We start from the raw sequence: 121896 nt of genomic DNA on the forward strand, positions 1-121896 counted from the left end.
GGATATCTCTATATAAACTATGCGGGACCTTTCAATTAGATTCCAGCCCGTAACTCTCTCCCCAGCGACTATATGTAAACTATCCCGAGTCCCTAAACCATTCACCCATCTGTATTGCACTCTCTGGTACAGTTACTCTGTACATAAACTACCCCAAACACCTCCATTAGATTCCAGACTGTAACCCAGCAGAGCAGAAGACTATGATGTAGGACCAATTTTAGACCAATCAGTAAATAAAACTTGTTCTGCCATTTGATTGTGACTGACTTGTTTCTCAACCCCATTCTCGTGCAATCTCCTGTAACTCTTGATCCCCTTACGAAACAAGAAATTATCCATCTCTGTCTTAAACATACTCAATGACTTGGGGTCCACAGCCTTTTGCAGCAATGAGTTCCACAGATTCCCTTGTGTCTAGCTGAAGAAATTCCTCCTCATCTCAGTTCTAAAGGGACATCCCTTCACGTTGAGGCTGTGCCTTCACATTCTCATCTCTCCACTTGGTTCAACCCCAATTCAAAATATTTTCTACAAGGATGGTGAGAAGACTTACTGGGAATACTCCAACCACAGCAGAACCGTACACACAATCATCAACATCAGCAATAGTTAAGAGGGCAATTAGGACTGCTGTTTCTAACCAGGAGGGAGTATCTCTCCTGAACATCAAATTCCTCGCCGTTTCAGTGATTAGTGAGTTTCAAAGTAACTCCATCCAAACCACATTATCAGAGCAATATGATAGTACTAGGAGAGTGTGCAAAGGGAGATTTAATAGGATGTAGCTTTGGAGGCTGGAGAGTTTCAGTGATGGAGAGAGATTGAACCTGGAAATACATTTCAAAGAGTTGCTGGATCAAAATTCTGGTTCTCCCGAATAATATTGTGGATTTACCCTTACCTCAAGGACTGAATTCATTCAAGAAGTGGAGGTGACAGTGTTGGACTGTGGTAGATAAAAAGTTTTTAAAAAAATCACAACACATCACAGCTTGTACTTCCAAATAAACCTGTTGGACTATAAAACAGGTGCTGTGTGATTTTTAAAGTCACTCTAGAAGGCAAACACGTGGGACTAGTTTAGTTTGCGGTTATGGATGGCATGGACTAGTTGGACTGAAGGGGCTGTTTCCTTGCTGTGTGATTACTCTATTATGAAGGAGGTAGACAGGAAGAAGCTGTTTCCCTTAGTTGAAGGTTCAGTAACAAGGTGGGGTGGGGTGCATCATTTCAAAGTGAAGGGTAAGAGGTTTAGAGAGAGATTTGAGGATTGTTTCACCTAGAGGATGGTGGGGTTCTGGAATGTGTGAAAATAAAACAAAAGGACTTTCAGTTTCTGTTTGAAATCACTAATTGCTCCAGTTTGTGAAAATGCCACTTTGTAACTGCAGGGGGTAGGAGGTAGGCGGTGGCTGTTCCATCATTTATTAATGTGGAATATTGATATCCAGGCGCAGGAGGAGGCCATTCAGCCCCTTGAGCCGGTTCCACCATTCAATGGCTGATCTGTGACCTGACTCTATAGACCTGCCTTTGGCCCCTATTCCACTTAATAACTTCGCTGAACAACAAAAAAAACCTGTCAGATTTAAAACTAACAACTGATCCAGCAATGCCTGCTGTTTGTGGAAGAGTTCCAAACCTCTCCCAGCCTTTGTGTGTAGTAATACTTCCTAACATCTCTCCTGAACAGTCTGGCCCAAATTCTCTGGCAATGCCCTCCCTAGTTCTAGGAACCCCAACCAGTGGAAACACTTTCAATTTTTCCACCCTGTCCTCTTCTGTTAATATCTTTGATCAGATCATCCATAAACCCTGTAAATTCTGGACACAACAGACTTAATTGGTGTTATCAACCCCCATACCTGGGCTTCAGGGGTTAAGTTATCATTCTTGTAAACTCACGCTGTACTCCCAGGCCAATCTATCCTTCCTCAGGTGTGGTGCCAAGATCTGCTCCAAGTGGAATCTAACCAGGGTTTTGTATAACTGCAGAATCCCTTCTGCATCCTTGTACACTAGATCTCTCAATATAAAGGCCAGCATTCAATTGGCTTCCTTCAGGCAATGAATGACAGAAATAAAAACAAACACAGAAATTGTTGGAGAAACTCAGCAGGGACAGATATTATTTGCCACCTGGGGACTGACTGTTTACTGTTGAAGACAACTTTCCATCTTTTCTTTTAACACTTTAGTTTTGAGCTGTGCTGGAGCCGTATACTGTTCAGTAAAGAATACGGGCACATGATGGCAACTATTCATTTTGTTTACAAACCTTGAGATTCTTGAACAAGGGGGCGTACTCTGAGAATTATTATTAAATGGCGGAAAATCAAAGGCATTCCGTATATCTGAGGGAGGCTTTGTGTGATGGGTATAACTCAACTTGTAATGTGTAGGGTAGACCCTGGAATCCATCTGAGGAAGACAGAACTATATTATTTTTTCATGACTTCATTCCTCTTTTCCTTAGAGGGATATATATGGTCAGAGTCTTCCCTGATTGAGCCATTCCAAGTATCTCAGTCTCAAGTTAGGAGTATGATGGAATACTCCCCACTTGCCTGGATGGTGGCAGTCTCAACAACACTCGAGCAGCTCGATTAGAACCACATCCACAAGCATCCACTCCCTCTACTTCCCATGCTCAGTAGCAGCAGTGTGTACCATCAACAAGATGTACTGCAAAAATACACCAAAGATCCTCAGTGAACACCTTCAAAACCCACAACCACTTCTATCTAGAAGGACAAGTGCAACAGGTACATGGGCACTTGTCGCATGAGGAGAGGTTGAGGACTCTTGAATCTCAACTCGATGGAGTTTAGAAGGGTGAGGGAGAATCTGGTTGAAAGTTAGAGAATACTGAGAGGCCTGGACAGAGTGGACATGTAGAAGATGCTTCCACGAGTAGGAGAGACTAGGACCCTAAGGCACAGCCTCAGAGTGAAGGGAACTCCCTTTAGAACTGAAGTGAGGAGGAATTTCTTCAGCCAGACAGTGGGGAATCTATGGAACTCATTACTGCAGACGGCTGTCATTAATTAAAATGGTCCTTGATCAGTAGGAGGATCGACCATGACAGAAAGAATGCAGGAGAATGGGGTTAAGAAACATAACAGCTATGACAGAATGGTGGAGCAATCTTGATGGGCCAAATGGCTGCTATATCTTATGGTGTTGGTTATTAAGTGACTAATAGACTGTGAAGCATCACACAGTTTAGGCCCTCAGATTCAGAGCTTTCTGAGCATGTACTATGAGCCACTCTCATTAAAAAGTGTTCAGGCAACTGGACAACCAACACAACATGGGAGCCCTCGGGAGCCTGCTTCCCCCATTCTATATGGATGTGGCTGATCTCATCCCAGCCTTGACTTCAATTTCCTGTCACCGCTCCCTTTAACCTCTCACTGATGAACAAACTGTCTGGCCCCTCCTTCAATTTATTCAGTGTTTCGACATGTCCCCACACACTGGAGGGTGAATTCCCATAGGTTCCCACCCCCTCTCCCTTGGAGAGTAACGATTCCTCACCACCTCTGTTTTCAAACTGTCCCGTCCCCTTCTCCTGAAACAATGATCTTCTCGTTCTAAATCATCCCACATGAGGAAACATCCTCTCTCTGTCTCCTTTGTCAATCCCACCCCCTTTAGCGTCCTATATCCCTCATTTAGATCTCTGCTCATTCCTACTCCAGAGAGTATTAGCCGAAACTGCTCTATCTCTCTTTCGATGAGAAACCCCTCATCTCTGAACATGAAATGTACAAAAGTGCATTACTTTAAGATGATATCTTGGATGGTGACTACAAATCTCAAAGTGAGTTAGTCATAGTTTCCGAGAGGTCTACAGTGCTGAAAAAGGATCATCGGCCCATCGAGTCTGTGCTGATCAGAAACAACCATCCCACTATTCTCTAATCCCATTTCCCCAGTACTTGGCCCATAGCCTTGGCATCCCGAGTGTACATCTAAGTCTTCCTTCAATGTGATGAGTGTTTCTGCTTCTCCCACCCTTACAGGCAGTGAGTTCGATTCCCCACCACCCTTCATGTATTGCTGGCCATCGGAGTGCATCTGGGAAAATTAACAAACACTGAAATTCACAACTAATCTTGGAGGAACCTGTTTGGGAGAGTACACAGCACAGAAACAGCGAAGTGGATATTTTATGTGTGGCCTTACAGTAAGTCTTCAGTAGCGAGTAGAGTCCATTCTTTGTTGATTATATGTTTTATTGAGATATTTCTCTTGATTAATACTTATGGCTTTGATTTTAAATTTAATTTAACCTGGAACAGTGTTTTGTAGAGGAATAAGATACTGCCATTTTCTGGGTCTATAGATTGAAGCAAAAATGGCCTTTTGTAGAGTGATATGCTCTTCTTGTCGGATGTGGGTGTTTAGGGAAAGCTTACGGGCTACTGAGGATTATATCTGCAATAAATGCTGTTGATTGTGAATCCTATCATATTGAATGGATTGGTTGGAGACACAGTTAAAGGCAATGAGGAATTTACAAGAGCAAGGAGATGTGATGGATGGCAGTTATAGGAAGAGGGAAATGTTGCAGATACAGTCACATAGATGGGTTAACTCCAGGAAAGGTAAGAGTGGTAGGCAGTTAGTGCAGGAGTCTTCTGTGGCTATCCCCATTTCAAACAAATATGCTGTTTTGGAAAATGTAGGGGGTGTTGGATTTTCAGGGGAACAGCCAAATGTCTGGTATTGAGACTGGCTCTAATGCAATGAGGGGTATGTCGGATTCCAAGAGATCAATTGTGTTAGGGGACTTTCTGATCTGAGGTACAGACAGACGTTTCTGTGGGAAGCAGCAAAAAATCAGAATAATGTGTTGCTTTCCTGATGCCAGGATCAAGGATGTCTCCGAGATGGTGCAGAATGTTCTCAAGGGGGAGAGGGGCCAGCAGGAGGTCATTGTACATGTTGGAGCCAATGACATTGGAAGGGAAAAGGTTGAGATTCTGAAGGGACATTACAGAGAATTAGGCAGGAATTTTAAAATATCCTTGAGAGTAATAATATCTGGATTACTCCCAACGTTATGAGCGAGTGAGCGCAGGAATAGATGAATACAAGGCTGAGGAGCTGGTGTGTTGGAGAAGAATTCACATTTGTGGATAACTGGAAACTCTTTTGGGGTAGACGTGACCAGTACAAGAAGGACAGATTGCACCTAAATTGGAAGGGGATTAATATACTGGCAGGGAGATTTGTTAGAAATGCTCAGGCGGATTTAAACCAGCAAGGTAGGGGGTTGGGACCCAGGGAGATAGTGAGGAAAGAGATCAATCTGGGACTGGTTCAGTTGAGAACAGAAGTGAGTCAAACAGTCAGGGCAGGCAGGGAAAAAGCAGAGAACAAGGTAGGACTGATCAATTAAACTGCATTTATTTCAATGCAAGCGGTCCAACAGGGAAGGTAGATGAACTCAGGGCATGGTTAGGAACATGGGACAGGCATATCAAAGCAATTACAAAAAATGGCTCAGGGATGGACAGGACTGGCAGCTTAACATTCCAGGAAACAAATTCCACAGGAAGGACAGAAAGGTAGGCAAGAGAGGAGGGGGAGTGGTGTTTTTAATAAGGGATAGCATTACAGCTCTACTGAGGGAGAATATTCCCAGAAATGCATCCAGGGAAGTTATTTGGGTGGAACTGAGAAATAAGAAAGGGATGATCACCTTCTTGGAATTGTTTTATAGACCCCCCCCCCCTAATAGTCAGAGGGAAATTAAGAAACAAACTTGCCAGGAGATCTCGGTTATCTGTAAGAATAATAGGGTGGTTATGGTAGGGGATTTTAACTTTCCAGACCTAGATTGGGACTGCCATAGTGTTAAGGGTTTAGATGGAGAGGAACTTGTTAAGTGTTTAAAAGAAAAATTTCTGAATCAGTATATGGATGTACCTACGAGAGAAGTTGCAAACCTTGACCTACTCTTGGGAAATAAGGAAGGGCAGGTGACTGAGGTGTCAGTGGGGGAGCACCTTGGGGCCAGCAACCATAATTCTATTAGTTTTGAAACAGCGATGGAAAAGGACAGGCCAGATTTAAAAGTTGAAGTTCTAAATTGGAGAAAGGCTAATTTTGATGGTATTAGGCAAGAACTTTCAAAAGCTGACTGGGGGCAGATGTTCACAGGTAAAGGGATGGCTGGAAAATGGGAAGACTTCAGAAATGAGATAGCAGGAGTTCAGGGAAAGTATATTCCTGTTAGGGTGAAAGGGAAGGCTGGTAGGTATAGGGGATGCTGGATGAACTGAGAAATAAGAAAGAGATGATCTCCTTATTGGGATTGTATTGTAGACCCCCTAAGAGTCAGAGGGAAATTGAGAAACAAACTTGTAAAGAGATCTCAGCTATCTGTTAGAATAACAGGGTAGTTATGGTCGAGGATTTTAACTTTCCAAACATCGACTGGGACTGCCATAGTGTTCAGGGTTTAGATGGAGAGGAATTCCTTAAGTGTATACAAGACAATTTTCTGATTCAGTATGTGGATGTATCTACAAGAGAAGGTGCTAAACTTGACCTACTCTTGGTAAATAAGGCAGGGCAGGTAAGAGAGGTGTCAGTGGGGGAGCACTTTAGGGCCAGCGACCATAATTCTATTTGTTTTAAAATAGTGATGGAAAAGGATAGACCAGATCTAAAAGTTGAAGTTCTAAATTGGAGAAAGGCCAATTTTGACGGTATTAGGCAAGAACTTTCGATAGATGATTGGAGGCAGATGTTTGCAGGTAAGGGGACGGCTGGAGAATGGGAAGCCTTCAGAAATGAGATAACAAGAATCCAGAGAAAGTATATTCCTGTCAGGGTGAAAGGGAAAGCTTGTAGGTATAGGGAATGCTGGATGACTAAAGAAATTGAGGGTTTGGTTCAGAAAAAGAAGGAAGCATATATCAGGTATAGACAGGATAGATCGAGTGAATTCTTAGAAGACTTTAAAGGCGGTAGGACTATACTTAAGAGGGAAATCAGGAGGGCAAAAAGAGGACATGAGATAGCTTTGGCAAATAGAATTAAGGAGAATCCAAAGGGTTTTTACAAATATATTAAGGAAAAAAGGGTAACTAGGGAGAGAATAGGGCCCCTCAAAGATCAGCAAGGCGGCCTTTGTGTGGAGCCACAGAAAATGGGGGAGATACTAAATGAATATTTTGCATCAGTATGTACTGTGGAAAAGGATATGGAAGATATAGACTGTAGGGAAATAGATGGTGACATCTTGCAAAATATGCAGATTACAGAGGAGGAAGTGCTGGATGTCTTGAAACGGTTAAAGGTGGATAGGTGTATCCGAGAACTCTGTGGGAAGCTAGAGAAGTGATTACTGGGCCTCTTGCTGAGATATTTGTATAATCGATAGTCACAGGTGAGGTGCTGGAAGTCTGGAGGTTGGCAAACGTGGTGCCACTCTTTAAGAAGGGTGGTAAAGGCAAACCAGGGAACTATAGACTGGTGATCCTGACCTCAGTGGTGGGCAAGTTGTTGGACGGAATCCTGAGGGACAGGATGCACATGTATTTTGAAAGGCAAGGACTGATTAGGGATAGTCAACATGGCTTTGTGCGTGGGAAATCATGTCTCTCAAACTTGATTGAGTTTTTTGAAGAAGTAACAAAGAAAATTGATGAAGGCACAGCAGTAGATGTGATCTATATTGACTTCAGTATGGTGTTTGACAAGGTTCCCCATGGGAGACTGATTAGCAAGGTTAGATCTCATGGAATACAGGGAGAACTAGCCATTTGGATACAGAACTGGCTCAAAGGTAGAAGACAGAGGGTGGTGGTGGAAGGTTGTTTTTCAGACTGGAGGCTTGTGACCAGTGGAGTGCCACAAGGATCGGATCTACTTTTTGTCATTTACATAAATGATTTGGATGCGAGCATAAGAGGTACAGTTAGTAAGTTTGCAGATGACAACAAATTTGGAGGTGTAGTGGACAGCGAAGAGGGTTACCTCAGATTACAACAGGATCTTGACCAGATAGGCCAATGGGCTGGGAAGTGGCAGATGGAGATTAATTCAGGTAAATGCGAGGTGCTGCATTTTGGGAAAACAAATTTTATCAGGACTTATACATTTAATGGTAAGGTCCTAGGGAGTGTTGCTGAACAAACAGACCTTGGAGTGCAGGTTCATAGCTCCTTGAAAGTGCAGTCACAGGGAGATAGGATAGTGAAGAAGGCGTCTGGTACGCTTTCTTTTATTGGTCAGAGTATTGAGTACAGGAGTTGGGACGTCATGTTGCGGCTGTACAGGACATTGATTAGGCCACTGTTGGAATATTGCATGCAATTCTGGTCTCCTTCCTATTGGAAAGATGTTGTGAAACTTGAAAGGGTTCAGAAAAGATTTACAAGGATGTTGCCAAGGTTGGAAGATCTGACCTACAGGGAGAAGCTGAACAGGCTGGGGCTGTTTTCTCTGGAACGTCAGAGGCTGAGGGGTGACCTTACAGAGGTTTACAAAATTTTGAGGGGCATGGATAGGATAAATACACAAAGTCTTTTCCCTGAGGTTGGGGAGTCCAGAACTAGAGGGCATAGGTTTAGGGTGAGAGGGGAAAGATACAAAAGAGACCTAAGGGGCAACCTTTTCAACAGAGGGTGGTACGTGTATGCAATGAGCAATGGTGGTGGCTGGTACAATTGCAACATTTAAGAGGCATTTGGATGAGTATATGAATATGAAAGGTATGGAGGGATATGGGCAGGGTGCTGGCAGGTGGGACTAGATTGGGTTGGGATATCTGGTCAGCATGGACAGGTTGGACCGAGGGGTCTGTTTCCATGCTGTACATCTCTATGATTCTATGACTCTTTGACGAAAGAAACAGAAGGAAGCATTGTCAGGTATAGACAGGATAGATCGAGAGAACCCTTAGGAGAGTATAAAGGCAGTAGGAGTATACTTGAGAGAGAAATCAGGAGGGCAAAAAGCCAACATCAGATAGCTTCGGCAAATAGAGTTAAGGACTCACCAAAGGGTTTTTACAAAGTCATTAAGGACAAAACGGGTAACTAGGGAGAGAATAGGGCCCCTGAAAGATCAGCAAGGCGGCCTTTGTGTGGAGCCGTAGGAGATGGGGGAGATACTAAATGAGTATTTTGCATCATATTTACTGTGGAAAAGGACATGGAAGATATAGGGAAATAGATGGTGACACCTTGCAAAATGTCCACATTACAAAGATATTACATATCAAATAAACTGTGAGAGGATGCACAGGGAGATTTACCAGCATACTGGGGGGCTGGGGAGTTTCAGTGATTGAGAGAGATTGGACAGACTGGGGTTGTTGTCCTTACAGCAGAGGAGATTGAAAGAGAGGGATGTATAAAATGCTGTGAGGTGAAGATAGGGTAAGTAGAAAGAAACATTCCCCCCTTGATTGAGGTGGGCAGAGGGGCATAGATTGAAGGTGAGGGCTAGGAGATTTCGAAGGGATGTGAGGAAAATCTTGTTCACCCAGAATCATAGAGTCACAGAGATGTACAGCATGGAAACAGACCCTTTGGTCCACTTGCCAATGCCGACCAGATATCCCAACCCAATCTAGTCCCACTTGCCATCAACCAGCCCATATCCCTTCAAGCCCTTCCTATTCATATACCAATGCAATTATACCATCCTCCACCACTTCCTCTGACAGCTCTTCCATACATGTACCACACTCTGTGTGAAAAAGTTACACCTTAGATCCCTTTCATATCTTTCCCCCTCACCCTAAACCTTTGCCTTCTAGTTCTGGACTTCCCGAGCCCAGGGAAAAGACTTTGTATATATATCCTATCCATGCCCCTCATAATTTTGTAAACCTCTACAAGGTCACCCTTCAGCCTCTGACGCTTCAGGGAAAGCAGCCCTAGACTGTTCAGCCTCTCCCTATAGCTCAAATCGTCCAACCCTGCCAACATTCTTGTAAATCTTTTCTGAACCCTTTCAAGTTTCACAACATCTTTCCGATAGGAAGGAGACCAGAATTGCACCCAATATTCCAACAGTGGCCTAACCAATGTCCTGTACAGCCGCAACGTAACCTCCCAACTCCTGTACTCAATACTCTGACCAATAAAAGAAAGTGTACTAAACGCCTTCTTCACTATCCAATCTAACTGCGACTCCACTTTCAAGGAGCTATGGACCTGTACTCTAAGGTCTCTTTATTCAGCAACACTCCCTAGGACCTTACCATTAAGTGTACAAGTCCTGCTCAGATTTGCTTTCCCAAAATGCAGCACCTCACATTTATTGAAATTAAACTCCATCTGCCACTTCTCAGTCCATTGGCCCATCTGATCAAGATCCTTTTGTAATCTGAGGTAACCTTCTTTGCTGTCCACTACACCCCCAATTTTGGTGTCATCTGCAAACTTACTAACTACACCTTTTATGCTAACATCCAAATCATTTATCTAAATGATGAAAAGTAGTAGACCCAGCACTGATCCTTGTGGCACTCCAGTCAGGAAAAGCAACCCTCCACCATCTTCCTCTGTCTTCTACTTTTGAGCCAGTTCTGTATCCAAATGGCTAGTTCTCCCTGTATTCAGTGAGATCTAACCTTGCTAATCAGTCTCCCATGCCTTACTCAAATGCCTTACTGAAGTCCATATAGATCACATCTACAGCTCTGCCCTCATCAATCCTCTTTGTAACCTTTTCAAAAAAACACAATCAAGATTGTGAGACTGTTAAAGTACAGATTTGAGATGGCCCAAGGAATCCCTTGTGGACTCAGACATGTAAATCCTCTCGCTTGGTTCATCCCAGAGGTCATACTCTTTGGAAGTCTGGAATAAAAGCCTCTTACAGCCAGTTTAGTTTAATTTTAGTCATCCTCTTTATTTGCTAGTAGCATCACTGATACTTACAAGCTAAACTAACTAGGTTCTATTAACCTAGGAGAGTAGGCTACCAGCTCTTCAAGTGCCCCAGCAGGCTATTCCAATTTACTGATACAAAGTGGTTTCCTTTATTCAAAAGTTTACAAAAACATTGCATGTTCTTAATTAGACAGATAACAGTGAAAGACAATAATTAGTAAGAAAGAAAAGTTAATTGACAGGTCTGTGTGCACTTGACTGATCAGCCCTTGAGCTACCCATCAGATGAGAAAAAGAAATCCAGCCAAGTTAGTCATCTGCCACATGTTAACTGTGGAAAAGGATATGGAAGCTATAGAAAGTAGTGAAATAGATGGTGACACCTTGCAAAATGTCCATATTACATAAGAGGAAGTGCTGGATGTCTTGAAATACAGGATTTGATCAAGTGTATCCGAGAACTCTGTGGGAAGCTAGGAAAGTGATTCTGGGCCTCTTGCTGAGATATTTGTATCATCGATAGTCACAGGTGAGGTGCCGGAAGACTGGAGGTTGGCAAACGTGGTGCCATTGTTTAAGAAGGGTGGTGAGGACAAGCCATGGAACTATAGACCAGTGAGCCTGACGTCGGTGGTGGGCAAGTTATTGGAGGGAATCCTGAGGGACAGGATGTATATGTATTCGGAAAGGCAAGGACTGATTAAGGATAGTTAACATGTCTTTGTGTGTGGGAAATCATGTCTCACAAACTTGATTGAGTTTTTTGAAGAAAAAAAAGAATAAAATGTCTTGTCTTTAATTTATACCGGTCACTCTAATGGTGCCGCAGGAATGAAACACTTCAGTTATTTTGCAGTGAAAAGAGGGCAGTTAATTTTTAATCAGCAAAGTTATGTTTACAGTAAGCGGTTATTGTAAAGTCACCATTCTCTCACATTAGAGACAGGGAGAGAGAGGTGTGGGGGAGAAAAAGCGAGAAAAAGCAACAACTGATTTATGGTTTAACCTGAGGGGCAACACACCAAAGGCACAGGGAATGGTCATTCATAGCAATCTCAACCAGAGCAGCAGTTGAACTGTATGCTGTCAGCATGACGATACATTGTAAGCCAACTATAGAATCAACTGAGCTAACCAACCCCTGCATGGCCAGTGGCAAAAACATTGGGTGGCACAGTGGCTAGCATTGCTGCCTCACAACACCAGGGACTCAGGAACAATTCCAGCTGGAAGTTTTTGTTGCAAACGTTTCGTCCCCTGGCTAGGCGACATCATCAGTGCTTGGGAGCCTCCTGCGAAGTGCTTCTTTGATGTTTCCTCCGGTGTTTATAGTGGTCTGTCCCTGCCGCTTCCGGTTGTCAGTTTCAGCTGTCCGCTGTAGTGGTTGGTATATTGGGTCCAGGTCGATGTGTTTGTTGATGGAGTTTGTGGATGAATGCCATGCCTCTAGGAATTCCCTGGCTGTTCTCTGTCTGGCTTGCCCTATGATAGTAGTGTTGTCCCAGTCGAATTCATGTTGCTTGTTGTCTGTGTGTGTGGCTACTAAGGATAGCTGGTCGTGTCGTTTCGTGGCTAGTTGATGTTCATGTATGCGGAATGTTAGCTGTCTTCCTGTTTGTCCTATATAGTGTTTTGTGCAGTCCTTGCATGGTATTTTGTACACTACATTAGTTTTGCTCATGTTGGGTATCGGGTCCTTCGTTCTAGCAGAGGCAGTTATGCAAAGGTTAGAACAAACAGTCCTACCACAAATTCAACCCAAACTCTGGGTCAGATATGTCGATGACACGTTTGTAATCATTAAAAACACGGAAATAGAAAAAACACACCGAATCATCAACGCCACACTCACAGGAATCCGATTCAAGAGAGAAGAAGAAAAGGACAACCAACTCCCATTCCGAGACGTGATGGTACAGAGAACACCAGATGGAGAATTCACCACAAAGGTATACAGGAAAGCCACACACACAGACCAAGTCCTAAACTATGAAAGTAACCACCCCAACACACACAAATGAAGCTGCATCAGGACACTATTCAAAAGGGCCACAACACACTGCAGTACACCAGAACTGCAAAAAGAAGAAGAGGAACACCTATACAAGGTATTCGCCAAAAACAGATACCCGCGCAACTTCATCAACAGATGCCTAAGAGAAAGACCACGGAACGAGGACATACCACAACCAAAAGGACTAGCCACACTACCATACATCAGGAGCATCTCAGAACTGACAGCCAGACTACTGCGACCCCTAGGACTCATAACAGCACACAAACCAACAGCCACGCTCAGACAACAACTCACCAGAACGAAGGACCCGATACCCAACATGAGCAAAACTAATGTAGTGTACAAAATACCATGCAAGGACTGCACAAAACACTATATAGAACAAACAGGAAGACAGCTAACAATCCGCATACATGAACATCAACTAGCCACGAAACGACACGACCAGCTATCCTTAGTAGCCACACACGCAGACAACAAGCAACATGAATTCGACTGGGACAACACTACTATCATAGGGCAAGCCAGACAGAGAACAGCCAGGGAATTCCTAGAGGCATGGCATTCATCCACAAACTCCATCAACAAACACATCAACCTGGACCCAATATACCAACCACTACAGCGGACAGCTGAAACTGACAACCGGAAGCGGTAGGGACAGACCACTATAAACACCGGAGGAAACATCAAAGAAGCGCTTGGCAGGAGGCTCCCAAGCACTGATGATGTCGCCTAGCCAGGGGACGAAATGTTTGCAACAAAAACTTCCAGCTCGGCGAACAGAACCACAACAATGAGCACCCAAGCTACAAATCCTCGCACAAACTTTGAACCATTCCAGCCTCGGGAAACTCTCTTGGGAGTTTGCACATTCTCCCCTTCTCTGCATGGGTTTTCTCCAGGTGCTCCGGTATCCTCCCAAAGTCCAAAGATGTGCAGTTTAGATGGATTGGCCATGCTAAGTTGCCCATAGTGTAAGGGTTATGTAGGCTAGGAAGATTAGTCATGGGAAATGCAAGGTTATATGGATGGGGTAGCTTCCACACTGTAGGATTCTATGATGTGCAGGTTAAGGGGAATGGCCATGGTTAATGCAAAGGTACGGGGGTAGGGTCAGGGTTTGTTTGGGATGCTCTTCACTGGCTTGGGGCAGACTGGACGGGCTGAATGGTCTCTTTCCACACTGTACGGATTCTGGCAACATTAATGCTTAGCTCAATGGTGTGGGCAATTCATTCCAATCTCAATTGAGATGAGATTCACTTTCAGTTTCTGAAATAATGGGGAAGCAAAATCCTATATTTTCAGCTCCCCAGGATATGCCCTGCAGATGTGAATGTGAATCTTGCTGTGGCAGGTGGTGGATTTGGAATTCCATTTTAAACAGAAACAGATCTGGAGTTAAGACTCTAATGATGACTGTTGTCAGGAACAAACAACCATCTGGTTCAAAATTGAAGACTGAGGTGAGGAGGGGTTTCTTCTTTCAGAGGGTTGACAGCCTTTGGAACTCCTTGCCACAGAGAGCGGTGTGTGGGGACAGGGAGCAGGTTTAAGGCAGGGATAGATAGATTCTTGATCAGTCGGGGAATTGAGGGTTACATGTTAAGTGCAGGAAAGTGAGCGTGAGGAATCGGGCATCAACCAAGATGCTATTGAATGGCTGAGCAGGCTCAAGGGGCCGAATAGCCTTCTCCTGTTCCTGTCTGTGATTTTCCTTCAGGGAATGAAATCTGCCCTTCTTAGTTGGCTCTGCACTTGACTTCTAACCCTTTGCAAACACTTCACTGCCTCTGGCTGAGCAAGTCGATTGGTTCAAGGACATTTTGGAATTGCATCCACTTCCCACCTTGGCAGAGATGACCACATCCTGTTCAGAGTACAGAGAAATAACATTTGTCAGGGTCAGTTTTTGACTTGTTCCAATCACATGCTTTGCTTAGAAAAATTGGTCTGGATAATGACCCCAGGTATTCACAGCTCGTCCTGTACACTGGTTGCCTTTCAGTCAAAGTTTGTTATTCTCATCCATTTTGATACAGCAATACAGCACGGAAACAGGCCCATCGGCCCAACCCGCCCATGCCTACCAAGTTTCCCAAACTCAACCAGTCCCATTTGTCTGCATATGGCCCATATCGCTCTAAACCTTTCTTATCCATGTACCTTTCCTTTTAAATATTGTAATTGTACCTGCCTCTACCTCTTCCTCTGGCAGCTCATTCAATGTACTGACTGTCCTCTGTGTGATAAATTTGCCTCTCAGATCACTTTTGAATCTTTCCCCCTCACCTTCAACCTATGCCCATTAGTTTTGGACACCCCTACCCTAGGGAAAGGACCATACCTATTTACCTTATCTATGCCCCTCGTGATTTTATAACCTCCATAAGATCCTCTCAACAGCCTCTGACGCTCCAGGGGAGAAAAGCTTCCAGCTTACGCAGCTTCTCCTTATAAATCAAACCCAGCAGTCTTAGTAACATCTTTGTAAATCTTTTCTGTAACCGTTTGAGCTTAAGAACATCCTTTCTACATCAGGCTGACCAGAACTGTACACAGTATTCTAAAAGTGGTCTCACCAACATCCAGTACAGCTGTAACATGATGCCCCAACTCCTGTCGTCAGTGCTCTGACCAATGAAGGCAAGCATGCCAAATGCCGCCTTCACGACTGTGTCTCACTGCAATGCCACACACAAGGAACTATTAGATTAGATTAGATTACTTACAGTGTGGAAACAGGCCCTTCGGCCCAACAAGTCCACACCGCCCCGCCGAAGCGCAACCCACCCCAACCCCTACATGTACCCCTTACCTAACACTACGGGCAATTTATCATGACCAATTCACCTGACCTGCACATCTTTGGACTGTGGGAGGAAACCGGAGCACACGGAGGAAACCCACGCAGACACGGGGAGAATGTGCAAACTCCACACAGTCGGTCGCCTGAGTCGGGACGGTGGCACAGTGGTTAGCACTGCTGCCTCACAGCGCCAGAGACCCGGGTTCAATTCCCGCCTCAGGCGACTGACTGTGTGGAGTTTGCATGTTCTCCCCGTGTCTGCGTGGGTTTCCTCCAGGTGCTCCGGTTTCCTCCCACAGTCCAAAGATGTGCAGGGTCAGGTGAATTGGCCATGCGAAATTCCCCGTAATGTTAAGTAAGGGGTAAATGTAGGGGTATGGGTGGGTTTCGCTTCGGCGGGTCGGTGTGGACTTGTTGGGCCGAAGGGCCTGTTTCCACAATGTAATGTAATGTAAAAAAAAATGAACTATCTATCTGCATCCCTAGTCTGTTTGGAAACACTCCCCAGACTTGTACTATTAACTGTATAAGTCCTGCCGTGGTTTGCCTTACCAAAATGCAACACCTCGTGTTTAGCTAAATTAAACTTCATCTGCCATTCCTTGATCCATTGTCCAGTTGATCAAATTTCCATTGTACTCTTAAATAACATTCTTCTCTGTCCACGTTGACACTAATTTTGGTCCTGCCCCTATCTACTACGTTTCTGTATTGCCCTAGTTTCAGTCTGACCAAGTGGAGCAGCAATCATCTTGCATCACATACAAAACCCTGCATCACATGCGCCACTCTGAGGCACACAGATACAGGAGGGGATGAGGTACCAGGTCGAGAGGAAGAGGGAAACATTGATGCCATCCTTCCACGGACATCGTGAGACAGCGCAGAAGAAAGCTTGTGAAGCTTCACAAATCGATCAACAGCAAATCTATCTTCCAGCAAATAAGGAGGAAATGGAAGAGAAGGCATAGCAATGACACTTTTGTGTGACTAGGCGAGGCTTTGTCTCAATTCACTCAGCAAGATATCAATTTGAAAGATCGGCTTGTCAAGAGAAACCATCTGAATAATGGTCTCTCCCACAACTCTCGCTGGGTCAATTTATCCTGCTGTAGCACAATCTAACTGTTAATGTCAGAGATTTGAGAATTTATGATACCCATTCCTAACTTGAGCATCCATTTAATCTCCTGGCGAATGGGTCGAGGCAGAGGAGCCAATGAATGTACTTTGCATGTTTTGTTTAAATTGTGGTGAGCTGGAAATAATTCAAGGCAGGATTGTTTTCCAGCCCTATCTTCATTGCCCAATAATTTCATCACTTCCAGTACATATCCAGCTCTCATTTCATACCTCATATGGAACCGACACCATGATCCCTGACTGCACAACCCAAAATCCTAACAACTCTGAGTAAAGTCATTTTTCTTCATGTCACTCCTAGCTTTCTTACTGACAGTGTTGAAATTGTGACCCCCTAGTTACTAACATACCAAGTAATGGTAACAAAATATTCTTCTTTCCCCTGTCAAAATTCTTCATAGTTTTGTACACCTCTATAAGGACCTCCTCTTAAACTTCTCTGCTCCAAGCAGAAGAAGCCTGATGTCACTAATCCTTCCTTGTACGTAAAATCCTTCATTACTGCTATCATTTTAGTAAATCTCCAATGAACCCTCTTCAAAGCTTGAAGATCCTCCCTTAAATAAAGTGCATAAAACTGAACACACACGTGATCTGACCAATGATTTGTAGAGGTATACATCACTTCCTCAGCTTTATACTCAATGCCTCTATTTATAACGGCAAGGATCCTATAAGCCGTCTTCACAAAGGTTTCAGCTTGCCTGGTCAACTTCAGAGATTGATACACGTGAACCCCAAGGTCTCTCTGCTCTAGTGCTCCCTTCAAAGATGTACCATTAAACTGCATTGTTGCTCTGTGTTTCTGGTAGCAAAATGCATTACGTAACACCTGTCTGAATTGGAATTCATCTGCCAGATTTCTGCCCATTTGGCCAAATTGTCAATCTTCCTGTGAAGTCACTCAGCATCATCCTCACAATTCACTCTTCTCCCTGAGTTAGTATCAACTGCAATTTAGAGATTATATCCTCAACACCCAACTCCTAATCATTTATATAACCAATGTATTTATCAGTGTTTCTTCTATGTGCATGTAACTACCAATTCTACCTGTCCGTTTCACTTATGTGAATGTGTAAGTGTATTTACCAGTCTGTTCCTGCTCTGTGAATTGAGACTGTCAATATTAATCTGTACTTGTCAGTTTCACCTATATCAGTATGTAAATGTAGTTACCAATCTATGCCTCTCAATCTCTGCCTAATCAATATGTGAATTTACTTATTGATTTCTACCTGTCAGATTCTGTTTGGTGAATGTGACCAGTGCAGGTACCAATATGTACCTGTGAGATTCTGCTCTGTGAATGAGAATGTTATTATCAGACTATACCTGTCAATTTATGCTGTGTGAAACTGGGAGTGTGGTTATCGTTCTGTTCCTGATAGTTTTAGCTTTGTCAATAAGTGTAGTTATTAATCTGTCCCTGACAGTTACTGCAATGCGAATGTGTGACTTAAGTTAACAGAAACTTACTGATGGAGACTGATAGTCACACATTTGCATCACAGTAACTGTGTCATCATCATTTGTTTGTCTGTTTCTGTAACATGAATGAGTGTGTAGTTATCAGTCTGTACTTGTCAGTGTCTACTCTTGTGTATCAAAGTGGAAGCCAGTAATATTCTGTGTCTGTGTGATACATTCTGTGATAGTTGTTTATGAGGGTGTTGAGACTGGGTCTTAATCTTTTCTGCCTTTTGTGATTTCTGAGTTGACTGTGGGGGTGGGTGAGGGAGAGGGGAGAAAGGGTGATGGCAGAAAGGAAACTGCTTTATTCTGAGAACCATTCTGAATTATGGTTACATATTTCCTGTTCGGGGAGAGAATCTAGGATCTGTTGTATCACTGAGATATTTAGTTTCAATTTGTACCAAGATATTGTTGGTGTTTTTTTTTGAGAAAGAGTTTTATTCCGCATGTCAGTCCATTTCTGTCTGATAATTTTCATTCCAATATGCAACACAACAGCATGTCATCTCCTTTCTCATCAAAATCAGAATCACTGATATGGTACAGCTCAGAAGCAGACCATTCAGCCTATTGTGTCTCTTATGCATCAGATCTGCAGTAATTGTTCGGAATGTGAACGTCATCGACTCATTGTCAGCATCTACATGGAAAGGACAAATTGACATCAGTTCTGCTGTCATCTTACTTTTAGTAACTATAGTGCTAGTTTTGATGTTTCCCACAATCTCAATCACAGATCATTGGTCAGGTCATATTTGTGTTCAGTTCTGGGCACTTTTTTTAAGGGAGGATCTTCAAGCTCTGGAGAGGGTTCGTTGGAGATTTACTGGATCTCATTCACTTACTTTCAGTTGTAGCTTTATGTCTGAGTGTAGCATAAACTCTGTAAATAAATCTTTTCAATTGAAATGTATTGCATTTCAGTCTCAGATTATTGTTACATTGTGTGCGTATGCCTGGATAGTAGACTTTATCAGGCATTGCTGGGCACTGCATATCCTCAGCTGTGATAAGTGATGTTGAGAGTCAATTCATATCTGGAAATAATTGAGGCCAAATTTTATTCTTTTTTTCCCTTCAGCGTCCACTGGCTGAGTGAGAATGAGTTTACTCTTGTGCATGTCTCTTGTAGAGAATAGGAAACAGCTGAAGTTCTTTTTGCAAGGGTCGTAGCTCAGTTTCGGGTTTATGGTGTAGGTTTGCTCGCTGAGCTGTAGGTTTGATATCCTGACGTTTAATTACCTGGCTAGGTAACATCATCAGTGGCGACTCCAAGTGAAGCGAAGCTTTTGTCTCCTGCTTTCTATTTATATCTTTCTCCTGGATGGGGTTCCTGGGGTTTGTGGTGATGTCATTTCCTGAGTGGTTGATAGATGGCATCTAGATCTGTGTGTTTGTTTGGGGCGTTGTGGTTGGAGCGCCAGGCCTCTAGGAATTCTCTGGCATGTCTTTGCTTAGCCTGTCCCAGGATAGATGTGTTGTCCCAGTCGAAATGGTGTTTTTTTTCATCCGTGTGTCGGGCTACGAGGGAGAGAGGGTCGTGTCTTTTTGTGGTTAGCTGGTGTTCGTGTATCCTGGTGGCTAACTTTCTTCCTGTTTGTCCTACAAACTGTTTGTGGCAGTCCTTGCATGGAATTTTGCAGATGACGTTGGTTTTGTCCATGGGTTGTACTGGGTCTTTTAAGTTTGTTAGTTTTTGTTTGAGAGTGTTGGTGGGTTTGTGTGCTACTAGGATTCCGAGGGGTCTCAGTAGTCTGGCTGTCATTTCTGAAACTTCTTTGATGTTTGGTAAGGTGGTTAGGGTTTCTGGCTGTGTTTGGTCTGCTTGTCGTGGTTTGTTCTTGAGGAATCTGCGCACTGTATTTTTTGAGTATCCTTTCTTCTTGAATACTTCGTATAAGTGGTTCTCCTCTGTTTTCCGAAGTTCGTCTGTGCTGCAGTGTGTGGTGGCTCGTTGGAATAGTGTTCTGTTACAGCTTTGTTTCTGTGTGTTGGGATGGTTGCTGGTGTCGTTAAGTATTTGGTCAGTGTTTGTCGGTTTTCTGTATACACAGGTTTGTAATTCTCCGTTGTCCTTTTTTTTCTACTGTGACGTCCAGGAATGCGAGTTTGTTGTCGGTTTCTTCCTCCTTGGTGAACTTTATACCTGTGAGGGTGTTGTTGATGATGTTAAATGCCTCTTCTATCTTGTTTCGTTTTGTGATGACAAAGGTGTCATCTACATAGCGGACCCAGATTTTTGGTTTGATGATTGGTAGGGCTGTTTGTTCTAGTCTTTGCATTACTGCTTCTGCTGTGAATCCTGATAGCGGAGATCCCATGGGTGTGCCATTGGTTTGTTTGTAGACGATGTTGTTGAAAGTGAAGTGGGTGGTGAGGCACAGGTCCACTAGCTTCATGATGTTTTCGTTGGTAATGTGATTGATGGTGGTTGGTGTGTGTGTGATGGCCTCTTCTAAAAGTCTGGTAAGTGTTTCCTTTGCCAGGTCGATGTTGATGGAGGTGAACATCTGTGCTGTCGGCCTCTCCCTCTCTGACAAAGGATCTGTAGGTAGAAATAATTTTGAATGTAACATTTTCTGTTACTTGCAATGTCAATGGAACTGCAAGGCGGTTAGACATTGTAACAGGTGTCAGGATGGTGTATGTTTTGAAACTCATCATAAGTCACAGAGAGATAGACAGTGTGTGCGTGTGTGTGTGTGGCGGGGGGAGGGGGGGGGGCAACATTTGGTTACGTACCTACACAGTAATCATTCTATGTCAGGCTTTGACAGAGAATGTGCATTTGGAATTCATATTATTTGATTGCTGTGTCTATATACATGACAAAGGATTCCTGAGAGCTGTAATGTTTCCTTCAATATAAATTTGTACTCTATTTATTTTACATATGGTTGCCCAAAGTAATCGTATCAGCTATTGTCACCTTGATTGTAACATTATAAAGATTGGTGGACCTGTGGGTAGTGTAGAAGCTTGTTAAAGGATACAGCAGGATATGACCTGAAAAAAATATGGCAGGTTGAGTTTAATCTGGCAAAGTGTAAGATGCTGGACTTTGGGAGATCAAATTTTAAGTGAAGGTTATACAGTAAATGGCTGGACTCTGAAAGTAGTTGATGTACAGAAGGATCTTGGGGTTCAAGTCTCTAGCTCCCTGAAAGTGGCCATGCAAGTAGATAGGGTGGTATCTCGAAGAAGGTGTCTGGCATGCCTGCCTTATTGATTGGGACATTGAGTACAAAGGTCAGGATGTCATATTGCAGCTTTATATGACTTCAGTTAGATCATACTCAGAGTATTGTGACAAAAGATTAATTCTGTCCTTCTCAGATACTGATAGCTGAAATGTTTCCTTCAATATCTGTACTCACGATCTACTTCATATACGGTTGTTCAAACTAACAGCATCGTCTATTTGTTAACCTTTATTGTAACGTGAAAGTATCCTTCAAAAAGTTCAGAATCCATGAGAACAGCCTCAAATTGGATTTCTGTCACATGAACCACTCTTTCTCTCACACCCATACACACATTCATGCAGACCCTCTCTCATCCACACACCTCCCCTCATACACATACGCACACCCCCCCCACACTCTCACCCATGCACACACCCAACCTCAAGCTGACACCATCACACTCATACATACACTTTATGAAGCATGCGCACACAAACACTTTCACATATGCACTCACACGCTCGCTTTTTCACACACACACACACATCTATGGGGTGAATTTGCAGATACATTCTATTTTGCTCAAAAAAAGCACAATCTGCAGGCAGTCAGTCCATGTAATATTTTATATATTCCTACTTTGGCAATAGAACCAGTCTGACTCAAGATTGTGATACAGACCGACTCTAACCTCACACATTTAATACATTGTTTGAGTTGAGATGTCACCCTTTTTAAAATAAAACTTGATGTCATCTTGAGAATGTGACTTAAAAGAAGTTCTGGAATGTATATATTAATGAACTGAAACCTGCAACCCATTCTAAAAGATGAAAGACTTTACAATCCAGATTTGTTCAATATATCATTTTAGTTGCACGACACTGTAATCTTTTGCAATAGATTCTGTGTCTCATGATCCTGTTTCACAGCTACCTGATAAAGGAACAGCGCTCTGAAAGCTAGTACTTCCAAATGAACCTGCTGGACTATAATCTGATGTTGCGTGATTTTTCAATTGTGGTCGCCACATTACAGGAAGGACGTGGAGGATTTAGAGAGGGTGCAGAAGAGGTTTGCCAGATTGTTGTCTAGAGGGTATGAGCTATAAAGAGAAGCTAGAAAAACCTGGGTAGTTTTCTTCTGAGCTGCAGAGGCTGAAGGCAGACTTAACAGAAGTCTATAAAATTTTTGACAAGAGTTGTAGCTCAGGTTGAGGTTCTGGATCCAGGTTTTCTTGCTGGGCTAGAAGTTCCGTTTTCAGATGTTTTGTCACCGTTCTAGGTAACAATATCAGTGAGCCTCCGGGTGAAGCACTGGTGGTATGGCCCGCTTTCTATTTATGCGTCCACTACATTGGGCAAACAGGCAGAAAACCCACCACAACTAGCCACAAAAAGACATGACCCACTCTCACTAGCATCTTTACATACAGATGAGGAAGGACACCACTTAGACTGGGAAAACACATCCATCCTTGGAAAGGCCAAACAGAGACACACATGAGAATTCCTAGAAGCATGGTATTCCAACCAGAATTCCATCAACAAACACATTGACTTGGATCCAATTTACCAGCCCCTGAGAAAATGAACAGGCAATGCCATCACCAACCCAAGGAAACCTACACATAAATAGAAAGTGGACCATACCACCAGTGATTCATCCAGAGGCTCACTGATGATGTTACCTAGTGTGGTGATGCAACTTTTGAAAACAAACCTTCCAGTTCAGCCAGCAAACTTATATCCAGAAGTCTATAAAATTGAGATGCATGGTTAAGGTTGATGGTCAGAATCTTTTTCCATGAGTTGAAATATGTCTAAAACTAAAAGGCATGCATATAAGGTGAGATGGGGAAAGTTCAAAGGAGATCTAAGGTGCAGTTTCTTTTAACATAGAGAGTGGTAGGAGTGGAACACACTGCCAGGGCTCATGACGGAGAAAGATACGATGAAGGTATTGAAGGGACATTAAAATAAGCAAATTAACATGCAAGAAAGGGCAGGCAGAAGGGATGAATTCCATTTGGCATCATATTCGACACAACATCGTGGGCTGAAGGACCCATTCCTGTGCTGTACCGTTCAATGTTTAGATTTAATGAAATATATATTTCGGTAGAGGATTCATTCAAGTTGATTGGAACTGGGTAGCATGCATGGAGAATATAGATAAAAAATATAAACTTCTATTTCCTTGGTGGTGTTTGACTCTTGGTTTGAACATGTCTGTCTGGAAATGGAGCTCAATGTGAACCTGACTCAATCCACTCCGTGACTGTGGAAAGGATGTTCTTCGCTCTGACGGCAGTAACATACCTGCTGTTTGTTCGAAGCAGCTGGTCACACTTGGCTCTGTACCGAGGGAATATTACATTGTCTTGGTCCTTTGAGTACTTGCCTGGAGGAAGACAGAAGAGATACCTCCTGTAAATCAACATCAGTTGTGATTGGCAACATCAATGTAACATTCAGTTATTGATCATTAAGATTTTTTGTTTAAAGCCAGAAATTTAAACAGAACCACGGGTCTGATTCCACTCCTGCTCTGAGCTGCTCCTTGTTCATTTTTTCTTAAAATTCTAAGACCAGTTGAGTGAGATTCAGAAACTAAACAACACCCATACAGCTGCATGAATGGGGCCACCTGATGCAAGTGGGTATGTGGATATGTGAGTTTAGTTATTGATCTCTGCCTGTCAGTTCCTGTTTGGAGAATGTGTGGGTGTAGTTATCAAACTGTAACTTTTGGTATATGGTAAATATATTTACATATTCACACAGCAGGGACTGGTCTGGTCTCATTGATAGCTAAAGAACCATAAAAATAGTACAGCATCGGTGGGGCTGGGCATTCAGCCCATCTTGTCCACGCCAATGCCAACATACCCAGGTGCCCTGTCTCATCCCACTTTCCTGCCACAGCCCGTAACCTTGCAGGTTACAACACTTGAGATGCAGTTCCAGGGAATTTTTGTTTTAAAAAAATGTAAGGTCTCTGCCTGCACCACCAAATCAGACAGTGAATTCCAGATACCCACCACTCTCTATATAAAAAAAACACATTTTTGAACTCACTGCCAAAGGAAACAGGTTCCTCCTGTCTAATGTCTCCCTGTCACTAGTCAGTTAAAAATCACTCAACACCAGGTTATAGTTCAACAGATTTATTTGGAAGTGCACGCTTTGAGTGCTGCTCCGTCAGGTAGCTCACTCAACAGTACTGTCGACCCCCCTGGCCCCCACCCCAGTGGGGGTAACGTTCCAGGACCTATGGCGGAAGCTCAAAACTGTAGATAGGTGTGAACCCATTAATTTAAATGGGAAATATACCTTCCCAGCAGCCTCCTGGATGCTGGCTCTGGAACATTCCCTTTCATGTGTTCAGACCACGGTAAACCATGGTTAAGTGAAACCACGACAACAGGACCCGCGGGTACAGAGGTCACCCTGTATTTCCTAATCATGGCACCTCTGTTCCAAGGAATACAACCCAAACCTCTCCAATCTCTCCTGATAGCTACAATTCACCAGCCCTTGCAACATTCTAGTAAATCTCCTCTACACTCTCCCCAGAGCAATGACAATACTCTTGTGCCTCATATAGTTTCATTATTATTTCCCTATTTTCGTATTTACCCCTCTGCCAATGAGGGACAGCATTACATGTGCCTTCTTTACAGCCCCTTCTATCTTTAGGGACCTGTGCACTTGCACACTAAGATCTCTCACTTCGCCTGTCCCCTAAGTATATTCCCATTTATTGACTATTCCCATTTAGTGTCTGACTTCCCAAAATGCATTCCCTTATACTTCTCAGAGCTGAATTCCGTCTGCCACTTTCCTGCCCACTCCACCAAACCATCTCTATAGGTTCGGAGCTTACAGCTATCCACCACACTATCCACTACACGGCCAATTTTTGTGTCGTCTGCAAATTTCACAAATTTGCCCAACGTATGCAACTCCAAATCATTAATGGATAAAACAAACAGCAGAGGGCCCAACACTGAGCTATGCAGAGCACCACTTGTAACAGCTTTCCATTCACAAAGGCCACTATTGACCATTATCCTTTCTTTCCTTTGACTGAACCAACTTTGGATCCAATTCAACACATTATCCTGTATCCCTCAGGCTATTACTTCTTGGAGCAGTCTGCTGTAATGCTGTTGCTCCTTTAGCAAGCCTGTAAAACACACAGGCTCCGAAAAGTCGGAGTTGATGTGTTTTAGTGCCATTTGGATTATAGCTAACAGGTAATGCCTCAGGCAAAAGGCTTCCCCTTTTTAAAAAAGAACACTTGTACAGTGTAAGGGCAGTGGCCCAGTTTTCCCAGCTCAGCTTTTCTCTAGTTTGATTTGGTTTTTGGCTGTCTGGCTATTGACTGAAAGCCGTCTGGCAGTTGAAAAAGCTGCTGAGCCCAAACAAGCCGGTCGATGATGGTACTCTCTCTCCTGTAAGACCCTGTGTTTGATTTTACCTCTTGTGTCAATGGGTATTTATGAGGATTGCTGTAAATGTTAGGAACATCATCAATAAGTTGGTCTAATCAGTTGTTTTTTTTGATTTTTAAGTTGTTTAGTATTCTGTTCTCTTTTGTTTGTGTATCATTCAGTAAATTTGTAAATTAAACTGTTTGGTTTAAAACTACATGGTTTGACCAGCTGCATCCCTCCCGTAATATCTTTGTTACACCCACTTAAAACAATTAGCAAAGTTAGTTGAAATGTTTGGAGGGGGTCTGACCTTTTCTATAACAGATTGGGGCTGTTTGCAGAATTTATTCTCTAGTTCAGATTTGGGATTTGGTTTGTTGGACTCACAGGCAGGGAGTGGTAAGTCTTAGCGTCTTTTGTTCCAAGTGTTGAATATAATTGGTTTAAACAGTGCTTGGAAAAAGTGAGGACTGCAGATGCTGGAGATCAGAGATTAGAGTTCGGGGCTGGAAAAGCACTGCAGGTCAGGCAGCATCTGAGGAGGAGGAGAAGAATCGATGTTTTGGGCATCAGCCCTTCATCAGGAAACAGTGCTTGGGATAGCAATAGCTCTTTGAGTCATCAAGAGTTTTCTGGGGGTGGAAGAGGTGGCTTCAGATTTTTTGCACAAAGTGATTAAGGCCAAGCTGCTGGAATTAGCTGGAGCTCAACCTGCCTCCATCCACGAGGAAAAGGGGGATAATGAAAGTAATAGCTCAACGCTTAAATTTGCTGGAAATGCCATCAGAATCTTTAGGGATGGCTAACATTCAATTGAAAATGAAACAACGAGTTAGAGGCAAAAGTCAAGGAAAGGGCAACAGAAGCAAAATAGTTTGAATTACGATTAAAAGCAGAAGAGAGGGAGAAGAGAGAGAAAAGGAAAGAGAGGAAAAGAAGAAAGAAAGAGGGAGTTTGAACTTTGGAAATTGGCACTTAGACAGGAGTTCAAAAATTCACTTCCTGAAGTAATGAGAACTCACATGTAAGAGTAGAGAATTAAAACAGCAAGACCACATCAGAAATGGCTGATTATTGAGTTGATCAATAAATCAAATTTGGGCTGCCAAAATCAATTTCAATCCATGAGGGATAATAATTGTGGGTAAGAGAAATTCTCACATGGAAAGGGAAAAGTAGATCTCTATAAATATCATAAGGATGATTTACTACAGGGTGAAAAGGAAAACCTTGAAGGGGAAAGACAAAGTGAAACAGCTCTGGTGTTTTCAATAGAGGAGGCCACATGAAATCAGTGTTGATGGGTGAGGAAAAGCACCGAGAAGCCAGAAGTCAGGATAAGCCAGTGAATTTTGTTGGAGTGGTAACAGAGAGCACTGTGTAGATGGGAAAGCTGCACCAGAATGTACAAGCTGGTCGGAGGTTGTTTATGGAGCAAGTGCCAGATCTTCTTAAACCATACACCGTGAAGGTAAAGTTTACTCGCATAGGCCAGGAGCAACAGGAAAAGAGGTAGCAATATTCAGAGATAGAAGGATCCTCTCAACCTGTGATGCTAAAAGATGAGGATATATGTACCTCTAAAGGACTATTGTCAGAAAAGGTAAGAGTAACGGGAATTCACATTGACATAAGAAATGCTCAATTGTAAGAAGTGAGGTTAGAGTGAAGAGGGGAGAAGTCATAGTAGGAGTACTGGACAAACTTTCAGCTCCGGGAATACAATTTGTCCTTGCTAATTCACTGGTAGGAGTGCTGCCGACTGTGGTTGAAAAGCCAATGGAAATTCAGGCAACTGAACTATTGCAGGACAGACATCCTGGGATGTTTCCTGACTGTGTGGTAACGAGGTCACAAAGTCACCAGTTGAAGCAGGAAAGATCAAAGAGTACAGATAAGAATGTTGAAGGGAAATTAGCAGAGACCCTGTTTGATAGATAGTTGAGACAAACCAGGAACAGAGATGACAAAGCAGACATCTTTCGCTCAGGTAAATTAACTGAGTTACAGCAAAAAGATGAAAATTTAAAGCAATTGTATCAAAAGGCAAACACAAAATGAATCCAAATGTATCCCTGATTGTTATTATCTTAAAAATGATGTCTTAATGAGGACATGGAGAACATCACATTCAGGCAGATGAGAAGTGGGCAGACAGTTATCAAGTTGTATTGCCAGTGGGTTATAGAAAGGACATGTTGTGAGTAGCGCATGAGCTACCTGTATAGATTGTCTGTTTGAAATTCACATTATTTAAGTGTCATCTATTCAGTAAAGGATTAATTCTGTCCTTATCAGTCACAGATAAACTCCATGTAAATATGCTTCACCCAGGTTGGAGAATTTGAGCTATAGGCAGAGGCTGAATAGGCTGGAACTGTTTTCCCTGGAGAGTGACCTTATAAAAGTTTATAAAATCATAAGGCACATGGAGAAGTGGTGGAGCCTGGTACAATTATAACATTTAAAAGGCATCTGAGTGGGTATAATGAGAAAGCCTTAAAATGTGTCCTTTAATACTTAGACTAAATGTAATGTTGAATTATAGAACACAAGAAAATAAACAGGGCAGGCAGGGAGCTATCAGGCCACAAAAGTGGGAACCTAGGATGTGCAGAAGATAAAAAACATCTGTTCTCACCAAGTGATAACAGGATGCTCTAAAGCAATTAAGAACATTTGCCTTAACATCAATAAATCTGTGTAAAAAGGACACAGTAATAACATGCACAGTTGTTAACTTATGAAATTAACTACAGTGTTTCATTGTGATGTTGGAAACTTTGTATCATCTCAGAATCATGTCAAAAGCCTTTTAATACACGGTCAGGTCCTATCAATTATAGTGGACTCTTATTACGTGTGTTTGTGTGTGTGTGTCTGTGTGGAGAGGGAGAGAGAGATGAATGTTTTGAATTTATTTGCATTTTGGGACTTTATAATGATTTTGAGTAGCCATGGCCGATTATGAAATGCAAACTCTAAAATGTAATATTGATGACGTTTTAACTTACTTGGTGTTCTTACACGCCAGGACTGCCCCGCTGTCAATTCTAACTCGTCAGATCTTCTGTCCTCTTTGAATTTGAATCACAACCCTGAAAAGAAAGTATGTTTAATTTGAATCATTTAAAATGTAACCTTTCAGCCTCAGGTAGAATGATTTTGTATTTAAGATAAAAAGCAGAAGTCTGCTCCTAGCTTAAAAATTATTCTAAACCTAACATTGAAGAGATTCTGACACAATCCGTCAGAAAGCCATTTTATGGTCAAAGCTTGCTGTCCTCGCTAAGATGCCATTTTGTAAAACAATGATATCTGACATGCAAGCTGTGCAAGGTTACCTTATGACCTCTCCCACTTAGTTTAGACTGATACCTCTTTATGATAGGGACTTACCTCACCAACAGGCACTGACTTGGCTGGATCTGTTTTTCCCCCTGATGGATGGCTAAGGGCCGATAGGAGTGATCAGTTAAGTGCATACAGACCTGCTAATTAACTCCTCTTCCTTACGAATTGTTGCCTTTCCACTGTCTGTCTAATTTAGAACATGCAGTGTTTTTTGTAAACGTTTGGAAAAAGGAAGGCTGATTCAGACAGAAGAGTGGAGTGACCTGCGAGGGTTTTTAAAGGAAGAACTGGTATCCTACTTTTCTAAGGTTTTAGAACCTCAGCTAGCCTGGCTTATAGGTGTAAATGTTGCGTTTAGATTAGATTTTACATTACAGTGTGGAAACAGGCCCTTCGGCCCAACAAGTCTGCACCGACCCGCCGAAGCGCAACCCACCCATACCCCTACATTTACCCCTTACCTAACACTACGGGCAATTTAGCATGGCCAATTCACCTAACTTGCACATCTTTGGACTGTGGGAGGAAACCGGAGCACCCGGAGGAAACCCACGATGACACAGGGAGAACGTGCAAACTCCACACAGTCAGTCGTCTGAGGTGGGAATTGAACCTGGGTCTCTGGCGCTGTGAGGTAGCAGTGCTAACCACTGTGCCACCCAAGATTTGAACTTGCGACCCCTGGTTTAGAAGACCAGTGCTCTAACCCGTGAGGTATGGAGTTGGCACGTTGTAACAGTGATGCTATTGGTAAATAAAGGGGAAGGCTAAAATTAAACTAAACTGTTTGTAAGAGGTTTTTATTCCAGACTATAAAGAATATGAGCTCCAGGACGAACTAAGAGAGGCTTACAGATCCACAAGGGATTCCCTCGGCTGTCTCAAATCTGTACTTTAACAATATGAATAGGAAGGGTTTAGGGAGTGATGGGCTAAGTGCTGGCAAATGGGACCAGATTAGATTAGAATATCTGGTCGGCATGGACAAGTTGGACCGAAGGGTCTGTTTCCACGCTATACGTCTCTATGACTCGATGACTCTTCAGTAACTCTTGCCCTGTCAGTGAGCACAGTTTCCCTCCATCTCTATACTTAACCCCTCCTTCACAGATGGTTGTTGAAACAATGCAACAATGTGGCCTACTTGTCTATCTTCATTGTAACTTTGACAATGCTCTTGATAATTGCAGATTTTAATGCTGTTCCTGCATGTGTATGTTGGATGAGGATTCAGTTTATCTATCTTCAACACTGGTGTGTAAACGTCAATGGGCTACATACCCTCTGTTTGTTAGAGGCAGCTGGTCACTCTGTGCTTTGAACTGAGGAAGTATTACAGTGTCTTAGTCCCTCAGGGGTTTTTCTGGAGGAAGACACAGGAACACCACCTGTAACTCAACATGAGGCTAGTCTGGCAATATTGAACTGATCATTGTCACATTCATTGCATCTTCATTAGGATGTGTGTTGTTTTTTTCTTTAAACTTAGTCAGAACCACAGATCTGATTCCATTATTCCCCTGAGCTGCTCCTTATCTGGGGATTGTATTTGTTTTTCATGTGATTCAATACCAGTTGATTTGGAGATGCTAGTGTTGGACTGGGGTGTACAATGTTAAAATCACACAACATGAGGTGCTTCCAAATAAACCTGTTGGACGAGAAGTTGGTGTTGTGCGATTTTTAACTTGATACCAATTGAGTGGGATCCAGAAACTGAGCAACAACTGCCCAGCACCATGAATGGGAGTACTCAACCACCAGGATGCTTACACAGGTCAATATCCAGCTACCTGTTGGAAAGAGGAAAAACGGCGCTATTTCTAATGTTCTTACCAAGACCCCAGTGAATGTCTTTTTACGAGAGTATCACAGTTGGTCCACACAACCTCAAGGAACAGCGGGAAACAGAATTAAATTAAAACCGGGTTCAGAGGATTGTAATGTCCCACAGCAGCTTCTTCCCGCACTGCCTCCCTCAGCAGGCCCACACACAGCCCGAGAAAGGCCTCTCTCTTCCCCCCAGCCCGCTCACTCCAAGTTCCGGGACCAGTTCCTGCTCCGCTCGGCCTCTTACAAACAGCCCCCGCTTCTCCCTGAACTCACCCCGAATCAATCCCGGTCTCGGAGCCCCCTCTGTGTCCCAGGCTCCCATCCCGATGTGCTGCTGGAAGGAGCCTGCTGTTCCCTCGCTTCCCTGGGCGCTGATCTCTCCATTGCGGTCTGTTTCAAACAAACCTCTTGCACTCACTGAGTAAATGCTCCTCAATGGCAGCGCTGGGGGGAGGGCCTCACGCATGCGCTCCTCTGCTCAGGAATAGTCAGCTTTGGGGAGAAAAGGTTCCTTCCCAGATACAGTTGGGGCGGGAGTGAGCTTTTCCAGCATCACTCTAATCCAGAAGTACGCTCTGAAACGCCAGGGCCGCACTCTCTATGGATTCGGCGGCTGACCATAAAGCGACCCTTTTCTCGCGAACCCAAACCCCCCGACAGAGTCCTGAGGACTGAGAAGGCCGATTATTTCGATTCCAAAAATGTACTAATACCGTGATTTGCGGTACGGCAGCGCACATTCAGAGTGGTCGGTTCACTTTGTTGCTGTTTACCGTGGCTAATGATTTTACCGTGGCAAATATTCCTACAGTATAGATAAGAAGCTATTCGGCCAATCGAGACTCTCCTGTTCTGCAACCCGGTCAGTCCATGTAAAGAATCGCGTCGTCATTTGTAATTGTAAGACATAGCAGCAGCATTAGGCCATTCTGCCCATCCAGTTTGTTCTGCCATTCGATCATGGCTGATATTTCTCAAACTTACTCTTGTGTCTGCTCCCCGTAACCTTCGTTCCTCTTTCTGGTGAATACCTGTCTGTCTCAGTAATAACATCAATGCGTACTTGGCTGTCCATGCCATGAATAGTAATTTGTAAAAAAAAACTTATTTTGGAACCCAGATATTAATGTTACATATTGCAGTATTCATATTTCCGAAGCATGATCTTCGGCTCAGTTTTGTTTCTGGACATGTTCAGCGGACATGTTATCTTGCTCGTTCATTCCATCTGCCCGTTCTTCGGGCAAGTGATAACCTGGATGAAATAGGAATGTACTGTGGTTCTGTAATTTTATCCGTGTACACTGTACTAACTTTTAAGGTGTTTCAATCGGCGGGCTTTCGATTGATTCACGGCGGATACGAGTTCGGTTGCTCATCCAGAGAGAGCAAGAAGCAATAGGCACTGAGGAGAAGCAATAGGCGACATTCGTATTTCTATCAGAAGTTAGCATTTCTATTGGCAGTGAATTTGCAACTAATGAATCTTCATTCATGGATTAGATTAGATTACTTACAGTGTGGAAACAGGCCCTTCGGCCCAACAAGTCCACACCGACCCGCCGAAGCGCAACCCACCCATACCCCTACATTTACCCCCTACCTAACACTATGGGCAATTTAGCATGGCCAATTCACCTGACCTGCACATTTTTTGTGGGAGGAAACCGGAGCACCCGGAGGAAACCCACGCAGACACGGGGAGAACGTGCAAACTCCACACAGTCATTCGCCTGAGGCGGGAATTGAACCCGGGTCTCTGGCGCTGTGAGGCAGCAGTGCTAACCACTGTGCCACCGTGCCGCCCACGGATTGCGGAATGTATGAAAATATAGTAATAAGAAGTGTGATTTTAAACACCAAATCTTAGTATTGCGTTAGATATTTCTGGAAAATCCCCATCTCTTCATTGACTCCCTTTGCGTTAACATGGTTTGTGGTGAGGTGGAGGCAGGGGAGAAAGGGAAAAAGTGGCGCCAAGAGACCAACGGCTTATTTTCAAATTTGAAAATGCCCGCCATCACGTATAAAAGAGCAGAACGTTTCACAGAGGAGAATGCATGAGCAGGTACACGTTGATTGCTTTTTCGATTACGAAATTAAAGTTCAGACAATCTCACTTTACCCCATTGCCGCCTTTACAGCTGAAAAATGCCTCACTGGTGTTCAATCTGCTCGCTCGCTCTCTCCAGAGGCAGGGGATAAAAGACTGGATATGAAGCGAACGAAGAATAAACCGCAGAGAGTCAGGGACCGTTCCTTAATGCACCTTGCAGCGACTGACTCGTTACTGCACTGAAAGGCAATGTGAATGTAATGTGAGGTCAAACCCGATGGGGGATATTCGTACCGCCATTCTAAACTCATAGGACATCCAAATAAACGGAGCGTGGAATTCATTGCTGTGCGGTACAAAGGCGAGGGCTCTCCCCATTAAGAGAAAAATAATCAATCTGACAGAGAGTTTAGCTCCTTTCACAGATGCTGTGAGTGGCTCTTAAAAGAGCCTTTGGGTTATCAGATTCAAGAATACTCTCTTCACTTTTTAGCAGATCCAGCAGCGGAAGTTTTCTTGGGCAGCAGCACGGCCTGGATATTAGGCAGCACCCCGCCCTGAGCGATGGTCACCCCTCCCAGCAGCTTGTTGAGCTCCTCGTCGTTGCGCACGGCCAGCTGCAGGTGCCTGGGGATGATGCGGGTCTTCTTGTTGTCCCGGGCCGCGTTGCCGGCCAGCTCCAGGATTTCAGCCGTCAGATACTCCAGCACCGCAGCCAGATAGACCGGCGCTCCGGCACCCACACGCTCAGCATAGTTACCCTTTCTCAGGAGCCTGTGAACACGGCCCACCGGGAACTGCAGGCCAGCCCGGGACGACCGAGACTTCGCCTTGGCGCGACCTTTCCCACCGCCCTTTCCTCTTCCGGACATGGTCAAAATCTCACAAACACTTTCACAGAGAATGCTGCACTCCGCCCACATTGCGGCCTCTTATACCTTCGGGAGGAATGGTGGGGCGGCCATTTCTGATTGGTCCCATTGTCCAGCCCCGCCTAATGTTGTTTCAATTCCCAATCAGATATCTGCCTCATTCCCCAATCCGGAGAGGGCCCGGGGAGGAGGGCGGAAAGTACGGGTGGCAAATCATCAACCGCCTTCTTTCCAATTTGAAAAGCCCGCCAATTTCCAAACAAAGGAATGTGTTTTACACTAAGAAATGAAGTACAAAAAACTGAATAAGTTTAAAAAACATTAATACTCATGTTAATTTACTTTTAGTTTACAAATGTGTGCTTCACACGGTCTTACAGGTGGGCAAATTTGCGAGAGTATCTGTCCATTTCTGATCTTGAGAGTGGGTTGTTTTTTAAACCTTGAAATGAGACTGAAACAAAACGGGCCGAACATTGCAGTCTGCAACCTGTCTTTTCACTTCACATTTGAACAACACTTCGGCATGCTGATAAAGCAGCACACAGCGTTCTTCCGGCTCAGGATCAATGGCGAACAAGGTGTTTAGACGATGTTTTAAAGTTGTCCTCCTTTATCGGTCTCTACCAGATTTAGCAAAAATCTCCACATTTCAGTCCGGCAGCTGTTTTGGCGTTCTTTGGGTTCACTTTGAAAGCCTCCCACCGACAGCAGAAAGTGCTTTGCCTTCTGTATTCTGAAAAATCGGATTGAATCCGCGCATTGTCAATGTTTTTAAAAAGGGTAAAATACATCAATTCGTGGGACTGTAAGCTGTGTGCACTTCCGTTTGGTTTACCAGAGTTAAAAGTGTTATCATTCCACCAAGATCTTTCGCAACTTGAACAATTAAAGGTGAAAAATGACTCCATATTGTTTCATCAGCTCTCTCTCCAGAGCTTATGAAGTCCCCCCCAAATCATCGTCAATTTGCAACGCACTTATAAAAATGACTCACCGGTGTCTTTCTACTGACAAGGGAAGGGGCTGTTTGTGATGTATTTCAATCTCCACACCCCCATTCCAGTCTCAAAATTTTAAAACAATTATAAAAGCGAACGCAGTACGAAAAGTTAAAATACCTTATCAAGGATCATATGTAAACTAAAACAAACAGTTCTTTAAAAAATGGTTCAGCGGTCTCGCGGAAGTTGTAGGTGGCTCTTAAAAGAGCCTTTGGGTTGTGGATGTGTGTGTTTCAGTACAATGCGGTCCTTCACTTGGAGCTGGTGTATTTGGTCACCGCCTTTGTTCCCTCCGACACGGCGTGCTTGGCCAGCTCCCCGGGCAGCAGCAGCCGCACGGCGGTCTGGATCTCCCGGGAGCTGATGGTGCTGCGCTTGTTGTAATGGGCCAGGCGGGAAGCCTCCCCCGCGATGCGCTCGAAAATGTCGTTGACGAACGAGTTCATGATGCTCATGGCCTTGGAGGAGATGCCGGTGTCGGGGTGAACCTGCTTCATCACTTTGTAGATGTAGATGGAGTAACTTTCTTTCCTGGTCCTTTTCCTCTTCTTGCCTCCCTTCGCTGGCGCTTTCTTGATGATTTTCTTCGCGCCCTTCTTGGAGGCTTGCTGCGCTTTCTTCTCATCAGCCATAGCGCCGCTCACTTTCAGACACAGAGTAAGGAAAATGGGCTCGGCGTTCCCTTTTTATACCCTGACGACGTCATCAATGCTAATGAAGGATGGAGGAATGTCTGGTTCCTATTGGGTAGTTTACACTGAGTCATTCCCAAACATGGAGTCTCTCTGATTGGTTAATGTGAGATCCCATGTGGATCTGTCAGAATCTGCAAAGAAATGTAAAGTGGATGGTGATTCTGTTCCTGTCAGTCTGACTGAGGGAGATGTGTTTTGTGTCTGTGATACAGAAAGTGACTGTGGTATTGGCTCGGTTTCCTTTAGCTCGTTGTTGTGATGATGTGGGAGTGGAAGGGTGTGTTTGCAGCTCAGCAGGTCTGTTTCTGGTCCTCTGTACGGGCTGGAATTAACGCAGAACTTGTCACTTTGTGAAAAAAAAACTTCAATCCATTTGAAATAATGATTACAGTTGTTGTCAAGTTACACGATCAACTGGAACCTGACCAGGTGTTTTCTACCCTTGGGGTTGATGTAACTCGTTCTCCATTGCACGGAGTTGAAGAGAAATGAAAAGAAAAAGTTTCTACGTAATATTTTTCTTGAGTCACGAGTTGAGTCACGTCTTGACTGTGGGATGGATATATTTCTGAGACCTTGACTTATATTGTGTGCTTTGCAAGTACCTGCAGTGTAACTGAACCACGTCGCTGCACTTTTCATTTAGGCGTTTTGCAGTCTCATGTAGGGATTTATAGAATTTCTCAGTCTTACGCGAATACCTGTTAACCAGCAACTGTTAGCATGCTATATATGTGTCACTTTAACTTTGTATCTGTCGTGTCCTCATTTACACATTTGACATTAACTCAACACCTGTCCACTGAGGCTCTGGTCCTCTGTGTAATAGTCAATTAGTGTTACTTCAAGAGAAGTTTTAATCAGTAGCCATCAAACACTGATGTAAGCGGTAAAACATTACACGATTTGCCAGACACTTAGAAATATTCCTCCAATCTGTGTCCCTAGGAGAAAGTGAGGATTGCAGATGCTGGGATCAGAAGCTTATGCCCAAAACGTCGAGATGAAAGACTCGAAACATCGATTCTCCTTCTCCTCAGATGCAGCTTGACCTGCTATGCTTTTCCAGCACCGCACTCTCGACACCAATCTGTGCCCGTCTATTTCTGGGGTGTATTTTTGTAAACATTATTTCACAGTCTTTACATGTCAGTATGTTACTGGACTGTAACTTGTTGTTTTACCCTGTAGGTGTCATCCAATGACATAAGTATGTGTTTCATGTCGTACCTACAATTTTGAATGTACGAGATACCACTCTGGACAGACTCAGGTAGGACTCACTACACTCCACTCTCATACCCTATGAAAATCAATTTCTGCAAATTGAAGTTGAGTTTGTAATTCTAACTCCAGCATTTCAATAAGGAATAACTCTTTGTACATTGTTACCGACAATATCTGCAATGTCACTGCTGATGTTACATTGTTTCGTACTAGTTTATAGCTAATCAATAGTTGTATTATATCCTAACAATTTATTACTTTGCAAGTGACTCAGTATTTCATTCTGTAACTGCCAGTTTGTTGTTTCTAATCTTGTGTTTATTCAGTTTCAGTCAATCACAGGCATGTCAGAGAGCAAATATCTCAACATCTCAAAGTTTCTGACGAAATGGATGGTTAATCTTTTTTCACTCCAAGCCTGGTATGTCTCAGTAACTTATAACTGAATCAATTAGTATGTGATCTAATTGATTCAGTTACAGATCAGTAAGTTACAGATAAAGTGCATGGTGAATGATGCCTCCCAATTCCTGTCATGCAGATAGTGCCTTTGCTGTAGTTATTAATTTCTTTCAGGCTTGTGTCACTTTAAATATCTCAGAGCAGAAGAGTACTAATCTGTACTAATGAAGGGGCTTTTCACCAAAACGTCAATTCTCCTGCTCCTTGGATGCTTCCAGACCTGCTGTGCTTTTCCAGCATCACACTTTCTAGTCTAATCTCCATCATCTACAGTCCTGACTTTTGCCCATCCATCTGTACCTGTCAGTTTCTGATCTGTGAATATGGAAATGTAGTTATTGATCTGTCCATCAGTTTCTCCAATTTGAATATGACAACCTATTTATCTATTTCTCCCGGTGAGTTTCTGTGATGTGAAGATGACAGTCCAATTATCTATCTGCCCCTGTCAGATTCTGCTGTGAGAATATGAGAGTGTCATTACCAGTCTCTACCTGTCAGCTTTTGCTATGTGAATGTGATGTTAGTTATCAATCTGCCTCATTCGGTTCTAGGTGAATGTAAGAATGTAGTTATTATAAACCTGTGAGATTCTGCTCTGGGAATATGTGAGTGTATTATCAAAATGTACCTGTCTGTTTCTGCAATGTGAATGTGTTTGTGCAATCATCAGTCTATCCCTGACAGCTTCAACCATATGAATGGATGAGTGCATCTGTACCTGAAAGTATCTGTACCTGTCAGTTTGTGTTCTGTGAATAAATGAGTGTACGTACACATTTGTCTCTGTTTAACATGACACTTGCAGAAACTGCAGGAGCTCTTTTTACTTCAAATCTCTGTTGCTCAACATGAATAAGATTTCATTTATTGCGATCAGCAGGGTGGCATAGTGCTGCCAGGAATGCAGATTCAATTCCAGCCTTGGTTCATTACGTGGGAGCAGTTTGCATGTTCTGCCCATGTCTGCATGGGTTTCCTCTGGGTGCTCCAGTTTCTTTGCATGGTCCAAACATGTTTAGGTTTGCTGGATTAGCCATGGTAAATTGTCCTGTATTATTCAAGGATGCACAGTGTCAGTGGGTTAACTACAGTAAATGTGGAGTTATGGGGTCTACATCTGGATGGGATCCACTTTGGTGAGTTGTTGCTGGGGGATGGGCCAAATGAACTCTATCTGCATCAGAGAAATTCTATGTACTGTAATTGAAAGTAAGACTTTTAAAATACCATTTTCAGTCTCTGATAGCGTAAAGCAGTTTGGATAATTTCCACAACTTTTATTCTATGGTACAGGTTATGATTGTAAGTTATATTCTGAATGTGCATTTTGAACTTATTGTTCACGTTTATAACAAGACCACTTTATAAGGGCTTTTTGCATTCTGTATACAATAACCTTTGGGGATCTGTCTAAATGTGTACCTTTTCATATTAATATTTAATTTTCCTTTGGAGCACTTGAAACAAAGTATTCATTCAGTCATTTTGTATGAGATGTGTTCTGTTTTCATTTTGTGGAAACAAATTAAATTGCAATATTTGTTTCAATCTGATTCTTGGCATGCTAGCTAATTCCTTCAGTTTGGACAAACGGAATTGATACATGAATTATGTACAGTCATAGAGTCAGACAGCAAGTTTAAACCATATGAGATAATTGGAGGAATAATTAGCCTGAATACTTATTTACTACTTTCCCTATTGAAGTGGAATATATTGTTAGCATTCAATAGGTTCAGTATTTCCAAATAAACAAGTGGAGTTTACTTTTTGACCAATGTGATACTATGCATTAAAATTCTATAGGAAGTTATCTTATACACTGGGACTGGCGTACTTCACTCTTACCTTTCCTGTTTAATTTAAGGAAACGGTAGCTCTCCCAACCATGATATCCTAATAGGCTTGATTTTTCTATTTTTGCCTACGGACCTATTAACCTGACAATATTTCTGTGTTTTGCAAATTATTCTGTACCCACTGTGTATGGCACCATCTCACTCTTTGTTGTGTCCAGAAACCATCAGTTTCCTTTAAGTCCTTCATTACATAAATAAGGACAATAACTGGTGCAGTCTGCAACTATTTGTTCTTCTCTGTGAATGCAGAACTAATCTTGTTTCTTCCATTCACTTGTACGGTTCACAGACTGTCAACAGATTAGAGCCATGTTGTCTGGTGAAAAACTTGGAAACTAAAATTTAATGCTGACTATTTGGGCTGTTGTGTACATGCACTGATTTTATGTATAAAAATGATTTTTGAAAGAAACAGTTGTTATGATACAGGAAGGATGCCCACACTCGATTGATCCTGCTTCAATCTTCCTGCATTGTGCTACTGAGCAGTTTAAATGTTTACTGTTAAATGGACAGCCAGTTAGCAAAGGAGAGTTTTCAGTTCATGTTTCCTGAAGTGAATGGGAAAGATCTTATTTTCTTTGACTGTATCTGTAGGATTCACAGACAAGTGAAACCACAGCACATTGTCACAGAACGGATCTGTGCTGTTCTTCAGAGTCAAGAAGGTAAAAGCAATGGACCTTTGCACCTCTGATAGTGTAGAGTCTAACTGGGAGTAGTGATACCAAGGTCCGGCCTTCAGAGAGTCACACAGTTATACGGCACAGAAACAGATCCTTTGGTCCAAGTTGTTCAGCTGACCAGAGATCCTAATCTGACCCTGTCCCATTTAAATTAAGAATCTCAACACCAGGTTATAGTACAACAGGATTATGTGGAAGCACTGGCTTTCAGTGATGAAGGAGCAGTGCACTGAAAGCTAGTGCTTCCAAATTAACCTGGTGTACGACAAATTGGAGTTGTGTGATTCTTACCTTTGTCCACCCCAGTCCAACACTAGCACCTCCACATCATGGCTAGTCCTACTTACCAGCATTTGGTGAATATCCATCAAAACTGTTCCTATTCTTGTATATATCCTGGTGCCTATAAAAGGTTGTAATTGTACCCACCACCTCCACTTCCTCTTGTAACACATTCCATACAAGCACCATCCTCTATGTGATAAAGTAACTCTAACTCTACAGGCCCTTTTAAAATCTATTTTCCACAATTCAAACCTGTGCCGTCTTTTTTGCACTCATCCACATTCGGAAAAACACCTTGGCTATCACCATATCATGCCCCTCGTGATTTTCTCAACCTGTACAAAGTGCACACCTCATTCTCAGACAGTCCAGGGAACAAAGCAACAACCTGTTCAGCCTCTCCCCCTAACTCAAAACCTCCAGTCCTGGCAATGGAACTTCCTGATGAGAGTAGTGCAGTTGACATGGTTTACATGGACTTCTGTAAGGCCTTTGTCGAAGCATAACCCTTGACCGGGGAGGAAAGACTAGGCAGGCAGCATTCAGGCAAGTGGTAGGTGCTTATTCAAGCAGAAATGGGTTAGTCGATATCATGTTCCTAACCAGGCCTTCCCTGTTAGGCCTTTTGCATTGAAAATAATGCAGTTTAGTTTATCAGTCCTGCCTTGTTCTCGGCTTTGTCCCTGCCTGCCTTAACTGTTTGACTGACCTTTGTTCTCAACTGTACCAGTTTCAGATTGATCTCTTTCCTCACAATCTCCCTGGGTCCCACCCCCACCTTACTAGTTTAAATCCTCCCAAGCAGTTCTAGCAAATCTACCTGCCAGTATATTAGCCCCCTTCCAACTTAGGTGCAACCTGTCCTTCTTGCACAGCTCTTTTCTTTACTCAGAGTAATTGAGGCGTGGAATATTCTGCCTGCAACTGTAGTAGACTTGCCAACTTTAAGGGCTTTTAAATGGTCATTGGATAAACACATGGATGAAAATGCAATAGTGTACTGCGCTGTCATGTTCTAAGTTCTATTATCTCACTAAATCTTTTGTACTCTTGTTTCAAATTACGATTATGTGATCGCATTGAGTATTTGAGAGAATGGTACTGAGTTTCTTGCATTTTTTTTCAGATTTCATAGGAATGCAGGGCTATTTGGAGAAGATGAAAGCTAATTTGAAACAATGGCGCACAAGAAGCCTTTTTTATGAAGATAAGAGTCATTAAAAAAATCTGTTCCTGCAAGTTGGAGAAATGGAGAATGATGTTATGATAAAGGTGGGAATGGCAGCTCCTCTGCCATCATGATACATTTATGGAAATGGAATGCTGTCTGAATGGGAGTGGAATTGTTAGCTGGATGTTTCTGACTGCTGCAGACCACAATGAGTTCATGGGAGAGTGATATTCATTTCGATTTTCTGTTGCCTGCAGTGTATATGGAACTCCATAACTGTTAATCCTGCTCTGCAGTTATGATGGTTGTATTTTGAACTAATGCTCAATTAGTCAGTTGCTGTGTCTGTGTCTGTGTGTGTGTGCGCCTACAGTAATTATTCTCTATGGTCAGGAATAAAAACAAATTCCTGGAGAAACTCAGTTCTAAATAAGATACTGGCCCCAAAATATTAACTGTTTTCTCTCCACACATGCTGTCAGACATGCTGAGTTTTTTTTTCAGCACTTTCTCCTTTTGTTTGCAGCCTCTAGCATCTGCAGTTTTATTTGTCAGGCTTTGGCACAGTGGGTGGCACAGTGGTTAGCACTGCTGTCTCACAGTGCCTGAGACCCAGGTTCAATTCCCGCCTCAGGCGACTGACTGACTGTGTGGAGTTTGCACGTTCTCCCTGTGTCTGCGTGGGTTTCCTCCGGGTGCTCTGGTTTCCTCCCACAGTCCAAAGATGTGCAGGTCAGGTGAATTGGCCATGCTAAATTGCCCGTCGTGTTAGGTAAGGGGTAAATGTAGGGGCATGGGTGGGTTGCGCTTCGGCGGGTCGGTGTGGACTTGTTGGGCCGAAGGGCCTGTTTCCACACTGTAATGTAATCTAATCTAATCAGAATGGGTGTTTGGAATTCACATTATTTAATTATCATGTGACTATATATGACAACTATTCATTAAAGGGTTAACTCTGTCCTGCCCAAACACTAATAAACTTAATAACACAGTTTCATCCTGTAAATTGGTGACTTTTGTCTGGTTTCCTTCTATCTCTGTATTTAACATCTGTGTTATATATGGTTTTTGAAATGATGTTACAGTCTGATTTTCTTTATCATCTTGATTTTAACTTTAAAAATGTCATATTAAATGTAGATTTAATGCCTTTGCTGGGCATCTATTTCAAGTAAGAATTCTGAAAAAATGGTGTAAATATCAATGGACTTGATAATATTCGGAAGAACTTTCAAACTTTGATTGGCAGCAGATGCTCGCAGGTAAAGAGATGGCTAGAAAATGGGAAACCTTTAAAAATGAGATAACAAGAGTCCAGAGACAGTCTGTTCCTGTTAGGGTGAACGGCAAGTCTGGAAAGTGTAGGGAATGTTGGATGATGGAGAAATTGAGATTTTGGTCCAGAGAAAGGAGGAAACATATGTCAAGTATAGACAGCAGAGATCAAGTGAATCCTTAGAAGAGGAAAAGGCAGGAGGAGTATAATTAAAAGGGAAATCAGGAGGGCAAAAAGGGGAAATGAGATAACTTTGGCAAACAGGGTTAAGGAAAATGCCAAGGGATTTTATGAATACATTAAGGACAAAAGGGTAACTAGGGAGAGAATAGGGCCCCTCAAAGATCAACAAGGCTGCCTTTGTGTGTAGCCACAGAAGATGGGGGAGATACTAAAAGAGTATTTTGCATCACTGTTTACTGTGGAGAAGGACATGGAAGATATAGAATGTGAGGAAATAGATGGTGACATCTTGAAAGATGTCCATATTACAGAGGAAGAAGTACTGGATGTCTTGAAATGCATAAAGGTGGATAAGTCCCCAGGACCTGATCAGGCATATCCTAGAACTCTGTGGGAAGTTACCAAAGTGATTGCTGTGTCCCTTGTCGGGATATTTTTATCAGGATAGTCACAGATGAGGCGTCAGAAGACAAGAGGTTGGCTAACATGGTGATACTATTTAAGGAAGGTGGTAAGGAAAAGCCAGGGAACTTTATGCTGGTAAGCCTGCCATCGGTGTTGAGCAAGATGTTGGAAGGAATCCTGAGGGACAGAATTTATACGTATGTTGAAAGGCAAGGACTGATTCGGGACAGTGAACATGGCTTTGTGTGTGGGAAACCATGACTCACAAACTCAGTTGAGTTTTCTGAAGAGGTAACGAAGAGGATTTCCCCATGGGAGACTGGTTAGCAAGGTTAGATCTCACTGAATACAGGGAGAACTCGCCTTTTGGGTACAGATCTGGCTCAAAAGGTAGAAGACAGAGGGTGGTAGTGGAAGGTTGTTTTTCAGACTGGAGGCCCGTGACCAGTGGTGTGCTATAAGGATCAGTGCTGTATCCACTACTTTTCGTTGTTTATATAAATGATTTGGATGTGAGCATAGGAGGTACAGTTAGTAAGTTTGCAGGTGACACCAAACTTGGAAGCGTAGTGGACAGTGAAGATTACCTCAGATTACAATGGAATCTTGATCAGATGGGCCAATGGGCTGAGAAGTAGCAGGTGGAGTTTAATTCAGATAAATGCGAAGTGCTGCATTTTGGGAAAACAGATCTTAGCAGGACTTATACACTTAATGGTAAGGTCCTAGGGAGTGTTGCTGAACAAAGAGACCCTGGAGTGCAGGTGCATAGTTCCTTGAAAGTGGAGTCGCAGGTAGATAGGATAGTGAAGCAGGCGTTTTGTATGCTTTCCTTTATTGGTCAGAGTATTGAGTACATTTTGCAGCTCTACAGCACATTGGTTCAGCCACTTTTGGGATATTGCATGCAATTCTGGTCTTCCTATCAGAAGGATGCTGTTCAGAAAAGACCTACAAGGATGTTGCCAGGATTTGAGCTAGAAGGAGAAGTTGAATAGGCTGGGGCAGTTTTCCCTGGAGCATCGGAGGCTGACGAGTGACCTTATAGAGGTTTATAGAACCATGAGGGGCATGAATAGGAGAAATACACAAAGTATGTTCCCTGGGATGGGGGAGTCCAGAACAAGAGGGCACAGGTTTAGGGTGAGATGGAAATGATATAAAAGAGACCTAAATGGCAAGGTTTTCATGCAGAGGGTGGTAGGTGCATGGAATGAAATGCCAGAGGAAGTGGTGGGGGCTAGTACAATTGCAAATTTTTTAAAAGTATCTTAATTCATATACGAATAGGAAGGATATGGACTGGATGCTGGCAGGTGGACTAGATTGGGTTGGAATAGCTGGTCAGCATGGACAAGTTGGACCGAAGGGTCTGTTTCCGTGCTGTACGTCTCTTTGACTCAATGATTGATGAGAGTAGAGCGATGGACATGATCTATGTGGGCTTCAGTAAGACGTTTAACAAGTTTCCACATTGTAGACTGGTTAGCAAGGTCAGATCTCATGAAAATCGGGGAGAACTAGCAATTTGGACACAGGATTGGCTTGAACGTGGAAGACAGAGGGTGGTGGTGGAGGGTTACCTTTCAAACTGGAGACCTGTGAGCAGTGGTGTGCCACAAGGATCGGTGCTGGGTTCACTGTTTTTCATTACTAATATGAATGATTTGAATGTGAACATAAAAGGTTTGCAGATGGCACGAAAATTGGCATAGTAGTGGACAGCAAAGAAGGTTCCCTCAGAGTACAACAGGATCATGATCTGATGGGCCACTGGGCTGACCAGTGGCAGATGAAGTTTCATTCAGATCAATTTGAGGTGCTTCATTTTGGAAAGGCACATCAAGGCAGGGGTTATACACTTAATGCTAAGGTCCTGGGGAGTAATGCTGAACAAAAAGACCATGGAGTGCAGGTTCATAATTCCTTGAAAGCAGAATCTCTGGTTGATAGGATACTGCAGAAGGCATTTAGTATGCACTTCTTTATTGGTCTGAACATAGAATATAGGGGTTCTGGATTAGTGGTGCTGGAAGAGCACTGCAGTTCAGGCAGCATCCAAGGAGCAGTAAAATCGATGTTTCGGGCAAAAGCCCTTCATCATTCCTGATGTCCATGAATCTATTGTTGATTGCCAGAAAAACTCATCTGGTTTAGTAATGTCCTTGAATGAGGGAAACTGCTATCCTTCCCTTGTCTGGCCTGCATGTGACTCCAGACCCACATCAATGTGGCTGCATAGATAGTTAGGGATGGGCAATAAATTCTGGCCGAGTCCGTGATGCCCCCATCCCATGAATGAATTAGAAAAATATTCTGTGACTGTGATTCAATCTGTGATAATAGTGTTTAGGGTGTTGAGATTGGGCCCTAATCTCTTATGCATTTTGTGACTTATGATTAAATCACAGAATTGGTACAGCCATTCAGCCTGTTGTGTCTGCACTGGGACATTCTATTCTTATTCGGTTCTTCATAAGAGTTTCCACTAATTGTTGGGATTCTAATCGTCTTTCACTCACTGCCAGTGTCTCGGTGTAAATGCCAATTTGAGATTAGTTCTGCAGTTATCGGCCTTTGAATACCTATTGTGCCAGTTTTGCTCTGTGTGCAACAGTGATGAGTCGAGTATGTGGATGCCATTCTCTTTCTATGTTCAGTTGTGTTTTTTCAGCAGGGTGTAGGATAAACCCATTCAATATTTGATAAACCTGTGTGATTGAGGGATTAATGTTGGTTCAATACTTATCTTTGCCAAGAATCTGAATTTTACTGTATTCAATCTCAGTTTTCTTTTTATATTTTGTGCATGCAGTAGTCTTTGGCAGTTGCTGTTGGGCACTGCAATAATGTAACATCTAATACTAACATCTTCTGAAGTGATTAATTATTTGGTCAGTCAATTTATGACTGCCCATATCTGGAAGTAATTGTGGGCCTAAATTGTACTTTTTCCCTTTTACCATTAACTGGCTGAGTGAGAGTGAGGTTTCTGTTGTGCTGCCAATCTGTATCACTTTGAAGAGTGGTACTGGCCTATATAACACCAACATTGTCTGTATGTCTCTGTGATTCCAGTTCCACAAGTCATAACTTGATACACTTTATAAGGTGAGTTTAATGTCTTATCAATCAGTGTTTCATACATTAAACAAAATATGGAAATGCTTCTGCATTAGTCAGGCCCTCAACCAGAATGGGAGCGTGCATAAAGCCTGAGTGAGAATGAAAGAGACAGAGACAGACACAGATGTGTATGTACGTATGTGAATGAACATTTAGCATCTTCTCTAGAAGCATCCTCTGTCATTCAGGCTTGACCAAGAGGTTCATTTGAAATTTACATTGTTTGATTATTGTCTTTATACAGGACAACTTTTTATCAAAAGAATAATTTTGTTCTGCTCAGTTACTCCAACTTTGCTTCTATATCTGAACTCAATATCTACTTCATATATATATTATATTTGTTATAACAATGTAACAGCATGATCAATTTGTTCATATTGATGTAATTTAAAAATACCAAATCTATGTATGGATTTAATGCAGGTCATTAAATGTATATTTATTATAAGCATACAGTCTAAACTGCTTATAATCTTATGAATGATAATTGGCTTTGAATAATTGGAATTTGCCATCACTGAGGTGGTATGCACTGAGAAGAGGGCAAAATAATATAGATTTATATATCGTCAGTTGTGTTTAACTCTTGGATTGAATCTCAATGTGTGTCTGACTCAATCCACTCAGACAGAGGAAAGGACATTCTCCTCTCTTACAATGATAACATACCTGCTGGGTGTGAGAAGCAGCTGATCACACTTGGATTGGTCCATCAAATATTTGCCTGGAGAAAGACAAAAAGAAGAGAGCTCCTGTACATCACTAGCAGCCAAGTAGGAAGATGTCAAATGACCAAAGCAATATTCAGGTCATGATCATTATAGTTCTTTGTTTCTCCATCCCTTTGAGAAAGCGGTGGTGAGCCACCTTCTGGAACAGCTGTTGTCCATGTGCTGCCCACAATGCCATGAGCACAGAGTTCCAGGGTCTTGATCCAGTGACAGTGAGAGAAAGCGGTTTTATTTCCAAGTCAGCATGGTGAGTGCCTTAGAGGGGAACTTGTCCGATATCAAGGCGGTGTTCCCTGACATCAGCTGCCTTTATCCTTTTAGATGGAGGTAGTCGCGATTTGGAAGGTCCTCCTTTTACAAATTACAAAACTCAAATCTCTTTGTCAGCGGCACAGACAGACGTCTCTCCGGCCGACAGCGTGAAATCAGAATAGTGTGTTGCCTCCCTGGTGTCAGGATCAAGGATATCTTGGAGAGAGTGCAGGATAATCATAAAAGGGAGAGGGACCAGCCGGAGTATACATTGGAACTAACTACCTAGGAAGGGGAAAGGATGAGATTCCGAATAAGTAAGAGAGGCAAGAATTTAGAAGGGAGTTCCTCTCCGGTCGTAATATCTAGATTACTTCCGCTGCTCCACGCAAGTGAAGGTAGGAGTAGGATGATAGAGTAAGGTAAAGCCCAAATCAGGAGCTGGTGCAGGGGAGAAGGATTCATATTTTTGGATCATTCGAATCTCTTCTGGGGAAGACGTGACTTGTATAAAAAGGATGGATTGCAGCTGAATTGGAAGGGGTCTAATATACTGACAGGGACATTTCCTGGAGCTGCTGGGGAGGGATTAGACTAGTATGGATGGGGGTGGGAGATAATGAAGAAAGAGATCGATCTGAGGCTGGTATAGTTGGCAAGTCAAACAGTCAGGGCAGGCAGGAACAAAGCAGAGAATGGAGTAGGATTCATAAATTAAACTGCGTTTATTTGAATAAAAGAGGCCTAACAGGGAAGAACGATGATCTCAGGACATGGTTAGGAAAATGGAATTGGTCTTGGGATATCATAGCTATTACAGAGACATGGTTTGGGGATGGACACAACTGCAGCTTACTGTCCCAGGAATCAAACGATGGGGGGAGGCGGGCAGCAAGAGAAAATGGGGAGTGACGTGTTTGGTAAGAGATAAGCTTACAGATATACTTAGGGGGGTTTTTCCTGGGAATTATTTGGGTGGAACTGAGAAATAAGAAAGGGTTTGATCACCTTATTGGGATTGGACTGTAGACACCCCAACAGTCATCAGGAAATGAGAAGCAAATTTGTAAGGAGATCTTAGATCTGCAGGAATACTGGTGTGGTTATGGTGAGGGATTTTAACATTCCAAACATAGATTGGGACTGCCATTTTGTTAATGGTTTCAACAGAGAGGAATTCCTTAAGTGTGTACAAGAAAGTTTTCTGATTCTGTATGTGAATGTACCTTCCAGCCAAGGTGCAAAACTTGACCTACACTTGGGATATAATGATGTGGCAGTGGGGGAGCATTTTGGGGCCAGTGACCATAATGTAAAACTGTTATTGAAAAGGATAAACCAGATCTCAAAGTTAAATTTCTAATTTGGAGCAAGGTCAATTTTGAGAGTATTATGCAAGAACCTTCAAACGTTGACTGAGGGCAGATGTTCACAGGCAAAGGGATGGCTGGAAAATGGGAAGCCTTCAAAAATGTGAAAACAAGGGTCCAGAGACAGTATGTTCCTGTTAGAGTGAAAGGCATGACTGGTAAGTGTAGGAAATGCTGGATGAGAAAAGAAGTTGAGGTTTTGGTCCGAATGAGAAGGAAGCATATATTAGTTAAATACAGTAGAGGTTGACAGCAATAGGGAAAAACTTAAGATGGAAATCAGGAGGGCAAAAAAGGGACATAAGATACCTTTGGCAAATATTGTTAAGGAGAATTTAAACCGATTTTATAAATACATGAAGGACAAAAGGGCCCAACAAATATTAGCAGGGCAGCCTATGTGTGGAACAACAGGAAATGTGGAGATACTAAGCAAGTTCTTACTGAGGAGAAGGAAATGGAAGATGTAGAATGTGGGAAATAGATGGTGACATTTTGAAAAATGTTCATAATACAGAGGAGGTGCTGCTGGATGTTTTTAAACATAAAAGATGGATAAAGCATGAGCACCTGATCAGGTGTATCCTGGAACACGGTGATAAGCTAGGGAAGTGATTGTTGGGCCCCTACTGAGATACCTGTATCATCAATAGTCACAGTTGAGGTGCCCAAAGACTGGAGGTTGGCTAACGTGGTACCACTGTTTAAGAATGGTGGTAAGGCAAAGCCAGGGAACTATTGAACAGTGAGCGTAACATCAACAGTAGGCACACAGTTGAGGGGATTGTGAGAGACAGGATTTACATCTTTTTAAAAGGCCACTGGGAAGTCATGTATCACTAACTCAACTGATTTTTTTTAATTGGTAAGGAAGAGGACTGATGAGGGCAAAGTGGTGAATGTGATCTATATGGCCTTCAGTAAGGCGTTTGACAAGGTTCCCCATGCGAAATTGATTAGCAAGATTGGATCACATGGAATACAGGGAGAACTCGCCATTTGAATATAGAACTTGTTCGAAGGTAGAAGACAGAGGGTGGTGGTTGTGGGATGCTTTTCAGACTGGAGGCCTGTGACAAGTGATGTGCTACAAGAATCACTGCTGGGTCCACTGCTTTTCATCATTTATATAACTGATTTTAGTTAAAAACATGACAACACCAGGTTATAGTCCAACAGGTTTATTTGGAAGTACAAGCTTTCAGAGTGCTGCTCCTCCGCCAGGTGTCGATGCTCTGAATGCTTGTACTTCCAAATAAATCTGTTGGAGTATAACCTGGCGTTGTGTCATTTTTAACTTTGCACACCTCGGTTCAACTCCAGCCCCTCCCATTATTATGAATGATTTTGGATGTGAAGGTGCACCTATTGTTAATAAGTTTGCAGATTACACAAAAATTGGAGTTGTAGTGGCCTGCAAAGAAGACTACCTCAGAATACAGCAGGATCTTGATCAGATGGGCCACTAGACTCAGCAGTGGCATATTGAGTTCAATTTATATCAATATGAGGTGCAGCAATTTGGAAAGGCAAATCAGGGCAAGACTTACACACTTAATATTAAGGTCCTGTGGAGTGTTGCTGAACTAAGAGACGTTGGAATGCAGATTCATTGTTGCTTGAAGGTGGAGTTATAGTTAGATAGGATAGCAAAGAAGGCATTTGATATGTTTTCCTTTACTGGTCAGAGCTTTGAGTATGTAACTTAGGAGGACACGTTGTGGGTGTACAGAACATTGTTTATGCCACTTTTGGAATATTATGTGCAGTTTTAGTTTCTCTCCTATGGAAAGGATGTTGTGAAACTTGAGACAGCTATTCAAGATAGTTTTTGGTCCAAAGAAAAGGCCTAAAATTTGGGAAGATATATAGTGAAAGACATGAAGGCTGCAAACAGATCTAAATTCAGCCAATGGCAGGGAAAAGGGATTTGACTAACAAAGGGCAAATGAAGAAAACAGTAATGTTGCAGAAGCCATTAAAGGAAAAACAAACAGTTGAAGCACGAATAAATGTGTAAAGAGAGAAATAGGTTGGTAAAGAGGACCATATATCAATTACAACATAAAAAAAGGAGTTTAAAATGGGAAACAAAAACGTCTCAAAAATCTCTAACAGAATGTTGTTCTCTGTTCACAAATGTTCACACAGCTAACACAGTTGGGGAGTTTACTGAGAGGGAAAAACTGAGCCAAATCAGTATTATTTGGGAAATGATATTGGGACAATGGGTAGGATTGAAGGTTGGGCATTGATCATCTACGTCACAGAGTATTTAATGTAGTGGGTTGAGTAGTACTGGATGCAGTGGTGATTCCTGATGAAGGGCTTTTGTCTGAAACATCGATATACCTGCTTCTCGGATGCTGCCTGACCTGCTCCAGCACCACTCTGACTTAAACTCTGGTTTCCAGCATCTGCAGTCCTCACTTTTGCCTGGATGCAGTGGTGGTCATGTTCCAAGATTCTATAAGCTCTGCAATAATTTACACAGATGGGGGGGGGGCTAGCTAGTGTAAGTAATCCAATGGAAAAGGGAGGTAGGTATAAAATTGGGAACTATAGACCAGTCAGCCTACAGGGAAAAATCAAAATGAAAGCTTCAATTGCGAAGCATTTGACAAAACAGTATTCAGGATCCGATAGAGTCAGCCTGGACATGAAGGGCCTGTTCCAGTGCACACTGTTCTGTCCTCTAAGCCTGATAAACCGACTGGCCATCTTGAGGATGGAAACAGTAGAGCTGATGAGAATATAAAAGTTACTGAGGAGAAGAACTTCAACAAACTCCCTGGACACCGCAGCAAAGGCTGAAAGGAGGAGACATTCTATCCTTCCACACTTACATTTGGTGATATTTCTGGCGTATGACGGTGTGAATGTGAATACTGTGTCAGAGAGGCTGTCGGAAAAGGGCGGACGGTTAGTCGAACGTAACTGTCTTTGTGTGTCCGCGAATATTATATTTCTGGGTCTCTCTTGTGAAAATCAAAAACATTTTCAAGTCAACTTATTCCCCGGCTCTCCCACTAGACCCCGAAGGTAGAATCTAAGACAATATATTTGTTGATTTCAAGATTTCGATCTAAAAGTACCGACAATGTCACCGTTCAGCTGAAAGAGCTCGATCTGTGCAGCAGCAAAATGCGCTTAACTAAGAACGGAGCCGGTCTATTCGAGTGAAAACTTTTCAGTCGCAAACCTTCCCATGTCAGGGTGAGGAGCGATCGAGCCTGGCTCTCTGGAGATGCGGAATTTCAGAGGAATCGGAGAGTTTAGGCCGTTAGAGAAACACAGAGAGGCAGCTGGAACAGGGAGCTGACGGCAGGTTGTCCCTGCGCCGTCCGCTCGCTGCCTTGAAGTGGCTCAGTGCCGCCCCCAGCAGCTTCATTGCTGACCGAGTTCAGACTGTCCCAGAGAGAGATTCAGCGCAGAGTTCTCAACATGAGCGACAGTGCAGCCGCCGAAACGGCTCCTCCAGCCGCCGCTCCCACCAAAGCCAAGGCTCCCAAGAAGAAGGCGGCGGCTCCCAGGAAAAGAACACCCGGTCCCGGGTTGGGAGAGCTGATTCTGAAGGGTGTCGGGGATATCAAGGATCGCAGAGGGGCGTCTCTGTCCGCTATAAAGAAGGCGCTGGAGAGAAGCGGGATCGATGTGGGAAAGCGAAACGCACAGATCAAGATGAGTATCAGGAGGTGCCTGGCGAACGGCTCCCTTGTTCTGGTCAAGGGCCAGGGCGTCTCCGGCTCCTTCAAACTCCCTAAGAATCCAGTCAAGGCAAAAGCGGGAAAGAAGTCGGGAACATCAGCAGCCGCCAAGAAACCGGCCGTGAAGAAATCCCTGGCCAAGAAGGCGACAGCAAAGAAATCCCAGGCCAAGAAAGCGACAGCCAAGAAATCCCAGGCCAAGAGAGCGACAACCAAGAAGTCCCCAGCCAAGAAAGCGAGCGGCAAGAAGGCGGCACCGCCAAAGAAAGCGGTGAGCAAAGCAGCGACAAAGAAACGGACTCCCGTGAAGAAGGTGAAAAAGGCCAAGGGCCCTAAAGCCCCCAAACCCCTCAGCAAACCGGCTAAAAGCAAGGCCAAGCCCAAAGCGAAAGTGACCAAGACAGCAGCAAAAAAATGAACCCGTCAGTGTAATATGTAACCGTCTGAACCCAAAGGCTCTTATCAGAGCCACCCACATCTCTCAGGAAAGAGCTGAGCCCGGATCCAAAGTTCTCCGTCCGGCGCCGGGCGCAGACCTACCTTAGATATTATTTGATCTGAATAACTCAAATACACACACATGCCATGGTTCACGAGAGCTGAGACCTGTGAATGGGCAAGACCATAGGGAAGGTTTATTGATCTCCATCTGGATATTTCACTTCGCGACTTATAACTCTACCGAGTCACGAATGTGACATATTGTAGTATTTGTATTTCATTGACCCGTTCAGGAATGTTACTTTGTTCAGTTTTGATTCTGAGACCCTGCGGATGTTTTCATGGCGTGTTCCTTCCATCTGCCTGTTACAGACAGTTCAGGTAGTAATTCCACATTGTCTTCGGGCTAATTACAATCTGGGGATAATAAAAAATAACAGATAAAGTGAGATTCTGTCCTTTTATCGGTGTATACTGCATTAGCTTTTAAGATGATTAAATTGGCGGGGTTATTTAGATTGATTCACGGCCGATACAAGTTCCGTTGTTCAGTTTGTCTGAGCTGTTTTAAACCCTGCCTTTCCTCCTGCTTGTTACAGACAGATCAGGCAATGATCCCGCCTCGTGTCCGCGCTGACAGCTAACTAGGTTTTGAAGAAATACTACGAAGTATTAAATTTTATCTTAGTTGCAGACGGATGGTGTTTTGCGTTTGAATGTTTAATTTAATTTCAGTGTTTTGTGAGGGTGAATTCGGCGGGCATTTTCAAACTGACCAACTGTCATTTCACGTCAGCAAATCAGCCTCCAACAATTCTTTTCCTGCCTTTACTGTGCCTTCCGGAGCTGTTTCTCTGTGGGCTGAGGGACAGGGCTGTATCCAATCCCAGCTCTAGGGCGGGCTCTCCGTTCCCTTAAACAGGGAGCACCGCAGCAGCCTCAGCATTGACAGCAGTAGCCTGTGTTTGTGTGTAACTGCGAGTTGAGGAGAATGGCTCGGACCAAGCAGACAGCGCGCAAATCCACCGGAGGGAAAGCTCCCCGCAAGCAGCTGGCGACCAAAGCGGCCCGCAAGAGCGCTCCGGCCACGGGCGGAGTGAAGAAGCCTCATCGCTACAGGCCCGGCACGGTGGCTCTGCGGGAGATCCGCCGCTACCAGAAATCCACCGAGCTGCTGATCCGCAAACTGCCCTTCCAGCGCCTGGTGCGAGAGATCGCTCAGGACTTCAAGACCGACCTGCGCTTCCAGAGCTCGGCGGTGATGGCCCTGCAGGAGGCCAGCGAGGCTTACCTGGTGGGGCTGTTTGAGGACACCAACCTGTGTGCCATCCACGCCAAGCGGGTCACCATCATGCCCAAAGACATCCAGCTGGCCCGCCGGATCCGCGGGGAGCGCGCCTAAACGGAGCATAGTCGGCCCTACACATTCACCCCGAGACAGAGAGAGAAAAACACAACGGCTCTTTTCAGAGCCACTAAACCATCCAGAGAGAGCGGGAAATGATGGGTTGCATGAATATTGTAATTATAAATCTATGAAGTAAATGGGGATGGAGTGAAATATTGATCTGGAGTTAGTCAGCAACTATGAAGATTCAGCAGCCGAGGTCTTCGGTGATTGCAGAATTTGTTATAACATGATATTAGAGATTTGAAATTTTGCTACACAATTGGGAATTCCCCGAACAAAAGCCCTCTCTCCTCACTGTTTATCGTCGTGGTAAACATGGTTTGTGCTTGTGGAGAAGGCGCGGGAGAACATTTGGCGCCAAGAGATCAACCGCTTTTATTTTGAATGGAAAAGCCCGCCAACATGCCAGAGGAGAATGCGTGAATTCTTATTCGGTGATTTGTTTTTGCCATTACAAAAATACAGTCCAAACAATCATACCTTACTCCCTTTCTAATTTGCATCTGAAAAAAAAGACTCACCAGTGAGTCAATTTTTTGAGACAGTCTTTTTATTCCGAGAGCGAAAGCGAGCATATTAAACAGCAGTGAGTAATGCATAGCTGGGGAGTTATTCTCATTGAGCGGCAGTGAAAAGAATACATACTGCAATGTAATTTGTACATCATATATTAAGGTAGTGGAGTATTCCGGATTAAAGATCCTTGGCGTTCCCACCAGCTGTAACTATATGATCATTGTTAAAAATCACACAACACCAGTATATAGTCCAACAGGTTTAATTGGAAGCACTAGCTTTCGGAGCGACGCCCCTTCATCAGGTGGAGAGTAACTTGAGCAAATAGCAGCAAACAGAAAGAAGATTCACTAGTACTTAATATGTTCCCAAGAGGCAGAGAAGAGAGGGCACGTTCTCTTCTCTCGAAGCCAGCGCCAAATCATAATCAGCTTTCTTTCCAATTTGAAAAGCCCGCCGATTCACAAATAAAGAAGTATGTTTTGCATAAAAGAATGATGTATAAGAAAGGAAGACGTTGTTCAGAGGAGAATCCACCGATACCTGTTAATTAGGTTACAAATGTATACTTCAGACAATCTCTCTCGCTCATTCATTTACCAAACCGCATTTGTTTCTTTCTACACTCTTTTTTTTTATCTTTTCTGGACCTGACGAACTGGCAGAAACAAAAGCAAGCGCCACGAACTGCAATTAATCTCTTCATTTCACATTTGAAAAGCACCCCGGTATGTTAATTAAACATCTCATACTTTCTCTCACGGAATAAACCGCAGTCACGGAGAATATTAGTGGCTGCCAGAGAATTAAGCCAAATTGGCACGCAAGAGTAGAAAGAGGTTATTCGTGTATATCCTGTACCCACTGCCTGGGGACAGAGATCACGTTAAATGCCGCGGAGTCATTTTTCATGTGCCCGTGTTACTCTTTGTTAGTCGAACAGGTCGGGAACTGCAAGCCCCGGTGGTGGGTTGGGGGGCGGTGGCATGAGCTTTGAGTTTCACCCCCGGCAACCAAAAGTGCCCCAGCACCCGCCGGCAATCAAAAGCAACGTTTCCATCTGAGTTCTATTTTACTTTATTTTTCGTTTCCAAATCCCCGCACAAATATTGCCCGGATGCTGATTGTGGCAAATGAGGCTTTCTGCTGTTGGTGAGAGATATTCAAAATGAGCCGAAATAAAACTAGAAAGCCTTCAGAAGTGGCACAGTAAATGTGGAGCTTTTACTGATCTATGAACGTGTGCTGTAGGGAGTGCAACGTTAAAATATTCTCGAAAAACTGCGTTCGCTACTGATCCGCTCACTCGGAAGAACGTAATCTCATGTTTTATCAGTAAATCGGGGTGCTGTTGCAATGTGAAATAAAATATTGGTTCCGGAGTGCGGGGTTTCCCGCCTTTTCTGATTAATGTACAGACAATTTCATTCGAAATCAGAAATGGACAGATTCAAGTCGACTTGGGTATGAGTTAAAGGGAGATAATGTAAAGTGTATACGTCTATTGTAGAAGTAAATCAACTCGAGTATTTGTGCATTCCTCAGTACAAAACTATATATTGGCGGGCTTTTCAAATTGGAAAGAAGGCGGTTGATGATTTGGCGCCGGTACTTTCCGCCCTCCTCCCCGTGCCCTCTCCGGATTGGGGAATGAGGCAGATATCTGATTGGGAATTGAAACAACAGTAGGAGGGGCTGGACAATGGGACCAATCAGAAATGGCCGCCCCACCATTCCTCCCGAAGGTATAAGAGGCCGCAATGTGGGCGGAGTGCAGCATTCTCTGTGACAGTGCTTGTGAGTTTGTGACCATGTCCGGAAGAGGAAAGGGCGGTGGGAAAGCTCGCGCCAAGGCGAAGTCTCGGTCGTCCCGGGCTGGCCTGCAGTTCCCGGTGGGCCGTGTTCACAGGCTCCTGAGAAAGGGTAACTATGCTGAGCGTGTGGGTGCCGGAGCGCCGGTCTATCTGGCTGCGGTGCTGGAGTATCTGACGGCTGAGATCCTGGAGCTGGCCGGCAACGCGGCCCGGGACAACAAGAAGACCCGCATCATCCCCAGGCACCTGCAGCTGGCCGTGCGCAACGACGAGGAGCTCAACAAGCTGCTGGGAGGGGTGACCATCGCTCAGGGCGGGGTGTTGCCTAATATCCAGGCCGTGCTGCTGCCCAAGAAATCCGCCGCAGCGGGAGCCGCTAAAAAGTGAAGAGAGTATTCTTGAATCTGACAACCCAAAGGCTCTTTTAAGAGCCACTCACAGCATCTGTGAAACGAGTTCTCCCTTCCATCAGATTGAATTACCTTCCTGTGGTTAATTGTCTTTAATCGTCGTCCTATAAATGCATTACTCAGTCCCTGTACTCGCTCGCAGGCAGATTCACGTTACGTTGTGCTGTATTTAGGAAGAGCTGAATTGCCCCCGTGCCATAAGTTTATAATGAGTGGTCGCTGACCCTCTGTTTTATTCTCTGATGTGTTCGTGTATAAGATCCTTTGCCTGGTCATGAGAGGGAGCATAATAGAGGCCACAGTCATTTTCAGCTACTTCCAGTTTGTTGCTCTTTAATAGTCAACCAGTTCGGTAGTAACGCCCCCATGGAGTATGAGCCCGAGTTTGATCTCCGGCAAACAACAAGTGCCCCATCTTTGATTTCCACGGATAGATTCATTTTACGCTTTTTAAATTTCAGAATACCGATGGTGTTGTCTGATTGCAAAAGGCTCTGAATGAGGCGTTCTGCTGTCAAAGCTTTAAAAATGAAGAGCTCAAACCAAAACAGTTGCCTCACTGTAAGACTCAGTCAAGTAGCATAGATACAGACCCTTTGGTCCAACCAGTCCATACCCACAATAATCTCGAACTAGACTGGTTCTAATTGCCTGTTCTTGTCCCGTAGCCCTTTGAAACTTTTCTTATCTTGTCCCGTAGCCCTTTGAAACTTTTCTTATCATGTACTTATCCAAATGTCTTCTAAATATTGTGACTATCCATGTCCATCACCTGCTTTCGAAGTGAATTCCACACAAACCACATTATTTCACCGTAGTTACAGATGATACAAATATTTCTGAAACAGGCACCTTATTTTCCTGCTTAACTTCTTCGCACAATGTCCTGGGGTGTGCTAGATCAGATCTGAGATTTATCCAAATCTGTCTTCTAAGACCTCCAGCATGCCTCTTTGTAATGTGAACTGTTTTCAAAACATCAATATTTATTTCCCTAAGTTTACTAGCTTCCCAGTTTAAAAAAAAACTGATGTGAAATATTCATTTTGAGCTTGTCCCATCTTCTGAGATTCAACAGAACGGCAGGGGTGAACTGGATCTACTTATTACCAAATGGCCCATGTCTCCTCTCAGAATAGCTGACAAACAAAAAAAGACAATCTGCCTTAGAATTAAAACACAAGAATGGCTGAAAAGAAATAAATGAGATTAACAGTCTGTCCTAGCCTTAAAGTAAAGAAAATGATACCTTTGAACAAACCTACTCCAAAGCCAGTTGCCTTGAGTAGCAACCATCATAGATCAGAACATGTCCACAAGCCAAACATAGGAATGTTCTCAGCTTACTAATGAAAGAGTGACTATGCAACCCGAGGAATAAATACCAGATGCAAAAGATAACATACTGAATTCCCTAAATATCTACCAGATCAACAATTAGCTATTGCGTGGTAAGCAGTAGTTTCTTCATTAGATTGCAATATTAAGCAATAATTACTAGTTAGAGATTCTACAACATAAATATAGATTCATGTAACAAATGTTTATGCCTATGTGTGAAGGTTAGTAAGTTTTCAGAAGTCCCCTAATTCATCCTGGACAATGGCTATTCACAGCCATTAAACACAATGTACTATGGGTAGTTAGAAATAGCTGTCCCTAAACTTAACTAACCAGAACAGAAAGCGTCATTACAAATCTTTCAGCAACTAATTACAACTAAATGCCTTTGGCATTTTTATATACATAATTAGGACGATGGGAAATATAAGAGGAAAAACTGAATTTGATAAAGACAGCAAATGAGATACGATAAATAATGGAATTCAAACTATCTCTCCTTATAAAACCAGCCTGAGAGGCCTGAAGGAATCTAGCAATTAAGTTTGGAATGTGAATGACGAGGATGCATCGAAAAATCCCAAGGACTAGAGACTATAGTGTGTTAAACACCATGAGGTCATGGGAGGCTGAGACCTGCTAAAAAAATGCCCATCATTAATTATGTGTCTTATAGGATTGGGTTTATAAAGTAAGAGGGAGGGACCTAGTGATTATGGTGCATGTCATTGTTAACAGTGCATAAAATACTGTTTTTTTTATAATAAATTCAGGATGCATCATTGGTCTCTCTTCCAAGGCTGGCCTCTGGGGAAGGTCCTTTGGCCCTCTCCCTGCTTTAACTGGGTTTTGCATGAATAAACGTCAACTTGCCTGCCTCCTGAGCTTACATTCTCTTTTCAGGGGAAAAGGCTCCCACAACAACAACAACAACAACTACCTCTTGGATCTTTAATGTATCCTACTCTCTCTTTCTAGTCACTAATTTGCTTTGAATGAACTTGTAGAATCCCTTTGAATTATGTTTAACCGTATCTGCCAAGGCTATCTCATAACACCACCCCCTTGTCCTTCCTGATCTCCCTCTTAAGAATGCCCCTACATTTTTCATGCTGAACAGAGATTCATTTGAACTCAGTTGTCCATATCTAAGATATGCTTTACTTGAAGTCTCAAATAAAACATCAATTTTGCTGCTCCTCCAATGCTGCCTGACCTGTGCCTTTCCAGCTTCACTTCTTATCAACTCTGACTTCCAGCTTCTGCTGTCCTTTTTAAAAACCTTACATTTATCCACATTATATTACATCTGACTTGCATTTGCCCATTTACTACACCTCATCACAATCACATCTCACCACTCAAAGCAGTTTTATGTCATCTGTCAATCTGAAGATATTACATTTATTTCCCTCATCTAAATCATGGTGAATATATAGTGAAGAGTTGGATTCCAACACTAAGATTTTCCATGTCCCCAAGGCACTGCTTGTCATTGTGAAAATGATCCACTTATTCCCTTTGTGTTTTCTTTTAACCAACCAGTTTTTTTAAAAATCCATCTCGATACCATGCTCTTTCGTTATTCTCAGGTGTGAACTTGCCAAAATCTTCTGAATGACCTCCACCTGTTCTTCCAGCAGAGAACATAGAACATTATAACACAGAAACAGACCGTTAAAATCCATGCTGACTCGGTTTGATTCTGATTTTTTTTAACCCCAGACACACTGCATTCTTTTTTCCCTGCAGGTTGAGTGGCCTATAATTCCCAGTTTATCTCTACCTTCCTTTTCAAATAGTTTTTCTGTTTCTGTTTCCTCTCTACACATTTTATAAATACTTTAACAGTTGTTTCTTTTTCACAACAATTGCAAGCTTACTCTTGTCATCATTTTCTCTTTCTTCCTCAATGTGCTCATCTCCTCGTTTGCTGAAATCTAAACTGTTCCACCCTTTAGGTCTGTCTATTTATTTTCTTCGCAATTAGAACACGTGTTCTTGGAATCAAATACAATCTTACAGAACCCTAACGTTCCGTAAAGTTTACAAAAGTAATACTGAAGTTTTGTGAAATCTAAAACGAATACCGTCCAAACTCAGGGCAACTTCTATCTCAAAAGTTGAATGCAGCTGATGTAGGGGTACATCAGCTTGATCGAGGATAGGTTTCTCTCTAAGCCAAACACCATGATAACTTGGAAATGCAACATATCCCCTTTCATTCACTGTCACTGGATCAAGACCCTGGAACTCTGTTCATGGTATTGTGGGTAGCACATGGACAACAGCTCCAGAAGGTGGCTCACCACTGCGTCCTCTAAGGGAAGGATAATAAATGCTAGGCTCAGCCAGCGACAGACATGTTCCAGGAGTGAATCAGTAAAAATAGCTGGGGTGTCTCATCGTGGCATACAACATATCACAAGGTTTCTGTCTGCAGCATACCTGACACTAAAATTTGTCATCCACTATAAACTAAAACGAGTCCCAGTGATCCTATTGCACATCTCCCTGATCCAGGTTTGATTTCTTCGGGCCTCCTGACGCAGAAATAGGGAATGATACTATGACGCAAGACTCTGCAAACAGTTACATACTGTCTTCGTAAAAAAGTTCCACTTATTCTATCTATCTGTCTGTGTGCTACTTTCAACCAGGTGTTAGTATTTGTGGATGAGGGTAAACAGGATTAATTACCACACCTAACATAAGATGAGATCTGATATTATTGAATGGGCTGAGTGGCCGCCAGTTTCTCCGCTCCCTGATCAGAATGTGAGAGAGTCGGAGGGAGGAGTTATTAACATGACTCGGGAAAGAGCTCAGTTGGAGCTTTATAAAGGGATGATGTCCCAGCTTGAAACCTTCTCTACCCTTCCTCCCACAGTCCCAGTTCTTTTGGTCAAACTGGGAGAAAAGGGAATTGGGGAAATGACCAATTGATGTTTGTTTCTGGGAATCAGTGGGAAAAAGTAGCGCGTGCGCAATGCCGCCCTATCCGCAATGCTATCAGTCCCTGACCAGAAGAACGCATGCGTGAGGCCCTCCCCCAGTGCTGCCATTGAGGAGCATTTACTCAGTGAGTGCAAGAGGTTTGTTTGAAACAGACCGCAATGGAGAGATCAGCGCCCAGGGAAGCGAGGGAACAGCAGGCTCCTTCCAGCAGCACATCGGGATGGGAGCCTGGGACACAGAGGGGGCTCCGAGACCGGGATTGATTCGGGGTGAGTTCAGGGAGAACCGGGGGCTGTTTGTAAGAGGCCGAGCGGAGCAGGAACTGGTCCCGGAACTTGGAGTGAGCGGGCTGGGGGGAAGAGAGAGGCCTTTCTCGGGCTGTGTGTGGGCCTGCTGAGGGAGGCAGAGCGGGAAGAAGCTGCTGTGGGATATTCTTGTGGTTTTTAATCCCCGAAACACTGATGGGAATTCATTGTTTGGCTTCTGTTTGTTGCGAATAGACGTTGAATTGTTGTGCCCGTTGTTCTTCCTTCTACAGTGTATTGGGAGCTGAATATTGAACTGGGTAATCATTCTACTTATGAAAGTATGCAGATGTTGGTTAGTTTTTGTACCTGAGTAAATTGTTTTAGAATTTCGCAAACAGAAAATGACTGGGAGGAGCTCAGTGTTGAAGCGTAGCCGGGCCTTGCTCTGTTCACCTTGCCCTGTTAAAAAACAAAAAAAAATTCATGATCACGGCCTGAATTTGGCATTGATCAGTTGATGTCTCTCCCCCTCCCCCTCCCCCTCCCCCAGCTGATGGTGATTTACAGGAAATGTCTCTCTTGTCTTCCTCCAGGCAAATGATTGATGGACCAAGATAATGCATATTCCCTCAGTATAAAGCCAGCTGCTTCTAACAACTAACAGGTATGTTACTGTTGTCAGATTGGAGAACGTCATTTCCTCTGTCTAAGTGGACTGAGTCAGACACATATTGAGCTCAATTTCCAGAAGTACACATTCAAGCCAAGAGTCAAACACAACTGTTGAAATATATTTTTTTGATTTCTCCCTGTACTAAATGCACAACAGATCAGTTCCAATAAATGCCATTATACATAGTCAATTATCATTTGCAATATCAGAAGAGGGATAGACTGTATCCTCTAATGACATATACATTCAGGAACTGCATTAACTCCACATGTAGTAAAGTCAATTTTAAAGTTACAATCAAGGTGAACAAACAGATCATGCTGTTACGTTGTTACAGCAAGGATTTCTGAGGGAGATATTGAGTGTAGATATAGAATGAAATTTTGGCATTATCAGTAACTGAGAGGGACAATTTTTTTTTGATAAATAGAAGTCCTATGCAAAAGGTACAACAATTAAATGGTGTAAATTCCAGATGAACCTCTCAGCCAAACCTGATGTAGAGAGAATGTTGACTACATGAATATACACATACAGACAACCACCATCTCCAACCCGTCCTTAATATCTGTGCTTACATGCATGTGCACACACACCATTCTCTCTCAGCTACTGATTGATTTACAATAGTTGCAAATTTGTACACCATCCTGAAATACGCATTCCAACAACTAACAGTAATGAAAATCCATATACACCGCAACTAGCAGAAAACATTTCATCAAACTGATTTCTATTCTCAGATGTCAAGTCAAAGAAATTTACAGCACAGAATAAGTCTCTTCAAATTATTAAATCTGACTGATCAAAGACAGTCCATAACATAACATAACAGTTGATTGAGCTAACAATTCTAATCCATTTCAACCAGCATTCCCTTTCCATGAAAATATCATGGCAGCAGAGAAGTTGTCATCCCCATGGGTATCGGAACATGATTCTCCATTTCATTATTTTGTAGTTATTTTCTTTTTCTGTCCAGCAAGAGCATTTTTAAAATTATTCTATATATATTTCAAAATTCGTTTTGATTTTCAATGAAGAGCCCTGCATTCCTCTTAACACTCCCTTCATTATAGTACCAAAAAAAGCCAGGAAGCAGAATATAGTTTTGTGACGGAGTTATTGGAATTGGAACATTACTATTTAAAGCATAGCAGAATGAAAGAAAAAGCCAAAATTGGTCAGTTTGCCAAGCTGCTCACTTTTCTTTCAACAAGAGTTGATATTTAAATTGTCAAATTCAATTTATTGAACTATTTAAATATGCTTTACAGAATGGTGGAAAATAAAAGTCCTTTTAATTTCCCCCTCCCTACCATAGAGCAACACAAGAGTCTGCTAATGGCTTGCACCAGATCCTGTCCAAATGGGTAAACAAATTGGAATTGGCCAATTCTCTTTCCTGTACAAGGAACACTGTGGTCAGTCAGCTGCAATGCAGTTGAAGTGTTCACTTAGTTGCAAGTGGGTTCGGTTAATACTGATTATTAATTCATTGGTTAAAACATGTCACAATGCAAAAATTAATAGCATCCTGAAAACCAGACATTGATATCCCCACTGTTCCTGGTTAGACTCTGCACTATAGGAGTTACAAAAGTCCATTGCTTTCTACCATTGATTCTGAAGAAAAGCCAGATGCTTTTTTGCCGCAATGTGATGCATGCTCACCTGTCCATGGATCCTCTCGGCACTAAAGATAAAGAACACTGGCTGTGGACATTATCAAACTAAATGTGCAGTGCCAGAGATTAAAGATATACAAACACATGCACTTTCACTGACAAGAGTTGACTCCAGTGACAGTAGATAGTACCTCATTCATGTCAAGTAACAGAAGTTTGAACAATGAAGTACTCTTGCAGTTTCTAAAAGGGACATGTTTCAATTTGAATGACACTGAAGCACTGTGAAACACAATAACCAAGTATAAGGAGCTCATTGATATCTAGTATCAGAGAGTGAATGAAACCCATTCTCACACTGAGCCTGGTGCTGATGAACACACACTTTCTCCACACTCACATTCTGGTTGAGGGACTGAGTAATGCAGAAACATTTCCATACTTTTTAATATATGAAACATTGATTTATAAGGCGTTAAACCCACCTCATAAACTCTATCAGATCATGACATGCTGAACTAGAAACAAGGCAACATTCAAAAAATGTCAGTGTGATATAGACCAGTACCGCTCCTTTAAAGTGATACAGATTGTCAGCATAACAGAAAACTCACTCACACTCAGCCAGTTAATGCTGAAAGGGAAAAAGAATGAAATTTAGGCCCAGGTATTTCCAAATATGGACAGTTATAAATTGACTTACCAAACCATTAATCACTTCAGTTAGTGTCAGATGTTACATCTTGCAGTGTCCAGCAGCAACTAATAAAGTCTCCTGCAAACACAAAATATTTAAAACAAACACATTATCAATGCAATAAAATTCAGATTCATGGCAAAGATAAATATTGAACCAATATTAATCCCTCAATCACAAAAGGTTAGTCAATATTGATACAGTTTATCCTACGCTCAGACCAAAAAAAAACACAACTGAACATGAAAAGAGAATGAGATCCACATACTCTCCCTGATGCTGTTGCATACAAGCAAAACTGGTACTATAATTATCAAAGATAGGTAACGGCAGAAATAATCTCTAATTTGCATTTTGATAGAGATACAGGCAGTGAGTGGATAAAGTTCAGAATCCCAACAGTTAGTTGAAACTCTTATGGAGAACAGGTGAAGAACAGAATGTCCCAGTCTGGACACAATGGGCTGAATGGCTGTATCAATTCTGTGACTCTGTCATAAATGACATGATGCAGAAGAGATTCAGGCCCAATCACAACACCCTAAAGTCAACTATCACAGAATCAATCACAGTCACAGAGAATTCTGTTTTCTAAATTCATTCATGGGATGAGGGCATCACTAGCTAGGCCAGCATTTATTGCCCATCCCTAACTGCCCAGAGGTTGGTTATGTGTCAGCTACATTGCTGGGGGTCTGGAGACACATGTAGGCCAGACCAGGTAAGGATGGCAGCTTCCTTCCTTAAAGGACATTAGTGAACCAGATGGGTTTTTCAGACAAACAAGAATAGATCAGTTGTCATCATTGGACTCTTAGAATATTATTGGCTGTCAGTGAATTAAACAACCTTAATGCATGAGAGTTGAAAGTGACTGGTACTGATTGAGCACTTGACTCAGTCACATAGCAGAAACTGACGAGGATAGATCAATTCCTGAACACTCATATGGACACAACGGGAACTGACAGGCATAGATTGATAGCTGCTCTCACATATTCACTCTGCAGAAATTGAAAGGGAGAGCATGATACTTAAACACACACCCCACACCACCTCCCACACTCCCCACATGCACTTTACAAACACTGGCAGGTACAATCTGATAAATGCATTTGCATATTTATAAACTAGACGTTGACAGATACAGATTCATAGCTACGTCCTGAGATACACAGAGCAGAATATAACAGGGACAGATTGAACAATCACATTCACATGCACATGACAGGACATTTCAGAGGATGACTGAAAACTGCATTCTCATTCACAAAACAGAGACTGACAGGAACATATTGATGCCACTCTCTGTTTCAAATTACTTGTACGGTTTGATAATGACACTCAAGAAACTGACAGGTTGAGATTGATGACAAAAGAAATCACAGTTACATTTGAGGTCAAGTGACTCTTCCTCAGAACTGATTGTCTGCATTTTCCTCGCTGCTGTGTGGTCTTCTGGGGAAACTGAGTATAGATTGGGTGTCCACTGTGCAGAGCACCTACATTCTGTCCAGAAAAAAAAAGACCCTGAGCTTCCAATTGTCTGCCCCTTCAACACAGAACCCTGTTCCCTGGCCAACATCTCTGTCTCAGGCTTGCTGTATTGCTCCAGCGAAGCTCCGTGCTAGCTGGAAGAACAACACCTCATTTTCTGCTTGGGAACTCGACAGCCTTCTGGACTCAATATTGGGTTCAATGACTTTAGAGCCAGAGCTCTCCCATGTCATTACCCGAATTCCCACACACCAGGCAGTGTTAACACATAGTATACTATTATACACCAACAATTACTAACAGTCCCTATTAACAGCTATTCACCCTCCTCGTCTGACCATGATCCACTCATTTGTCTGTCCAACTGTTCTTCCCTCTCTATGGATTCTATCTCCATATATCATTTACTCCATACTCTTCAACACACCCTATCTTCTGCATGGAAACTAATATTTTCCTGGCTACCACCAGTTCTCAGGAAGGGTTACTTGATTGGAAATTTTTATCTCTAATTTTCTCCACAGGCTCTGTCAGACCTGCTGAGCTTTTCCAGCAATTTAATTTTGTTTCTGATTTCCAGCATCTGCAGTTCTTTTGGTTTTTATTTAGAGATTAAGAACTACATTTTCACACTCTCAGAGCAGAAACTATCAGAAAAAAATTGATAACCACATTCATATGTTCACAAAAGAACTTCTAGATTCGAGTGGTGCTGGAAAAGCACAGCTGGTCAGGCAGCATCTGAGGACCAGGACAATTGATGTTTTGGACAAAAGCCCTTTGGCAAGTATTGATAAATACACTCGCATTTTTATTACAGATCCTGATGGGGAAAGAACCTAATTAAACCATCACAAAGCATAAACTGACAGGGACTGTGAAGAACTAAATCCTCACATTCACAGATCAGAAACTGGCAGTCTTAGATTGACAATTACCTAAGAACAGCAGGTCAGGCAGCATCTGAGGAGCAGGAAAATCGACATTTTTGGCAAAAGCCCTTCATCAGAAAGGGCTTTTGCCCGAAACATTGATTTTTCCTGCTCCTCGGATGCTCCCTGACCTGCTGTGCTTTTCCAGCACCACTCTGATCTCCACTCTTGTTTCCAGCATCTGCAGTCCTCACTTTTGCCTAATTACCTAAACACGTTCACCAAGCAGATTTCCTCAGCAGGCTAAGGACGTTCAGCATGTCTATAAAGACTCTTCCAAATTGTCTCACAGAAAGCATCCTGTCTGAGTGTATCACAGCGTGGTATGGCTGCCTAAGACCACAAGAAACTGCAGAGAGTTGTAACACAGCTCTGTCCATCACAGAAACCAACCGTCCATCCAATAACCGCATTTCCACCAACCCCTGACTCGGGAAAGCAACCAACATAATCAAGGACCCATCCGACCCTAGTTATACTCTCCTCCATGCTCTTCTGTCAGGGAGAAAACACTGAAGTTTGAATACACCATCCAACAGATTCAAGAACAGTTTCCCTGCTGCCATCAGACTTTTGAATGGATCACTCAAATTTTAATGTTAATCTCTCTCTGCACCATTAACACTGTATTCCGGATTCTGTTCTATTACCCTGATGCACTTTGTATGATATGATCTGCCTGTAAAGCGCACAGAACAATACTTTTCATTACAACTCGTGATTGTGCCAATAACAAGTCAGATCAAATCAAGTAGATAACTACAGCCTCATTCATATAGCAGAATCTGAGAGTTACATGTTGATAACTACAGTCACAAACTGACAGAAAAAGATGAATAAATACACTCAAATATTCGCATTTCAGAGCCTGACAGGGAAAGATTGATAACTTGAACACTCACATTCACAAGACTGAAACTGATAGTGACAGATGAAAACTCAGCTCACACATTCTCATTGCAGGGATAGATTGACAATTACACAAACCTATTCAGCGAGCAGAAACTGACAGCCACAGATTGGTAAATATCTCTGTATTCACACGGCAGAGTCTGAAAGATACAGATTGACAATTACACTCACTTTGACAAGGAGGAAATTAAAATCAGCAAGGTGGCCTTTGTGCGGAGCAGCAGAAAATGGGGGAGATACTAAATAAGTATTTTGCATCAGTATTTACTGTGGAAAAGGATATGGAAGATATAGACTGTAGGGAAATAGATGGTGACATCTTGCAAAATGTCCAGATTACAGAGGAGGAAGTCCTGGGTGTCTTGAAATGGGTAAAGGTGGATAAATCCCTAGGACCTGATCAGGTGTACCTGAGAACTGTGGGAAGCTAGAGAAGTGATTGCTGGGCCTCTTGCTGAGATATTTGTATCATCGATGGTCACAATTGAGGTGCCGGAAGACTGGAGGTTGGCAAACGTGGTGCCACTGTTTAAGACAGGCGGTAAGGACAAGACAGACCAGTGAGTCTGACCTCAGTGGTGGGTAAGTTGTTGGAGGGAATCCTGAGGGACAGGATGTACATGTATTTGGAAAGGCAAGGACTGATTCAGGATAGACAACATGGCTTCGTGCGTGGGAAATCATGTCTCTCAAAATTGATTGAGGCTTTTGAGCAAGTAACAAAGAGGATTGATGAGGGCAGAGCAGTAGATGTGATCTGTATGGTCTTCAGTAAGGTGTTCGACAAGATTCCCCATGAGAGACTGATTACCAAGGTTAGATCTCATGGAATACAGAGAGAACTAGCCATTTGGATGCAGAACTGGCTCAAAGGTAGAAGACAGGATGGTGGTGGAGGGTTGTTTTTCAGACTGGAGGCCTGTAACTAGTGGAGTGCCACAAGGATCGGTGCTGGGTCCTCTACGTTTTGTCATTTACACAAATGATTTGGATGCGAGCGTAAGAGGTACAGTTAGTAAGTTTGCAGGTGACACCAAAATTGGAGGTGTAGTGGACAGTGAAGAGGGTTACCTCAGGTTACAACAGGATCTTGACCAGATGGGCCAATGGGCTGGGAAGTGGCAGATGGAGTTGAATTCAGATAAATGCGAGGTGCTGCATTTTGGGAAAGCAAATCTTAGCAGGACTTATAGACTTAACGGTAAGGTCCTAGGGAGTGTTGCTGAACCAAGTGACCTTGGAGTGCAGGTTCATAGCTACTTGAAAGTGGAGTCGCAGGTAGATAGGATAGTGAAGGTGTTTGGTATGCTTTCCTTTATTGGTCAGTGTTTTGAGTACAGGAGTTGGGAGGTCATGTTGTGGCTGTACAGGACATTGGTTAGGCCACTGTTGGAATATTGTGTGCAGTTCTGGTCTCCTTCATATTGGAAAGATGTCATGAAACTTGAAAGGGTTCAGAAAAGATTTACAAGGATGTTGCCAGGGTTGGAGGATTTGAGCATTAGGGAGAAGCTGAACAGTTTTCCCTGGAGCATTGGAGGATGAGGGGTGACCTTACAGAGGTTCCTAATGAAAGGCTTTTGCCCGAAATGTCGATTTTGCTTGTCCTCGGATGCTGCCTGAACTGCTGTGCTCTTCCAGCACTACTAATCCAAAATCTGGTTTCCAGCATCTGCAGTCATTGTTTTTACCAAGATATAAAAGAGACCTAAGGGGCATCTTTTTCATGCACAGGGTGGTACGTGTATGGAATGAGCTGCCAGAGGAAGTGGTGGAGGCTGGTACAATTGCAACATTCAAGAGGCATTTGGATGGGTATAAGAATAGGAAGGGTTTGGAGGGATATGGGCCGGGTGCTGGCAGGTGGAACTAGATTGGGTTTGGGATATCTGGTCGGCATGGACACTTTGGACCGAAGGGTCTGTTTCCATGCTGTACATCTCTCTGACTCTAGGTACAGAATAATAACTGTACTCCCACATTCACATAGCTGAAACTGGATACAGTTTTATTAATACATCCATTTTCACAGAACATAAGCTGATGTGTACTGATCAATAACTGTACTTGCATACTGACAGGGTCGGATTCATACTTGCACTCTTGTATTGACATATTAGTGTTATGACACAGTGGTAAATCCCTCTGCTAATTAAACCAAACACACAGAAAAGCTCACCTCGCCTAATAATCTGTTAAAATATGAGGGACAGAGAATGACCCAAATTCCACTATTTAACAAGAGCATCAATTATATTCTTTAATGCTGAAAGTGAACATTAAACAACAACTATTTACAACTCTAAGCCTCCTTTCGCTTGAAGACTTGTTATCTACCTCCCACTCTTTAACAATATGCTGATTCAATAAACCCCCTATTAAATTTACAGCAACTTAATTTTCAAAACCAGATAGTGGTTGTCATCCCCAGTGTCGATCTTCCTCTGTAGATCTCCCAGGGTCATCTTTGGTCTTTGGCTGTAAAGATGTTTCCTATGAAAATGGTACCTTTGATTGAGATTGTTGTGAATAACAGTCTTTCAATGAACGTTCATTCTTTTTTTGGCCAATTGTCCAAAATGTCTGATTTTTTTTGTTAATACCCCAAACATCGGATCATCTCATTGGTTTGATAATGTCAAAACAGTAAAATACAAATTCAATTGTATTTTAGGAGCTTGAGGCATAATTTAAATGGATTGGTTAAATGTGAAATACGAACTAAGGTATCTAGGTAACAGCCAAATGTTACATCTTTCAATTTTCCATCACACTCTGTGACTGCTAGTCAGTCACAAGACAGGTGCTTGCCAGCTTTCAGCTTTCACTCTCTGTTAAAGGTACAGTACATACCTTCAACTTCATAACAATAGAAACAGATTGATCATGATGCTCAGGTGTCAAATAGCAAAATCTGATAGCATTTGGTATTTGCACTCCGATATTGATATAGCTAAATCTGACAAAGATCAATATGTACATTCACATAGAAGAAACTGAAGGGTACAAATTGATGCGTGCATGTTTATAGTCAGGCAGCCGGAACTGACAGGTATAGATACATAAGTAAACTCTCATATCCAGACATGCACTTACATCAGGTAGTCCCATTTGTGGCACTGTAGAGGTACTGGTTAGGATCTGGGTCTCAGTGAATTGGTATAGATTTTGTTTTTTGTTACAATGACCAGACAAAGAGCAGCTGAGGCCAAGAATAGAATCAGTGGTTCTGTTGGAATTACTGGCTTGAAAGAAAAACAGCCTAATGATTAGTAAATAAATATTACATTGAAAGGTTTGATACTGTCAAACTCACATAATGTTGAGTTATAGGCGATGCCTCCTCTCTCTTCCTTCAGATAAAAACTTGAAGGACCAAGAGAATGTAATATTATCTCAGTATGAAGCCAAGTGTGATCAGTTCCTTCTGACAAACAGCAGGTAAGTTTACCATTCTCCGACTGAAGAGCAGCCTTTCTGTAGTCATAGAGTAGTTTGAATTGAGCTCAATTTCCAGAGAGGAATTTTCGAACCAGGAATCAAATATTACCAAGCAATTATAATTTATTTTTTATCTCTCTCCATTCTCAATGCACATTACCCCAATTCCAATAAATTTTAGCATTCACAGCCATAGAGTCACAGAGATGAACAACACAGAAACAGACCCTTTGGTCCAAATTATCTCTGCCAACCAAATATCCTAGTCACATTTGCCAGCACTTGGCCCATATCCCTCTAAACCCATCCTATTCGTATACCCATCCAGATGTCTTTTAAATTTTGTAATTAACCCAGCCTCCACTTCCTCTGGTAGCTCATTCCATACACACACCACCTTACACGTGAAGAGGTTGCCCCTTAGGCCCCTTTTAAATTGTTCCCCTTTCCCCTTACACCTATGCCCTCTAGTTTTGGACTCGCTCACCCCAGGGAAAATACATTGTCTAGTAATCCTATCCATGTCCCTCATGGTTTTATAAACCACTATAAGTTCACCCTGCAGCCTCCAATGCTCCTGGGAAAACTGCCTCTTTATTCAGCCTCTCCCTATATCTCAAATCCTCCAACCGTGGCAAGATCTTTGTAAATCTTTTCTGAACCCATTCAATTTTCACAGTACCACAGTTTAGGAGGGAGATCAGAATTGCACACAGTATTCCAAAAATGGCCTAACCAATGATCTGTACAGCTGCAACATGACCTCTCAACTTCTACGCTCAATGCTCTGACCAATAAAGGAAAACATACCAAATGTTTCTTCACTATCCTATCTTTCCACTTTCATGGAACTATCAACCTGTATTCCAAGGTTTATTTCTTCAGCAACATTCCCCACAACCTTATCATGAAGTGTATAAGTCTTCCTCTGATATGCTTTTCCTAAATGCAGCACCTCACATTGATCTGAATTAAACTCTATCTGCCAGTCTTCAGCCCATTGGTCCATCTGATTCAGATCCTGTTGTACTCGGAAGTAACCTTCACTGTCCACAACACGTCCGATTTTGGTGCAATCTGCAAACCTACTAACTATACCTCCTGTGTTCAGATCCAAATCATTTACATAAATGATGAAAAGCTGTGGACCCAGCACTGATCCTTGTAACACACCACTGGTCACATGTCTCCGGTCTGAAAAACAACCCTCCACCACCATCCTCTTTCTTCTACTCTTCGCGGCAGTTCTGTTTCCAAATGGCTAGTTCTTCTTGTATTCCATATGATCTAACCTTGCTAACCAGTCTACCATGAGGAACTTTGTCAAACGCCTTACTGAAGCCCATAAAGATCAAGTCTACCAGTCTGCCCTCATCAATCCTCTTTGTTACTCCTTCAATAAACTCAATCAAATTAGCGAGACATGATTTGCCACATACACAACCATGTTGCCTGTCCCTAATCAGTCTTTGCCTTTCCAAATACATATAAATTCTGTCCCTCAGAATTCCCTGCAACAGCTTGCCCACCACCAATGTCAGACTCGCCAGCCTATAGTTCCCTGGCTTGTCCTTGCCACCTTTCTTAAATCGTGGTACCATGTTAGCCAACCTCCGGTCTTCCAGCACCCCACCTGTGACTATCGATGATACAAATATCTCAGCAAGGGGCCCAGCAATCACTTCCCTAGCTTCCCACAGAGTTCTCGGATGCACCTGATCAGGTCCTGGGGAGTTACCATTTTTGCGTTTTAAGACATCCAACACCACCACCTCAGTAATATGGACATTTCTCAAGATGTCACCATCCATTTCCCCATATTCTGTATTCTCCATGTGCTTCTCCACAATAAACACTGATGCAAGATAGTCATTTCTTATCTCTCCCATCTCCTGCGGTTCCACACATAGGCTGCCTTGCAAATCTTTGTGAGGGGCCTCATTTTCACCCTAGTTATCCTTTTGTCCTTAATGTATTTTTAGAATTCCTTAGGATTCTCTTTAACCCTATTTGCCAAAGATATCACATGTCCTCTTTTTGCCTTCTTGATTTCCCTCTTAAGGAAATGCCAACTGCCTTTATACTTTTCTAAGGATTCACACTATCTTTGCTGTCTATACCTGACATATGCTCCCTTCATTTTCTTGACCAAAACTTCAACTTCACTCATCATCCACATTGCCTACACCTACCAGGCTTTCCTTTCACCCTATCTGGATTCTCGTTCTCATTTTTGAAAGCTTCTTATTTTCTAGCCATCCCTTTACCTGTGAATATCTGCCCCCAATGAACATTTGAAAGTTCTTGCCTAATACTGTCAAGCCCATTGACATTGACACCTTTTTCCAAGAGCGTTACTCTGCATTCTTGTCTGAAATGCACACTTGGGAATGACATTGAATCTACAGTTAATATGACATTTTAAAAATTAAAAGCAAGATGGGGAAAAGTCAGGCTGTAACATAATTTCAAAAACCACACATAACATCCATGTTAAATATAGACATATGAGGAAAGTAAACAAAAGTCACCAATTTACAGGATGAAACACAGTTATTGAATTTATTAGAGATTGGGCAGGACAGAATTAATCCTGTGAACAGCTATCACATTAAAAAAATGTGAATTCCAAACACACATTCTGTGCCAAAGCCTGACAAATAAAACTGCAAATGACAGAAACCAGAAACAAAGTAATAATTGCTGGAAAAACTCAGCACATCTGGCAACATCTGTTGAGAGAAAGCAGAGTTAAAGCTTTGTGACCAGTGATTGTTGTTCAGAACTCAGTTTCTCCAGGAATTTCTGTCTTTGCTCCTGACAAATGGAGAATAATTACTACAGACACACACACACATAGACACACACACAGAGCAACTGACTAATTCAGAATTTGTTTGAAATGCTAACATCATAACTACAGACAATGACTAACGGTTATGGAATTCCATATATACTGCAGGCAACAGAAAAAGGTTACAATCAAAATGAATATCACCTATGAATTCATTGCGGTCTGCAGCAGTCAGAAACATCCAGCTAACAATTCTACTCCCATTCAGACAGCATTCCATTTCCATAAATGTATCATGGTGGCAGAGGAGCTGCCTTCCCTACCTTTATCACAACATCATTCTCCATTTTTCCAAATTGCAGGAACAGATTTTCTTTTTAACCCTACCTGTATCAAAAACACATCCCATGCCTTTGCTTCAAATGAAATTAAGTTTTCGACATATAATCCTGTGTTTCACTTGACCCTCCTTCTGAAGTCTGATGTAAAACGCAAGAAAACTTGGTGCCATTTTCTCAAATACTCAATGTGATCACAATCCTATTTTGAAACAGTGGAGTAGGAAAGATTTAGTGACATAAGGCAGATAGGTAAAGCTGCTCAATTTTCTTTTTGCGACAGGAGTTCAAGAGTTTAATTCTTCAATAAATTTACTTTGACCATTCCAATTTCCTCCACTGCACGAGAGAAAATCAGAGTCCTTCTGCATTCCTCCTCCCCCGATAGAGCCATACATGTGTCCCAATGATGGTGAGCACCATCACAATACAGAGCAGGGTAATGAACACCTACCTTTACTTCAACTGTTCAAATAGTTATATCACTGTGCACTGAGAACACTTACTGGTTATGATCCTGATTAGGAGGGACAATGAGCTGAGGAGTGGCAGATGGAGTTTAGTTTAGATACATGTGAGATTTTACATTTTGATAACGCAAACCAGGGCAAAACTTATACTTGGCAAGTCTTGCTGAACAAAGAGACCTCGGGAGGCAGCTGCATATTTCCTTGAAAGTAGAGTCACAGGTAGACAAGGCGGTGAAGGAGGCATTTGGCATGCTTGCCTTCATTGGTCAGAACATTTGAGTGTAGGAGTTGGGATGTCATGTGGTGGATGTACAAAACATTGGTGAGGCCACTTTTGGAGTTTGTACAATTCTCATCAACTTGCTACAGGAAGGATGTTGTTAAACTTAAGATGGTGCATAAAAGATTTACAAGGGTGTTATAGAGATATAGAGTCATACAGCAGAGAATCAGGCTCTTCAGCCCACCATATCCAACAAACACCAAACTGCAATCTACCTGCGCTTAGCCCATAGCCTACCATACCCTGGCTTTTTAAAGGCATATCCAGATGCTGCTTAAATGCTGTGAGAGTACTCCACCACCCCCTCAGGCAGCACGTTCCAAACTTTGCCCACTCTCTAGATCAAAATATTTTTCTCTGGTATCTTCTAAACTGCATTCTCCGCACCTTCAACTTGTAACCTTTGGTCTTAGACACATCTGCCATGGGCAGAAAGATTCTCACGATCCACTCTGTCTGCATCACTCATAATTTGGTATACTTCAGTCAGATCCTCCCTCCACCTCCTCTGCTACAATGAAACCAAACCTGGCCTATCCAGTCTCTCCTCACAATGGAGACTTTCCAACCCACTGCACCCTCTCCAGTACAATCAAAACTGCACATTCCAGTATTCTATCTGTGGCCGAGCCAATATTTTGTAAATTTGTTAGAAGACTTCCTTGCTGTTACATTGTACAGCTCAGGTAATTCTGTATGCCTCCTTCAGCAGCCTGTCTGCCTGTGCTGACACCTTCTGGAATCTATAGACTTGTACACCATTGTCCCCTTCTTTCTTAGTATTCCCTAGGGACCAGTCCTTCATTGTGTAATTCTTTCCCGTATTAGACCTACGAAGATGCATTACCTCATACCTACCAGGATTAAATTCTGTCTGCCATTGCCCTGCCCAATGTACTCATACTGTAGCCTGAGACCATCCCCCTTACTGTCAATCACACCCCTAATTTTCATATCATGGAAAAAAGAACAGTACAGCACAGGAACAGGCCCAATACCCTCCAAACCTGCACTGAAAAATTTTGCGCTTCCACGTGAAAATCTCATCTACAGGCTGATTAATCATATGCTCTACATTCACATCCAAGTTGTTAATTTACATAACAAAGAGCAAGGATCCCAGCACTGATCCCCGTGGCTGTAGTGGTGGCCTGTATCTGGCCAGAATAGAGTGGCCCATGTCTGTTACCACAAACTGGTGTGTAAATGGAAAGTAGAATTAAACAGGATGTGAAACAGAATGGCAGGCAGAAACTAAGCTAAACAGCCTACTTACACTCAGTGGGGCGTAATGATACCATTGAATAAGCCACTGCAAGGACAGTAAAAATTACAGGAAGACATAAGGTCCAATAAATGAGTAACTCCAGTCACATTAAATGAAAGGGTAATTGTCCCAGTTAATGAACAGATATCAGATGCTAGTTACAGCCCATTAATGCCCTAAACCAGCTGAGGATGCAACAGCTAAAGTTATCTTATCGTACTCAGTTTCTTGAAATATGTTAGAGTATTAAGACAAAGATTCTCACAAAGAGTAGTTTTCAACATAACAAACGGGTGCATAATACCAAAGCATAAAGGGGAAAAGAAGCATTTAAACATGGAAGTGAAGGTTAGCTAGCTTTAGGTAACGCCTTCTTTTGCACCCAGAACAAAATAGATTGCTCACAGCCCATTAATTACAAAGTGCTAATAGTTGGGGCAAATACATTACTTTACACTTTGTAACTAAGTTTTTATAACAGAAATTAAAATTACAAGTTGATAGTAATTAAGTCAAAACAGACTGTACTTTGTTTTTTCTTCATATATAATTAGGACAGTTGGGGATATAAGAAGAGCAATTGAATTTGATAAAATGGAATACAATGAATAACAACATTCAAGCTGTCCCTAGAGATGAGCTACCCTCAGAGAAACCCAAAGGTGTTCAGCAAATAACTTTGGAATGTGAATGAATAGGATACATAGAAAGATCGCAAGGCCTAGAGATTACATTTACCTCCATTTATCCCCATTTATCTCTCCACCCTGAAGGCTTCCTGCCTCTATTCCTGATGAAGGGCTTTTGCGCAAAACGTTGATTTTTCCTGCTCCTCAGATGCTTCCTGACCTGTGCTTTTCCAGCACCACTCTAACCTAAACTCTGGTTTCCAGCAACTGCAGTCCTCACTTTTGCATAGCGATTACAGTGTCCGCTAAATACTGAGAGGTCAGGGAATCATGCGGCTGTCCATAGAAATACCAGTCATTGGTTAAGTGTCTCATAGAATAGAGTATGCAAAGTAAGGGGAGGAACATGACAATTACATACAATGTGATTACTAACAGGAAGTTTATAAAAAGTACTGCTTTTTATTGTAAAATCAGTGTGTCATGGACCTCTCTTCTGAGGCCAGTCTCAGGGGAAGATCATTTGGCCCTCTCCTTGCACTAACTGGTTTCTGCTTGAATAAATACCAACCATTTGCCTGAATCCTGCATGCCTAGTCTTTCATCTCCAGCTGTGGGTTATGTTCCGACAAAGGCCATACGGAAGTCCATGTTTACCACGTCAACCGCAATACTCTCATCAGAATGTTTTGTTGCTAGGACTGGAGGTTTTGAGTTAGAGGGAGAGGCTGAACAAGCTGTTGCTTTGTTCTCTAGACTGTCAGAGAATGAGGTGTGACTTTTGTACAGGTTGAGAAAATCATGAGGGGCATGTTAGGGTGAATAGCCACGGTCTTTTTCTGAATGTGGGTGAGTGCAAAAATAGAGGACACAGGTATGAATTGTGGAAAAAAGATTTTAAAAGGGCCTGTGGGGTTACTCTATCACATAGAGGATGGTGCTTGTATGGAATGAGATACCAGAGGAAGTGGAGGTGGTGGGTACAATTACAACCTTTTATAGGCACCTGGATATATCCAAGAATAGGAACAGTTTAGAGGGGTATGCGCTAAATGCTGGCAAATGTGACTAGCTATGATATGGAGGTGCCAGTGTTGGACTGGGGTGGACAAAATTAAGAACAACACAACACCAGTTTCTTGAACAGCAGGTTTATTTGGAAGCACTAGCTTTCAGTGCACTGCTCCTTCATCACTCTGAAAGCTGGTGCTTCCACATAAACCTATTGTACTACAACCTGGTGTTGAGATTTTCAACTTAAATGGGACGAAGTCAGATTAGGATCTCTCGTCAGCACTAACAGCTTGCACCAAAGGATCTGTTTCTGTGCTGTATAACTGTATGACTCTCTGAAGGCCGGACCTTGATATCACTGCTCCCAGTTAGACACTGCACTATCAGAGTTGCAATGGTCAATTGCCTTTCCCTCCTTGACTCTGAAGAACAGCACAGATCCATTCTATGACAATGTTTTGGGATTTCACTTGCCTGTGAATTCTACAGGTGCAAACAGTCAAAGAAAATAAGGTCTTTCCCATTCACTTCAGGAAACATGAACTGAAAACTCTCTCCTTTTGCGAAGTGGCTGTCCACTTAATCGCAAGCACTTAAACTGCTCAGTAACACAACGCAGGAAGATTGAAGCAGGTTCAATCGAGTGTGAGCATCCTTCCTGCATCATAACAACTGTTTCTTTCAAAAATCTTTTTTATACATAAAATCAGTGCATGTACACAACAGCCCAAGTAGTCAACATTAAATTTTAGTTTCCAAGTTTTTCACCAGGCAACATGGCTCTAATCTGTTCACAGTATGTCACATCTGAGCAGAGTTTTGAAGTACAATAAACCATATTATCAGTCCCATGGAATAGCACAGACTGACAGGTAGAAAGTACTTTCTGAGTACAAAAACGTACAAGTGAATGGAAGAAACAAGATTAGTTCTGTACTCCCAGAAGAACAAACAGTTGCAGACTGCACCAGTTACTGTCCTTATTCATGTCAGGAAGGACTTGAAGGAAACTGATAATTTCTGGATATACCAAAGAATGAGATGGTGTCAATACACAGTGGATACAGAATAACTTGCAACGTACAGGAATACTGTCAGGTTAGTAGGTCTATTGGCAAAAATGGAAAAGTCATGACCTCAAAGATCTTGCAGTTGGGAGAACTAGCATTTCATTTAAAATGTAGTCCAGGACAGTGTGTCAGCCCTAGTGAACAAGTGAACTTCCTATAGATTTTAAATGCATGGTATCACCTTGGTCAAAAAGTAAATTCTACTTATTAGAAAATACTGAACCTACTGCATGTTCACAATGTATTCCACTTAAGTAGGGAAAGAAGTAAATAAAAATCCAGACTAATTATTCATCCAGTTATCTCACCATGGCTTAAACATGCTGTCTGACTCTGACTGTATGTAATTCATGTATCAATTCTTGTTGTCCAAACTGGAGGGATTAAATAGCAGACCAAGTGCCAGATTGAAACAAATATTGCAATTTCATTTGTTTCCACAAGGAGAAAACAGAACACATCTCAGACGAAATGACTGAATAAATACTTTGTTTTCAAAAGTCCAAGGGGAAATCAAACATTGACATGAAAATGTACACGTTTAAACAGATATCCAGAGATTATTGGACAGTCGCCCGAAACTGGAATCGAACCAGTGTCCCTGGCTCGGTGAGGCAGAGAGGACCAGAAACAGACATGCTGAGCTGCAAACACACCCTTCCACTCCCACATCAGCGCAACAACGAGCAAAAGGAAACCGAGCCAATATCACAGTCACTTTCTGTGTCACAGACACAAAACACATCTCCCTCAGTCAGACTGATAGGAACAGAATCACCATCCACTTTTCATTTCGTTGCAGATTTTGACAGATCTCCATTGGATCGCACGTAAACCAATCCGAGAGACTCAATGTTTGGGAATGACTTAGTGTAAACTACCCAATAGGAACCAGGCTTTCCTCCATCCTTCATTAGCATTGATGACGTCGACAGGCTATAAAAAGGGAGTTCCGAGCTCGCTTTCACTTATTCTGGGACTAAAAGTGAGCGGCGCTATGGCTGATGAGAAGAAAGCGCAGCAAGCCTCCAAGAAGGGCGCGAAGAAAATCATCAAGAAGACGCCAGCGAAGGGAGGCAAGAAGAGGAAGCGGACCAGGAAAGAAAGTTATGCCATCTACATCTACAAAGTGATGAAGCAAGTTCACCCCGACACCGGCATCTCCTCCAAGGCCATGAGCATCATGAACTCGTTCGTCAACGATATTTTCGAGCGCATCGCGGGGGAGGCTTCCCGCCTGGCCCATTACAACAAGCGCAGCACCATCAGCTCCCGGGAGATCCAGACCGCCGTGCGGCTGCTGCTGCCCGGGGAGCTGGCCAAGCACGCCGTGTCGGAGGGCACAAAGGCGGTGACCAAGTACACCAGCTCCAAGTGAGGGACCGCGTTGTACTGAAACACACATCCACAACCCAAAGGCTCTTATAAGAGCCACCCACTACTTCCCAGAGTGAGCTGAATTTTTTTTAAAGATTGGTTTTGTTTTAGTTTACAAATGATTATTTTTAGCGTTATATTAAAGTTTTGCAAACTAATGAGGTACGGCGCGGGGAAGATTGCATTTACAGGCTCTTCCCTGTCTGTTGGAAGTGGGCAGATTCACTGTAAGTGAGTCATTTTTCACCTTGTTTATTTAACATTGGTAAAAGCCCTGGTAGAATGCTAATACTTCGTTTCACACCTTGCAAACAACCACCAAATGAAGGAGCAGCACTCCGAAAGCTAGTGCTTGCAAATCAGCCTATTGGACTATAATCTGGTGATACGTGATTTTTAACTTGGCAAACAACACATACTTGGTTCTGGATTAGTGGTGCTGGAAGAGCACAGCATTTCAGGCAGCATGTAAAGAGCTTCGAAATCGACGTTTCAGGCAAAAGCCCTTCATCAGGAATAATTCCTAATGAAGGGCTTTTGCCCGAAACGTTGATTTCGAAGCTCCTTGGATGCTGCCTGAACTGCTGTGCTCTTCCAGCACCACTAGTCCAGAATCTGGTTTCCAGCATCTGCAGTCGTTTTTACCTCAAACAATACATACTTGTCGACATCTTTCATCGCATACATTTTCATCTGATTTAAAAAATATATTTGCAATGCGCGGGTATAATCCGATTTAAATGTATAAACCAGAAGTAAATTAAGATACGAGTATTTAATAAAAGTTCCTCCGTTTTTTGTACTTCCTTTTTCAATATAGAACACACACCTTTGTTTGTAAATTGGCGGGCTTTTCAAATTGGAAAGAAGGCGGTTGATGATTTGGCGCCGGTACTTTCCGCCCTCCTCCCCGTGCCCTCCCCGGATTGGGGAATGAGGTAGTTATCTGATTGGGAATTGGAACAACATTAGGCGGGGCTGGACAATGGGACCAATCACAAATGGCCGCCCCACCATTCCTCCCGAAGGTATAAGAGGCCGCAATGTGGGCGGAGTGCAGCATTCTCTGTGAAAGTGCTTGTGAGATTGTGACCATGTCCGGAAGAGGAAAGGGCGGTGGGAAAGCTCGCGCCAAGGCGAAGTCTCGGTCGTCCCGGGCTGGCCTGCAGTTCCCGGTGGGCCGTGTTCACAGGCTCCTGAGAAAGGGTAACTATGCTGAGCGTGTGGGTGCCGGAGCGCCGGTCTATCTGGCTGCGGTGCTGGAGTATCTGACGGCTGAAATTCTGGAGCTGGCCGGCAACGCGGCCCGGGACAACAAGAAGACCCGCATCATCCCCAGGCACCTGCAGCTGGCCGTGCGCAACGACGAGGAGCTCAACAAGCTGCTGGGAGGGGTGACCATCGCTCAGGGCGGGGTGCTGCCTAATATCCAGGCCGTGCTGCTGCCCAAGAAATCCGCCGCAGCGGGAGCCGCTAAAAAGTGAAGATAGTATTCTTATATCTGACAATCCAAAGGTTCTTTTAAGAGCCACTCACATCTGTGAAAGGAGCTGTTCCCTCCGTCGGATTGAATTACCTTCCTTTAATTATTTGTTATCGGTTTCAGTCCTTGGCTTATTCGATACTGTACTGTCACTGTGTGTGAAACCTTTCTTGATGGCTGACACAAGTGTGAAAAACCTATCGTGTGTGAACTATATACTGGTATTGTAACAATGGTCTGAGTGCATTAGTTTTTATTGATTTGTAAATGTCTGTGGTCACTTGTGTTTAATCGTCGTCCTATAAATGTCTCACTCAGTCCCTGTACTCCTCGCTCGTAGGCAGTTTCACGTTATTTAGGAAGAGCTCAATTGCCCAAGAATACCGCCGCTGCAGGAGCCGTTTAAAAAGTAAAGACACCATTCCTGAATCTGACAACCCACAGGCTCTTTTCAGAGCCACTCACGGCAGCTGTGAAAGCTCCACCGCCTTCCCTGTAGGATTTATTTTATTTTTAATGTGGAGAAGCTTGAACTTTGCACCTGAGATCAGTCAATTACTATCGCCTTGTTATTGAATACTTGTGTTTTGGAGATGCTGATATTATACTGGGGTGGATAAAGTTAGAAATCACGCAACACCAGCTTATAGCCCAACAGGTTCAGTTGTAAGCACTAGTTTTCGGAACTTCCATCACGTGCTTGAACAACTGGTGTCACGGTGGCTGAGATAATGCCTTTCAGGTGTAAGCTGCCCTGTGTGAGACTGTCACAATAATCTAAAAAAAATGGATTTACAGGATTCATACAGCTTTTGAGCGAAATATACACAGGCACTCACGGCGAATCTCCCTCTTACGATCGCACATACTATCCCTCAGTCAGGCATGCACCCTCTCACAGACGTACGCGTATACCACTTTACACTCGCGCGCACACACACTCCCACCGCCACCGCTCCCCCCGGAAAAACACACAGCCACATGGTGAATTTGTACTTTGCAGAATGACAAATGTCCCGATCGGGTTTCACATTCGCTTTGACTCCATCAGGAAGAGCTGAATTGACCCAATGCAATAAGTATACAGTCGATATAGCAAATGCTACTGAGCGGCCCCTATCTCTCTGCGCTTTGTTCACTAGACAGTTTATAGACAGGCTTTCTTCTCTGCTCCCAGCGTGAGAGAGAGAGCATACTAAATACCAGTGGGTGATTTTTTCAGCTGTAAAGAATGGAAGGGGGTAAAGTGAGATTGTATGAACTGCACTTCTGTCATCGATAGACAAATCAACGCCTAAGTACCTACGCATTCTCATCTGGAAAACTTTGCGGTCTTTTCTAGACGTAAGTGGGTTTTTCAAATTTGAAAATGAGCCGTTGCCCTTTCGGCGCCAATTCTATCCCATCTCCCATTAGTTAAATTCTGCAATCTATTATAACAAAATCTGCGATCACCGGAGATCGCAGTAGTTGGAACTTGACTGCCGCTGTCTGTGACTTTGTTTAACGACTCCCCATTAATGCTTTCCTCAGCGCCAATGCACTTACTAAAATACGATGCCAACGTTCGCAAGTATCCAGTCGATCTCTTGGCGCCAAATCTTTCCCATCCCCCAACGACAAGCCATATAAAAACCGAGACAAAGGGATATTAAAATTATATTTCAATGTCATAATAAATTCTGCGAACACGGGATATCTAATTAGATATGATTTCACTGCATATGTCAATATTGCTTATCACTCATTCAGTTTTAATTCCTCGATTTATAATTTCAATATCAATGTACCACATCGTATCCTGCTCTCTGGATGGTTTAGTGGCTCTGAAAAGAGCCGTTGTGTTTTACTCTCTCACATTCGGGGTGAATGTGCAGGGCATGCCAGGCTCCGTTTAGGCGCGCTCCCCGCGGATCCGGCGGGCCAGCTGGATGTCTTTGGGCATGATGGTGACCCGCTTGGCGTGGATGGCGCACAGGTTGGTGTCCTCAAACAGCCCCACCAGGTAAGCCTCGCTGGCCTCCTGCAGGGCCATCACCGCCGAGCTCTGGAAGCGCAGGTCGGTCTTGAAGTCCTGAGCGATCTCTCGCACCAGGCGCTGGAAGGGCAGTTTGCGGATCAGCAGCTCGGTGGATTTCTGGTAGCGGCGGATCTCCCGCAGAGCCACCGTGCCGGGCCTGTAGCGATGAGGCTTCTTCACTCCGCCCGTGGCCGGAGCGCTCTTGCGGGCCGCTTTGGTCGCCAGCTGCTTGCGAGGGGCTTTCCCTCCGGTGGATTTGCGCGCTGTCTGCTTGGTCCTGGCCATTCTCTTCTCCTCGCTGTAACACACACACACAGGCTGCTGCTGTCAATGCTGAGGCTGCTGCGGTGCTGCCTATTTAAGGGAATGGAGAGCCCGCCCTAGAGCTGGGATTGGATACAGCCCTGTCCTTCAGCCCACAGAGAAACAGCTTCGGAAGGGACAGAAAAGGCAGGAAAAGAATTGTTGGAGGCTGATTGGATAACGTGAAATGACAGTTGGCCAATTTCAAAATGTCCGCCGAATTCACCCTCTCAAACCCTGAAATCAAATAACATATTAAGATTTATTACGCCACTCGTTCGCAACTCAGATGCTTTATAGTAATCGTTTGAAGCCTAGTTAAGCTATCAGCGCGGACAGGAGGCGGGATCATTGCCTAATCTGTCTGTAACAGGCAGGAGGAAAGACTGCTGCAGTGCTGCCTGTTTAAGGGAATGGAGAGCCCGCCCTAGAGCTGGGATTGGATACAGCCCTGTCCCTCAACCCTCAGAGATAAAGCTCCGGTAGGTACAGAAAAGGCAGGAAAAGAATTGTTGGAGGCTGATTGGATAACGTGAAATGACAGTTGGTCAGTTTGAAAATTCCTGCCGAATTCACTCTGACAAACATTGAGATTAAATTAAACATTCAAAAGCCAAACACCATCCGTCTGCAACTAAGTTAAAATTTCATATTTTATAGCAATTATTTAAAACCTAGTTAGCTGTCAGCGTAGACAGGAGTTGGGATCATTGCCACCTGTAACGGGGAGGAGGAAAGGCAGGGTTTAAACAGGTAAAAAGAATAACTGCAGATGCTGGAAACCAGATTCTGGATCAGTGGTGCTGGAAGTGGCACAGCAATTCAGGCAGCATCCAACGAACAGCGAAATCGACTTTTCCGGCAAAAGCCCTTCATCAGGAATAAAGGCAGAGAGCCTGAAGCGTGGAGAGATAAGCTAGGGGAGGGTGGGGGTGGGGAGAGAGTAGCATAGAGTAAGAGCTTCAGGGCAGAGGATTCTTGTTGAGAGAGGAGGAAAACTTCTTCAAGGCAGGCATCCTTGCAAGAGGATTCGCAGTAGGGATAAAATCAACGAGGTAAAAACAATAACAGCAGATGCTGGAAACCAGATTTTGGATCAGTGGTGCTGGAAGAGCACAGCAATTCAAAACAGCCCAGACAAACTGAACAACCGAACCTGTGCCGGCCGTGAATCAATCTAAATAACCCCGCCAATTTAAACATCTTAAAAGCTAATAGTGTTCACCGATAAAAGGGACAGAATCTCACTATCTTCTTTATTACCCTCAGATTGTAATTAGCCTGAAGACAATGTGGAATTGCTACCTGAACTGTCTGTAACAGGCAGATGGAAGGAACGCGCCATGAAAACATCCGCAGGGTCTCAGAATCAAAACTGAACAAAGTAACATTCCTGAACGGGTCAATGAAATAAAGATACTACAATGTGTCACATTCGTGACTTGGCAGGGTTATAAGTCGCGAAGTGAAATAACTGGATGGAGGTCAGTAAACCGTCCCCTCCCTATGTGATGCCTTCCACATTCACAGATCTGCGCTCTATCCTGCGCATGAGTGTTTATTTGATTTATTCAGGTCAACTAATAGCTGAGGTCCGTCTGCGCCCGGCGCCGGGACAGGGAACATTGGATTCGGGCTCAGCTTTTTCCTGAGATGTGGGTGGCTCTGAAAAGAGCCTTTGGGTTCAGATGGTTATATATTACACCGACTGGTTCATTTCTTTGCTGCTGTCTTGGTCACTTTCGCTTTGGGCTTGGCCTTGCTTTTAGCCGGTTTGCTGAGGGGTTTGGGGGCTTTAGGGCCCTTGGCCTTTTTCACCTTCTTCACGGGAGTCCGTTTCTTTGGCGCTGCTTTGCTCACCGCTTTCTTTGGCGGTGCCGTCTTCTTGCCGCTCGCTTTCTTGGCTGGGGATTTCTTGGCCTGGGATTTCTTGACTGTCGGTTTCTTGGCCTGAGATTTCTTTGCTGTCGCCTTCTTGGCCAGTGATTTCTTCACGGCCGGTTTCTTGGCGGCTGCTGATGTTCCCGCCTTCTTTCCCGCTTTTGCCTTGACTGGATTCTTTGGGAGTTTGAAGGAGCCGGAGACGCCCTGGCCCTTGACCAGAACAAGGGAGCCGTTCGCCAGGCACCTCCTGATACTCATCTTGATCTGTGCGTTTCGCTTTCCCACATCGATCCCGCTTCTCTCCAGTCCCTTCTTTACAGCGGACAGAGACGCCCCTTTGCGATCCTTGATATCCCCGACAACCTTCAGAATCAGCTCTCCCAACCCGGGACCGGGTGTTCTTTTCCTGGGAGCCGCCGCCTTCTTCTTGGGAGCCTTGGCTTTGGTGGGAGCGGCGGCTGGAGGAGCCGTTTCGGCGGCTGCACTGTCGCTCATGTTGAGAACTCTGCGTTGAATCTTTCTCTGGGACAGTCTGAACTGGGTCAGCAATGAAGCTACTGGGGGCGGCACTGAGCAACTTCAAGGCAGCGAACGGACGGCGCAGGGACAACCTGCCGTCAGCTCCCTGTTCCTGCTGCCTCTCTGTGTTTCACTAAAGGCCTAAACTCTCCGATTCCTTTGAAATTCCGCATCTCCAGAAAGCCAGGCTCGATCGCTCCTCACCCTGACATGGCAAGCTTTACGGCTGAAAAGTTTTCACTCGAATTGACGGCTCCGTTGTCGAGTTAAACGTATTTTGCAGCTGCACTGATGGCGCTATCTGAGCTGAACGGTGACATTGTCGCTACTTTTCGATCGAAATCTTGAAACGAACAAATATATTGCCTTCAAATCTACCTTTGGGGTTTAGAAGGGGAGCAGGGGGATAATTTGAATTGTAAATATTTTTGAGTTACATAAGAGAGACTTGGAAATATCATAATGTTAGCGGACACACAAACACAATTACGTCAGACTAACCGTTCGCCATTTGCCTACAGTCTCCCTGACACAATATTCACATTCACACAGTCACACGCCAGAAAGTGTGGAAGGATAGAATTTCTCCTCCTTTCAGCCTTTGCTGCGGTGTCCAGGGAGTTTGTTGCAGTTCTTCTCCTCAGTAACTTTTACACTCTCATCAGCTCTACTGTTTACATCCTCAAAGATGGCCAGTCGGTTTGTCAAGCTTAGAGGACAAAACAGTGTGCACTGAAACAGGCCATTCATGTTCATGCTGACTCCAGCAGATCCTGAATACTGTTTTGTCAAATGCTTTGCAATTGAAGCTTTCAGTTTGATATTTCCCTGCAGGCTGACTGGTCTATAGTTCCCAATTTTATGCCGACCTGTCTTTTCCATTGGATTGCTTACACTAGCTAACCCCCAATATGTGTAAATTATTGCAGAGCTTATGGAATCTTGGAACATGACCACCACTGCATCCACTATTACTCAGCCCACTACATTAAATACTCTGGGACGTAGATGATCAAGGCCTGGTGTTTCACAACCTTCAATCCTATCCACTATCCCAACATCATTTTCCAAATAATACTGATTTGGTTCAGTTTTACCCTCTCACTAAAGTCCCCAACATTAATACTGTGTTAGTTGTGTGAACATCTTTGTACAGAGAACAACAGTATGTTAGCGATTTTTGAAGACGGTTTTGTTCCCCATTTTGAACTCCCCTCTTTTATGGTGTAAGTGACATATGTCCTCTTTTCCAACCTATTTCTCTCTTTACACATTTATTAGTGCTTCAACATTTTATTTCTTTAATGGCTTCCACAAAGTTACGGTTTTTTTCATTTGCTCTTTATTAATCAAATCCCTTTTCACTGTCATTTGCTGAATTTGGATGTTTGCAGCCTTCACGTCTTTTGCTAAATTTCTTCCCCAATTGTAGGTCTTTTCGTTTGACCAAAAACTATATTGAATAGCCATTTCAAGTTTCACTACATCCTTTCTATAGGAGAGAGACCAGAATTGCACATAATATTCCAAAAATGGCATAAACGATGTTCTGTACACCCACAATATATTCTCCTAAGCTCTGAACAGTAAAGAAAAAATATTAAATGCCTTCTTTGCTATCCTATCTAACTATAACTTCACTTTCAAGGAACAATGAACCTGCATTCCAAGGTCTCTTTGTTCAGCAACACTCCACAGGACCTTACTATTAAGTGTGTAAGTCCTGCCCTGATTTGCCTTTCCAAATTGCAGCAGCTCATACTGATTTAAATTGAACTCAATATGCCACTCCTGGGTCCAACGGTCCAACTGATCAAGATCCTGCTGTATTCTGAGGTAGCCTTCTTTGCTGTACACTACACCTCCAATTTTTGTGTAATCTGCAACTTACTAACAATGCGTGCAACCTCACAACCAAATCATTCATAATAATGTGGAGGTGTGGGTGTTGGGCTGGGATGTGCAAAGTTAAAAATCACACACCACCGGGTTATAGTCCAACAGGTTTCTTTGGAAATATAAGCTTTCAGAACATAGACAGCTGATGGAACGGCAGCACTCCAACAGTTTTTGCGTTGAAATAAACCTCTTGGAGTATAACCTGGTGTTCTGTCATCTTTTAACGAAAATTGTTTATATAAATGATGAAAAGCAGTGGACCCAGCAGTGATCCTTGCAGCACATCACTTGTCACAGGCCTCCAGTCTGAAAAGCATCCCAACACCACCACCTTCTGTCTTCTACCTTCGAGCAGGTTCTGTATCCAAATGGTTGGTTCTCCCTGTATTCCATGTGATCTAATCTTGCTAACCAATTTCCATGGGGAACCCTGTCAAATGCCTTACTTGAAGGCCAGATAGTTCACATCCACCACTTTTCCCTCATCAGTCCTCTTCTTCACCAATTTAAAAAAACTCAGTCGAGTCAGAGATACATGACTTCCCACACAGAAATCCATTTTGACTCCCCCTAATCAATCCTGGCCTTTCAAAAATATGCAAATCCTGTCTCAGAATCTCTTTAACTGTTTACCTACTGTCGATGTGGCGCAAAGGTAGAAGACAGAGGTGGTGGAGGGTTGTTTTTCAGACTGGAGGACTGTGACCAGTGGAGTGGCACAAGGATCGGTGCTGGATCCTCTACTTTTTGTCATTTACATAAATTATTTGGATGCGAGCATAAGAGGTACACTTAGTAAGTTTGCAGATGACACCAAAATTGGAGGTGTAGTGGACAGCGAAGAGGGTTACCTCAGATTACAGGGTTACAGGATCTGGACCAGATGGGCCAATGGGCTGAGAAGTGGCAGATGGAGTTTAATTCAGAGAAATGCCAAGTGCTGCATTTTGGAAAAGCAAATCTTAGCAGGACTTATACACTTATTGGCAAGGTCCGAGGGACCTACGGGGCAACTTTTTCATGCAAAGGGTGGTACGTGTATGGAATAAGCTACCAGAGGAAGTGGTGGATACTGGTACAATTGCAACATTTAAGAGGCATTTGGATGGGTATATGAATAGAAAGGGTTTGGAGGGATATGGGCTGGGTGCTGGCAAGTGGGACTAGATTTGGTTGGGATATCTGATTGGCATAGATGGGTTGGACCAAAGAGTCTGTTTCCATGCTGTACATCTCTAAGACGTTCACTGTTCAATAGTTCCCTGGCTTTTCCTTACCACCTTTCTTAAATAGTTGCACCACGTTAGCCAGCTTCCAGTCTTTTTGAACTTCACCTGTGACTATTGATGATACAATCACTTCCCTAGCTTATCGCCATGTTTCAGGGTACACCTGATCGGGTGTTTGTGCTTTATCCACCTTTTCCATTTAAAAACATCCAGCAGCACCTCCTCTGTATTATGGACATTTTTCAAGCTGTCACCATCTGTTTCCCTACATTCTCTCTCTTCCAGTTGCTTCTCCTCAGCAAGCACTTGCTTAGTATCTCCCACATTTCCTGTTGTTCCACACATAGGCTGCCTTGCTAATCTTTGCTGGGCCCTATTCGTTCCCTGGTTACCCTTTTGACCTTCATGTATTTATAAAATCTATTTGAATTTTCCTTAACACTATTTGCCAAAGCTATGTTATGTCCCTTTTTTGCCCTCTTGATTTCCTCCTTAAGTATATCCCTACTGCCTTTATATCTTTGAAAGATTAACTCAACCTCTGCTATGCTTAATAAAATATGCTTCCTTCTTATTTGGACCAAAACCTCAACTTCTTTTCTCATCCAGCATTTCCTACACCTACCAGTCATGCCTTTCACCCAAACAGGAACATATTGTCTCTGGACCCTCGTTTTCTCATTTTTGAAGGCTTCCCATTTTCCAGCCACCCCATTGTCTGTGAACATGTGCCCTCAGTCAACTTTTGAAAGTTCTTGCATAATACTCTCAAAATTGGCCTTCCTCCAAATTAGAAATTTAACTTTTAGATCTTGACTATCCCTTTCCATCACAGTTTTAAAATGAATAAAATTATGGTCGCTGACCCCAAAGTGCTCCCCCACTGAAACATCATTATATCCCAAGAGTAGATCAAGTTTTGCACCTTGTCTAGAAGGTACATTCACATACTGAATCAGAAACTTTTCTTGTACACACTTAAGAAATTCCTCTCTGTCTAAACTATTAACAATATGGCAGCCCCAATGTTTGGAATGTTAAAATCCCTCACCATAACCACACCATTATTCCTGCAGATCTAAGATCTCCTGACAAATTTGTTTCTCAATTTCCTGCTGACTGTTGGGGCGTCTACAGTCCAATCCCAATAAGGTGATCACACCCTTTCTTACTTCTCAGTTCCAGCCAAATAATTTCCATGGATATAAGCCCAGGAATATCATCCCTAAATTGAGGTGTGACCTTATCTCTTACCAAACATGTCACTCCCCACTTTCTCTTGCTGACCCCTCCCCCCATCCTTCCGAGAACATTTGATTCCTGGAACATTAAGCTGCCAGTTGTGTCATCCCTGAACCATGTCTCTGTAATTGCTATCATATCCCAATTCCAACCCCATTTTCCTAACCATGTCCTGAGTTCATCCTCCTTCCCTGTTAGGCCTCTTGCATTGAAATAAATGCAATTTAAGTTATCAATCTTAACTCATTCTCTGCTATGTTACCGATTAGCAGTCTCAGATGGATCTCTTTTTTTCACTATCTCCCTGGATCCCACTGACCCCCCCCCACCCCCATACCTTACCAGTTTAACCCCTCCCGAGCAGCTCAAGGAAATGTCCCGACCAGTATATTAGATTCCTTCCAATTCAGGTGCAATGCTTCCTTTTTATACTGGTCATTTCTTCCCCACAAGAGATTCCAATGATTCAAAAATGGGAACGCCTCTCTCCTGCAACAGCTCCTGAGTTGGACATTACTCTGGTATATCATTTTATTCCTTCCCTCACTCTCTTGTAGCAGCGGGAGTAATCTAGGTATTACTACCGGAGAGGACCTCCTTTCTAAATTCTTGCGTCTCTTCCTTATTCTTCCTTTGGAATCTCATCCTTTTCCCCTCCTGTGTAGTTAGTTCCAATCTGTACTCCCCTTTGTGAATATCCTGCACTCTCTCCGAGATATCCTTGATCTTGACACGAGGGGGGCAACACTATTCTGATTTCACACTATCGGCCAGGGAGATGTCTGTCTGTGCCGCTGACATAAAGATTCGAGTTTTGTAATTTGTAAAATGAGGACCTTCAAAATCGCGACTACTTCCATCTAAAACGATAAAGGCAGCTGATGTCAGGGAACAGCGCCTTGAAATTGGACAAGTTCCCCTCCAAGACACTCACCATGCTGACTTGGAAATAAAACCACTTTCTTTCACTGTCACTGGATGAAGACCCTGGAGCTCCCTATTCATGACATTGTGGGCAGCACATGGACAACAGTTGTTCCTGAAGGTAGCTGGCCCACCCCCTTCTCAAAGGACATCCACGTTCCAGGAGTGAATAAACAAAAACAGCTGGCGTACAATACATCACAAGGTTTCTGTCTGCAGCATACCTGACACTAAAATCTTTCATCCACAACAAACTAAATCGAGTCCCAGAGATGTTGTTGCACACCTGGTCTGACATTTGCACGGGCCTCCTGGCCCAGAAATAAGCTCTGACACTGTGATTCAAGACTCTCTCCATCAGTTATTTTCTGCCTTCATAAGTACATAAGTTCCATTTGTATGTTACTTTGGGCAAGAAGTTAATATTTGTCAACAGGATTAAATACCACAGTTAACATTCGATCTGACCGTATGTTATTGAATGGGGGAGCACAGGGGATGGGCCGAGTGGCTGCCAGCTTCTCCGCCCCCTGATCAGATTGTGAGAGAGCCGGAGGGTGGAGTTATTAACATGACCCGGGAATGAACTCCATTCGAGCTTCATAAAGGGACAATGTCCCAGTTTGAAACGTTCCCTGCCGTTTCCCCAAAACTCCAGCTCCTTTCGTCAAACTGGGTGAAAAGAGAATTGGGGAAATGACCAATTGATGTTTGTTTCTGGGAGGCGGTTGGAGAGCAGCGCATGCGCAATGTTGCCCCACCCCCAATGCAGATTGGTCCTGACGAGAGGAGGAGAAAGTGAGGTCTGCAGATGCTGGAGATCAAAGTTGAAACTTTATTGCTGGAACAGCACAGCAGGTCAGGCAGCATCCAGGGAACAGGAGATTCGACGTTTCGGGCACAGGCCCTTCTTCAGTCATTCCTGAAGAAGGGGCTGTGCCCGAAACGTCGAATCTCCTGTTCCCTGGATGCTGCCTGACCTGCTGTGCTGTTCCAGCAATAAAGTTTCAACCCTGACGAGAGGAGCGCATGCGTGAGGCCCTCCCCCAGCGCTGCCATTGAGGAGCATTTACTCAGTGAGTGCAAGAGGTTTGTTTGAAACAGATCGCAATGGAGAGATCAGCGCCCAGGGAAGCAAGGGAACAGCAGGCTCCTTCCAGCAGCACATCGGGATGGGAGCCTGGGACACAGAGGGGGCTCCGAGACCGGGATTGATTCGGGGTGAGTTCAGGGAGAACCGGGGGCTGTTTGTAAGAGGCTGAGCGGAGCAGGAACTGGTCCCGGAACTTGGAGTGAGCGGGCTGGGGGGAAGAGAGAGGCCTTTCTCGGGCTGTGTGTGGGCCTGCTGAGGGAGGCAGAGGGGGAAGAAGCTGCTGTGGGACATTCTTGTGATTTTTAATTACCTAAACTCTGATGGAAATTCATCGTTTGGCTTCTGTTTCACGCTGTTTGTTGCGAATAGACATTGAAATAAAGGACAGTAGAAACAAGTGTAATAATCCTGTGAAGGGTAAATATAGCAGGCACCGGGAACGTCTCCAAGTATGTGAAATCGGGCCCAGTGTTCGTCTTTCAACAGTTGGTGTATTGGGAGTTGGATATTGAAATGTGTAATCATTCCATTTGTGGAGCTGTGCATTTCTTGGTTAGTTTATTTTTATCTTAGTAAAATGTTTTTGAATTTCGAAAATAGAAAAAGACTGGAAGGAGCTCAGGGCTCGATTGGAACCAGGATCTGTTCTGTTCACCTTGCCTTGTTCAAAATCAAAGAATTATAATGATCATGACCTGAATATTGCATTGATTATTTGATGTCTAACTACTCAACTGCTAGTGATGTACAGGAGCTCTCTCTTTTGTCTTTCTCCAGGCAAATATTTGATGGATCAATCCAAGGGTGACCAGCTGCTTCTCACACTGAGCAGGTATGTTACCACTGTTAGAGAGGAGAAGGTCCTTTCCACTGTCTGAGTGAATTGAGTCAGACACACATTGAGCTCAATTTCCAGAAGTACACATTCAATCCAAGAGTTAAACACAACTGACGATATATAAATCTATATTATTTCAACCTGTTCTGAATGCATACTACCTCAGTGACGGTAAATTCCATTATTCAAAACCAATTATCATTCATAAGATTAGAACAGGTGAGACTGTACCCTTGTAATAAATATACATTTGAGCTGCATTAAATCCACGTGTAGAATAGGTATTTTTAAAGTTATAATCAATAATCAATCATGCTGTTACATTGTTATAACAAGTATATATGAAGTCGGTATAGAGTGCAGATATAGAAGCAAAGTTGGACATTGAGTAACTGAGCAGGACAAATTTATTCTTTTGACAAATAGTTGTCCTGTGCAAAGACAATAATCAAACAATGTAAATTCCAAATGTATCTCTTGGTCAAGCTTGAGTAATGCAGAAACATTTCCACACTTTTTAATGTATGAAATAAGACATTAAACCCACCTCATAAAGTGCATCAGGTCATGACATGCGGGACTGGAAACACTCTCTACCTGTCAATTTCTTCTTTGTCAAAGTGAGTGTAACTGTCAATTTAGTATCTTTCAGACTCTGCTGTGTGAATATATAAATATAGTTGTCAATCTGTAGCTGTCAGTTGTTTCAATACTCACCTTTGCAAAGAATTTGAATTTTACTGTATTAAATATTAGGTTTAATTTTACATTTTGTGTGTGCAGTAGTCTTTGTCAGTTGCTGCTCGGCACTGCAGTAATATAACATCTAACACTAACATCTTCTGAATGTGTGAGCTGAGATTTCATCGTCGCAATCAGTTTCTGCTTTGTGACTGTGAGAGATCAGTTATCAATCTTTCCCTGTCAGGCTCTGTAGTGTCAGTGTTTGAGTGTATTTATAAAACTTTCCCTGTCAGTTTGTGTAACTGTTGTTACCAATCTGTACCTCTGAGATTCTACTTTATGAATATGTGAGTATAGCTATCCATTTGATTTGATCTAATTATTGTCCCATGCCATGAGATTCAATGGAAAGTATTGTTTTGTGCACTTTACAGGCAGACAATAGAACAGGGTAATAGAACAGAATCCACAATACAGTATGAAAGCTGCAAAGAGAGAGATTAACATTAAAATTTGAACGCGATTAGAGTGGTGCTGGAAAAGCACAGCAGGTCAGGCAGCATCCGAGGAGCATTCTGGATAGAATGTAGGTGTTCTGCAAGGTGGACACCCAACCTACATTCAGTTTCCCCAACATAGAGGAGACCACATTATGTGCATTTTCCTTGCCACCGTCAGTTCTGAGGACCGGTCACTAGACCTGAAATGCTGCCAGACCTGTGAATTTTCCACTAATTTCTGTTTTATTATCAATCTCTATCTGTCAGTTTCTGCTCTGTGAATATGTGAGTGTAGTTCTTTATCTGTTCTTCATACTAGTTTCCACTAACTGTTTGGCATTCCGAACTTCATCCACTCACTGCCAGTGTCTCAGTGTAAATGTCAATTTGAGATTAGTTCTGCAGTTATTGGGTGGCACAGTGGTTAGCACTGCTGCCTCACAGCGCCAGAGACCCGGGTTCAATTCCCGCCTCAGGCGACTGTCTGTGTGGAGTTTGCACATTCTCCCCATGTCTGCTGAGGTTTCCTCCGGGTGCTCCGGTTTCCTCCCACAGTCCAAAAATGTGCAGGTTAGGTGATTTCGCCATGCTAAATTGCCCGTAGTGTTAGGTGGAGGGGAATGCATCTGGGTGGGTGTGCTTCGGCAGGTCGGTGTGGACTTGTTGGGCCGAAGGGCCTGTTTCCATACTGTAAGTAATCTAATCTAAGTAATCTTTCTCCAAAATTTACTACCACCTGTATGTGTAAGTTATTAATCAATCTGTCCCCATCATATTCTGCTCTGTGCATCTGAGAGTGCAGTTACAAATTTGTATCTACCAGTTTTTTTATAAATATGTAAATTCATTTATCATACTGTACCTGTCAGGTTTTGCTATGTGAATGTGTTAGTCTAGTTATCAACCTGTACCTGTCATATGTGTGTGTGCCTGATTATTGTTCTCTCCCTTTCAGTTTCTGCAATATGAATATGAGAAAGCAGATATCAATCGATGTCTGTCAGTTTCAGTTGTGTCAATACGAGAGTTTAGGACTTGATGTATATCTGTGATAGCAGTTCTTAGGTGTTGTGATTGTACCTTAAGCTCATGCATTTTGTGATTTATGACTCAATCACAGAATTGGTATGGACATTCAGCCTGTTGTGTCTGTGCTGGGACATTCTATTCTTTATCTGTTCTCCATACTAATTTCCACTAACTGTTTGGCATTCTGAACTTCATCCACTCACTGCCAGTGTCTCAGTGTAAATGCCAATTTAAGATTAGTTCTGCAGTTATCGGCCTTTGGATACCTATAGTGCCACTTTTGCTCTGTGTGCAACAGTGACAAGTCAAGTATATGGATGCCATTCTCTTTCTACATTCAGTTGTGTGTTTTCAGGCAGCATGTCAGATAAACCAGTTCAATGTTCGCTAAACCTGTGTGATTGAGGGATGAATGTTGGTTCAATACTTACCTTTGCAAAGAATTTGAATTTTACTGCATTAAATATCAGGTTTAATTTTACATTGTGTGTGTGTGTGTGTGTGTGTGTGTGTGTGCAGTAGTCTTTATCAGTTGCTGCTCAGCACTCAGGCACACAGTAGAAACTGTTTGGGACAGATTGGTAAGTACCACACACATTTGCTGGGCAGAAATTGACTGGTATATATTGATAAATAAACTCGCATTTCCGCATCAGAAAAACACATAGGGACTGATTCTATTTATTGAAAATATATGACATGTATTTATCAACCAGACCCTGGCAGTTTCCTCTATGTGGATACACGAGTTCAGTTACCAATCTGCACCTGTCGGTTTATGGTATGTGAATGTATGAGTGTAGTTATCAGTCTGTCCCTATTTGTCTCTGTGATGAGAAAATGTAAATATATTTACCACAGAGTGACAGGGACAGATTCATAACTGCATTCACTCACATATGTGCACAGCTTATACTGATTGTAATTATCACTCAGATATTCACAGAGCAGCATTTAACAGGTACATCTTGATAATTGTTCTCACATTCACTGAGGAGGAACTGACAGGTATGGATAGATAAGGAAACTGTCATATTCGGACACGCACTGGCATCAGATTATCCCATTTGTAGAGGTGTTGGTTAGTATCTGGTTCTCAGTGAATTGGTACAGAATGTTTTGATATAATCACTAAAGAACAGCTCAGGCCAATATTAAAATCAACCCTGTGGTCCTGCTGTCTTGAAGGAAAAACAGTCAAATGATTATTAAATTATTTCATTGACTTAATGTTGATTTACATACGATGTCCCTTCTGTCTTCCTCCAGACAATTACTTGAAGGACCAAGACAGTGTAATATGTCCTCGGTACGAAGCCAAGTGTGATCAGTTCCTTCCAACAAATAGCAGGTATGTTACTGCAGTCAGACTGAAGAAAATCCTTTCCACAGTTACAGAGCAGATTGAATTAGACACACGTTGACTCAGTTTCCAGAGAGAAATTTTCAAATCAAGAGTCAACTACCTCGGAGGAATTACATTTTTTTTTCTCTCTCTCCATTCTTTATGTACATCACCCCATTTGCCAATAATTGTTATAATTCACAGCCATAGAGTTATGTACAGCACAGAAACAGACTATTCGGTCTGACTCATCCATGCCAGCCAGGTATTCGAAAATAATCACGTCCCGTTTGGCAGCACTTGGCCCATCTCCCTCCAAACCATTCCCATTCATGTACGCTTCCCGGTGCCTTTAAGTGTTGGAATTGTTCCAGCCTCCACCACTTCCTCTATCAGTTCATTCCAGAAACACTCCACCAGTTCCACCACAGAACACAACAGATTGCCTCCTTCTTTAGAGACCGCAATTTCCCTTCCCATGTGGTTAAAGATGCCCTCCAACGCAACTTGTCCACATCCTGCAATTCTGCCCTCAGACCTCACCCCTCCAACCGTAACAAGGATGGAAACCCACTGGTGCTCATCTTCCACCCTAGCGACCTTCGATAAACCAAATCATCTGCCGACATTTCCGCCACCTCCAAACAGACCCCACCACCAGGGATATATTTCCCTCCCCAGCCCTTTCCACCTTTCGCAAAGTCCGTTCCCTCCGTGACTACCTGGTCAGGTCCATGCCCCCCCTACAACCCACCCTCCCATCCTGGCACCTTACCCTGCCACAGCAGGAATTGCAAAACCTGCACCCACACCTCCTCCCTCACCTCCATCCAAGGTCCTAAAGGAGCCTTCCACATCCATCAAAGTTTTACCTGCATATCCACCAATATCATTTATTGTATCCGTTGCTCCCGATGCCGTCTCCTGTACATTGGGGAGACTGGACACCTCCGAGCAGACAGCTTTAGGGAACATCTCTGGACCAATCAACCACACCGCCCCGTCGTCCAACATTTCAACTCCCCCTCCCACTCTGCCGAGGACATGGAGGTCCTTGGCCTCCTTCACCGCTGCTCCCTCACCACCAGATACCTGGAGGAAGAACACCTCATCTTCCGCCTCGGAATACTTCAACCCAAGGGCATCAATGTGGACTTCAACAGTTTCCTCATTTCCCCTTCCCCCACCTCACCCCAGTTCCAAACTTCCAGCTCAGCACTGTCCCCATGACTTGTCCGACCTGCCTATCTTCTTTTCCACCTATCCACTTCACCTTCCTCCCTGACCTATCACCTTCATCCCCACCCCCACTCACCTATTGTACTCTATGCTACTTTCTCCCCACTCCCACCCTCCTCTCATTTATTTCTCCACCCTCCTCTCTGTCCTATTACCTTCATCCCACCCCCATCCACCTATTGTACTCTATGCTAGTTTCTCCCCACGCCCACCCTCCTCTCATTTATCTCTCCACCCTTCAGGCACTCTGCCTGTATTCCTGATGAAGGGCTTTTGCCCGAAACGTCGATTTTACTGCTCCTTGGATACTGCCTGAACTGCTGTGCTTTTCCAGCACCACTAATCCAGAATCTGGTTTCCAGCATCTGCAGTCATTGTTTTTAACTAAGAAAACTCAATACTGTTCTCTTAAATACTCAATGCGATCACATAATTATATTTTGAAACAATGGAATAGGAAAGGTTTAGTGAGATAATAGAACATGACAGCGCAGTATTCTATTGCATTTTCATCCATATGTTTATCCAATGACCATTTAAACGCCCTTAAATTTAGCAAATCTACGATAGTTGCAGGCAGAACATTCCATGCCCCTACTACACTCTGAAGAAAGAAACTACTCTGACATTTGTCTTGGATTTATCATCCCTGAATTTAAAGCGATGTCCCCTTGTGCCAGCCATCACCATTGGTGGAATAAGGCTCTCACTGCCCACACTGTCTAACCCTCTGATTATTTTATTTGTCTATATCAATTTACCTCTCAACCTTCTTCACTCTAATGAAGCCTCAAGTTCCTCAGCCTTTCCTCATGAAACATTCTCTCCAGACCAGGCAACATCACCTCTGAATCCTTTCCAAAGCTTCCACATCCTTCCTGTGATGCGGTGACTAGCAGTGGGCGCAATTTTCGAAGTGTGGCCACATCAGAGTTTTGTAGAACTGCAGGATTACCTCATGGTTCCAAAACTCAATCCCTCTACCAATAAAAGCTAACCACCATAAGCCTTCTTAACGACCCTATCAACCTGGGTGGCAACTTTAAGGGATCTACACACATTTACACAGACATCTCTCTGGTCATCTACATTGCCAAGAACCTTACCATTAGCTCAGTACTCTTTATTCCTATTGCTCCTTCCAAAGTGAATCATCTCACACTTTTCCACATTAAACTCCATTTGCCACCTCTAGCCCAGCTGTGCAGCTGATCTGTGTTCCTCTGTAACTTGCAACATCCTTTGGCACTGTCCACAACTTCACTGACCTTAGTGTCATCCACAAATTTACTAACCCATCCTTCTGCGCCCTCCGCCAGGTCAGCAGTGGGCCCAGAACAGATCCTTGCGATACACCACTAGTTACTGAAATCCAGGGTGAACATTTCCCATCAACTACCACCCTCTGTCTTCTTTCAGCTAGCCAATTTCTGAACCAAACCGCTAAATCACCCTCAATCCTGTGCCTCCATATTTTGTGCAATAGCTGACAGTTGGGAACCTTACTGAAAACACCTAATCAAACACTTTACTGAAATCCATATACATCACATCAACTGCTTTACCCTTATCCATCTGTTTGGTCACCTTCTCAAAGAACTCAATAGGGCTTGTGAGGCACGACCTACCATTCACAAAACCATATTGACTGTTCCTAATCAACTTATTCCTATCAAGATGATTAGAAATCCTGTCTCTTCTGGACTTTTCCAACACTTTTCCCACAACCGAAGTAAGGCTCACTGATCTATAATCACCAGGGTGGTCTCTACTCCCCTTCTTGATCAAGAGGACAACATTTGCTGTCTTCCAGTCTTCTGGCACTATTCCTGTAGACAATGACAACAAAGATCAAAGTCAAAGGCTCTTCAATCTCCTCCCTGGCTTCCCAGAGAATCCTCGGATAAATCCCATCTGGCCCAGAGGATTATCTATTTTCACACTTCCCAGAATTGCTGGGAACCTATATCCAATCTAGTCTAGTAGCCTCAACAACATTGTATTTTTCCAGTGTGAATAGCGATGAAAAATATTAATTTAGCACTTCTCCTATCTCCTCGGACTGCACGCACAACTTCCCACTCCTGTCCTTGATTGGCCTGGAAGTTATTCTAGTCATTCTTTTATTCCTGATATAGCTATTGAAAGCTTTAGGGTTTTCCTTGATCCTATCTGTCAAAGACTTCTCTTGTCCCCTCCTGCCTCTTCTTAGTTCTCTCTCTTTAGGTCTTTTCCTGCTAGCTTGCAACTCTCAAGCACCTTAGCTGCGCCTTCACATCTTATCGTAACGTAAGCCGTCACCTTCTTCTTGATAAGAGATCAATTTCCTTAGTAAACCACGGCTCCATTGCTCATCCACTTCCTCCCTGCCTGACAGGTACAAGTTTATCAAGGACACGCAGTAGCAATTCCTTGAATAAGCTCCACATTTCAATTGTGCCATCCCCTGTGGTTTCCTTTCCCATCCTATGCATCATAAATCTTCCCTAATCGCACCATAATTGTCTTTTCCCCAGTTATAAAACATGCCCTGCGGTGTATACCGATCTCCCTTTCCTTCGCTAAAGTAAACAACCGAATTGTGGTCACTCTCACCGAAGTGCTCACCTACCTCCAAATCTAACACCTGGTCGGGTTCATTACCCAGTACCAAATCCATTATTGCCTCGCCCCCCTGGTTGGCCTGTCTACATACTGTGTCAGGAAACCCTTTTGCACACATTGGACAAAAATTGACCCATCTGAAGTATTCAAAGTATAGTATTTCAAGTCAATAACAACTGCCCTGTTACACTCACTCTTATCCAGAATCATCTTTACAATCCTTTCCTCTAAATCTCTGGAACTATTCTGAGGCCTATGGAAACTTCCAACAGAGTGACCTCTCCTTTCCTGTTTCTAACCTCAGCCCATACTACCTCATTAGACAAGTCCTCATACATCCTTTCTGCCACCGTAATACTGTCCTTGACTAACCTCCCCCTTTTTTGCCATATTCTCTGTTCGTACTGAAACATCTAAATCCAGGAACCTACAACAACCATTCCTGTCCCTGCTCGATCCATGTATTTGAAATGACCACAACATCAAAGTCCCAAATACCAACCCATGCTGCAAGTCCACCCACCTTATTCCCGATGCTCCTGGCATTGAAGTAGACACACTTCAAACCACCTTCATACTTGCTGGTGCACTGCTGCGACATTGAAACCATATTTCTAACCTCACTACGCTCAGTCACTGGACACGGGAACTACAATTTAGGTTCCTATTCCCCCTACTGAATTTGTTTAAACCCTCCTGAAGAGCATTAGCAAACGTCCCCCAGGATATTGGTATCCCTCTGCTTCAGGTGTAGAACACATTGTTTGTAGAAGCCCCACCTACCCCAGAGTGAGCCCCAATTATCCAGGTATCCAAAACTCTCCCTCCCACTCCATCCCTTTAGTCACGTGTTCAACTCCTCTCTCTCCATTTTCTTCATCTCACTAGCACATGGCACGGGCAACAAACTAGAAATAACAACTGTTTGTTTTAGCTCCAACCTTCCACTCTAGCTCTCTGACATTCTGCCTTAAATCCGCATCCCTTTTCCTATCTATGTTGTTAGTGCCTATGTGGACCACGACTTGGGGCAGCTTCCCCACCCCCCCCCCCCCCCCCCCCTCCAAGGGTCCCGAAAACATGATCTGAGACATCAGGAACCCTGGCACCTGGGAGGCAACACACCAACTTTCCCCCACTGCATGAGAGAAAATCAAAGTCCTTCTGCCTTCATCCTCCTCTCTGTAGAGCTACACAAGTGTCCCAATGATGGTGAGTACCATCACAATACAGCGCAGGGTAATTAACACCTACCTTTACTTCAACAGTCTTCAAATAATTATATCGCTGTGTACTGAAAAAAAAATACCAATTATGACCTCAATCAGGTGGGTCAATGGGCCAAGAGGTGACAGATGTAGTTTCGTTTAGATACATGGGAGGACTTTGATTTTCGTAAGACAAACCAGGGCAACAATTATATACTTAATGGTGGGGCTTTGGTGAGTGTTGCTGAACAAAGAGACCACACAGTGCAGGTGCATATTTCTTTGAAAGTAGAGTCTCAGATAGACAGGGTGGTGAAGAATGCCTTTGGCATGCTTGCCTTCATTGGTCAGAACATGGAGTGTAGGAGTTGGGGTGTCATCTGGTTGCTGTGCAGGACACTAGCGAGGCCACTTTCAGGAGATTGTGTACAATTCTCATCATCCTTCTACAGGAAGGATGTTGTTAAACTTGAGATGGTGCAGAAAAGATTTACAAGGATGTTATAGAGATATAGAGTCATACAACAGAGAAACAGGTCCGTTAGCCCACTACGTCCATGATGTCCAACAAACACCAAACTGCATTCATCCCATTTACCTGCACTTGGCCCATAGCCGACTATACCCTGGCTTCTTTAGGGCACATCCAAATGCTGCTGAAATGCTGTGAGAGTATTCCACCACACACTCAGGCAGCACATTACAAACTTTACCCACCATCCAGGTCAAAATATTTTTCTCAGATATCCTCTAAAATGCTTTCCCCACACCTTCAACTTTTATTCTCTGGTCTTTGACATATCTGCCAAAGGAAGAAAGATTCACACAATCTACTCTGTCTGCATCTTTCACAATTTAGTATATCCCAGTCAGATCCTCCCTCAACCTCTTCTGCTCCAAGGAAATCAAACCCAGCTCATACGGTCCCCCTTTGACGGAGACTTTCCAACCCACTGCATCCTCTCCAGCCAATCCCATCCTTCTAATTGTGTGGCAGTCAGAACTGCACATGGTATTTGATCTGTTTTGTAAAGTTGTAATAAGACTTCCTTGATGCTATATTCAACAGCTCTGGTACTGAAGGAAAGCATTTTGTATGCCTTCTTCAGCAGCCTGTCTGCAATCTATAGATTTGTACACCAAGGTCCCTTTGTTCCTCAGTACTCCCTCAGGACCAATCCTTCATTGTGTAATTCTTTCCCTTATTAGACCTTCCAAAATGCACATTTATCAGGATTAAATTCCATCTGTCATTGCTCTGCCCAATGTACTCATACTGTAGCCTGAAACCATCCCCCTCACTGTGACACCATCCCCCGGTGTCACAGAACAAAGAACAATGCAGGAGAGAAACAGGTCCTTTGCACTCCAAGGCTGCATTGAAACATTTAACACTTCCACACCAAAAAACCCATCTACAGGCTTACTAATGATACATTCTACATTCACATCCAATTGTTAATATGTACTTACCAAACAGCAAGGGTCCCAACACTGATCCCTGTGGTACACCACTGGTCACAGGCTTCCAGTCACAAACACAGCCCTCCACCATTGTAGTTTGCATCCGGTCTGCATCTCATTTCAGCTCCAGTTTGCTTGAGACTCCAAGAGCCGAGTTTGGACCAGTCTTTTATATGGGACTTTGTCAAAGGCTGTAGGGGTGGCCTGTACCTGGCCAGAATAGAGTGGCCCATGTCTGTTAACACAAACTAACTGATAAACTGGAAAGTAGAATTAAACATTGACATGAAATGGTATACATTTAAATAGATACCCAGAGATTATTGGACGCAGAATGAAGAAACTCTCATACTGTCTTGTTATAAACATGTGAACAATGAATTCAAAGTATACAATCAGACCAGAGACTGACCAATCCAGAAAATAACATACAATCATAAACTGTACCATAGAATGAAAGTTGTGGAAATTATCCAAACTGTTTTACAGTGTCAGAGACTGACAACAGTGTAAAAGGTCTCACTTTTATTTACAGTACGTTGAATTTCTCCAGTGCAGATGGAGGTCACAGAAAATAACCAGAATCGGCCTGCAACAACTTGCCAAAAGCACATCCCACCCAGATATAGGCCCTACCTGACCCCCATAACCACACCTTTACCGTAGCTAACCCATTTAGGCTGCACGTTGATGAATATTTCCAGGGCAATTTACCGTGGCTAATCCAGCTAAGCTGCACATGTTTGAACTGTGGAAGGAAACTAGAGCACCCAGCCAAAATTGTTATGAAGATGTGAGTGTACTGTACCTTTAAGAAAGTTATCAGCCAGTAGAACTACTGGACAGCACCAAGTGCTCTGAAAAAAAAAAGGTAACATTTGGTCGAACAACACAAGTAGCTGTTTGCCTGGAGATAAAAACCAATTTGAATTCAACCAATCAATTTAAATTATATCCTGAAAATAACAAATTCCAAACCACTTCATACTGAGTGTATTGACATTCTTCAAAGCCAATGACTCAATCCGATACTCTGGAGGTATAAGACCTGGGAAAATTGAACAATTGGGAGGAGAATTGCGAAGCCCCCAGCGTGTAAAAAGACTGCCTGAAAAATAGCTCTCTTTAAAGTACCTTTATCAGTCAGTAACTAGTAAAGCACAATGCCCAAGAAGAACAAAAGACGACTGGAATACAGAAAAGAACTGAAAGCTGCCTGGTTTTGAGATAAGAAGTTTTGTTTTGTAAATCTTCATCAGGAGTTCTATTGGACTAGTATTAAAGAAGATAGGTTAGAGGAAGGAGTTGTAAATAGTTGTTCGTTATCACTCTCTGTTATACTTTTATAAATAAAGCTGTAATTTCTTTACTTTAACTAGTTCATGGCCTATCATATTTTCACAGATTACTGCATGGGATAAATCTTTTCTGTGTTGCTGGATTTAAATTAGCAAAGGGGTTTACCCCGTGCCGTAACAAAACCAATACAGATGTGGGGAACATGCCTGTGTGAAGTTTGCTCAATGAGCCAAGGCTGGAATTGAAACTGGGTCCCTGGCACCAGTGTGTCACCATGCTAGACTGACATGGATGGCAATAGATAAAATCTTATTCATGTTGAGCAACAGAGACTTGAAGTAAAAAGAGCTCCTGCAGTTTCTGGGAAGTGTCATCTTAAACAGAGCCAAATATTATAAGTACACTCACTTATTCACAGAGCACACACTGAAAGGTACAGATACTTCCAAATGCACTCATTCATTCTTTTAGTTGAAACTGTCAGGTACAGATTGAAAACTGCACTCAAACATTCACATTGGAGAAACTGACAGGTATAAGATTTAAAACAAAGTTCTTATATTCACAAAAAAACTGACAGGTACATTTTGATAGCACACATTCTCAGAACTGAGTACAGACAGGCAGATAAAATTTTCGCTGACTTCTCATTTTTCTTGTTGTCTTCTGCTTTGAGAAATTTAAACAGTCACAAGTCTGAAAGAAATTAATAACTGTAGTGTATATGCCCTGCAATTGTATGACAGAAATGAGAGGCATCATTCACCTTTCACTTTATTACTAACTTACTGTGTGCTCACAGATCACTGACAGATTCAATTACAAGTCACTGTGACAGTACAGGGATGGAGTAAAAAAAAACATTCATTTCATCTGAAAGTTAGAAATGTTGAAATATTTGCTCTCTCACATGCCAGTGTATTGACAGAAACTGAGTGAAAACAAGATTAGAAACAACAAACGGGCAGTTAAAGAATGAAATATGGAGTCAGTTGCAAAGCAATGAATTGTAAAGATTCAATGCAGCTATCCACTAGTGAGAAACTGACAAACAGTGTAACATCAGCAGTAACATTGTTATTGCCAGTTTCTGCAATGTACAATATATTGCCCCTTACCAAATGCTGCAGTTATAAATACAAACTTACTGTCAATGCTCAGGCGCTAATATTCAAAGGATATGGGTGTGGAGGGGAGGAAGTCCTACCTGAGACTGTCTAAAGTGGTGTTTGGTCCCACTCAAAATTGTCGATACTAAATGAGACACTTTCATATGTTAATGACTGACACCTACAGAGTAAAAACAACAGGTTTTCACATTGGCCCCAAGGTCCCGTACTTCCCGCGGGAGCCTGTGCCCCACAACCTGAGCCGCCTCCGGAATTTTAATTTTGTTTCCTTCCAGGGGGTAAAAAGGCGGGCCCTATATAGACTGCTGCTGCACACAGTCCACCTCTTCTCCCTCATCCACCGTCCGGACACGCCTTGGCATGCCCATTTGCCACCAGGCGGTGGGGATCCCCAGTGGAGGGCTCTCTATGCGGGAGTCCTCCCCCTTTCTCTCGGGGATCTGGGGTGGAGGGTGCTGCACGCAGCAGTCCCCTGCAACCGCAGATTGCGGTGGTTCACAGACTCCCAACCGAACTGCTTGTTCTGTGGCGCTGTGGAGTCCGTGGACCATGTATATATTGGGTGTGGGTGTTTGCACTCCCTTTTTGATTTTCTCAAAAACCTACTCCTCTGCCTTTGGTTGCACTTCAGTCCCATGCTCCTGATCTTCGGGCACCCGGTACGGAGGAGGGAGGGCAGGTCTGAAGACCTCCTTGTGGGTCTGCTCCTGGGCCTGGCCAAACTGGCCATCAACAGGTCCAGGCAGCGGGCCGTGGAAGGGGGTCATTAGGGCCGACTGCCTGCCCCTCTTCCGTGGTTATGTTAGGGCCCGGATGTCCTTGGAGAAGGAGCACGCGGTGACCACCAACACCCTGGAGTTGTTCAGGGAGAGGTGGGCGCCACAGGGAGTGGAGTGCATTATTTCTCCCTCCAACTCTATTTTGATTTAGTCCCTACCCTCCCCTTCACTGTTTTGATCACACAGCACTGCCCTTTGATGTGAAGGGCAGTGCTTGTCACTGGCCACTCGGATGTTTTCCTATCTTCCTGGTGGTGGAAATTGAATAAAGATTCGTGCACTTTGTGTCTTTCACTGTGTCTCACACGTATACACACACACCATGGGTGCTGGGGAAAAAATAAGCACTACCGCACTTAGGTGGTAGTGTGGGGGTTAAATTAAAAAAAGAGATAAAAACAACAGGTTATACTTCAGAAGGTTTGAATTCCAGTCCAATAACATACTGACATGTAAAGACTGAAATAGAGGAAACAAAAATGCTTTACCTCCCAGAAATGGATAGGCACAGTTTGGAGGAATATTTCCAAGTGGCTGGCAAATAGTGTAAAGGTTTGCCGCTTACATCAGTGTTTGATGGATACAGAATAAAACCTGTCTTGAAGTAACACTAATTGACTATTACACAGAGGACCAGAGCCTCAATTGACAGGTGTTGAATTCGTTCCAAATGTCTAAATAAGGACTGGATAGATACAGTTAAAGTGACACATATAATAACATACTAAAGGTTGCTGGTTAACAAACATTCGTATGAGACTGAGAAATGCTCTAAATACCAGCGTGAAAGTTCAATACTCCGAAATAAAAACTGCAGCAACGTGGTTCTGATATACTGTAGTTACTTGCAAAGCACACAGTTACAGATCGGTCTCTGGGCCCACAGTGAGCAATCAAGTTCTCAGAAATATACTAGTCCCACAGTCAAGACAGAGATTTTCAACCCGTGACTCAAGAAAAGTTTTAAATAGGGACTTGTTTTCATCTCTCTCCAACTCCGTGCAGTTGAGAACGAATTCCATCAACCCCAAACCTAGAAAACACTCACATTCTTAGAATCCCTAGTGTAGAATTAGGCAGTCCCCACCCTCCGAAGTGTAATCCACCCAGACCCATTCCCCATTATTTTGCATTTACCCCTGATTGATGCACCTAACCTACACATCCCGGAACATTATGGGCAGTTAGCATGGCTAATCACCTCCCTGCCACGTCTTTGAATTGTGAGAGGAAAACTGAGCACTCGGAGGAAACCCACTCAGACACGGGGAGAATGTGCAAAATCCACACAGACAGTCGCCTGAAACTGGAATCGAAGCAGGATCCCTGGCGCGGTGAGGCAGCTGTGCTAACCACTGAAAATAGCGGTAAGCTCAGTGTTATTTCCAGCGCAGAGAGAGGACCAAAAACAGACCTGCGGAGCTAGAAACACACCCTTCCACTCTAACATCATCACAACAACGAGCAAAAGGAAACCGAGCCGATACCACAGTCACGTTGTGTATCACAGACACAAAACAAATCTCCCTCAGTCAGACTGACAGGAACAGAATCACCATCCACTTCACATTTCGTTGTAGATTCTGACAGATCTCACATTAACCAATCAGAGAGACTCCATGTTTCGGAATGACTCAGTGTAAACTACCCAATAGGAACCAGGCTATCCTCCATCCTTCATTAGCATTGATGACGTCGTCAGGCTATAAAAAGGGAGTTCCGAGCTCGCTTTCCCTTATTCTGAGACAGAAAGTGAGCGGCGCTATGGCTGATGAGAAGAAAGCGCAGCAACCCTCCAAAAAGGGCGCGAAGAAAATCATCAAGAAGACGCCAACGAAGGGCGGCAAGAAGAGGAAGCGGACCAGGAAAGAAAGTTATGCCATCTACATCTACAAAGTGATGAAGCAGGTTCACCCCGACACCGGCATCTCCTCCAAGGCTATGAGCATCATGAACTCGTTCGTCAACGATATTTTCGAGCGCATCGCGGGGGAGGCATCCCGCCTGGCCCATTACAACAAGCGCAGCACCATCAGCTCCCGGGAGATCCAGACCGCCGTGCGGCTGCTGCTGCCCGGGGAACTGGCCAAGCACGCCGTGTCGGAGGGCACAAAGGCGGTGACCAAGTACACCAGCTCCAAGTGAAGGACCGCATTGTAATGAAACACGTCCACAACCCAAAGGCTCTTTTAAGAGCCACCTACAACTTCGCTGAGATAGCTAAACCGTTTCTTTAAGAGTTTTGGTTTAGTTTCCATGTAATTCTTAAGGCATTTTAATTTCTTGTGCGATATTTTTTGTGTTATAAGTGCTTTGCAGATTATTCTGCAGTGGGTTGGAAAGTGCAGATCAAGCGCCAGTGTGTCATTTTTCATCTTGCTTGTTCACCCCTGGCAGTCAAATGCCCATGTCTTTCCGTCTCACGATTGATGCATTTTTCCTTTTTGATTTACTTTACATTTCCAATGCGCGGGTTTGATCCGATTTTTCGTAATACAAAGTAAGAGCTTCTTGCTGTCGGTGAGACTTTCAAAGCGAACCGAGAGAACACCAATACAGCTTCGGGACTGGAACGTGAAGCTTTTGCTGAATCTGATCGACAGCGATAAGGGCGGACAGCTTTAAAATATCGTCTGAAAAAAAACGTGTCGATGCTGAGCCGGAAGAATGTTGTGTGCTGCTTTATGATCATATCGGGGTGGGATTCAAATATGAAGGACAGATTGCAGACTGTAGTGTTTGGCCTACTTGTTTCAGCTTCTTCTCAAGGTTTAGAAAATAACCCACTTAGAAATGGATAGATACAAGTCGGCAAATGAGGGAGAGTAAGACCGTGCGAAGTATTCATTTGTAAACTAAAAGTAAATTAACGTGAATGTTAATGTTTTTTGAACTTCCTCAGTTTTTTGTACTTCATTTTTCAGGTAAAACATACTCCTTTGTTTGGAATTTAGCGGGCTTTTCAAATTTGAAAGAAAGCGGTTGATGATTTGGCGCCTGTCGTTGCCGCCGCCCTCCCGGATTGGGGAATGAAGCTGTGATCTGATTGGGAATTGAAACAACATTAGGAGATGCTAACCAATCCGAAATGTTTGCCTTGTCATTCCTCCCGAAGACCGCAATGTGGGCGGAGTCCAGCATTCCCTGTGAAAGTGAGATTGTGACCATGTCCGGAAGAGGAAAGGGCGGTGGGAAAGCTCGCGCGAAGTCTCGGTCGTCCCGGGCTGACCTGCAGTTCCCGGTGGGCCGTGTTCACAGGCTTCTGAGAAAGGGTAACTATGCTGAGCGTGTGGGTGCCGGAGCGCCGGTCTATCTGGCTGCGGTGCTGGAGTATCTGACGGCTGAGATCCTGGAGCTGGCCGGCAACGCGGCCCGGGACAACAAGAAGACCCGCATCATCCCCAGGCACCTGCAGCTGGCCGTGCGCAACGACGAGGAGCTCAACAAGCTGCTGGGAGGGGTGACCATCGCTCAGGGCGGGGTGCTGCCTAATATCCAGGCCGTGCTGCTGCCCAAGCAAACTTCCGCTGCTGGATCTGCGGAAAAAATGAAGAGACCATCCTTGAATCTGACAACCGAAAGGCTCATTTCATAGCCACTCACAGCATCTGTGAAAGGAGTTACACTGTCATTTCTGTCGGATTTATTTTAGTTTTAAGGTGGAGAAGGTTGAACTTTGTACCTGACATCAGCCAACCACTATCGCCTTGTTATTGAAAACCTGTGGTTTGGACAAGCTGGTGTTGGACTGAGGTGTACAGAGTTAAAAATCAACAGGTTTATTTGTGTGCACTAGCTTTCGGAGCTTTCATCATGTAGAATATAAGATCATAAAATATGGACGTGTTCGGAAAAGTTTATAGTGTGATGTAACTGAAACCATATATTCAAAAAAAACCTGGATTGTTTCTTAATCTCTAATCTTTTACAATGACCATGTTGGTTTCAGTTTTTACAAATGTAAATCGTAGAACATCTAAATGTTACAATCTCAAGTGAACTTGAACAACTGCTAATACCTTTTTAAGGTGTAAGCTGCCCTGTGTGCGACTGTCTGTGCCATAGTGGTCAGACTGATTCTAATATTTAAAAAATGGAATTACAGAATCTTACTGCATCAGGAAGAGCTGAATTGACCCAGTGCAATAAGCACAGTCGATATAGCAAACACTACTGAGCGGCCTATTTTCCTCTGCGTTTTGTTCACGAGTACGTTCATAGACAGGCTTTGTTCTCTGCCTCCAGAGAGAGAGAGAATATTAAATACCCATGAGCGTTTTTTTTCAGCCGTAGAGGAGGGAAGGGGGCAAAGTGAGATTGCAGGCACTACACTTCTGTAATCGATAGACAAATCAACGCATTTTCACCTGTAAAACTTAGCGCTCTTTTCTACATGTTAGTGGGCTTTTCAAATTTGAAACGAGCTGCTGATCTTTTGGCGCCAATTCTATCTCATCCCCCATTAGTTAAATACAAAATCTACCACAATGTCATGTTAAAATTATATTCTACAATGTTAAAGTAAATTCTGCGAACACGGGAGATCTCATTCGATATGACTTCACTACCCATGTCAATATCGCTCATAACTCATTGCCTATTTACTTCCTTGTTTCACAATTACAATAGTAATGCAACCCATCGTTTCCTGCTCTCCCTGGATGGTTTAGTGGCCGTTGTTTCTGTCTCGCTGTGGGGGCGAATGTGCAGGGCTGGCCGATCAGCTGGATGTCTTTGGGCATGACAGTGACCCGCTTGGCGTGTATGGCACACAGGTTGGTGTCCTCAAACAGTCCCACCAGGTAAGCCTCGCTGGCCTTCTATAGGGCCATCACCGCCGAGCTCTGGAAGCGCAGATCGGTCTTGAAGTCCTGAGCGATCTCTCGCATCAGGCGCTGGAAGAGCAGTTTGCGGATCACCAGCTCGGTGGATTTCTGGTAGCGGCAGATCTCCCGCAGAGCCACTGTGCCGGGCCTGTAGCGAAGAGGCTTCTTCACTCTGCCCATGGCCGGAGCGCTCTTGCGGGCCGCTTTGCTCGCCAGCTGTTTGCGGGGAGCTTTCCCTCCGGTGGATTCGCGCGCTGTCTGCTTGGTTCTGGCCATTCTCTTCGACCCGCTGTCAATGCTGAAGCTGCTGCGGTGCTGCCTGTTTAAGGGAACGGAGAGCCCGCCCCAGAGCTGGGATTGGACACAGCCCTGTCCCTCAGCCCACAGAAAAACAGCTTCGGAAAGGACAGAAAAGAATGGTTGGAAGCTGATTGGGTAACGTGAAATGACAGTTGGCCAATTTCAAAATGCCCGCCGAATTCACCCTCTCAAACCCTGATATCAAATAACATAAGATATATTACGCCATTCGTCCGCAACTCAGATACTTTCTAGTAATCGATTGAAGCCTAGTTAGCTGTCAGCGCAGACAGAAGGCGGGATTATTGCCTGATCTGTCTGTAACAGGCAGGAGGGAAGGGGGGGGGGGGGTTCAAAACAGCCCAGACAAACTCAACAACCAAACGTCTACCAGCCGTGTATGAATCTAAATAACCCCGCCGATTTAAACATCTTGAAATTGTACCACGATAAAGTTACAGAAGCTTACCGACTATATTTTTTATTTAAACCTGATTATAATCAGCCGAAACACAACTTAATGGCTGTCTGAACGGTCTGTAACAGGCAGATGGAAAGAGCAGACTATAAAAATTCCGAACTCATGAAAGTATCGTTTCTGAAAGGGTCAATGAAATACAAATACTGCAATATGTAACATCGTGTCTGGACAAAATGACACGTGAAAGAACCGTTCCACTATTCCCTCCCAATGTGCTGCTATCTTCGTCCTCAGGCCTCCGCTCTCTATCGGAGGATTTGGGTGGCTCTGAAAAGAGCCTTTGGGTTTGCTGGAAAAGGGTCGCTTTATCCTCAGCCGCCGAATCCATAGAGAGTGCGGCCCTGGCGTTTCAGAGCGTACACCACATCCATGGCGGTGACTGTTTTGCGCTTGGCGTGCTCAGTGTAGGTGACCGCATCCCTGATCACATTCTCCAGGAAAACCTTCAGCACCCCGCGGGTCTCCTCGTAGATCAAGCCCGAGATGCGCTTGACCCCGCCACGGCGAGCCAGGCGTCGGATGGCTGGTTTCGTGATACCCTGGATGTTATCACGGAGCACTTTCCGGTGTCGCTTCGCTCCGCCTTTTCCCAGGCCTTTGCCTCCTTTACCTCTTCCAGACATCACTCTTCTTCACTCCAATCGCTGCTGAATGAGAGCTGAGCTGCCTCCCCTTCCTTTTTTATACAGGCCGGCCCGACCTGGCTGAGAAAGAGCTGACAGAGATTGAGAGGCGGGTCCGGAGAGGAAACTGAGTGACAGACAGAGCAGGAAAATGGCTTTGATCATCCAGCTCACTCCCCCCCCCCAACTGTATCTGGGACTGAACCTTTTCTCCCCAAAGCTGACTGTTCCTGAGCAGAGGAGCGCATGCGTGAGGCCCACCCCAGCGCTGCCATTGAGGAGCATTTACTCAGTGAGTGCAAGAGGTTTGTTTGAAACAGACCGCAATGGAGAGATCAGCGCCCAGGGAAGCGAGGGAACAGCAGGCTCCTTCCAGCAGCACATCGGGATGGGAGCCTGGGACACAGAGGGGGCTCCGAGACCGGGATTGATTCGGGGTGAGTTCAGGGAGACCCGGGGGCTGTTTGTAAGAGGCCGAGCGGAGCAGGAACTGGTCCCGGAACTTGGAGTGAGCGGGCTGGGGGGAAGAGAGAGGCCTTTCTCGGGCTGTGTGTGGGCCTGCTGAGGGAGGCAGAGCGGGAAGAAGCTGCTGTGGGACATTCTTGTGGTTTACAATCCTCTGAACCCTGTTGAAATTTCATTCTGCTTCCCACTGTTTGTTGAAAGTGTGCAATCAATAGTGGAATCGCAGACCGACTGAAGGAATGGGATACTCCTCTAAAAAGACAAACATATGGGTCTTGGTAAAACCATTAAATATCGCGCCGTTTTTCCTCTCTCCAACAGGTAGTATATTGGGAGTTGGATATTGAACTGTATTAGCATCCCGGTGGTGAGTAGTCCCATTCATGGAGCTGTGCAGTAGTTGCTCAGTTTCTAGGTCTCACTCAATTGGTATCGAATCATATGAAAAACAAACACAATCTCCAGACAAGGTGCAGTGCGGCACAATTCCTGTCCTGTTGGTGAGCACAAGGAATCATTGAGTCATAGACATGTACAGATTACATTACAGTGTGGAAACAGGCCCTTCGGCCCAACAAGTCCACACCGACCCGCCGAAGCGAAACCCACCCATACATTTACCCCTTACCTAACACTACGGGCAATTTAGCATGGCCAATTCACCTGACCCTACACATCTTTTGGACTGTGGGAGGAAACCGGAGCACCCGGAGGAAACCCACGCAGACACGGGGAGAACGTGCAAACTCCACACAGTCAGTCGCCTGAGGCGGGAAATGAACCCGGGTCTCAGGCGCTGTGAGGCAGCAGTGCTAACCACTGTGCCCACCGTGCCGTACAGTATGGACACAGACCTTGCGGTCCAACTCGTCCATGCTGATCAGGTATCCTAACCAAATCTAGTCCCATTTGCCAGCACTTGGCCCATGTCCATCTAAACCGTTCCTATTCATATCCATAACCAGATGCCTTTTAAATGTTGTAATTGTACCAGCCTCCACCACTTCTCCATACCTCTTGTCATTTTATGAACCTCTATAAAAGGTCCCTCTCCAGGGAAAACAGATCCAACCTATTCAGCCTCTCCCTATAGCTCAAATCCTCCAACCTGGATGAGCACATTTACATGGAGTTTATCTGTGACTGAGAAGGACAGAATTAATCCTTTACTGAATAGTTCTCAGACACAGAGATGACAATTAAATGTGAATTCCAAACTATCTCTGCAAAAGTCTGAGTTTTTCTCACTCCCAAATGACCTCCTCGTGGTAGCTCAAACGCTATTCAACACTATTCAAACGCTCTATAACCCACTGGCAATACAACTTGATAAACTTCAGCATATTTCTCATCAGCCTGAATATGTGATGGTCTCCATTTCCTCATTCAGACATTTTTGAAGATGCAGGGATAGATTCACATTCTTCTTCTGTGTATGCCTTTTGATACAATTGCTTTAGATTTGCTTAAGATTTAAGCTAAACATGTCTGTTTATCATCTGTCTGTTCCCAGTTTGTCTCAGCCATGTAAGCTGAAAAATGTGTTGCTGGAAAACCATGTGATCCAACAGGGTCTCCAGTGCTAATTTCACTTCAACTTTCTTATCTGTACTCTTTGATCTCTTCTGTTTCAATTGGTGACAATGACTTTGTCACCACACAGTCAGGAATAATCCCAGGATATATGTCCAGCAATAATTCAGTTCCCTGAGTTTCCATTGGCTTTTCAACAACAGTAGCCAGGACTCCTACCGGTGAATCAACAATATCAAGGATAAATTGTATTCCCGGAGCTGAGAGTTTGTCGATTACTCTGACCACAATTTCTCCACTCTTCACTGGACACTCTAACCTCACTTCTCACAATTCAGCGTTTCTTGTCTCAACATGAATTCCCATTACTAGAACCTTTTTCTGGCAATAGTCCTTCAGAGGTGCATATCTCCTCATCTTTTAGCATCACAGATTTAGAGGATCTCTGTATTTCTTAACATTGTAACCACTTTACCTACTCCTCCTGGCCTATGCGAGTAAACTTTATCTTCAGAAGTGGATGGTTTAAGAAGATCTGGCACCTCCAACCAGCTTGTACATTCTGGTGCAGATTTTGAACCTCCATTGTGCTTTCTGTTACCAGTCCAACAAAATTCACTGGCTTCTCCTGTTTCCTATATCAGGTTTCCAGTGTTTTCCTAACCCACCAACACTGATTTATGTAGCCTACTGTATTGCAGCGAAAACACCAGAGCTTTTTAACTTCTCTTTCCCCTTCGAGGGTTGCCTTTTTACCCTGTGGTAAGTCATCCTTATGATCTTCACCGAGATCAATTCCTTTCCATGTGAAGATTTTTCTTGTCCTCAATTTCTATCCCTCATGGATTGAAATAGGTTTTGGAAGCCAAACTTTGACTTATGGAACAACTCATATCCATCAGCCATTTCAGCTGCCAATCTTGCCGTTAGAGCTCTCTGCTCTTCCACATGAGTTTTCACTAATTCAGGAAGTGCCAATTTCCAAAGTTCAAACTCCCTCTCTTTCTTCCTTTCCCTGCTCTCCTTTTCTCTCTCTCTTCTGTATTTAATCATAATTCAAAAGAGTTCATTTCTGTCGCCCTTTCCTTGTGTTTTGCCTCTAACTCAAGTTGCTGAATTTTCCATTGAATGTTAGCCATCTCTAAAGATTCTGAGCTACTGCTGTAATTATCTCTCCTTTCCTCATGGAAGGACACAGCCTCAATCCCAGCTTGTCTGCTATTTCCAGCAGCTTACCCTTAATCACCTTTTGTAAAAGCCCCAAAATCGCTTCTTCCACCCACACAGAAAATTCTTGTTGACTGAAAGAGTCACTGTTCTCCCAAGCACTGTTTAAACCAACTGAAGTCAAAACCCAGAACAAAAGACACTAACACCTACCACTTGCTGCCTTAGAGTCCAACAACTCTAATCCCAAATCAGAGCTATAGAACGAATCATGCAAAGAGCCCCCAAACTGGTATAGACCATGCCAGATCCCCTCAAAACATTTCAAGTAGCCTGGACCCTAATTTTGCAAGTTGTTTTAAGCAGGTGTAACGTGGATATTCCAGAAATGATGTAGCTGGTCAAACCATATTATTTTAAACAAAACAGAATTGATTTACAAGATTATCAAGTGAAACATAAACAAATGCTCCTATGTCTTATAAGAGAACAGAATGCTAAATAAGTTAACCTATCAAAAACCCAACAGACTATACGAACTTAACGATATTGTTCCCAATATTTGCAACAATCACCACAAACACCCCTTGGCACAAAAAGGTAAAACCAACACAGGGTCTTACAGGACAGATGTCAGAGAGAGAGAGTGCCAGCATGGTCCTGCTTCTTTGGGTTTAACAGCTTTTTCAATTACCTGACCACTTTCAGTCAACAGCCAGACAGCCAAAAACCAAATCAAACCAGAGAAAAGCTGAGCTGGGAAAACTGGGCCACTCCCCTTTCATTGTTCAATTGTTCTTTTTAAAAATTTGGAAGCCTTTTGCCTGAAGTATTACCTGTTAGCTATAATCAAAATGGCCCTAAAACCCATCAAGTCAGACTTTTTGGAACCTGTGTCTTTTACAAGATTGTTGAAGGAGCAGCATCATCACAGCAAACTGGTCCAAAAAGTAAAAGCTGTGGGATACATGGTAATGTGGTGAATTGGATGCAAAGTTGGTTTAGTAGCAGGAAACAAATGGTAATGGTTGATTGCTGCTATTGTGAATGGAAAGTTGTTTCAAGTGGTGCTCTGCATGACTCACTGTTGGGACCTCTGCTGTTTGTTTTATCCATTAATGATTTGGACTTGAATGTGGTGGACAAATTTGTGAAATTTGCAGGTGACACAAAAATTGGCCATGTGGTGGATAGTGTTCAGGATAGCTGTAAGCTCCAAATCTATCATCGATGGTTTGGTGGAGTGGGCAGAAAAGTGGCAGATGGAGTTCAGCTCTGATAAGTGTGAGGGAATGCATTTTGGGAAGTCAAACAGTAAATGGGAATATAGTGAGAGACCTTGGTGTGCAAGTGCACAGGTCCCTGAAGATAGATGGGGTTGTAAAGAAGGCACGTGGAATGCTCTTCTTCATGGGAAGAGGGATGGAATACAAAAGTAGGGATATAATAATGAAACTGTATAAGGCACTGGTGGCTACAACTGGAGTAGTGTGTGCAGCCAGGTCCCGACATCACAGGAAGGACGTCATTGCTGTGGAGAGAGTGCAGAGGAGATTTACTGGAATGTTGCCAGAGCTGGTAAATTGTAGCTATCGGGACAGATTGAAGAGGTTGGGGTTATATTCCTTGGGACATAGGTGCCATGATAAAGGAATACTAAATCGTGAGCTACTAATGATGAAGCAGAACGCCGAAAGCTAGTACTTCCAAATAAACCTGTTGAACTATAACCTGGTGTTGTGCGATTTTTCACTAAATAGTGAGAGGGAGGGATGAGAGGAACATGTTTCCTTTGGCAGAGAGTTCAAATACCAGGGATCATTGATTCAAACTAAGCGGCTATAGAATTAGATGATATGTGAGGAAAAATGTGTTTTATGCAGAGTGGTGGGTATCTGGAATTTGCTGCCTAATTTAGTGGTCATGATTCTTCAAAAGGAGAGACTTAACAAACAATTTAGGTCTTTTTCAATATATAATTTCAGTTACATCACACTGGAAACTTTTGCTATAAATTCTGTGTCTTACAATCTTACACCCCACAATCACCTGATGAAGGGGCAGTGCTCCAAACGCTAGTGCTTCCAAATAAACCTGTTGGACTATAACCTGGTGTTTTGTGATTTTTAACTTTGATTTGGTGGCGCAGGCAGAGACCCTAAACTCTTTTAAACAAAAATCCATGGAACTGCACATCGAGTTCTGTAAACTGCAATGCTATGGGCTGTGACAGGAAGGTGGGATGAGAAAGGGCATCTGGGTGTCTGGGTTGGCATGGACAAGATGGACTGAATAGCCCCCTCTGTGCTGTATTATTTTTATGATTCGATAGTTATCAATTGGACCCTGCCAGTCTCTGCTGTGTGAATATGTCAATATATTGACCATGTTACAGTTTGATAACTATACTCTCACATTCACCAAGCCGGAACTGGCAGGTATAGATCAATAACTGAACACACATACCCACTTGCATCAAGTCGTCCCATTCACTGAGCTGTATGGATGTTGTTTAGTTTCTGGATCTCACTCAATTGGTCTTAGAATTTTAAGAAAAAATGGACAAGGAGCAGCTCAGAGCAGGAGTGGAATCAGACCCGTGGTTCTGTTTAATTTGCTGGCTTTAAATAAAAAATCATAATGATCATTAACTGAATGGTACATTGATGTTGCCAATCACAGCTGATCTTGATTTACAGGAGGTATCTCCTCTGTATTCCTCCAGGCAAGTACTCAAAGGACCAAGACAATGTAATATTCCCTCGGTATAGAGCCAAGTGTGACCAGCTGCTTCGAACAAACAGCAGGTATGTTACTGCTGTTGGAGCAAAGAACATCCTTTCCACAGTCACAGAGTGGACTGAATCAGAGACACATTGAGCACCATTTCCAGATATGTTCAAAGTCAAACACCGCCGATGAAATGGAAGTTTCTATCTTTTTAATCTATATTCTAAATGCATTCTACCCAGTTTCAATCAACTTGAATGAGTCCTCATCCGAAATATACATGGCATTAAATCAGAACATGGAATGATACAACACACGAACGGATCCTTCAGCCCACGATGTTGTGCAGAACATGCCGCCAAATTAAATTAATCCCTTCTGCCTATCGTCCTTTTCTTGCATATTCATTTACTTACCGAAAAGTCCTTTCAATACCCTCATCGTATCTGCCTCCATCTCCACCCCTGGCAGTGCGTTCCACTGCTACCACTCTCTATGTTTAAAAGAATCTGCCCTGTATGTCTCCTTTGAACTTTCCTCCACTCACATTATATGCATGCCTCTTAGCTTTAGACATTTAAACTCCTGGAAAAAGATTCTGAGCATCAACCTTAACAATGCATCTCAATTTTAGAGACTTGTGGATATGAGTCCACTACTCTGGACAAACAGGCAGAAAATTAGCCACATCAACTAGCCACAAAATGACATGACCCACTCTCACTAGTATCCTTACACACAGTTGAGGAAGGACACCACTTTGACTGTGACAACACATCCATCCTAAGACAAGCCAAACTCAGATATGAATGAGAATTCCTAGAAGAATGGCATTCCAACCGGAACTCCATCAACAAACACATTGACTTGGATCCCATTTACCACTCCCGAGAAAAAGAACAGGAACTGACATCACCACAGGAAACTACAGAAACGTGACTCTGGAATGGACAGGACTGGCTATTTAATGTTCCAGTATACAAATGATACAAGAAGGACCAGAAAGGGAGGCGAGAGAGGAGGGGGAGTGGCATTTTTGATAAGGGATGGCATTACAGCTGTACTTAGGGAGGATATTCCCGGAAATACATCCGGGGAAGTTATTTGGGTGGAACTGAGAAATAAAAGGTTGATCACCTTATTGGGATTGTATAAAAGACCCCCTAATAGTCAGAGGGAAATTGAGAAACAAACTTGTAAGGAGACCTCAGCTATCTGTAGGAATAATAGGGTGGTTATGGTAGGGGTTTTTAACTTTCCAAACATAGACTGGGACTGCCATAATGTTAAAGATTTACATGGAGAGGAAATTAAATGTGCGCGAAAAACATTTCTGATTCAGTATGTGGATGTACCTACTAGAGCCGTTAAAAAGTGAAGACCGTTCTTGAATCTGACAACCCAAGGGCTCTTTTAAGAGCCACTCACAGAGTCCGTGAGAAGAGCTGAGCTCTGTCAGATTGCTTATTTTCTTTTTAATGTGGAGAGCCTTGGCCTTTGTACCTGACATTGAGGAATTCCCATCTCCTTTTTATTGGATACTGTTACTGTCTGTGGGAGCAGAGGAAGAATATAACCTAAGATACGATTGTAAAAGTGTTTGAGGCAACCTCTTTCTTGAGGTTGTGTGGACCAACTGTAGGAATGTGATACTGTTGCAAAAGAACATACAACTGGGGTCTTGGTAAAAACATTAGAAATAGCGCCGGTTTCCTCTTTCCAACAGGTAGTTAGGGAGTTGGATATTGAACTGTGTAAGCATCCTGGTGGTTGAGTACTCCCGTTCATGGTGCTGGTCAGTTGTTGCTCAGTTTCTGGATCTCACTCAATTGGTATCAAGTTAAAAATCGCACAACACCAGGTTATAGTCCAACAGTTTTTTTGGAAGCACCTGATGTGTGATTTTTAACATTGTGCACCCCAGTCCAACACCACCATCTCCAAATCAATTGGTATCGAATCACATGAAAAACAAACACAATCCCCAGACAAGGAGCAGCTCAGGGCAACAATGGAATCAGATCCGTGGTTCTGGTTAAGTTGTTGGCTTTAAAGAAAAAGACAAAACACATCCTAACAAAGGTGCAATGAATGTGACAATAATCAGTTCAATATTATCAGACTAGCCTCATGTTGAGTTACAGGTGGTGTCCCTGTGTCTTCCTCCAGAAAAACACCTGAGGGACTATGACACTGTAATACTTCCTCAGTTCAAAGCACAAAGTAACCAGCTGCCTCTAACAAACAGAAGGTATGTAGCCCATTGACGTTTACACACCAGTGTTGGAGATTGATAAACTGAGTCCTCATCCAAAATAGACATTCATGAACAGCATTAAAATCTGCAGTTATTAAGAGCATTTTCAAAGTTACAATGAGGTAGTCAAATA

The 121896-nt window shown here is 43.3% G+C and overlaps 13 protein-coding genes and 3 long non-coding RNA genes across 21 annotated transcripts; 9 read left to right on the forward strand and 7 right to left on the reverse strand.

Annotated features, from left to right (window-relative positions):
• Window positions 1–20057: 20057 nt before the first annotated feature.
• LOC122544635 (uncharacterized) lies at window positions 20058–31575 on the reverse strand. The gene is made up of 4 exons (XR_006310376.2): window positions 31406–31575; window positions 28960–29043; window positions 23826–23907; window positions 20058–20864 (listed from the first exon to the last, which is right to left on the reverse strand). It is a non-coding gene; the product is annotated as an uncharacterized LOC122544635 (long non-coding RNA).
• Window positions 31576–33601: 2026 nt separating this feature from the next.
• On the reverse strand, window positions 33602–34126 carry LOC148135516 (histone H2A-like). The gene has a single exon (XM_087984944.1). The coding sequence runs from the start codon at window positions 34109–34111 to the stop codon at window positions 33671–33673; it is 441 nt and encodes a 146-aa protein (XP_087841070.1). The 5' UTR covers window positions 34112–34126; the 3' UTR covers window positions 33602–33670.
• Window positions 34127–34380: 254 nt separating this feature from the next.
• Window positions 34381–35706, reverse strand: LOC122544593 (histone H2B type 1-O-like). Its single transcript, XM_043683912.2, has one exon. It carries the CDS (start codon window positions 35694–35696, stop codon window positions 35316–35318), a length of 381 nt encoding a protein of 126 aa, XP_043539847.1. The 5' UTR covers window positions 35697–35706; the 3' UTR covers window positions 34381–35315.
• A 16499-nt stretch (window positions 35707–52205) lies between these two features.
• Window positions 52206–52923, forward strand: LOC148135517 (histone H1-like). Of its 5 annotated transcripts, none has more exons than XM_087984791.1 (2): window positions 52206–52744; window positions 52790–52923. In XM_087984791.1, the coding sequence occupies exons 1-2, from the start codon at window positions 52243–52245 to the stop codon at window positions 52921–52923; spliced, it is 636 nt and encodes a 211-aa protein (XP_087840917.1). In that variant the 5' UTR covers window positions 52206–52242. The 5 variants fall into 5 exon arrangements, with proteins under 5 accessions (XP_087840917.1, XP_087840918.1, XP_087840920.1 ...); XM_087984792.1 differs by having other exon boundaries at window positions 52206–52710; window positions 52756–52923; XM_087984794.1 differs by having other exon boundaries at window positions 52206–52641; window positions 52702–52923.
• A 1014-nt stretch (window positions 52924–53937) lies between these two features.
• LOC148135518 (histone H3) lies at window positions 53938–54388 on the forward strand. The gene has a single exon (XM_087984800.1). It carries the CDS (start codon window positions 53938–53940, stop codon window positions 54346–54348), a length of 411 nt encoding a protein of 136 aa, XP_087840926.1. The 3' UTR covers window positions 54349–54388.
• Window positions 54389–56618: 2230 nt separating this feature from the next.
• On the forward strand, window positions 56619–57074 carry LOC148135519 (histone H2A-like). The gene has a single exon (XM_087984797.1). It carries the CDS (start codon window positions 56634–56636, stop codon window positions 57072–57074), a length of 441 nt encoding a protein of 146 aa, XP_087840923.1. The 5' UTR covers window positions 56619–56633.
• A 4428-nt stretch (window positions 57075–61502) lies between these two features.
• On the forward strand, window positions 61503–68135 carry LOC148135520 (uncharacterized). The gene is made up of 3 exons (XR_015755196.1): window positions 61503–61665; window positions 62238–62308; window positions 66960–68135. It is a non-coding gene; the product is annotated as an uncharacterized LOC148135520 (long non-coding RNA).
• Window positions 68136–80071: 11936 nt separating this feature from the next.
• LOC122544542 (histone H2B 1/2-like) lies at window positions 80072–81141 on the forward strand. Its single transcript, XM_043683855.2, has one exon. The coding sequence runs from the start codon at window positions 80212–80214 to the stop codon at window positions 80665–80667; it is 456 nt and encodes a 151-aa protein (XP_043539790.2). The 5' UTR covers window positions 80072–80211; the 3' UTR covers window positions 80668–81141.
• A 568-nt stretch (window positions 81142–81709) lies between these two features.
• On the forward strand, window positions 81710–82397 carry LOC122547344 (histone H2A-like). Its single transcript, XM_087984799.1, has one exon. The coding sequence runs from the start codon at window positions 81710–81712 to the stop codon at window positions 82148–82150; it is 441 nt and encodes a 146-aa protein (XP_087840925.1). The 3' UTR covers window positions 82151–82397.
• Window positions 82398–83839: 1442 nt separating this feature from the next.
• Window positions 83840–84462, reverse strand: LOC122547345 (histone H3). The gene has a single exon (XM_043685983.2). The coding sequence runs from the start codon at window positions 84452–84454 to the stop codon at window positions 84044–84046; it is 411 nt and encodes a 136-aa protein (XP_043541918.1). The 5' UTR covers window positions 84455–84462; the 3' UTR covers window positions 83840–84043.
• A 57-nt stretch (window positions 84463–84519) lies between these two features.
• LOC122544531 (histone H1-like) lies at window positions 84520–86881 on the reverse strand. Of its 2 annotated transcripts, XM_087984796.1 has the most exons (2): window positions 86333–86881; window positions 84520–84709 (listed from the first exon to the last, which is right to left on the reverse strand). In XM_087984796.1, exons 1-2 carry the CDS (start codon window positions 86849–86851, stop codon window positions 84695–84697), a joined length of 534 nt encoding a protein of 177 aa, XP_087840922.1. In that variant the 5' UTR covers window positions 86852–86881; the 3' UTR covers window positions 84520–84694. The 2 variants fall into 2 exon arrangements, with proteins under 2 accessions (XP_087840922.1, XP_043539779.2); XM_043683844.2 differs by lacking the exon at window positions 84520–84709 and having other exon boundaries at window positions 86164–86881.
• A 6224-nt stretch (window positions 86882–93105) lies between these two features.
• On the forward strand, window positions 93106–104761 carry LOC122544630 (uncharacterized). The gene is made up of 4 exons (XR_006310363.2): window positions 93106–93390; window positions 94040–94094; window positions 97583–97664; window positions 104709–104761. It is a non-coding gene; the product is annotated as an uncharacterized LOC122544630 (long non-coding RNA).
• A 4354-nt stretch (window positions 104762–109115) lies between these two features.
• On the forward strand, window positions 109116–109541 carry LOC122545861 (histone H2B 1/2-like). Its single transcript, XM_043684753.2, has one exon. It carries the CDS (start codon window positions 109146–109148, stop codon window positions 109524–109526), a length of 381 nt encoding a protein of 126 aa, XP_043540688.2. The 5' UTR covers window positions 109116–109145; the 3' UTR covers window positions 109527–109541.
• A 928-nt stretch (window positions 109542–110469) lies between these two features.
• On the forward strand, window positions 110470–111331 carry LOC148135521 (histone H2A-like). The gene has a single exon (XM_087984798.1). The coding sequence runs from the start codon at window positions 110470–110472 to the stop codon at window positions 110974–110976; it is 507 nt and encodes a 168-aa protein (XP_087840924.1). The 3' UTR covers window positions 110977–111331.
• Window positions 111332–111482: 151 nt separating this feature from the next.
• Window positions 111483–112769, reverse strand: LOC122544625 (histone H3-like). Its single transcript, XM_087984532.1, has one exon. The coding sequence runs from the start codon at window positions 112481–112483 to the stop codon at window positions 112202–112204; it is 282 nt and encodes a 93-aa protein (XP_087840658.1). The 5' UTR covers window positions 112484–112769; the 3' UTR covers window positions 111483–112201.
• A 161-nt stretch (window positions 112770–112930) lies between these two features.
• On the reverse strand, window positions 112931–114025 carry LOC122544621 (histone H4). Its single transcript, XM_043683942.2, has one exon. It carries the CDS (start codon window positions 113609–113611, stop codon window positions 113300–113302), a length of 312 nt encoding a protein of 103 aa, XP_043539877.1. The 5' UTR covers window positions 113612–114025; the 3' UTR covers window positions 112931–113299.
• Between the last annotated feature and the right edge of the window lie 7871 nt (window positions 114026–121896).

The sequence above is a fragment of the Chiloscyllium plagiosum genome, unplaced genomic scaffold, assembly GCF_037043375.1.
Source record: "Chiloscyllium plagiosum isolate Xiang-an unplaced genomic scaffold, Cpla_swu_hap1 HiC_scaffold_49, whole genome shotgun sequence".
Taxonomy (NCBI): Eukaryota; Metazoa; Chordata; class Chondrichthyes; order Orectolobiformes; family Hemiscylliidae; genus Chiloscyllium; species Chiloscyllium plagiosum.

What these genes read in the sequence shown, in the direction of transcription:
- LOC148135516 (XM_087984944.1), bottom strand. Translation starts at nt 34,111, where the DNA reads ATGTGGGCGGAGTGCAGCATTCTCTGTGAAAGTGTTTGTGAGATTTTG.
- LOC122544593 (XM_043683912.2), bottom strand. Translation starts at nt 35,696, where the DNA reads ATGGCTGATGAGAAGAAAGCGCAGCAAGCCTCCAAGAAGGGCGCGAAG.
- LOC148135517 (XM_087984790.1), top strand. Translation starts at nt 52,243, where the DNA reads ATGAGCGACAGTGCAGCCGCCGAAACGGCTCCTCCAGCCGCCGCTCCC.
- LOC148135518 (XM_087984800.1), top strand. Translation starts at nt 53,938, where the DNA reads ATGGCTCGGACCAAGCAGACAGCGCGCAAATCCACCGGAGGGAAAGCT.
- LOC148135519 (XM_087984797.1), top strand. Translation starts at nt 56,634, where the DNA reads ATGTGGGCGGAGTGCAGCATTCTCTGTGACAGTGCTTGTGAGTTTGTG.
- LOC122544542 (XM_043683855.2), top strand. Translation starts at nt 80,212, where the DNA reads ATGACGTCGACAGGCTATAAAAAGGGAGTTCCGAGCTCGCTTTCACTT.
- LOC122547344 (XM_087984799.1), top strand. Translation starts at nt 81,710, where the DNA reads ATGTGGGCGGAGTGCAGCATTCTCTGTGAAAGTGCTTGTGAGATTGTG.
- LOC122547345 (XM_043685983.2), bottom strand. Translation starts at nt 84,454, where the DNA reads ATGGCCAGGACCAAGCAGACAGCGCGCAAATCCACCGGAGGGAAAGCC.
- LOC122544531 (XM_043683844.2), bottom strand. Translation starts at nt 86,851, where the DNA reads ATGAGCGACAGTGCAGCCGCCGAAACGGCTCCTCCAGCCGCCGCTCCC.
- LOC122545861 (XM_043684753.2), top strand. Translation starts at nt 109,146, where the DNA reads ATGGCTGATGAGAAGAAAGCGCAGCAACCCTCCAAAAAGGGCGCGAAG.
- LOC148135521 (XM_087984798.1), top strand. Translation starts at nt 110,470, where the DNA reads ATGTTTGCCTTGTCATTCCTCCCGAAGACCGCAATGTGGGCGGAGTCC.
- LOC122544625 (XM_087984532.1), bottom strand. Translation starts at nt 112,483, where the DNA reads ATGGCCAGAACCAAGCAGACAGCGCGCGAATCCACCGGAGGGAAAGCT.
- LOC122544621 (XM_043683942.2), bottom strand. Translation starts at nt 113,611, where the DNA reads ATGTCTGGAAGAGGTAAAGGAGGCAAAGGCCTGGGAAAAGGCGGAGCG.